The sequence below is a fragment of the Phodopus roborovskii genome, unplaced genomic scaffold (assembly GCF_943737965.1).
Source record: "Phodopus roborovskii unplaced genomic scaffold, PHOROB, whole genome shotgun sequence".
NCBI classification, from domain to species: domain Eukaryota; kingdom Metazoa; phylum Chordata; class Mammalia; order Rodentia; family Cricetidae; genus Phodopus; species Phodopus roborovskii.
This window is the reverse complement of record NW_026126434.1, coordinates 23,237,884-23,366,029: the sequence shown is the minus strand read 5'-3', so window position 1 is coordinate 23,366,029 and position 128,146 is coordinate 23,237,884. Positions and strand designations below refer to the sequence as shown.

The following is a 128,146-nucleotide window of genomic DNA, read 5'->3' as shown; positions in this document are numbered from 1 at the left end:
AAGAGATAAAAAGCAACAGAGGTTGGCAGACAGTTGCTCTGTCCCCTAAGAAGGAATAGTCACCTCCGGATAGATAACCAGCTTGACCCCTCAAGCAATTAGGGCTTCTTAGACATCACCTTGAAGGACCAGAACTAAGACAGTGAACAACCAGATCACAGTATGACCAAGACTGTTTAATCATGCAACTCCCTTGCCCTCCTCTACTCCCCCCTCTAGTAAACCAAAGCTAATGTCAGTACCCCAAAGATGGACTTGGGGATCATGACCCCTTTATGGTGGCTCCTTCCTGTTGCCAGCACTGGTTTGGTTTCATCAGCTGGAATAATGGGATGGACACTTGTATCCACTGAGCCATGTCTGCAGCCCTTTGTAGCATACCTTACAGCTATCATCTGAAGTTCTTGTGGACAGGTGTTTAGGAGGAAAGACAACGTTAAAAGGGAGGTATGTTAGGCTCAGTGGTTAGGAGCACTGGCTACTCTTCCAGAGGTCCTGAGTTACAATTCCCAGCAACCACATAGTGGTTCACAACCATCTGTGACTAGATCTGGTACCCTCTTCTGGCCTGCTGGCAGACTTCAGTGCACTCATACATAAAATATAAATAAATATTTTTTTAATTTAAAAATGAAAGTAGGTTGTTTAATCACGTTATGACAGCAGCTCCAGGAATAGTTGGTGATTGGAGCTTCTCCCAGATCCCCCTGGCTCTATTTAGATGATGTAACAAGAATGTATGTGTCTGTACATTTCATGTTCAAGGCAGTGGCTTGTCACTAGCACTGAAATTGTTTAGGCAAAGACTTAGACATGTGGTAACCAAGTGTGCTGGTTATCTTTTGGCAACCGGACACAAACTAGAGTCGTATAGGAGGAGGGAAGTCAAGTAAGCAATCACCTCCATTAGACTGGTCTGTGAATATGTCTCTGGAGCATATTATTGACTAATGATGGATGTGGGAAGGCCATCTTTGGGCAGGTGGTGCTGAGTTATATAAGAAGGAAAGCTGAGCTATGGATGGGGAGCAAGCCTGTAAACAGTGTTTCTCTGAGATTCTGCCTCAGTTCCTGCCTTGAGCTCTTGCCCTGGCTTCCCTAAACCATGGATTGTGATGTGGAAGTGTAAGCCAAGTAAATTCTTTCCTTCCCTAGTTGATTTGGCCATTGTTTTATCATAGCAACAAAGAAGCTAACGGAATACACCAAGGAAACTGCAGCTGTCTTTAAATACCCCATTCCTGTTAAGCACTTTTCTTCCTATTGTATCAAAAACTCAGGCTCATGCTGGAGAGATGGTCCAGCAGTGAAGGGCACTGGCTGCTCTTCTGGAGGTCCTGAGTTCAATTCCCAACAACCACATGGTGGCTCACAACCATCTGTAATAGGATCTGATCCCCTCTCCTGGCCTGCACATGTACCTGCAGACAGAGCACTCATACATAAAAACAAACAAACAGAGTTTTTTTTTTTTTTAAAAAAAAACTCATGTTCTAGTGGGGTCATCCTAGTCATGCACCCTGTAGAATGTCTGCATCCTCAAGAGATCTGGCTTGGTTACAATGACATTGGAATTGTAGTTTTGACCACTTTCCCCCAATTTATGGTTTTTTTTTTTTTAAACAGAAGGATCATGGGGAAAATACCCTAAAAGGAATATCTGATCTGCCTTCTCATTTGAGAGAAAAAAGCATCACCCACTTATGAATATGCTACCACCCTCATGAATATATGTAAGCCTCATGCAGAATGACCAACTCAAGGTCCTATCACAGTAGTAATGGGAAATCAGACCTAGGGGTATGGATTGCTCATGGTCATAAGTTCAGGAGCATTCACAAGAGAGTGGTATGAACTAAAATTCCTAGGAAAGAAACACATCTATGCCAAAGATTCTACGAGGCCACTTGATTAAGATTCACAATCTTGGGGAAATGGAATGTTGAAGACCCAGAGCCAATTTTTCTTGGCCTTTCTTTTAGTTTTCTTAATAGCCAATCATTGCCCACTTCTGACCTAATACTCCCCCCCCCCCAGACAGGGTGTGTGTGTGTGTGTGTGTGTGTGTGTGTGTGTGTGTGTGTGTGTAACAGTTTCTCTAGCTATCCTGGAACTTGCTTTGTAGACCAGGCTGGCTTCAAACTCAAAGAGATCCATCTGCTTCTGCCTCCCAAGTGTTGGAATTAAAGGTGTGTGCCATCACCACCTGGCTCTGACCTAATATATTTTTTACTATTCGGTGCAGTCTCTGGATGCAATCATAGCAGACCACTCTCTTCCATCAAGCCCAAATAGAATAATGCTGTAGATAGCAGAGACTTTGTTATAGCCTACATACCTGATGTTTCCTCTAATATTATATATTTGAATAGTACCTTGATTTATGATTGTGAAAACTTTCTTGAACTGTTGGCTTGTTTGAAGCATGTTATTCAGGACAACTTGAGTCTGTGTTCCCAAGCTATGGTCACTCATATTGGGCTCAAAAATAAACTGTCTCATTCCCTTTGAGGTCTGCATTTTGAGTCACCATGAAGCCAAGAAGAGTTCAAGTCCCAGCTTCTCCCATTCCTATTTCCATGACCTCTACCAAAGTTTCTAAGTCCCAGTGAGCTGCAGTAGCCATAGCAAACAAACATCAGAACAGGATCAGGTGCCCTGGGTCAGATGATTAGTGCCCAGGGTCAGTGTCCCAAACCTGAGCTAACTCAGTGCCTGGCACAGCATTAGAAGTCTGCCCATGACACATTTGCTCAAGGACAAGGTCATTGGTGTGTTGGTATGCTAGGGCACCGTTTAACAAGCAGGTCTCACTTCCGTATAGTGCAGCATAAAGTCCCCTCTGTTGTGTGCATCTTCAAGTGGTGAGTAATTGCTCTACATGTTTCCAGACAAGCAGCCCTCATGGGATCTTCTGTTATACAAGCAGACGCTTGAAAACTTATTTGCGTGAACAGTAGTCATGAACTAGAGTAGAAGGCCCAGAACAGTACTAATTCAACATTTTAAATCTTGTGTGTGTGTGTGTGTGTGTGTGTGATTTTTAGAGACAGAGTTTCTCTATGTAGCCCTGGCTGTCCTAAAAAGAACAGGCTGGCCTCTGCGTGTCTCTGCCTCCTGAGTGCTAGGATTAAAGGCAAGTGCCACCAAGCCTGGCTTAAAATATTTTTTTAAGAAGCCTGAGGACTAAGGAGATGACTGAATGGGTGAGATCGCTTGCTGTGCAAGCATGAAGATCTGAGTTCAAATCCCCAGGGCCATGCATACCAAGCCAACTGTGCAAAGTGCCAGGGGGAGCAGAAAGAGCAAACACATATCACACACACACAGCCCATATCCCTGCTTTAGCCACATAGCAGTCAATAGGGAGAAGGGCATCTGATGTTACCACACATCTGATATTCACAAGTACCTCTTCAGTTCAAAAGCTTCCATCCCAGGAATGACTCACACAGCATGTGGTCCAGAAAGCACAAGCAATGAGGATGGTTGAGAGAAACAATGAGAGCAGGAGTCAAAGGGCAGTGCCTACTTTTCCAAGGAGGTGGTGAAGAATTTAACAGACACAGAATGGCATCAGCCTGAGCAAGTGTGCTAGTTGCACCCAAAAGCTGCTCAGAGCCCAGAGCAGTCCCATGGTATGGTGCCACAGCTTAGTAGTTATGGGAATTCCAGAGCCACACATCAGAATTTCTGATACCTGAGTCACCTGTTGGGGCTTTTCAGTTTTATTTGGCAGTATCTGTATGACTGGTTTGTCATCAGTGTGAGGGCATTCCTTAGCCACAGAATTCCATCCAGACAGCATGAAAATCCAGAAAGTGTCCTCCAGGGCCACAGCACATTTTGTCACCAGATGTTTCACTAGGGGTGCTCCACAAAGAGAGGACAAATCTGCTTGCTTGAGGGGTTGGGACTTTGAGGCCATAGAAGGGAGATGGCAAAGGGCTGGGTTGGGGTTTGTGGGAGAGAGAGGTCAGTGAGGCTTGGGGCAAGGAAGGGGCTGTACCTGGAGACAAAGCCTATTTTCCATGGTTGGATTAAGAACCTGTTACTCTGGAATGTGGGATGGTCCTGATGGGACTGTGAGCGGTTGTTTGCTCCACTGGTTTAGGACCTGGGTCATGCTATCTGGGGCCTTTCAAGCTCCAAGATTCAGAAAAGTAGTTTCCTATCTATGATGAGCAGCCAATCTCGCCCAGTCCTTCAGAGATCTCTGTACCTACATATTTTTAAATATTAATTTTTACTTTATTTTTTATATGTGTGTGGGCTTTGGGAATGCATGCAAAGAGTGTGGGGATGACTGCCAGGGTCAGAAGAGAGAGACAGATTCCTTCCCCTGACTTCAGCTAGAGTTGTGAACGCTGCTGTGGGTGCGGGTCCTCTGGAAGAGCAATGGGTAACCTTAGCCCCAGAACCATCTTTCTGGACCTCTGCATCTATACTTTCCACAAGATGGAAGTTGGCACTTCTTCCAGGTAACATAGTAAAGACATGATGCTGGATATGAACCCAGGGCTATTATTGAGTTTCACTTCTATTAGGTCCAAAGCAGCTCCCACAGATGGCAGTGCTGATGTCAACATCCTAAGCAGAAAGACTTTGGGTAAACAGAAGCCTAAATGTGGGTTTCTGTTTACCAGGAACCTCCCTTAATCCAACCCCAAAGATGAACTACCCTGGCAAGGCCATCTAGTTCCTGGTCAGTCCTATAGCCTGTTTCAGCTCGCAGATCCCCCACCCTGTGGATATAATATACATGATTGCTTTTCTGCCATTTTGCTTCTCTCTGCCCTGTTTTGGAATATTTGATTGTACTGTAAAACTGTGAGAGACTGTGTTAATAAAATTAACCTTGGATCAGGGGGCAGAATCATTGACAGGAATTAGTCACAGAGAGGGTGGAGAAGTCTAGAATCTGGATAGAGAGACACACAGGGAGGGATTTAGGGTCTTTTTGGTTTGGGACAAATGGAGAGATGCCTCTCTCTCTCTCTCTCTCTCTCATTTATTTATTTATTTATTTATTTATTATTATTTTCGTTTTTGAGACAGGGTTTCTCTGTATTGCTTTGGAACCTGCCCTGGAACTAGCTCTTAGACCAGGCTAGCCTCAAACTCACAGAGATCCACCTGCCTCTGCCTCCTGAGTGCTGGGACTAAAGTCCTGCACCACAAACACCTGGCTGGAGAGATGCTTCTCTTGCTGGGTCTCCAACCAAAAAGGAAGGTCAGCTGGTTGCTTTTTGACTTCTCTGGTCTAGCAGGTTTTCACACCAACATCTGACTCCCAGCTCTTTATTGGTAAACAGAATGATAGAGACATAGTTAAAGCCTACATTTGGCAGCCACAGGCCAAGCTGGTGCTGAAGGGGCCAAGCCATGGTCTGAGCAGTGGGGTGTTGACTGCAGGCCTGGGGTTGGGGTAGGGTGCAGATGGTAGTTAAAATAGCTGTAGATTCAGGTGCAGCTGCTAAGCCAACAGAAAAACAACACTGCCCCTTTTCTCCAAGATACCCTTAGCAATTTGGTTGCCAATAAACCTTTCTTTCTGCCCATGGAATGGTCCAGTTTGGTGGCTTCACTGTGTCCTTGCTTATAAGTTCCTCCCCATGGCTCAGCCTATTGCCATTATGAAATGTAGATGCTGGAACCTAACCCAGGTCTTCTGCAAAAGCAGCAGGTAGTTTTAACTTCTGAGCTATCTCTCCAGCTCCTGTGCAACTTCAGCCTCTTTTAATGTTTCTCATAAATAAAATAAAGCCAGATTCTTTTCCTGAACACGGAAGGACATGGCTTCATGAATGAGGGTAAGAAATTAATCTTCAGGGAGTTTTTCAAACATACTTATATTTATAAGTAAAGCATGTTGCAATCTGTTTCCTTTGCTCTAACAAAATACCCAAGTCTGGGCAACTTATATGTGACACAGTTCTAGAGGTTGGGAATCCAGGCGTCAGCAGACTTGGTGACTGCTGAGGATTAGCTCTGCTTTCCAGACAGCTCCTTGTCTCTCACAAGCTCCCTTCAGTCCTCTCGCAAAGTCCCCACTCCCTACTGCGATTGTCTTTGGAGTAAGTTCCAACAGGTCAAGTAGGGAGAGACATCAACACTCACATAGCATCATATGGTGAGTCTCAGGCAAGAAGTGATGTTCAAAGGTGGGTGGGAAAGCAAGGCATCAAGCCCCGAAGAGGAGGACCGGTGCCTTGGCTGAAGTAGAACTCCCTACGAAGGAGTGGTCATTGTTCAGGAAATGTTCCAAGGCCTCTTGAAACAAATGCCCAGGCTGACTGCCTCTGCCAGGGCAGCTCCCATGGCACTGACTGGCAAGAGACTTCCTCCAGCCATGGCAGCAATCGCTTCCATGGACAGTAGACTGCAACAAGCACCACCAATAGGTGGTGCTAGAACAGGGTCCAGCAGTTGTGCCTTGATGCAGGCTCTAATAAGCTACAATGCTGGCTTCCCCTCCAGGCTGAGTTCTGGGACTCTCAGAGGTCAGGGGAAATTCACTTCATCATCCACTCTGCTTTTTGACTGAATGGGATGTTTCATCAACAGTTTTTCTTTTCTTTTTTCTTTCTTTCTTTCTTTTCTTTTCTTTTTTCTTTTTTTGCTGGACTTTGAACAATTATATTCTTAAGAAAGGAGAAGGGCAGCTGGGTGTTGGTGGTGCACGCCTTTTGTCCCAGCACTCGGGAGACAGGCAGGCAGATCTCTGTGAGTTTGAGGCCAGCCTGGTCTACAGAGCTATTTTCAGTACAGGCTCCAAAACAATACAGAGAAAATCTGTCTTGAAAAACCAAAAAAAAAAAAAAAAAAAAAAAAAAAAAAAACCCGCACAAAAACAAAGGACAACAAAAACCGATAAGGGCAAAGCATCATTTGAAAGGACATTTCCCTGGGCTGGGGAGATGGCTGAGAAGTTAAAGGTTAGGCTCACAACCAAAACTGCAAGAAAATACATTTCGCCCAGGGAAGACTTTCCAATACACACTTGACACTCAGTCCTGCACACTTCCCTCAGGTGTGAATAAGCAGCATTGAACAAAAGTGAGTACCTCTGTCTAAAGGTGAGAACCCTTGAGGGGTTCCCTAGCTGCACCTAGCTCTTCATACTCTAAGCCTTGGACACGCAAGCTGGGTGGCCATTTACATGGCTGGGTGATATGGTTTGGATATGAAGTGTCCCTCTACAAAAGCTCCTGTACTGAGGCCTTGGAGCTTAGCTAGTGTCACTATTTTGGAAAGGTTCTGGGAACTTTAGGAGGTAGAGCTTTAGCTAGAAGAAATAGGTCCTTGGGGTAGCTTCTCACTGGCTATGCTCTGTCTGTCACTGCTTCCTGGCTGCCATGAGGTAAGCAATTTGGACAGCATCCTCCCAAGACAGAAATCTCTGCTGAGCAGGTGGGACTATGCAATGGAGTCACCTGAGGCCATGAGGCAAAACAAATATTTCCAGAAAAACTGCCTAGTAAGTTGGCTTAACACTCTCAGAGATCCAAGACCACCATTATCACAGAAGACAACTTGGGTTCACTCACTCATTTAGAACGTGAGTCAGCAGTGATCTCCACGTCACCCTCAAAAACAACCCAGGAGAAAACTTACCCAACCCCTGGTTTGTGTTCTGACCACCATCCTATCCTCCTGTAAAAGTTAGGAGCTGGAGAGGGGAGGGTACCATTTCTGTCACCTGATATCTTTGTTGTACAGCCATGCAGGATTTAGCCATGCAGGATTTAGCACTGGATCTGGGAAGGCTCCATATATACAGGTCACAGGCAGGGAAGAATAGAACCAAATCTCCCAATCCAAGGCCTACCTGCCAATCATTGGCAGGTGGAACAAAATACCCTGGAACTCAGCCATCTTGCCCCCGAGAACTCCACCAAGCCCACCTTCTGTGGACAGCATTGGATAGAAGCTTTATTATTTTTACACACATGACTACAATATAATATGTGGGGTGTAGTTTTATACCCATATATAATAAATGGCTAGGATGTTAACAATATAAAAAATGGGATGTAGTTCTATACCCTGACAAGTTTAAATATAAATAAGTTGGTGCCACCTTTACCGAGACTGCTATCTTCCTTCACTCAAGGAAATGTGTACAGAATATTGGGATTTTCTTAAGGCTCTGTGGAAAGATTGTGCAGGTCAGAAGATGAGTCCGTGGTAAACCTGGCAGCCTGACATAGGGTGGAAAGAGACAGAGTGGGCCTTTGGGGCCTCGGCAGCACTGTGGTGAGCTGTAAGCCACATTCATGGTTGCAGAGGAGAGGAGGCAAGGTCTAAGGGTCTCATCCAGTTGATCCTGACAGCTTGTGCCCTAGCTTTCAGCAAACTTAGGGTTCATGACAGTTGTGGTAGCACTCTTGAAGAGGGGGTTGTCCTAGGGAGGAACCAAATATGCTCTTGTCAGTACAGGGAGTGTGTCAAGACCAAGAAGCCACCAGATCGGTAGAGGTCACTCTGAAGAAGTCTTCCCAGGGCCTGAGGCTCAGGCTAAGCCTTCATACCACAGCACAGTCCAGGAGCCTGGAGGCCAAGCTGCTGGGGTGAGGGATGTGTGGTGACTCCAGGACAGTCTCAGTCCCACTGTGAGAAGTAACAGAGTTGGGGAAGAGACTCTATGTGGGTCTCCCAAGCATGGCTGGGACGGAGAGTGTGCCAGTCACTCCCTGTGATAGGTCAGTGAGGAAAGAGAGCATTCACACCAGGAAGGCCCCCAAGTGAGACTACTTACATTGTTCCACTGGGACTTGAGCTTCTCCTTCTCAAAGCGTCTGTACTCCCTGAGGTCAGTCAGGTGGGTCAGAGCCTTCCAGATGACCAGGAGGAGGACACCGATGAGCACAACACTTACTATTGTGCCCCCTGCGATAGCAGCAACATTGGGGCCTTTCACACACTCTAAGAAGGAAGCAGACAACCAAGTGTCAGCCCCTCCCTGCAGCGGCCAGTGTACCATATTCCTTCCACAGGAGGCTCACCCTTTGCCACATCTCATGAGTAGAAGATGGAATCTAACTTCACCCCTACCAGAAATCAGACCAGGCCTTGGGCTTAGCAATGACACACAAAGGCCACTTGGCTCGGCCCTTGTTCACAGAAAAGGGGAGACCAGGTCAGTGGCCAACCTGAGGAAACCCTGGATGACATGTCAGCATCCCTGGTCACCATCTGCTGGTATGCTCAGCCTGGGGTTGTGTTTGTGCCATCCTTGGCCATCTTGGTTTCCAGTATGGGAATGGGAACAGGTAGCATAGTCTGAGATGGCACATCCAGGCAAGGGGATTCCATGATGACCAATGCAAGGAACCAGAGGGCTGTACCCAGGCCACTGAGGCAGCCATAGGATAAAAAGGACAATGCCCCAAGCTCCAGTGCTGAGTTCCTCTCCTTGGTGTGGGATGCAGTAGGCTACACAGCAGACCCTAACTGTGGGACAGAGGTACTGTCAGTATGGAGCTCTCTCTGCTAGGTTCCCAACAACATTGTCATAGAATCTCTCCTATGATTGTGGCCTTTTCAGAGAGGCCTTCCACTGTCTTCACAGTGGTTAAATAACTTGGCCAAGGTTGCACAAAATTGGACATAATCCCAAACATACCCCTCAGAGTAATCTGGAGGAGCCCTTGCTCTGGCAGGCTGGATCCAGCAGCCCCAACCTGGACAACAGGTCCTGAGCTCCAGGTACTTTATAGCATCTGCATCCTATCTGCCTCTTTATGGGATGCATGATTTGAAGAGAAGCCTGGGCTCAGGTGCTCCAGAGCTCAGTCCTGTATGAGCCTGGTATGCTACTGGCCTGAGCTTCTGAGGGTCCTCTAAATGTCCTCCTCAGCAGTCCCCTTGGCTCTCTGAGTCTGAATGGAGTGGAAAGCTGAAGTCCCAAGGCTGCTTGTCTAAGTCTATAGGGCACACTGTCATTTCTTTTGTCCACATCTGTCATGCCCGCATCCATCATCTTTGATCATTGTTATTCAACAAACTTCCAAGCTGTTGCACCTCCAACTTCCTGCTTCCTCTGTTGGGGACCCCAAGGCCCAGCACTTGTTTCTCTCAGCTCTACTCCTCTGTGTTTCATTCAAAGGGAGGCACTATCAATACTGCAGACTGCCCTGCCCATTCATCTCCACTCTTGTTAGGTCAGACAGCAGTTGTCCTCTGTTAGTGTCTACTGCAGCCCTAGCATGATGCATTTACTTGGCCAGTGACAGGACAGCAGCCATCATACACAACAAGACCATATCTGCTCCATCCCCTGATGAGACTATGTTTACCTAGCCACTCACAAGACCATGTCCACCTCATCCCTAGAGAGGACTGTGACCACTCGCCTCCTGATAGGATGGTATCCACATTATCCTCCAACAGGACAATGCCTACCTTATACCCTGGAAAGGGAGCTGCTAGGTGAACTTTTAAAAACACAATCTGGAGCCAGGCATTGGTGGTGCACACCTTTAATCCCAGCACTTGGGAGGCAGAGGCAGGCAGATCTCTGTGAGTTTGAGGCCAGCCTGGTCTACAGAGCTAGACAGACTCCAAAGCAATACAGAGAAATCCTGTCTCAAAAAACCACAAAAAACCCCACAAAAACCAAAAACCAAAACAACAACAACAAAAAACCAAAAACCCCCAAAAACAAACAAACAAACAAAAAAACAGTTTGGGGCCAGTGAGATGGATTAGCCAGTAAAGGTGTTTGCTGTGCAGACAGAGTGACCTGAGTTTGATCCTATAATTTAAGAGGGCAAGCCAACTCCTGGGGATTGTCCTCTGATCTACATACATAATCTCATGCATGTGCGTACCACTAGTAAAGAAGATTAGCAATTACAGGGGAAAAAATAAACACAGCTCAGTATGGCCACGTTCCTTCTAGAAACTTCTAATGGTTACCTGGAATGTTCAGGAACAGGTCTAGATCCCTTCAGGACTCATGAGTCATCATGGGGTGCTGACGACTCCAACCAAAGACACTCTGCTTCCCTTTGTCCCATGGTCTCATCTGTCTGTCTAGGAGAACTGGCCCCAGGAATCTCCTCTCACTGATGACTGTAGCCTCATACTGTGTTGGTGTATATCTGGAGTCTAGCCAAGGTGCCCCTGTTCCTTTAAACATGAACCTGGAGACCAGGTCAGACAGAACCTCTAAGTTCAATGGCCAGAGAGAAATGGAGGGAAAGTAATCACCTCCACTTCCCTGAAGCTCTCCATGTGGTGTTCTGAGGAAGCAACAGACACCATCCTCAAGGTCCTCCTGTTAACGGGAGATGCTCTGGCTGGACAGTGTGGCACTGGAATGGTGTCACACCCAATATGTATTGTCATCACCACCAGGAAAAAGCCATCTGCTATTCATCTCCTCATGCAGGGCCGGATAAGGAGAGCAGAGTGAAAGGGAGGATCATGGGACAGGGAAAGTGGATGGCTGCCAGCCTGTCCTGCAATGTTACCCTGACCAGGTATCTTGGATGGCTCTCCAGCTGTTGGGCCTGTCTCGCCCCCATAGAAGAGAGAGTTTTCCTCTGCAGTCTTTGCACTGGGAAAGTCTGCACGGGCCTCCTAGTCAGAGTGCTTGTCACCATGTTCAGCCTATACCAGATTATGTTATCATGTCCCAGGCGCCACTCAGCCTCACCTCGGCTGTCCTCCACATGGATGTCGTAAGTGTCCCTCCCGTCCTTCTGCTGCAGGGTGTAGGTCATCCAGCAGCCCTCTGAGTCCCGCTCCTTGCAGAGTTTTCCCTTCAAAGGGACGAGCTGCAGCATCACATTGGCACAAGCAGCACTACAGTTCTTCTCAAAAGGGCCCTTATCAAATTTCCGGCACTCGGCACAAGAGCTACAGAGGAGTGGGGTGGAGTGGGTATTGAGAGAGTGTTATGTTAGGGCATGAAGTGTGAACTGGCATGGATTTTTTTTTTTTTTTTTGGTCTTTTCGAGACAGGGTTTCTCTGTGTTGCTTTGTAGACCAGGCTAGCCTGGAACTCACAGAGACACACCTGTCTCTGCCTCCCAGAATTCTGGGATTAAAGGTGTGTACCACCATCACCTGGCTCAAAATGGCATGTTGATGTACAAGATGTACAAGAACCCCAGGTGCACAGGTGTGCAGAGATGCATGGTTGTGGAAGGGTGCACTAGTATGTCAAGGTCTGTGAAGATGAAAATACACGGGTGTGTCAGGATGTCCAGGTGTGTGTGGGCACATTGGGATGTGAGAATGCATGGCTGGATCAGGCTGTAGAGCTATGCAAGGTGACCTGGGTGGTTCAGGACATGCCAAGTGGTCCCAGGTGGAGGGGATGGGAACTCTCAGGACGCAGTGCAATGATGTCAGTGATGGGGGATATAAATTGTGTTCCTAAGAGGGTCTGGAAGACAGAATCAGCATTAATGGAAGCCTGGTTCAAGGGCTGAAGGCTTATAGGCCTAGGCCCCTGTGAAGCCAGGACTTCTGTAGGCATGCAAGGAGATAGATGGTGGCAGGGACACTGGACCTGCTGAACCTTGCTGAGAACTATGGTACAGTTGTGTCTCTGGGGGCTCGTCCAGCAGTGAGACTAATATGGGCAACGGGGACACTCACATGTACTGGCTGCAGGGTGAGAGGCAGCCAGGACATTCTTCACACAGTGGTGGCTGGTAACCTGCATCACATTTGCATCTGTTGCAGTGACACCTGCCTCGACCACTGCATTCCACCAGCCGTGTATTAAGACAACCCTCGGTGGACCTCCGGCACTGGCAGGCAGAGCCCTCGAAGCCATCCTTGCAACTGCATTGGCCACAGGAGCAGGAGCCCCTCTCTGGAAAACAACCGAGGTGACCATGACTCACTTCCCTGTGGGTACTATGAACAGGGAGCCATCCATCTTCCTGCCACCCTGCTCCATAGCTTGATATTGCCTTACAAGAAGGGCTGTTCTTACAGTCTCCTTTGCTTCTAGCTGTCCCTTAGCTGTCACATAGCTGCAGAGCACCATGGAGGGACAATGGGGCAAAACCACAGGGACCAGGGATGCCTTCCTGCCCTGCATCTCTAGCGACAGGGCCACCATTTGACAAGATGGGATCTCTATATTGTATCAGAAAAGCCCTTGGATCAGGACATGATTGTCCCCTTCATTACCTTCCCAGGATAATGCTGACCCTCACAGACCCAGAAACAGATTGGGCAGGGAAGGCTTGCTAGTCTGTCCATCTGTCTGTCCCCAGTGTCCTACTTAATATCTCCTGGTACAAATGGACAAGAAAGTTCCCTGGCTACCCATGGTTCCTGACACTTACTTGGGCCACCGCAGACTTGGCCATCGTATCTCTCACAGTTGACATTGTCACACTCGCAGTATTGACCAAAGATCACTTTGTTGGGTGTGTCACTGGTGTGGCACACACACTGCCCACAGATGCAGTCCCCCAGCCCCGAACACACGATGGAGCTGTTGTCCTTCCGGCAGCTTCCTTCCAGTTCCTGGCTGCTCCGGCCCTGCGTCTGGCACTCACAGTTTTTCCCGATGTAGCCGGATTCACACCTGGTGTGATGGGGGAGGAGGAGTGGTGTGCTTAGGATCTCCCTTGGACTGGAGACTCCTACTGTCCTTCCTGGCCCTGCAAACTGACTCATGCAAACACCTATAATGTATGGCATACACACCACATCTGCTTCTAAAGGTCTCCTCAGCATGTGCCATGTACTAGGCAAGGAAGTCCCTTGAAGCATACAGATGATTGTCCTTTAAGCATGACACCTGTAGTGGTTTGAAAGAAAATGGCCCACAAAGGGAGTGGTACTATGAGGAGGTGTGGCCTTGTTGGAATAGGTGTGTGGTCTTATTGGAGGGAGTGTGTCACTGTAGAGGAGGGCTTTGAGGTCTCAAATATGTTTGAGCCACATCCAGTGAGATATTCTTCTTTCTGTTGCCTGAGGGTCAAGCTGTAGAACTCTCAGCTCCTTCTCCAGCACTGTCTGCCTGCGTGCCACTATGTCCCACCATAATAATAGACTGAATCTCTGAGCTGTAACTCATAAGCCACCCAATTAAATGGTTTCATTTATTTGTTTATGTAATGGTTTTTTTTTTTAGACAGGGTTTCTCTATGTAGCCCTTGCTGTACCGGAACTTGCTCCATAGACCAGACTGACCTCGAACTCACAGAGATCCACCTGCCTCTGTTTCTGCCTCTCCCAAGTGCTGGGATCAAAGGCGTGCACCACCACCACCCAGCCTAATGTTTTCCTTTATAAGAGTTGCCATTGGTCATGGTGTCTCATCACAACAATAGAAACCTTAATGAGGACAACACCTCTGGCAGGCTCATCTGGGAGCTTCCTGAGTATTGTGTTAATGAATTGTCCTAAGAAGCCAGTATCTGTCCCTGCTGACCTAGACCTGGAAAGGGGTCCAGTGGGGACATGCCACATCACTACATTACATAGAAGAAGAATGTGGGACAAGCTTAGTGAGACAAGAATGTCAGTAGCCAACCCTGACACATCCTATAGTGTCCTGCTGTAGGAGAAAGCCGCAGAATTCACTGACCAATGGTCCAATCCTCCAGACAAATTAGCTCAGCTTTGTAGAGAGGTCACCTACAGTAGTACACTCAGGACCAGGGCAAAGTGACACTGGTTTGGGGTAGCCACCTAAACCACCATTATTATAGAGTGCCTAGGAGAAGGTGTCAGTGCAGGTCTGAGGCATGGGATAGGGCACCCCAAATATCAGAAACCAGGGAAGCAGTTGGGAGAGGATGTCAGGCACCCAGGCCACCAACTCCAGCCTCTCTACTTGGAATAGTGCACCTTTCCTCCTCCTTGAAATAGAAAATCCCAACCCAATTTCATCCTGCACTGAGATCTATGCATATATGTTAACAGAGTGGTTTAGGGCCCAGGCAGCTAGGAGTGGTCACCTGTCTTAGTGGTACTGTATCCTGACAGCCTGACTGTTCAGAGTCTGATGTCAAGGAGCTAGAACATGAGAGTACATGCAGGCCATCTATCTCCTGGGTGAGCTGGCCATACCCACCTGCAGACACCTGCTTCATGGGCTGGCGTGCTGTGGGATGGCCATACCCACCTCTCCTCACTATATTGTGGAATGGCCATGCCCACCTCACTGAGCTATGGGTTGGTCATGCCCATGGGTCCCATGCACCTTCCTCACCTGCAGATGCCACACTCCATGGCACCCTTGCCTCCACAGAGACTCTTCTCCCGACTCTGGTCCCGGCACTGGCACTCACACTGGGGAAGGACCTGCACGGTCACTGTATCAGTGAAGCCCAGTGCCCGGATGACAAAGGACTGCTCCTGGATGCACTCTGAAGCTGTGACCTTTACCTGGAAGGTGACCTATAGGAGAATGGTGGAGTTCAGCTTAGGACTGTGAGTGACCAGGGTAATGGCCTTGCTCTTGTCCCCTTGTCTATCCTTGGCCATCCCAACCAGATATCTATGCAGCTGTGCATGACCAGCAGTTGCCTCCAAAGGCACTGTCATTCTATACCCATCAGTCTACTCTAGAGATTTGCAAGTATTCTTGTGTTGATAGGCATGAACCTGCCTCTGAGAGCCGAGACCATGTCAGGTACCCTCCCTGTACCCTTTCCCTGATGCCACATCTTGTCTCCTTACAGGTGTTTAAAGAGAAAAGAGGCTGGCTGCTTGCTTATCCCTGTGGACCTCCACAGGGCCCTCCACCACTCTGGTATGTGAACCCCAGGTCCCTCAGCAGGCCAGGCTCACCGGGTTGTTGATCTGCACACCGTCACAGTCCCCTCGGGATTTGCCTATGCTTGATGCTCCATTACTGCAGAAGGAGTCGTAGGTGACTTTCAGGGTGTCGGGAAGAGTACTATGGTCCAGAAAGACCCTGGAGGAGAGTTTCTGTGGACAGAAAGCAGCAATGCTCAAGGGTGACAGATCGGGCCATCCATGCCCCCCAGTCATCTCACTTCTCATACCCCTCATGCACACCTACTGACAACTGTCAGAATGGGACAGCAGGCTAATGCCACGGGTTTGCTCCGAGACAGGCTACAGGCAGGTGACCAGCATAGACAAAGGCCATGAGCCTTTGTCTATCCCCTCATGGTAGAACCGCGGGGTTAGCAGGGGAGGTTAGATTGTTGAAGTGATGTGAGAGATGAGACATAGATGGAAAGAGGAAAATAGGTGGCATCCAGTGAGTGGGCAATGATGGTGTCACCCGAGTCATCCCGGTAAAGACAGAACTGGACATGACTGGGCAGTGGCCAGGCATGGGAGCCTGCCTGGGGCTCCTGGAGCTCACAAGGCTGGAGAAGGGAACAGGATTCCCCACCCTGGCCCCAGGCTTGCTCTCCATCACAGGACAGTGGTATTTATTAAAGGGCTTTCCCCACATAGTATGTGCTTCCAGCCTTCAAACATTCAGCAACAGGGATGCAGGCCAGAACTTTAGGGACACCTGTCACTGGGAAGTAGATTTTTGTTATTGGTTGGGGCCTGGATGATGTCTGAGCCCTGAGCAGTGTTTGGTGCACACTGGTGTTCACCAGGACCCTGGACCTCTGAGGGATGTGAATGTGGGTGCATATAGACAGACTGCCGTCATTAAGGGGGATGATGGATGAGGGGTCTTGGAGGATTCACCTAGAATGAGGTTGGCGGTTGGTATACAAGAGGCACTCTATCTCAAGAAAGCCTTCACAAGACCCAAGGTCACTGTGATGACTTCTGGGATCTCCCACCACGAGACATATCATTATGCCTTTGCCAGCCTCCATTCCCCACTATTCCATGTAAGTCAGTAGGGAAGAGCCTCAGTAAGAAGGTGTTTCAGGAAGTAACAGCTAGGGTCTGCTACAGGTCAGCCATGCCACAAAAGGACACGAAGCCATGAGAAGGGGCTGCCACATTTCTCCTTACCCTCCCTCCTTTATCCCTGTCATGCCTGTCCAGAAGCTATGAGGGTCCCAGTAGGACATGGCAAGGTGCCCTCCCCTGCCTCTCATCTGCTGACCCATGGGGGCTGTACCAGCCCACCCGACTCTGCTGGGGACTCACGTAATAGGCGTTCTTAATGAGCTGTACCACGTTGCTGGAGTCATCAGACAGTTCCCCCACTGCTGACTTGGGGATGATATCTGTGAGTTTCTGTTGACAAGAAGATCAAGCTGGCTCATGGTGCCACAGGCCCCTCCACAGCCATGGGGCTTGTGATGGATGTCGAGGGCCTCCATTTCTCATGACATCTCACATGACACTGTTTCGAAGATTCTTGGAGCAAATCCTGAGGAGCCAGGACTGGTGCAGCAGCCTACTATCCCAGCCCCTCATCCCCACTGAAGGGCAGCAAGCCCTTAGGAGCTGGGTCTGGTGTCCCAGGCCTCTCATCCCAGACATTTGGGAGTCTGGGGCAGGGGGATAACAAGTTCAGGCCTGCCTGTTTTACTCAGCCAGACCGTCTCAGAAAAAAAGGGGAAAAGAGGGCTGAGGGTGTGGGCCAGTGACAGAACACTTGTCTAGCATGGATCTACTCTCAAATTATGATTAGGAAAGGGAGGAAAAGCCAGACAGTGGTGGCACATGTGCCCTTATCCCAGCTCTCAGGAGGCAAAGGCAGGTGGATCTCTGTGAATTCAAGGACAGCTTGGTCTGCAAAGTGAGTTCCAGGACAGCCAGGGTTACACAGAGAAACCCTGCCTCAAAATTAATAAATAAATAAATAAATAAATAAATAAATAAATAGGAAGGAAGATAGGAAGGAAAAAGAGGGGAGGGCAGGAGACAAGGAAAGAAACAGGGAGGAGAGAAATAGGAAGAGAGGGAGGGAGGGAAGGAAGTAGAGAGAGAGGGAGGGAGGAAGGACGGATGGAGGAGGGATGGAGGGATGGAGAGAGGGAGGGAGGGAGACCAACTCCAAAGCCTTGAGTGGAGGTCACACTCCTGGGTGTGAATGTCTATCCACACTGGACATTTCAATCTGATAGCATCTTTGAGTTGGGAACACATGCCTAGTTCACCATTGGAGAGTATTCCTGCCACATCAGCATGATATGCAGATAACAATGAAAAATGGTAAAATCACAGGAAGTGGTAAGCCTTGACCATTTCAATGGGGTTCAGAGTTCTAATTTAATAGTGACTATTATGTAACCCTGTGACAGACAGGCCTGCTACCCAGAGGAGGTGGGTCAGACAGAGCTTTCAAATGACAGACCTCATACCTTTCCTACTGTTATTCATAGCTATGCCATATTTTATGAAGAGGGAATGGTCATTTGCCTCTTACACACTGCCATATAACTGATGGCCAAGCCACTTAGGCTCAGCACCCTTCCTTGAGTCTCTGGAATGAAGTCTATCCCTTCCATGAGGCCATCATAGCCCAGCCACCAACTGCCTCTGGGCTCTGCAACCCACCTCATCTGCCCTGGCACAGGGACCAGCCTTGGCCAGGAGAGCAGAGCTCTTGTATGTCCAGTTTGTGGAGCCTACTCTCCAATATCTCTTCAAGGTACTGCACACTTTTTGAAGCCTGGGAATCTGACAGCAGGGCTGTTAGTGTGGCCAATAGCCTAGCGATCATGGTTTGTCTAAGACCTTCCATGCGACATGATCCCCAGTTCTCATTCAGCAGGGTACATTCCACAAAAGTCACCTCCCCAGGTATTGTGTGCTTTTCCCTCAGTCTTCACATTCTTGCTCAGCCCAACTGCCAGTTTGGAAGCATCACACCTACACAGAGCCATGATACAAGGAAGGCCAGCCTGGGTTCACACTTGCTAGTGTCGTTGAGGACAGAGTGATGGCAGGGACTGGTGAGGAATTGTGGGCACTCTCAGATGAGGTGGCAGGTGCTCTCTGAAGTCACTGAGTAGCTGAGCTCAGTGTCCTTGCAGTGGCCCTCCTAAGTGGGCACCATTGCCCATCGCTAAGGAGGAAGCTAGGCCCCTTCTCTAGACGTGTCTAGCTTGGCTGGGATCTAAGGATCTCTGGCCTTAAAGAACGAGCCATCAAACTTTACAAATTGAGCACAGCCATCATCTTCCATGCCTCAGGTCACCTGACAGACATGCACATCTCATTCTGGCCCAGGGCCCTATGCTGAACAACTGTGAGAGTAGAAATTCTATTAGGGGAGGAGTGAAACTCTTGCTTTTAGTAAATCCCTGATGGCTCAATGCCCAGTAAAGGTTAGTCCACAGGCTGGGCTGCCTACTACATGCACATTCCAAAGGAAGGTAGCCCTGGGAAGTAGCTCCTGGCAAGTGGGGGGGGGAGTGTCTTCAGGCCATGAGGATCCACTGTTTTCAGGAGGGGCTGGAGGGCCTGGTCAACCGAGAGATTAGCCCTGTGAGGGGAGGGAGTCATGGAAGTTTGAGCCTCATCTCTCTTCCTTTCCATTTCTTATCTCTACTGACTTTACCCCCGACACTGTGGCAAATGGACTGGGAGTCTAGTGGCTTTGCTTAGTTCTGCAGGCCTGTCTGGAAAGTTACTAAGCCAGGGAGAAGGTTTGGGGGCCTGACCACACCTGAGAATCTTTCCTGTGTGAACTGATCCTTGGAGGACTTTCCCTCTGCTCCTCAACTGCCTTTTCAATGCAGAACACACACTTGGAATGACAACAGCAGCAAAACCACAGGATGAGCCTCAAATAGTATTGTGAGGGGCCAAAGGGAGCCACACCATCAGAAACTGTCTAGCTCAGCAGCTGCTCCTTGCTCTGACACCATTGGATCCAGTTACTGATGTCTTAAGAGATGAGTGGAGGGAAGCGGTATTCCTGCTGTATGAACCGAAGGGTCCAAAGATCTCCTGACTACAAGAATGGGACTTTGCCTTCCTCTAGAGGCTCATCTCTTTGGATGAAAAGCCTTGGGTTCATCAGGCCTGACTACAAGGAACAAGGGTGGCTGCTTCCTCCCCAGGAGGATGGACAACTATTTCAAAGCCAGTGCAAACCCAAGATCCTGTTTGCTTTGGTTTTGGCTTCTGCTTGTTGAGGTGCTTTGGGGAGGCTTGTCCCTAACAGACCCATGGAAGAAGGAGGTGTTCCCCTTGGGCAGAACTGAGGTCTCCTCAGGAAGTAGTAACAGGTGAGTTTGGTTCCATTGGAATGCTGGTTACCCAAAGGGCTTCTCTTAGAGGGAGGGGTGCAGCTCTAAACTGCTTTGTTTCAGAAGAAACAAAAGAGCAAGCAAGACGCGGCCATCGTGTGGCCCAGTGGTAGCCTCAACTTCCTCCACCAGGATGCTCAACCCAGAAAACCATGGCTCCTGGCCAGACTGGCCACCCACAGGCCAGCATGTAAAGCAGAACTGAGGCAATATTGGGCAGGGCCTGGCTTGTCACTCACTCACAGCTGAGATGGCCTGCCACCCACATTGCACAAGGCCCAACTTACCTCATATGTCTTCACCATCTTCTTTGTCACCGCAAAGATAGGCTGAATGTTGCTCTCGGAAAGTTTGTGTGCCAGCTGGCCCACCGATGGGTAGTCCTGGAGAGAGGGGACATCTTGTCAGACAAGCTTCTCGGACCCTTTGGGGAAGCAAGCATCCATGCTAATAGGGCATTGACACTTTCTCAGGGCAGGCCTCACTTGGAGTAGGTTTACAAGTATGTGACAGGACTGACAAGAAACCAACTACTATGAAATACATGAAGAGAACAGTGACAATTGTGATGGTTCTTTTGGTCAATGCCAGGTAAAGGAAGCTACTGTGAGTTACCACTCTGGGTGCTAAGCTAGCCGGAGTGCAGGCAGCAACCTGAGGAGCTGCTGTCTAGGCACCCGGGAAGTACCTGTGTTTCCACTAGGGCTAGATTTTAGACTCCATCCCTCACCACCATGATGTATAGCAAATGGGTATGTCATTCAACCTTATGGGGGTGGCAAATGGACACAGGCTACCCCTGCTCCTGCATGGGGTCTGGACCCCCAGATTCTATCTGCCAACAACTCCAAATCAGTGGGTATCAGGTGGTCACTGCAGAATGGAGGCTCACTGCAGAAAAGGCAATGAGTGTCCAGGGATGGGACCTGAAGCTCTAACAGGGTCATTACAGGCAGTGCAAGTATTACATAGAAGCAGTGAGAAGGATGGATGGGTGGGAGGTGGGATTGTGTCAGGGCTTCTGCCCTGAGGACCAGAGCCAGGACTGCTTTGCAGACAGATGTGGGTGCCAGCAATCTCATGTTATCGCCAGGGTCACTGGGGACTCCTCTGCCACTTGTTATTTGTGTTAAGAGGAGTGTGGGCTCTGCTGGGGTCACCTAGGCGTGTGATCCTGCTCTCATCCTGTCCTCTTGTCCTTCCTGAATGGCCTCTAATCGGTACTCACAAACTCATTGCTCTTCTTGTACATGTTATCTTCCAAGTGGCATCGGCCATCGTTGGGTGTCAATATGGCACCAAGCTTCCCATCACCTGCAAAGTGGAAGCCATCATCTGTGGCAAACACCAGCAGCCTTGTGACATTGCGCCAGCCAATTTCCTCCTGCGAAGAAGGCAGCCAGAGGTTACCTGCCTGGGTTTCTTTGCTGGGCCCTTGGGAGACAGACAGACAGAGAGAAAGAGAGAGAAAGCCTACCCAGTGCCAAGGAAGCATCTAAGCCAACATGCTTCCAGCATGCCCTGCAGGAGTGTGAGGTGAGAACTGATACACCTCTGGATCTAGAGGGATAAATCTTCCATAGTCTTCTTCAGACCTTGAACAGACCTTGAACTAGACTCCAGTGACACAATTGTGAAGGAGACAATGTATGCAGAAGTGCCCATTAAAGGGCAGTCACATCCCAACCACTAAACAGGGATCAAGGGAAGTCCCCAGGGGGTCTGGGGGCCTGAAGCAATGAAAGGAGCACACACTTGCAGCACACAGGCTTTGTACCATGGTCCAACACCCATGTAGAATGTGTGTACCCACAATGGGTATGCAGACATTCTTCCTTTGCTCTCTGATCTGGGAGACTGGGAGTGACCTGGGCTATGGAGGCTGTCCTTTCAAGACCTAGGGTAACAGCATGGGGTCAGATGGGGTGAGTCCCTGAACAGGCACAGCAACCAGAGCAAATGGCCCCATAGCCCTGGTGCAGCTCCTGAGTTTGAGGAAACTGAGTGATCAACAGGGACAGTGGCCTCACCGGGCATGCAGCAACTTGCATTATGGCATCCAGCCCACCCTCGGGGGCGTCCAGGTTTCCGGATATCAGTTGCTTGCCGACCTCTGTCTGAAACTGGTTGGAGTTGTCCGTTAGCTTGAGCACATGCCGAAAGGCAAACGGGGGCTGGCAGGCCTTCTCCTTGTTGGGGCATGGGTTCTTCAGCTTCTCAGGATGTGTGTTGACAAAGGGCAGCACTGTCTTGTCCACGAAGGACCCAAAGCCTGAGGGGTACATGGCATGAGGCAGGGGGACAGGGGACAGAGGCAAAAGGCGGGAACTTAGGCAGGACAGGGAGGACCTGAAGCCCGAGGAACATACAGCCTGAGGCAGCAGGCAGGACAGTGAGCCTCCTAGTGGGTTAAGGGCCAAGCCTCAGTTTCCCAAACAAGCAAGAAAGCAAGATGGTGGTTGTGGGAGCATGTGGTACAAGCATGTATGTAGTCATGTGTAGTTGAGTATGTGAGATCATGTACAAGCATGAACAAGACAGAGCATGTATAGGTATGCAGTCATGTACATGTGTTGTCATGAGTATTTGCATGTGAGCCCATATATATATATATACATATATATATATACACCTACACACATACACACACATACACACACACATATATAATATATATGTGTATATATATATATATGTTTGTGTTCTTGTGTATGCAGGCACATAGGCACACATGTGTGACTAGGCATGTACATAGGCATGCAAATAATGTTTGTATATGGGATCCTGGACATGTGTGAGCACGAGTATATGAGCACACAAGACTATAATGAGCTTGCATCCTGTGTTCAAGTGTGCATGTGGGCATCCTCACATAGATGATGAGGCAAAAGTGCTGCCCAGGAGTAAGTAGAGGTGTCTTGTCCCCTTGTTCCATGTGCGTGGTGACCATGCTGGTCAGTGCTGCAACCTTCATCCTGTGACCCCTGCCCTGAGGCGTGTTTTGCATTCTGCTTCCACTACTCTGATAATGGCATGGTTACTGTAAGATAGACACACTTTTCAATAATTGACACTGCAGGACTGTTGTCTTTTAAACATCAAAATACAAAGAAGATGAAAAGGTTGGAGGAGTCCACAGGTCTTAGCAGCCTGTGACCAGGTGTGACCCATGGTGTTGATGCAGGGCTGACTCTGTACCCACATACACTGCATATGCAGCTCCCCAGCTTCTGCTCCCGAGGGTCTATGTGGATGGGGGTGTGTGGTGGCAGGGGGTTCCCAAGGTTGGAATGCATGTGTGCACTTAGGGCCTTACCGATGCGTCCAGATTCAGTGATCTCATTGAGAGCACGCAGCAGGTCACCGCCCAGCTTCTTGACATTGTTTAGGTCATCTAGCATGGAGTAGGAGAGGTCCATGAGGTAGTACAGATCAATGGGGTATCCCTTGGCCCGCCGGAAAGTCACATTGAATGCAGCTGCCTGCCCTGTTGGAGAAGAGCAGGGGACACTTTGAGCCTGGCTGCAGTCAGTCAGCCCTCATTCAGTCAGTCCCCAAATTCCTATTGCCTCCCTGTTTACTATTACCTGGCAGGCACTGAGGTCAGGACACAGGACAGGCAGATTTGGATTCAGATTTGTGGGCTCACTCCAAGTACAAGAATGCCTACATGTCTTTCTCTCTCTCTCTCTCTCTCTCTCTCTCTCTCTCTCTCTCTCTCTCTCTCTCTCTCTCTCTCTCTCTGTGTGTGTGTGTGTGTGTGTGTGTGTGTGATGCAAATTCCTGAGTTGGAAGCCTAACTATCCAGACCTTGGTGCTAGTAGTCAGGCCAGGAGGGTGGAACCCAACCAACCAAAGGGATTAACATATTTACAAAGAAGGCCTAGAGAGCCACCTCTGTCTTCCCACTAGGACAGGCTGCATCTGTACCATAGGGACTTCCTGGCTCAGGTTAGCCTGCATGCCAGAACTTACCTCCAGCTGTCAGCAGGGATGGGTCAAGGAAAGAGGTCCCAGTGCCGAAGGGCTTGTGTCAGCTTACAGGACATGAAGGGACAAACTCTGTCCTCCGATGTCCCCAGAATGACCTCCCATAGCCACCCCTCTGCCTCCTGCCATGCTGTCCTTTCACCCTTCTTCTTACCCTGCCCCTCAGACACCAACTAGATCCTGGCACTGCATAGTCTGGGCACAAAGTAAAATCACATGGGAAGAGTCTAGGACTGTCTAGATCAGGTTGACCGTGGGCATGTCTATGGGAAATATGTTGGACTGCCTTCACTGATGTGAGAAGACCCAGTGTGAAAGTGGGTGGCAAAATTCCCCAGTCTGGGGCCCTGGTCTGGTTAAAAGTAGAGGAAGTAAGTAGAACACTAAGCATGTAGTCATTTCTCCTTGCTCTTGACTGGGGATGGGATATACGCAGTCACTTCAAGTTCCTGCTGCCTAGACTTCCCTGAAATAATAAACTGTAACCTGAAATTGTAAGCAAAAAACAACCCTTTTACCCACTAAGTTGCTTTTATTCAGGGTATAACACCACAGCAACAGAAATGAAACCAGGACGATTGTCCAGGGTCCTACTCTCCCCATTAAGGGACTTGCAGGGTTATCTGCTGGTCCCCTTGTAACTGTGGCCACAGCTACATCAAGTTTTCTCACAGCAAGTCTGTTGTCCCAGCCATGCTCACTTCACCGTGTCCGACCCAGTGGAGCATGCCTGGGGCAAGCCTGGTGTAAACAATTACACATCTGGGGCTATAGGACTTGTCAGGTTCTCACTCTGCCCTGAGAGTAGAAACAAACCGTGATTTCTAAATGGTTTGCTTCCCCCTTTCAACAAGGCACAGACCAACTGTTAAGAGAGGGTCCAGACACCCAGTGCAGATGGTGGGGTTGAGGGAATCCACCAGGGCAGAGTTCAGACTTTGAAGTAACTGTTTTAAAATTACTGTTATTTGTTTGTTTATGGGAAGAATTGGCTTGCACACAGCATGTTGTGCATGTGGAATGGAGGTCACATAACTACTTACAGTAGTTGGTTTTCTCTTTTCACCCTTTGGGTTCTAGGGAATTGAACTCGGGTCACCAGGCTTGGTAGCAAGCACTTTCACTGGTCCTGGAGCTCAGACTTCTGTGATGGGAGGGTTGCCACCCAGTCCAGTTCACTGTCCAACCTGGAGACATGCCCCATCTGTCTGCCCTGTCAGACTGCACATACTGAGCTCCCAGATGCCCTGGACACCCAGCTTATTCCAGCTGAGTCCTAGCCTACCTGGTCTCAAGTAAAGCGTCACTTTTTGTGGAAATAGCTGCTTCCGGTCCCTTGGTTGGTTGTACTGAGGTTCAGCAAGGCTCCTGGGTTCCATTATGTCATCGGCTGGACAGCCCTTCAGCAGTAGCTGTGCTCGTGTGTCACAGCGCAAGGAGTCGGGCTCCCCTGGTCCAGTGAAGTTCTAGAGGAGGGATGAGACACAGAGCTGGAACAGTGGGGTCCAGCCCTGTTTCCTCCTTACCTGCCCTCGAAACTTCAGTTAGCTCTCCCCGTGAGATGGGGCCATCATGGATGGAAAACCAGACTCCCAGATAACCTAAGTCACCCATACAGCTCCAAGTCTCCCTAAGAGCTCTGGGTCACCAGAAACATAGACTATAGACTTTTCTCTATCTTTCAGGCACTGACTCCATCAGCAAAGACTTGAGGTTCTCGATCTCTATCTTGATCAGCAGTATCAAGCTCAAGTGCTGGCCAGAACCCTCTGGCCCTTCCTCAGCAGGACCCATGCTCAGGGAACTGCTGTCTCCTAAGGGAATGCAGGTGCTCTCTTTAAGCCAATGTGACAACCCTTGCAGAGACTCATGGCAGAGCTTGGGGTCAAGCTTGATTGGGGATGTTGTTTTGTATATATGTTTCTCTTATTGGTTGATGATTGGCCAGTAGATGCAGGAAGGTAGGCAGGGCCAGGAGATGAGGAGATTGCTGGGGAGAGAGGCAGAGAGGTGCCACAAAGGGATGCCATGTAGAGACCAGGAAGATAGGACGTACCAGGAGTTTTCTGGTAAGATAAGGCCATACAGAAATACATAGATTAGTAGTTATGGGTTAATAATTAAGAGAGAGATAGCCAGTAAGAAGCCCTAGCCATCGGTCAACAGTTTTATAATTAATATAGCATCTGTGTGTTTATTTGGGGCAAAGCAGCTGTGGGGCCAAGCTAGAAAGAATCTCCATCTTCACAAGTTTCTCCCAGTTCATAGGGAGTGGAGGGACTAAGGGACCTTCATCTTAACCACCATGTCCCTTCAAAAGCCCCCTGCATTTGACATGGAAGTTGTTCTTGGTCCTGAACTGGAGCCTGTTGTATCCAAAGTTGGTTTGGCTCAACTGCAAAGTACCAAAAAGCACTGGGCTGCTTGTTTGCCCACAGACGGTAAAGCCAGAAGAACAACTCAGAAGTGCAGTAGACACGGCCTCTGCTCTGTGTTCGCTTTCAGAGCCACATCTTAAGTCCTCCAGAAACAGACCATCCCCAGGAATAGAGAGAAGAGAAGCAAGTGTGTAATCCACGTAGAACAAGCAGCCTGACTATTATTTCAGATGAGTAAAATGGCTCAAGAGGAAGAGAGAAAAGCCAGCCCATCTAAGAATGGCTTGTCCAGGGCTTGCACCACAACCCTCAGTCACAGGATAGGAGTTACAACAACAGGCCTCTGCTCTGGAACTTTGCCTATGGCGGACATGATCACTGGAGACAGAAGTCAAAAGCCTTGCAGGATGGAGAAGATGAAGAAAGTCACAGAGAATGCTGGGAGCCCACTTCTCATGAAGACCTAGGATCTCTCTAACTCTTGCACCAGGGTAGGCGGGGCCAGAGTACAGTTAGCAGTGTTGGTCAGTCCAGAGTATGAAAGTTCTCATAACAAGACAAAATGACAAAAAAAAAAAAGTCATATGTGCATCTTAGAGGGGTCCAATGTCCTGACATGGACAGGTTGAGCATCAAATTGGAAAAATAATAGTCATAAACTATGAACAGAATAAAGATTTGCAAATCCATTGATGGGGTATGGAAGAGAGAGAGAGAGAGAGAGAGAGAGAGAGAGAGAGAGAGAGAGAGACCATTTTACAGTCACTACAGTGGTAATGGAGCTTGTCTGAGTTGCCAGTGGACAGATTGCAAGGTAACAGACTTAGTTTAGCGGGGACAGAATCCTAGCAACCTGATAGCAACTCACAGATGAGCCTGTCACTGTGTGTGTGTGTGTGTGGGGCGACACAGGAAATGAGAAATCTGGCAGGTGTCACCTTAGCAAACATCATTAGTGCAGGGACATAGGGCACACTAGTGAGGGCACCATGTGTGCCTCATGCAGGGCACAAGGGGATAAATCACCATCTGATGTCCCTAGTGTACACCAGAGGACATTCTAGGTTGGAGGCACTAAGGGACATTCTACACTGGTGGCTCTACTCATCCTAAAATGACAAGGGTGTGAAGGATGGAGAAATCTGGGAATGTTCTGGATATAAGGGTAGTAAAATGACATCCTGTGTGTCCTCAGATTACAACAGTCAGGAAAAATGTGAAAATTTGGCAAGATTTATACATGGTCTGCCAGTTGGATCGATAATAAATTTCCTGAATTTGATAACAGGATCAAATGTGAACATGCACATGGGATGGTTTGTGTTGACTGTCAATTTGACAAGCTCTGGACTCTCCCAACAGGCAAGGTTCCAGGCACACTGTGAGGGACTGTGTTGACTAGGTTCTATGACGTGGGAAAGAAGACCTGCCCAGGGCAGGGGGCACGATCCCATGGGTTTGGGTCCTGGACTGAAGAGAAATGAGGAGGGCAGTTGAACATGGACATTCATCACTCTGCTTCCTGACTGTGGATGTGTTATGACTAGCTGCCCCACACCCACACCCCAGCTACCATGACTTCCCACCACGGCACACTGTCATCTCTAACAGTGAGCCAAAACAAATCCTTCCTTCCTTAAGTTGCTTTTGCCAGGGTATTTTTATGACAGCAACAGAAAAGTAACTACAACAGTACACTTTTATAAAAATACACTCAGTGATTTTTATAAGTGAATATCTTATTCTTAAAGACCCGTGAAGAAGAAGGGACGGGGCTGTCTGTGTAGCTTCCACCAGAGAGGATCAGGTCATTGAGAGGAAAGAGTAATATGTGTGTTTCCCTGTGGGGTCAGCAGCTTGGGAACTCTGGGAGGAAGGTATGATAAAGGCTTAGTCCCATGGGAGGAACCCTCTATAGAAGGTGGCCAGCTGTACTGAGGGACTGTCGTTCAAGGTGAAAAGTCCCCACCTGCCATGCCTGACTGTGGGTCTTTACCTCTTTCTGTTCTTCATTCACACTGCAAAGCTGGACTGCCCCTCCCTATGTACCTGGAGTCAGCTTGGGTTACCATGGTACATTCATCTTCCTTCTGGAAGCTTCTCGACTGAGCTATTCCTGCTATGTCCTAAGGAGATTGTCCTAATGTTCCTGATTTCAGAGAAGTAGAGGTCCCTTCCCAAGAAGGTGTGAAGGTCAGCTTATACTCTGTCAGGCAACCCACGCAGCTCTTACCAGCTTTTGGCACCATGCGCAGCCAGGCCCCGACTGGACACAGTCCTGACAGTTGCTGACTTTGTACTTGGTGCACTCCTGGGACATGGCTGAGGAGACAGACAAGCTGGTGAGGACTCTGCACCCACTCTGGCTGCCCTCAAGAGTGCATTGGGTAGGGGGTGGCAAAGGTAGACAAGGGCTCCGGGGAGGGTACAGGCTAGTGTCTATAGCCTTATGTGGTCTGGGAAGGGCTCCGAGTCCTGAGTCATCCCAGTGGGATTCAGAGCAGCACTCCGGAGGAAGTCAGACTCCACCTCATGTTACATGAGGGTTAGAGCCATCCATGCCTGAGACTGACTCCCAGAGGACGGTCCTTCCTCAGCTACCTGGGGACTTATGCCCAAGAGGACATGAGGTGGGCCTGCTGGATGAGAATGTCATGTTTTGGGACAACATCACAGAACTCACCAGATCCCAGAGAGAGCAGTCCAGCTAGGGCAAGCAGCAGTGAGTGCCGGCCCAGCATGTCCTGTGGAGAGAAGGGCTAGGTGACTTCAGGTTGATCACCTGAGGACTTCCTTCTTGCTGGCCTCCTGTTCTGCTGCCACAGAGCATGAGGACCAGGCAGGGCCAGCACAGGTTTCATTCAAAGTCCATAGAGGAAGAGGGCACTCGGCCACCACAGGGAGGAATGTGGAGGCCTGAATACTGGCTCAGGTGGCCAGGTACCTAGAAGAGCAGGCAGCCAACCTCTGTGGGGACACCACAGGCATGCATGCATGTTCTCTCTGTCTCTGCCTCTGTCTCTGTCTCTCTCTCACACACACACACAGAGGGTGAGAGGGAGGGAGGAGAAGGAAGAGAAGGACAGATGCATGCCATACAGGCAGCCCCATCCCCACCCCACAAGTGCAGTGGCTCACACTGTCCAGAGCACAGCTGTAAAACCTGTGTATTCCAAATCCATAATGGACCACTTGGACCACAGATCTGATTGACCCAGACAGCAGAGTTGGGTCCAGGAAGAGCCATGAACTTGGAAGTACTTGTGGGGCAGGACTGAGCTGGCTCACAGAGACTGTCTGTCTCTGTTTGCCTCAAACATTCTTTGGAGCCTTTATTCTCTTCTTGCTCTGGAGGAGTTAGAGCTGGGGATCCTGTTGGAATCCCTGTCCCCAGCAGGGGAGAATCAGCTTCCCAGAGCTCATCCACAGCCTTGACTACCCTACTGCAGACCGCCTGTTACCATGTTTCCAGAACACATCACCCTGTCCTGCTTATAATCAGTGGCACTGGTGACCTTGTACTAATAAGGGGACTGGGATGTGACTTCCTTCCTTACAGCTGGGCACTGGCAGGACTGCCATTCTCCTAGATCCTTACTGCCAGCCTTTTTCCCCTGGGTGAACTCAGAAAGGTCAGGAGTCAGCCAGTGGGACCTATGGTGTTCTGAGTGGGGTGGCCCCTGGGTCTGAGTTCCTAAGATGTAAGGATCTATGGCAGGCAGGCAGGCAGGCAGGCAGGCAGGCAGGCAGAGATATGTGACCAGGGCCAGTGTTGTCAGAAACAAAAATCAACATGCCTCCCCAAGCCATGACCAGCTCCTCTATAGGGCAAGGCTGAAACCATTGAGGAACCCAAATAAGGGTGGGGACAGGGTTGCCACATTAGTGCTCTGAGGACAGCTCTTAGTGCCTTGTATGGACACAGAGTACTGGGTATACCAACCTGCGGCCCCTGAAGTCCAGCATCCAGGCTGAGGTCTATGGTAGTCATGAAACCTTCTAGGACCACCCCAGTTGGGGACCCTGTGGTTATAGGCCTTGTGTAGCCCCATTTCTGACCCTTCAAAAAGTGACTTATGACCTCAAAAAGATTATCCCCAGAGCCCAGAGTTGTTCAATGAAGCCCACTCCTCCCCACTTAAGGAAAAGCAAGACTTCCTTTCTGGCTTTCTGAGTTTAGCAGACTGTAGCAAGGCAGGCAGGAGACTTCACGATACACGGGACCCATCCCAGCTCTGAATATCTCTGTCTCCTGGTCCCAGGGCACCCAGCCCAAGCTGAGGCAGCTGTATTTGGTCCTGCTTTTGCATCTCATGCTAGAGTTCCTTGAACCCTGCTAGGGGTGACCCACATGTTTCCACCAACTCCCTTGGCTAACCTGGGGGCTGGCACTGCAATCCAGTCAGCCTCAGGAAAGTCCCCTTTCTGAGGCCATGACTGTTGTGGGTGGAGAGGTGGGGAGAGCCCTTGCAGGGCACAGGCATGGTACTTCATGAAGAGGCCATCACAGATAGTGCCCCCAAATAGCCACTATAGTCAGTGTTCAAACTTAGTTCTCCAATTGGGAAATTGGAGCTCCAAGCAGCAGCAGGACATAGGGCTGTGTCTCATACCTATGAGCATGCTCACACGCATGCACACATATACACACAGACATGTGCATTCACACACAGGTAGAGAGAGAGAGAGAGAGAGAATGTTCAATTTGGTTATAAGACCAACCCACAGACCACACTGCCCTGACCTGACCTTGACCACAGGAAGTGGGTGGTGGCCAGTATAGCCAGCCACCTCCTGTTCTTTGTTCTGGGTGCAGAGCCTTCAGAATTGAAATCAGTTGAGAGGAGCCATCTCCACCTGGGACCCCTATGCTCCACAGAGGACTCCAGACAATGACAGCGGTGTGAGCATAAGTCATCAGCTTGTGCAAGACCTCCTGTCCCCAGCATTCCTACCTTCTTTATCTTCTCATCTCCCAGGACCCTGCCACTGAAGAACCATCAGCTGGCCCTGGTCATGTGGGACAAGTCCCTTGGAAAGACAGATTTGACGCCTGCATCTCAGTGTGTGATGCTCTTAGTGCCTAGTACAGCTGGCCCTCCACTCAGTCTGGCAGCCAGCAAATGGGGAGGCCCCTGGTCACTGTAGTCGCCAGCCAGAAGAGTGAGTAAGAGGGCCTGGAGAAGGAAGACCTCCCCATGGTTACCTAACAGCCCTGTGGAGGTCTCCTCCAGCTCCTGGCTTCACTGGAGCTTCTTAGATCTCTGGGCAGGTACCCTCACCAAGTCATGAGGTGCAACCTTATAAAGCCTCCTGAGAAAGCCCAGACTCTTGAGAAAGCCTGGCCCCAGTAGCTATTAGAACTTCTGCATCACTGCTACCCTTGGTCTCCACCCACCCGCCCACTCCCTACCACCCGCTGGGCAAGTGCTAGCCCAACCCAGGAAGTGGTGAATATCAACAGGCCCCTCATACTGTGAGGCCTGAGTGTCCTTCCCTGAAGATTCCCTTGGGAACTATGGCATCACATGAAGGGGTGAATGAAGTCTTTGCTTCATGGTGCTTGCACCTGGGTTCTGTGACAGGAAAGTATCTGCCTCATACATGTCCCAAAATGAAATGCACATGGCAAAAGAGGAAACAAGAAACAAAAGGCAATTTGGGCAGGGTGTGGTAACCTATAACTGTAATCCCAGCATTTGGGAGGTGAAGGGGAGATGATTAGGAATTCAAAGGTATCCTTAGCTGTATAGTAAGTTCAAGGACAACTGGAGGTGCTTGAAAGCCTGGCCACCCCCTCTCCACCAAAAGAGTGGGTGGTGATGTAAGAAAGCCAGCCAAGGGGGTAATCTTACAAGAGGCTGGTGGTGGGTGGCTTCCTGTCCCTAGTCAGAGCAAATGAGGTGCCTGACTGAGAGCAACACACGGGGAATCCAGCAGAAGACTGGCAGAGCCCCAGGGTAGTTTGGAGGGAGAGTAGATGGAGGAAAACAAAAATAAAGACATGTGATGATCAGAGATGATCGCAGCCCAGCCTTGAACTTTTCCACCAAAGCCCAGTGTCAAGATGGAGTCACTTCTACCCTTACACATTCACAAAACAACCAAGGGCAGATGGGCTCAGGGTGCTGGAACAGGGTTCTGGGATCCTGAAGCTCCAGGCAGAGGACTGGGACCAGTAGAAACAGAGGGAGCAGCTGGCTTGAGGACACTCGTCTAGGACACGGAGCTCTGGGCAAAGGCAGGGAACAAGGGATGTTCTAGTTCCCTTTTTGTTGCTGTGATAAAACACTGACCACAGGCAAGTTAGGGGAGGAAAGCGTTTCTTTCAGCTTATAGGTCACAGTCATCATTGAGGGAAGTTTGGGCAGAAACTCAGGCAGAAACTTGAAGTAGAAATGATGGAGGAACCCTGTTTAGGGGCTTCCATTTCCACAAGCTTGAACTTAGATAGCTGTCTCTACATCCCAGGACCACGTGCACTGAGAGAATGGTGCTGTCCCACTGTGGCATGGGCCCTCCTACATTGATTAATCATTGAGACATCTCCCCAAAGACATACCCACAGGACAATCTGATCAAGGAAGTTCCTCAATTGACTTAATGCTGTGTAAAACTGACAAAGTTAATTAGGACAAGGGGCTCACAGGAACAGATGGAGTAGCTGGGTTCCGGAATACTGCATCTGGGGTCCTAGAGCTCCAGGCAGACTTGGAACAAAAGGCCAAAAGGTCAGGGGGAGGAGTGATTATGGAGGATGCTGGTCCTATGGACTCTCAGAAAGCCCCCAGAACCTGCAAAGGAAATTCCATAAGTGACTGAGAGACATGGTCACAGAGTGATTACTACTGATGGAGTCCACAGATACCGAGAGCTGCAGCCACTGACCAACTAGGATTAAGTGAGACTCACATCTAAAGCCATTTAAGAACAGGACAATAAGCTAGGTATTGTGGAACAAGCTTTTAATTCCAGCATTGAGGAGGCAGAAGTAGGTGGATTTCTGTGAGTTGGAGACTACCCTGATCTACATAGTGAATTCCAGGACAGCCAGAGTTCCATAATGAGACCCTATCTCAAACAAACAAACAAACAAACAAACAAATAAATATGGCAATAAAAAGTCCCAAGTCAGAGTGAAACTCCAAACATCCTTATAGGCATGTTAGTAAGGAGAGGCCTCCTGCTGTGAGGTTTCCCCTCTAACAGAATCTGAAAGTTAAGGATAGAAGGTGAGCATCTCCAAGGAGCATAGACCACAAACAGGTCATTCAACAGTGGACACAGATGCAGAGGGACATGGGATACCCATCAAAACACGGGCATCTCTGGAGAAGCTTTCCAATGAAAGATGGCTTTACTATTTTAACACACGACTCCCGCCCTGTGGAATCTGCCACAGCAGCAGCAGCATCATGGTGCGGACAGCAGCTGGGGCAACTCATTCTCACAGTGAAAGTGAACAGATGGGAAAAAGGGAAAACCGTGGACCAAAATGTCCTGTGGATAGCATCGCAACAGGTTTCGCCTTCGGGTTCTGCCATATTCTGTCTGTTTTCCAACTTTATATAGTAATTGTTCATAGTGACACCCTAAAAGCTCTGGTGGGACACACTATGTGAAACTGCTTCTCTAGATCCCAGAAGCTATTGGTGTTTCTACCCCTACTGCCAACATTCCTGAAGAGAGTTCCAGCGTGACCTCTGACCTCGCACTGGTATGGAAACCTGTTCATCAGTCCTTCCTTCTCCACAGCTTCACTCACTCATTAACTCAGTCACTCATCCAGCAAGTGTTTGCTGGTCTCTTCTGGGGAAGGGACTGGGGCATCTGGGCTCTTCTTAGACCTTCTTGGACTATCCTGCTCTTTGTAGTTCCTGCCCTGCCCACACAACTTCCCCTTAGTTTCTGCATGTTCTAGATCTCCCACCACTCCAAACAGCACCACAGGGCACAGCTGATGGCTTCCCCTGGGGCTCAGATAAGTATCCTTAGACCAGGAAGATCAGGGAGATCTCTGCCCATTGCTCAGACAGGTCTCTGTCCGCAGAAGCTTCCAAAGCAGCAACATTGGGGAGCCTCAAAGTCCTTGCATCTCTTGATGGCCAGATTTGAGCATCACAGAGACCTGCCCACAGGCCATAACCTGTTACAATGAATCAATGGCAGAAATGTCTGCTTTATAAAGACAGCAGGGCTCAGCAACCATCCAGCTGTCCCGGACTACCTGTCTCAACTTGGCTGTTGCTTCCCACTGTTGGAGTGTCACCGAGACCCTGCACAGGCCCTGGGATTCACTCACACAGATGGGATCTGGGAAAGAACCTCCCAGTTGAGGTCCCGTTTACACAAAAGAGAATAGAGACTGGCACAGCCAGCACTGGGCAGGTTGCCTGAGGGGATCTCTTGAACACCACCCAAGGATGCCCAGCATCCAGGCAGAGGGCATCCTGAGCTGGGTTGTCTCACAGGCTTGAGTGACTGAGCCTCTTTGGGTGACTGAGTGCACTTGGGAGCATTTGGTAACCTTGGCTGACACAGTTTCAGACATGACAGACTCATGGCTAAAAGAGGAGGGATGTGAAGGTAGCGGCTGACTCAAGACCTTCTCCTCCCCACAGGGCCACCCCACCAGGGCTCCATGCAACCCCATCCACACAATTAACCCCTGCCTATGGCCCTGCCACCTGCAGAGAGCCACCTGTGCCTGAGTGACAAAGTTGGAGCTAGTGGGAACCCCAGTTGTCTGTACCACTCCATCCTCCGGGGAGTGAATTTTGAGTCATTGTTGACTGCAGACAGTTGGAGTCTGCAGAGCTTGGCAGCCCAACACTCTCATTTCAGAGTCCAGCAGCCTACTCAGCCCACAGCTGTTCCACACAGAGAGCAAATAATTCCTCCCAAGCCCTATATGGAAGATAGCCCCTGTGCAGGAACTTCTGGCAGAGGATGATTGTATGGCTCTTCCACACCCACAATCCCAGAGGGACAACAATTCACCCCGGCATGATGCACGTCTTTGGCAAGACTGCATCCACACACTTAAGCAGAGAAAAAAACAAAACAAAACAGAACAACAACAACAACAACAACAAAAACAAAAAACAAAAAACAAAAAAAACCAGAACTATTGAAGAAGGGTGGAGTAGGAAGTTTGGGCCTCTGCAGCTCCATCTAACCCTCAGACCTGTTCATTTTACTCCTGCTTTGGCAGAAGTCCCTAGTCCGACTCACACTCACACTTACAGCAGACATCAGCCATCACTTCTCTGCTCATTCACGGCTAGATAAAGGAGTCTGCCATCTGAGACCTAACCCTCCTGGAATCCACCTCACAGAGCCAGCCAGCCCCTCAGCAGTTATAACCCCCACCACCCCCACCCCAGAGGACAGTCTCATAGGGCTGGGCCTCGCTGTATCTATCCAGCCCCTGTCTGGGATGTGGCCCTGTGGTCCCCAGGCCTGGTCATTACTGTGTATGGGATTGTTAAGCAGAAGACTTCCTCATTGGTTGGTATGCTGTGGGCTAGGCTGGGTGTTTGTAGCCCAGGTCCCAGAGACTTGCGGGGAAGTCTGAGAAGTCCTTTCCTGAAACACAAAGATCTCAAGTCCCTCCATTGTAAGGCAGATGGGTGACAAAGGACATCTCAGCGGCTCTTTCTCCAGCTTGTTGCCTTCAATCTGACAATCCACCTCCACGACCACAGGCATCTACTTCCATCCATGGTGGGTGGGTGGGTGACAGCACATGTCCCCTTACCCTCCCCTACAGCTCACCCCAGTCAACCCCCACTCCCATCATAGCTACCCTTCCTCAGCCCCAGGCACCCGGGCACCATCACAGAGAGGGGATCAACACAGTCCTTTGCCTGCTGATCCTCATCCAGTTCCAGGAGTTCCCAGAACTTCTGTGACTTTACCCGAGAAGGGCACCACACCTCCCCGCAATGGACATCAGGCAGGAGGGTCTGAGTACCCAGAAGCCACTTGTGAAAGGTCTCAAGACCTTTTCCTGCTACACACCCCAAGCGAGGAACACAGAAAGGCCACCAGTGCCCATTCCAGGGCTGGAGAAATGACGAGAAATTCCAGGGAAAAGCCCAGCTCGAGGTGTTTCCTGTAAGAGCTACCTGAACACAGGAGCCCTGCACTCACCCCTCTTGATTCCCGGAGGCCTCTGCTCAGTGAGTCTGGCTGGCCGTCGTCGATGTCTTTGCCTGCTCCTTGCCAACTGGCTCTGTGGTGGTGTCTAAAGAATCAGCCACCGAGGCCCCAGCCTGACACTTCCTGTTGTAAGTCAGCACCCAGGAGGAAGTAGAGAGACACACTGCTTCTTGGCCCACATGTGGGTTTCACCCCAGCCCCTTTACATGTGGGGAGTTAGGGAAGAGACAGGGAGACAGAGGGCGGGACCTGCAGGTGATGATAAGCTCTTGCAGCAGTCACCGATGGCATTGTGTGTTGGGGGTGCTCTCTAGCATGTCAAGAAGAGGTAGGGCAGAAGGTGACTGCATGGGTTTTCATTCTGAGAGAGGGACCCACTACAAGTGAACAGGCTGAGGCGGTAACCCGTGAAGGAAGCAGGTGAGTGGAAGGAGGCTGGGGGAAGGTTCCTGGGCAGAAAAATGGGGTACAGGGAAGTGTGTAGGCAGTCCATCACAAAGTCCAGCATGGACAAAACCCCACAAGACAATTTGCAAGAGACCAGAGGGGGCAGAAAGAAAGACTCTGGGAGTGAGAATCTTTTAACCTAAGATTAGAGATGTTAGCCATGTTGAGAAATGGGTAATGTTTTTCAGTGATGATGTTTTGTGGTCACTTCTCACTGTCTCCATGTTTAGAGTTAGATGCTGACATGCTTTCAGATGATATAATGCAGTGTTTCAGATTTTCATCCTGTAATCTGGGGAGGGTTTAGAACAGGTGTGAATATGAGACTGGCTGTAAGTTGACCACAATGAAAGTGGTGGCATGGCTGAAGGCCTAGGTATTCATGTACTACTCTTTCGGCCTGTGATAGGAACTTTAAAGGTTTATTTACATGAGGGTAAAGCTGTTAAATGGGGCCAGTTTCAGCTTTACAGGATGTCCTGGGGATGGTGGCTGTGAGGGTTACAAGAAGATAAAGTTAACACCCCTGAACTTTTATGCATATTTTTCTCATGGTTGAAAAAACGTGTGAAAGATGATATCAGACAAACTGTTAAAAGAACAGTGTTGGAGAGCAGGTGTTAACAGCTCACACTTGTAAGACCAACATTTAGGAGGCTGAGGCAGAAGGACTGCTGTGAACTCAAGACTAGTCAGGAAATGCTATAAGATTCTATCTCAAAAAGGATTGAAGAATAAACATAAAGGACAGAAGATCTGCATATACACATATACCAGCCAGAAGTATCAGAAAGGCCTAATCCAGAGGTCAAAGAGACAGCTCAGAGGGTAAATGGTTTGCTGCCCAAGGATGATGACCTGAGTTCTAATCCCCAGAAGTCACATGTAAAGCTGGTATGGCTGTGTGTGTCTATAACCCTAGAGCTGAGGATGTAGACAATAGGATCACGCACGGGTCTGCCAGCCTAGCTCCAGGTTCAGTAAAGAGACCCTGCCTCAAAACAATGACATAGAGGGCCATTGAGGAAGACACCAGAGACCGACTTCTGGCTTCCATGGGAGCATGCACGCATGAGCATGCTCTCTCATAACCAAGCAAACAGGGACACACTTCACACCACACACAGAGACACCATGGTCTTTTAGCTTTCAAAACACCAAACAGAAGCTGACAGATGAGCAGACGGATGGAGCTGCAGACATGCAGGACTCTTTAGTGGGGTGTCAGCAGATGTTCTCATCGCTGAGACCAAACACCCGACAAGGAGAAATTAAAGAGGGAGGATTCATTCTGATTCATGGGAAAGGGCTTGGGAGCAGGACAGGCTCTTGTCTGTGGGGTGTGTGTGTGTGTGTGTGTGTGTGTGATGAGGGCAGAGCTCTTGTTCCCATCGTGGCAGATCAGAAAGTGAAGGGGAATGTATTCACTGGGAGTTCAACTTTCCCTTTCTTAAAAGGGGGGCTTTTTATTTTAAATTAAATTTTATTTTAAATTGTATTTATTTATGTATCTATTCATTTATTTATTTTGTTGTTGTTTTGAGACATGATCTCTCTATTCAGCCCTGGCTGTCCTGGAACTCTCTAAGTAGACTAGGTTGGTCCCAAACTCACAGAGATCCACCTGCCTCCACCTCCAAAGTGTTGGGATTAAAGGTGTGTGCCACTATGCCCAGCTTTTTTAAAAAAATGTGTTTGTGTGGGTGTCTGTGTGTAGGTGTACCTGGAGCTTAGAAGAAGGTGCTGGATCCTACCTCAACCAATGGGATGGTATGCCCACCTTCAAGATGGGTTTTCAGTTAATCCTCCCTAGAAATGCCCTTATAGAAACACCCAAAGAAATGTCTCACTGATTTTCTGGGCATCTCTTAATCTTACCTAGATGATATCAAAATTGGCCATCATAAGTGTGACTTAGAAACAGACAGGTCAAATAGAATGGGAATTGTGCTGTGAAGTGTTTGAAGGAATATTCTCTCTAACTTGCACACAATAATGTTAAAACATTTGCGATCACTTGTTGAGCCACAAAGCTTCCCCAAGCACATGCACACTTATGTGCAAATGCATCCACAAGACTCAGAAAAAGAAATCTTTTTTTTTTTTTTAAGCACAATGGTGAGAGTCTTCTCAAAGGCAAGTTTCACAGCCAATAGGAGAAATAAGTCAATTTTTTGCAAATGGTCTGATCATATGTTTCTTGAAAGGAAGTATACAAATAGCCAACAAATATGGAAAAATATTAACCATTCCTAGGTCATGGGGGAAACGCAAATCAGAGTCACAGGAAAGGTTCTCATGCCCCAGTGGAATGGCTATTATAGGAGAAAGAATGGCAGATGCTGTGAGGGTTTGGAGGAGCGGGGGTCCTGTGAACTTCTGGTAGGGATGCTGATTTGCATGTCCAGTCTGGAGAGCCAGATGGAACTTCCTCAAAAACCCACAAATAGAAGTACCATCTGAGCTGATATTCACTGGGTAGATGTCTCAATGACAGGAAATTAGTGTGCCGAGGAGACATCTGCACTATCCATGATAGCCAAAAAGCAGAGTCAAACTTGGAGTCCATGGATAGATGCATGGGTAAAAACAAAACAAAACAAAACATGGCACATATACATGCTGAAATATTACTCAATCACAAAAAACATGAGATCCTGTCATTTACAAGAACATTGATGAGGATAGAAATCATTATGCTAAGGAAAATAAATCAGACGAGAGAGAGAGAGAGAGAGAGAGAGAGAGAGAGAGAGAGAGAGAGAGAGCGCACCTCTTGTTTCTCAATTATACAATGAAGCTAAAAGTTGATCTCAAAGAAGTGGAGAGCGAAGCTGGGCATTGGGATTAAAGTTCTAGCACTTGAGAGGCTAAGGCAGGAGGATTGCCAGCTTAGGCTACATAGTGAGTTCCAGGCCAGCATGGGCTACAGTATGAGACCTTCTCTCAAACAAGCAAAACAAAAAAACAAAGCAAAGGGTAGAAGAGTGGTTAGCACAGGCTGGGATGGTTGTGTGTGGGTAGAGAGAGGATGATTATTACCGATTTTTAGCATCCTGGGGGAGAAGGGTGTCTCCATGTCTCATTTGAAGTAGTAAACTATCTCTGTTAAGTAGACAGCAAAAATTTTAGAGTGTGGAGTGTAATCTCCTATAGCAACCATTGACTCTTAACTGTGTTCTGATAAAATGCCTGACAAAAATCTACTTAAGGAATTTGCTTTGGTTAACAGTTTAAGACGGGACACAGTGCATCTTGACAAGGAAGGCACGGCGGCAGGAGTGTGAGCAGCTGGCACATGGTGCCCAGAGCCTGGAGGCAGAGATGAGCGCTGGTGCTCAGCTCACTTTCCCCTTGTTATTCAGTCCGGGGTTCCAGCGCCTCTAATCTTCAAGGTGGGTCTTCCACCCTCAGTTAACTCAGTCTGAAAAGCCACTCAGACACACACTGCGGTGCCTTGAGTGAAACTGTCCCCGCTGCCACCCACAGGCACTGCTTTGGGAGGTTATGGAGGTACAGCCCTGCTGGAGGAAGTGTATTACTGGGGTGAGTCTGAGGGTTTCTAGCCTTGCCCCATTCCCAGTTTGCACTCTGTTGTATTTGCAGCTGTGATGTCATCTCTCAGCTTCCTGCGCCAGCCCCACCCTGCCAGGCTTCCCCAGCATTATAAACTCTCCCTCTAGAACCGTAAGCCCAAATTAACTTTTCCTGCTACAAGTTGCCTTGCTCATGGTATTTTAGCACAGCAACAAAAGTAACTCATACACCCCTAAGGCTGTCTCCGAGGGGATTCTAAGTCCTGACAATAAACATTAACCATCATATCTATATCTACAAAAATTGTTGAGACAATTCACGAACAAAATGTAGCAATATAAATATCCACACTGAAAAGGATGCAAAGGGAAAAGAAAAAAGGGAAATGGGAGAGACCAATGGAAAAGAGAATTCTTTTCTTTCTTTCTTTCTTTTTTTTTTTTTTTTTTTTTTTTTTTGAGACAGGGTTTCTCTGTATTGCTTTGGAGCCTGTCCTGTAACTCATTCTGTAGACCAGGCTGGCCTTGAACTCACAGAGATTCTGCCTCTGCCTCCCAAGTGCTGGGATTAAAGGTGTGCACCACCAATGCTGGGTGGGAAAGAGAATTCTATGCCACAGAGCTCAGGCCAACCACCTTAATCACACATTGTACCCAGGGCTCATGCACTCAAGGCAGACACAGACAGGTAGGACTTCAAAACAGAGCCCGACTCTCCACTTCCAATGTGGAGTCTGCACTAAAGGTGGCCATGCAGGTAGACTAAGAAGGAAAGGGCGGGAAGGGTCCTCTTAGGAGTCCAAGGGAAATGAGACTGGCTTGCTCCGGGCAAGGACCCTGCAAGTGCGGAGAACTGGAAGGCCCTGAAATAATCCAAGCTCCTGACAGATGAGGGTTTAAAGAATGGGGAACCCTGTAGTGGAGACTGAGTCATCGGGGAATGAGCCCATGTGGCAGAGCTGGGGACTTGCAGCAGCTGGATGAGGAAGAGTGCTCAACTTGACCTTGGGAACCTAGTATGGATGGCTAGGTAGGATTGCAGGTAAGAGTATGGGAAGATCAATCAGGGCCTGGAGAAGATTCTGGTGGCACAGCAGGGGAGACAAGCTCAGTTGCTGTTGTTGTTGTTGTTGTTGTTGTTGTTGTTGTGTGTGTGTGTGTGTGTGTTCTCTTGCTTCCTCTGTTGCCCTTTACCTTCTTTCCCTCACCCTCCCTCTGTCTTCCCACAGGGCAGGCCAGTACCTGGAGACCCATGTTATCTGATTTTTACCTGAATATTTGATATGCAGCCTGCCCTCAAAGCTGGAAACCAAAGCCCATTCACACTTCCCTATATGAAAGTCTGGCAAGTACAGGAAGCAATTCATCTAAAACACCAGACATGTCCATGTCCAAAGAAAAGCACCGTGTGGGAGGAGCAGGAATCTATCAGCCTCTCACTTCACAATGAGAGAGTAGAGGCCAGAGATGGCCAGTTGTGCACCAGGCTCAAGCAGCTAGTGGGCAAGCCACTGGGACTTTGGTTGCATTTGGTCCAAGTTTGGAGGACCATATGGTCCTAGAGATCAAGACCATGCTGCTAGTTTACAGACACGTATACAGCACGCCATCTTTACCATTCCTGAACTACTCCATGCAGGAGCCAGGCCCTGAGGCTGAAGGGGTGGGCAGGGCTGGAGTTAGATTCTGGGAGCTGGTTTCCCCTTTTGTAGGCCCAGAAGTTCTGTCTGTGTCACTTTCACCCACACCTGTAGGAGACTAAGCTCATCAGGGATGGGTGAGGGCTCTCCCTGGAACAGACGGCAAGCCACAGGCCTTACAGAATACCAAGTTGCATTAAGAGACATGCCAGTCAGCAACAGGTCAAGACACAGTGAATGGGAACCCAGAGTACAATCCAGGCCTGGTGGGCAAGAGTTAACAGGAAACAAGGAAGAGTGACAAGGCTATAGGTCACTGGGTAGAATGCTTGCCTAGCATCCAAGGAGCCTTAGATTCAATCCCCAGCATCACACCAGGAATGGCGCTCCATGTCTGTAATGCCAGGATTTGCAAGATGAAGGCAGAAAGGTCAGAAGTTAAAGATTATCCTTAGCTATATCAGATTCCTATTTAAACAAAACAAAACAAAACCCTGGTGATGGTGGTGCACACCTTTAGTCCTAGCATTCTGGAGGCAGAGGCAGGGACCTCTGTGAGTTTGAGGCCAGCCTGCTCTACAGAGTGAGTTTCAGGACAGCCAGGGCTGCACAAACAAGACAGAAAGAAGAGGATGTGAGGACTCAGAAGACAGGGGTGTTTTATGTACCATTCTCTTCTCTGCTCAGCCAAGCACTGCCAAGTGTTTGGCAGCCTGGCTTCAATCAGTTACCACTGTGAAGTTGGCAGCTCTCGGTGACAGCAGGATTCTGGGGAGTGGTATAGTGGTGTTGCACTTGACAGTGAAGGGAAGCTGCAGGCTCAATCTGATAGGTCAGTGAGGGATGGGGCCAGCAAGGGCCAGCCTGCCCACCCTAGGGCCCAGTGTCAGCAGAGGAGGAACTGAGGCAGGATGCACTTTGTCCTTTTAATACACACTGGGAGTATTCTTGGAAGCTGCTCAGACTGCCCCCAGCCCTGGGCCTCCCTGGGCCTCCCTGCCCCTCCCAGCCCCTCCCAGCTGACCTGTTCAAGTTTCCCTCTGGCCCAACTCTGGTCTTTTGATGCCCTGCCCCCATCTTTGCCCCTTCCTTTTTTGACTCCTTTCCCCTTAGAGACTTCCTTTTGCAGCATAGATTTAGCACTGGCCACCTCTGTGGTGAACCAGGGGCGGGAGGTGGAGCTGGCAGAGGAGGAGGTGAGAGGATCAAGCAGGCAAGAGATACACAGGAAACCTGTGGGCAGCATGCAGTGCTCTGGGCTCTTTCTTACTTACTTGGTCCTTTTGAACCACACTAACAGGCACATGGGGATCCCAGCATCCCAGAGCTGGGCAGCCAGGTATGAACACAGGAAGGAAGAAAAAAGCAGGGCTGTCCCCATGCCCTCCCAGTTCTGACCACAATGGCTCCTCAGCCAACCACTTCCCCCAAGACAGTCTCTCCTTTGTCTTCCTCTTTGTGGGAAGGACCGAAGAAGCCAAATTCTTGCTGCCTTTAGTTACCAAAAGATGCCACAGTATTCAAGAGGGGCAGGACTTTGGCCCACATAGGACTGTTAGACCCAAATTTACTTCCTAGTCCTCCTCAGATAGACTGATCTACAGGCTGAACTATGTGGACATTATTCTGAGAATCATTTTACAGACCTTCCTGAGGGTGGGGAGATGTGGCTCTGAGTCAGAAGAGGTTGAGCAAGGTAAAAGTTAAGCAAGTATCAACTCTAAAGGAAATCCAGAAAGTTGTACACAAAAATACAGTTTATCTCAGCACTGAACAACATTTGTGTGATCAGAACAACAAAAAGGCTAAGAATTAACTAAAGCTGGCATCGTGGCATATACCTTTAGTCCCAGTACTCAAGAAGCAGAAGTAGACAGATCTACATGAGTTTTAGAAAAGCCTGGTCTACCAAGTGAGTTCTGGGGCATCCAGGGCTACACAGAGAAACCTTGTCTTAAAAGCCAATAAAATAAAAAGTCAAAAATAAAAAAGAGTTGATTAAAAACTAAGCTGTAATACAGGACTATGTGGGATGGAGGGGATAGGGAAGAACTAATATTTTCATTACCAAAATATGAAGGCAAAAATACCTTCCCATTAATCCAATCCCCTCCACTCCAAAGGCCACACTGATCTGTCTGTGGGACTGTCAGAAGTTCATGGGAGAAGGTCATTTGGGAGACACCTAGCCCCAACCCAGGCCCCACCTGGGTTAGACCTCTGCTTGCCCTTGTCACTTCTCTTCCCAGTTCTTACCAAACCACCATTTCCTGCCCAGTGTGTGGTTTCCACTAATGTTGGGACAAAGCTACTGACATCCTCTGGAGAGTGTTGGCAGGTCTGGGCTGCATTCATCCAAGCAAACACATCCTCACCTTGGCTTCGCAACCATGTTTCTCTAGGTCCTTTCTCTGCTCTTCTCTGCCTGTTTGGGTGTCACACTGGCTGAGGTAGCAACAGGGCACATCATAGCCTACAAGCAGTAGTCCATCCCTCAAAATTCTCTCTGCCTTTCCTCCTCCAAGCCTCAGTTTCCCTTAACTGCTAGTGTTTGAGCACAACTGGGGGCATGCGACAAGGTCCTGCAGTGCAAAAGACCTGGCTCATAGCAGATGCTCAGTACAAAAAGGGGGACTGGGGTGTTGCTCAGGGGGTAGGTAGAGTATGTGCTTAAGGATGTGTGAGCTCCTGGGTTCCATTCCTGTATTAATAGAATTCAGCCCTAGTGACCAGTCATTGTGGAATCTGAAGAAACCACCTTTGATTTTTGTTTGAGGAGGAGGAAGTCTTCATCTGAACTTAAAAAAAACTTACTTTTTTTTAACATTTTAAATTAAAATAATTATATCATTTCCTTCCCCCAATTCCTGCCATGCCATCCCCCCTTCCCTCTTAAATCAATAGCCTCTTTTTAATTATTGTTTTATATATGTATATATGCACAGATATATACATATGTAATATACACATATATAGGTACATATATATGTATGTAAAGAGAAGATTCTTTGATGAAGAGTATAAGGATATACCCACAGTTATTTGTGGGTATAAGGTAAGTTTTAGAATGTAGGAAGGAGAGCCAGGTGATGGTGGTGCACACATTTAATCCCAGCACTGGGGAGGCAGAGGCAGGCAGATCTCTGAGTTCAAGACCAACTTGGTCTACAACAGCTAGTTCCAAGACAGGCTCCAAAACTCTACACAAGGAAATCCTGTCTCAAAAAACCAGAAAAAAGAATGTAGGATGGAATTATATTTATGTTGGTCTAGCAGGTTCTTTTCTAGTTCCTGACCTCACTAGCCCCCTGGGTCATTTGTTAAGTTTTGTCTGAACTTACACAGACATTTCTTCCTGCTTTTTCTGAATCTGTGTAAGTCTCTTTAACTGTAATGGAAGAAATCAAATTATTCTACACTCATCTCTGGGTGGTGAGATCTTGGCTTCCCCAAGAGAAGAGGACAAGAGGGCAAGACGAGGACAATGTGGGGGAGACCTGGAGTCTGGAGGCTATGGCCAGGGAAGCATCATTCCTCACTGTCCCCAAAGAAGGGGCAGCTTGGGAGTTGGAGCAATGGGCTTCACAGAGTGGCTGTCTCTCACATCATCCCTGCTCTGGACACCAGGGAGGCCTCTGGAATTCAGTCCATGCTTGCACCACACCCTGCTCTTGGCTTCTGTCAAACTGAATTCAAGTCTTTGAACACACGGGTATGGTCCCTGAACCTATCCCCTGCTCACCACACACTTTCATCACTGAAAGGGCCAGCCCAAATCCCACTCCCACTTTGGGGTGTTTCCTTTCATCTCTCTGGGTAGTGTTAGCAAGAGGTTAGCTCTGAGAGGGACTGACCAACAGGACCCCCCTGAAATAGGGCATAAAGAACAGTAGGTGAGCTGGGTGTGGTGGTGCATGCCTTTAATACCAGCACTCAGGAGGCAGAGACAGGTGCATCTCTGAGTTCAAAGTCAGCCTGGTCTATATAGTGTGTTCCAGGGTTACACAGAGAGACTCTGTCTCAACCAAACAAAACAAAAAACAAGTAAACAAATTGGTGATAGTGGTCTCTCTGGTTGGGCCAGCTTAGGGCTCAGAAACAGAATAAGGACAATGGTAGAGTTGACTGGTTGTCAAGATCTAAAGATAGCAGCAGTGGTGGTAGTATTTGACTCTGGATGGGCACTGAGACCTGGGGGAGCCAGCCAGGGTTCTCAGAGGATTGTCTGGGTTATAGGATCCAAAAAATGTCAGCTTTTTTAGCTGAGTCTTTACTTTTCAATTTTCTTATGATAAATTTTATTCATTTTATAATAAGTAAGGAGGTTGTTATAAATCAACTTCACTGAAGCATTCAAGCCCTATCTACTCAGGGGGCTGACCCAATAGGAAGAGAAAGAGTTGGAAGAATGGGCTCAGCCCTGCAGTGGACCCCTGAGGGCAAGGATATCAGGGCTGTCTGCTGGGGAACTCTCAGGTTCCCTATCCTCAGCACTCAGTGCTTTATTGAAATTGTGACATGGGTCTTTCCCTGGCTCACTTCCTCTGAACCACCCTGGGTGCCACTGCATGGTTTCCCACAGGACAGGCGAGGACATACACTCTGGACCAGCTGCTAACCCCGGCTCCCCTGGAATGTAGATGCCTGGGGCTGGCTCAGTCTCAGGAGCTGAGTGTTAGTTGAGGACCCCAGGTTGCAGGAACATCCCAGCTGGAGATAACCTGACCTCAAGCATCCCTGAAGATACCCCAGCCATCAACAAAGCCAGAAGTCAAGGGTCACTAGTGTGGAAGTAACACCTACCCAGAGATCCTTTCTGTGTCCCTTCCTAATCAGCCTGGGCCCACAGAATCAGTGGCATCAGTACACCACCAGTGGGAGGTAACAGCACTACACAAGGACACCCAATCCCGCCCCTTCTGGGCTCTCCTTTGATGCCACACACACTCGGGGAACTGCTGGGAAGGGGCTCTGCTTCTTTTGCAGGTTGACCAAGGTATGAGATAGGACTTAGTCCTTGGTGCTCAGAAAGCCCTCCCTCCCTTCTTCCCTTCCTCCCTCCCTCTCTCCCTCCCTCTCCATTACTTAGAGCAGCTGGCCAAGCACACAGGATCAGAGCCAGGCTTAGGACTCTGCACTGCAAGTTCAGTCACCAGAAGGTCCTGGGCCTCAGAAGTGCTGAGTGTTTCTGTGCCAGTCCTGGGCTTGGGTACCTGCCCTTCACACAGCAAACTCCCTGGTGGATCACAAGCCTCTTTTCTGCCCAGCTCTGGGAATCTATGAGCTCCAGCTACAAGCTTACAGCAGCCAGTTCTTCCCTCTTGCTTTACTCTTAGTTCAGAAGTACCCTTTCCTAGCCCATCCCCTCACTGTAGAAACAGGGAAACCGAGACTTGGGAAGTTCAGGCCTTGACCAAGTTACCTGAGGCAAAAGCAGACTGGGTTGGGGGCCCTTCTCCCTGAGACAAGCTGGGTAGAGGTTGCTGAGGGCAGTGGGGCTGTACAGCAGTGACAACTAATATTTAACAAGTCAACCCACTAGACATTTTTGGAGAGTTCTATTTGGCAAAGCTGACTCACTAGGCGTTACTGAAGACCCCACTTGTCAAGTGAGGGCAAATGACCATGGGATTATTGATTGCGAATGACTGATTATTTTCTGTCTGTAACTTTCTCAGGTACCATTGCTATGTCTCCCTAATAAGAGCAGCTGTGGGGGTCTTTCCACAGCCCTTTGGCAGTGTGTTTTATACTTGTTGGGTACACATATAGCTATGGATGGTCAGAAGATGATTTTCTACTTAAAGTGTGTAATATTGATTGACAGAAATAGTACTAGGATATTTTACATTACTCAGACTGACACAGTTTTCTCAGTCACAAAGACAGCTAACTTTAGACTTCAGAGCAAATTCAAAGCAGTCTGGTTACTCCTGGAGACAACTATACAAGGTCATTTCCCCAGGTGCTGTTTACTGATTCAAAGCCAGAGCTTGAAGTAACTTTAGTCTGTCTGCACTTAGTCCCAGTCTCAGGCTCAAGGTCCCGATAACTAATTGTTATTGTTATGTCTTGATTTCCAAAGTCATTCTTTGTCTGGGAGCTGCATGCCTGGGTCATTGTGACATTCCCAGCCCGAGTTTAGAAACTATGTGGCTTAACTTATGCTTTGAGTTTGGGTAGGGCCTTGCAAAACAACCTTTAATTGTCCAGAGTTTGGCTAAGAGAGGAAAGAGACAGGATAGAAGAGACAGAAGACAGAGAAGGAGGGTGAGAAGACAGAGAGGCAGAAGGGCAGAGACAGCAGTCAGCAGCAGCGATGCTGAGGAAGAAAGACAGCAGAAAAGGGGGGCAGAGAGAGAGGATGTATAACTAATTAGGGAGAAGTTGCTGAATAGAGAGAGCATTGGGAGGTACAGAGCTAATTAAGAAACAGAAAGGGCAAGAGAGGACTTTTCAAGATAAGTAAAGAGAAAGTTGCTATCAGAAAACCTCTGTTTATTTTTTTCCCCTCAGATAAAAAAGTTTTAACTATTAGATAAGAACTTTTGGCTGGGTGGTGGTGGTAGCACAAGCCTTTAACCCCAGCACTCTGGAGGCAGAGGCAGGTGGATCTCTGTGAGTTCGATACCAGACTGGTCTACAAGAGCTAATTCTAGGACAGCCTCCAAATTTACACAGAGAAACCCTGTCTTGAATAACTAAAAATCAAAAACCAAAGAGCTTTCCCTAAGCCATTGCCACATTCGAGGATTTTCTCACATATCCTGATGTTGACTGGGAGACCCCAAAAGTCAGCTTTAAAAGGTGACTTGGATTCAGGCAGGGGAGCTGGGGATGGACCCCGGGTGGGTGGGAGGTGGGGTAGGATGGTGGCTGATCTGGACCCAGGTTACCTGGCTGATTGTTGGCTAGGCAGCTGTGTGTCCCAGGACCTTAGCCAGGAGCTAAGGTACAAAGTTGTCCCTGTAGCTATACCAGTGGATGGGCCTTCAGCCGGTGGTTCACACCCACCCCCCAGTCTCCAGGCTCAAGATAGTAGGATGAACCTGGAGCTTGGTCGTGATAGGGGCCTGAAAGGCGGGGCTGTTCAGAGACAACAGTGCAGTACTTTCTACTCCGAAACCAGGAGCCAGGCCAGAGGGACACGAGCGCCCTCAAGTGACAGTAGAGGAGTGCAAACAATTAACTAGCGCCTCCTTGTAGGCTCGTGCACTCCTTGGGTGGGACAAGACTACCGACTCCTACGCCCCAGGAACCGGCCCTTGGCATCCACGGTGGCACCTGGGGCCCAACGGACAGCCCAGGACGCCCTCCACCGAAAAGGACGAGGGCGGGAGGCCACTACCCTGGCTGCACCTGGGTCAGCTTTCCTTTGTGGCCCCAACCATACCCTACTTTTTTGTTACAGGTGTCATTTAGGTGAATGGTGGTACTCACTTCACCCTAGCCCTGCTTTCCCTAATCAATACTGAGCTGGGTGCACAGGGGCTGTGGGGCACGGAGCCAACTGTGCATGGAGGAAGACGGAGGTCGCCAAGGCATTCCCCGCCTGGTTCCCATTTAAATGGACGAGTCCAACCCCCGGGACCTGTTCTGAGGACGAAACGCAATACGGCAGAGACCCGCATGAGTAAAACCGGCCAATTGGCCAAGGCCCCGGCGTGAACCTGTCTTTCTACTCTGCCCCAGGCTCGCCCCATAGAAACATGCCGTTTCTCGTCGTTTTTATTTGCCTGGCTTTTTGTAAGATCAAGGGTCCTATAGCAGCCACGTTGGCGCACTTCTAACACGCTAGCTGCCCCCACCCGGCCGTAAGCACCGCAACCGCGCACACAGGACGGGAGGTACTTCCGGGGATCGGCCGAACGCAGATCTGCGCCGCCCAGGCTTCTATTTCCGTTCGCAGGGAGCACTTCCGGGAGGCGCTTCCGCTAGTGCGGCGGCGCTGCTAGCCCGCGGAACCCTCCGGTGAAGATGGGGAAAGTGAGGGCGCTGCGTGCACGTGTGCACCGGGCGGCCGTGAGGCCCGACGGAGAAGCTGCGCCCAGCCCTGTGCCCCGCGCCCTGGACCCGGCCCTCACACAAGCATCGGCGGGCGGAGCTGGGGCAAAGGTGAGGTGCGGGGCGCGGGTCGGGCCCGGGCCAGGTCTCAGCTGAGAGGCATCTCCGTAGAGCGACGGTCCTGTAGGGCTGGGCTCTCAGAACTGGAGTGTCCGCAGAGCACGAGCCCTGCATGGCTGGGGTCTCCGCAGAGCAGGGATCCTGCATGCCATGGTCTCCTCAGAGCAGGGCTGGGGTCCGGCCGCTGTAGTAAGGGTCCTGATCCCGTCCCACCTTTAGCTGCTGTGCCTTCATCGGTTGCCCTCTTGGTTGAAGTGTGGGGCTCCCGAAGCGCTCCATTGCTGGAGGAGGGTATCCCATCGCTATGGAAATGCCGCAGGACGCCAGCTCTTTAAAATCGCACCGGGCTTTGAAGTGTGACCTGAAAAGAAGCGCTGTTCTCTTTACAGTCATCCAAGGCCCCATCTGCTCATGCCTGTAACCAGGAATCTGCCTTTGGCCTCTGCTGTGGACAGTTTGTGTGAATGGAGGGAGATTGTGGTCTCGTGTTGGGTTCTCTGACTCAGCACGGTATTGTCAGGGTTCGGCAGGGCTGCACTGTATTCTTTGCCTGCTGTTCCTCTTCAGCTGCCTTAGCAATGTTTTCTGGTTTGCATTGGAGCAGCAGAGGGGACATCGCTGGACCATGGTGTCAGTGGCTTCCCAACAGTAATGCTAAAGCATTGTTGCCAAACATTTACTGTGTGCCATGTGTTACACACCTGTAAAGCTGACACAATCTCACTTGTGATTGTGGCAGATGAGATTTTTAAAAATCTTTTATGCGTGTATTTTGAGTGCACATACGGCTTACCACATATGTATCTGGTGCTGCTGGAGAGGGCATGTATGGATCCCCTGGAACTACAGTTAGGGATGGTTGTGTGCCACCATGGTGTGCTGGGAACCAAACTTAGGTCCTCTGCAAGAACAGCGAGTGCTCTTAATCAGTGAGGCCAGCCTGGGCTACTCTAGCTCCTAGATAAGGTTGACTTTCCTTCCTTCCTTCCTTCTTTCTTTCTCTTTTTTCTGCTCCCAGATTCTCTCTCTCCCTCCCTCCCTTCTTTCCTTCCTTCCTTTCTTTTTTCTTTCCTTTTTTCCCTTTCTCCCTCTCTCCTCTCCCTCTCCCTCTCCCTCTCCCTCTCCCTCTCCCTCTCCCTCTCTCTCTCTCTCTCTCTCTCTCTCTCTCTCTCTCTCTCTCTCGTTTGTTTGCGACAGGGTCTCTCTATAGTCCTGGCTGTACTGGAACTCACTATGTAGACCAGGATGGTCTGAAACTCACCGAGATCCACCTGACTCTGCCTCCCCAAGTGCTGAGGATAAAGTCATTAGCCACCATGCCGAGCTAGATAAGATTTCTTAAGAGTTAATAACTCCTGGAGGGTGCCCAGCTACTTAGTGAAGTTGTGGGTATTTGCCAAAACTTGGCTGTAGAGTCTTGGCTTAACTCAGTTTTGTTTCGTTGACCTTTATGGCAGTATCATACAGATTGGATTAGAGTGGTTTTGAGTCAGTTTTTAGCTCTACAGATGTAGATTCTCAAACACCTTCTTTACAGGACTTTGTGACTCTCCTAGGTCTTCAGCTGCATCTCTTGCATTCCCTTATGGATTTCAGCATTGATGAGTGTGGATTTTGTTTTGTTTTGTTTGTTTTTGTTTTTCAAGACAGGGTTTGTCTGTAGCTTTGGAACCTGTTCTGGAACTTGCTCCGTAGCCCAGGCTGGCCTAAAACTCGTAGAGATCTACCTGCCTCTGCCTCCTGAGTGCTGGGATTAAAGGTGTATGCCACCACCATTTGGCATCTTGTTCATCTTTAAATAGGTGCATTATTTTTCTGTACTAGGAGTTGAACCTAGGTAATTGTTCTATCACTGACCTGTGTCTACCCATGCTTGGTTGTTGTTTTGGGATTTTATTTATTTTCATTTTATTTCATTTCATTGTCTTTTATTTTATTTTGAGACAGGGTTTCCCTATAGCTCAGGCTGGTTTATCTCTCTTTGTGCCCAGGCTGTAGTCTACTGTGCCCAGCTTTTATTGTCGATGCAGCTAAACTATTTGAGAGTTCTACCCATCTATCTCTTTCTCCATCCTCCTATTGCTGTGTAGCCTCTGACGTCTTATTTCCCCCATTTTCCTTTTAATTTGGTAACTTGGCTCAAGCTTAAGCCACATGTTGACAGAGATTGTTCTTAAGCCCCTTTGGCCAGTCGTGTCTTTGCCTTGCTACTGGAAGGCCATGTGCTTGGTATTCCTGTTTTGGCCCTCAAAGGTGGTGGTGGACTTAGAAGATTAAGATTCCTTGGCTCATTCCTGGGAGGGCTTAGACATACAGTTGCTAGCAGCAGTGATGCCCTTCCTCAGAGCTGCTCTGGACCTGCATGTGTTTGCTTGGAGGCCATGCTCAGCCCCTGTGCTAGTGGAGCTCTACTCTGCTTTTCTGCTAGACACAGATGCCCTGATTGTTCCCAGTCTAATCCAGGGCAGAAAGGAACAGCCTGGGTACAGGCCTGATCTGGGAACAGGGACACAGCTACTTTCCTGGGGCCTCTCTGGCTGAGAAGTAGAGGATTTTTGCCTTGCCATCTTCTCGATGTGTGACTCCGAAACTAAAGGTCAACTTGATGTTGTCCTCTCTCTTCTCTTGCTGGGACTGCAGGACTGGACATTGGTTCACAATGACATCTTTGCCAGGACACAGATAGACCCTAGTGCCTTGGTGCAGAGGCTGGAGCTGGACCAGAAGAGTGTGGTGTCCTTAAAGAGAGGTGAGTTCCTACCTTTGGAGAGGTGAGAGGGCAGCCTGACTTGCCTGTGGGCTAGCCTGTGCTTTTAAAACAATGTTAGGCCAGATGTGGGGCTGGATACCTTTAATCCCAGCACTTGAGAGGCAGAGGCAGGCAAATCTCTGTGCATTCATGGCCAGCCTGGTCTACATACTGAGTTCCAGGATAGATAGGGCTATGTAGAAAGACCCTATCTCAAAATGAAACAAAAAGATGTTACTTTTACAGAAAAGAATTTAAAATAGACCAAGTAGAAAGAATAGTGTTGAGAAGTTCCATGTGCCAAATGCCTATCCTTGGTACTCATACACAGAGTACTTCTGAAGCAAGTACCAGACCTCTTGGCATTACATTCATAAATTCTTGAGCATATAATAAATAAACTTACCTACAAAATTGATGCTACACGCTTGACAAAGCAGCAGAAAACAGGCAGGCCTTGTGACTGCCAGTAGTTAGCCGTGACCCTAGGCAGCACCACCATGCCCAGCCTTAACATTGGCTTTTTTTTTTTTTTTTTTTTTTTTTTTGCTCATATCTGTTTATATTATGCTGAATTTATTCCTGTGCTTTTGGCCTCCTTAATCATGTGTGTCTCCCATGTCTGCCCCTTTTGAGAGGGTCATAGGGTCTGGAGTTTAGTGTGAGGCAGAGATGGGTTTGGGGGATGTGGGAGGGCCCATCAGCCTGGATCATGTATAGCTCTGGCCAGAGAGTAGCCTTGGTTGTCTTTGCCCATGATTCTTGCCTCAGTGCAAGTGTTTGGGGCCCAGGGTGTGGAAGGAGAAGGTGCTCCTGAATACAGGACTTGTTCAGTTCTACAGCCAACCTTGGTCCCAGGCTGCCAAGGGTGGTCTCTGAGATACCTCCAGGGACTCTTCTTTGGGGTTTCCCTGGCTATATCACCTGTCTTCTAACCGGCCTCCACCTTCTTGGGGGCCCCTCTGACTGGCTGTGTCTCTAGTTGTTACATATCTGTCATCTGTTAACTTTAGGCTAGACATGGGTGACTGTTAGACTTCACAGAGCCCTGATGAAGTAGGGAAGACTTGGCTCCTTCTCTGCCCAGTGGCACAACAGATCAGTGGCTTTATTGGGTACAGCAATGCCTGCAGAGCTGTTGGGGGCATCCCCCCGATCCCCGCATGTAGGGAGGGACTTGTGGTTGGAAAACCCCAGTCCTTTTATCTCTTTCCCACCTGGCTGAGGTGTTCAAAGCCTGGGTCTCCCAGAGCCCCAGGTCTGCATCTCAGACCCCTCTCCACATGACTTTTGTAGTTGCTGGGTACCTTTTCTGTTCTTGGTGTTGGCCGCTTTCTGTTCCCAGCTGGCTTGTTCCCTGAGCCAGGCAAGTGGAAAGGGCCCCAACTTGTGTCAGAGTGGGCATGGGTCATGGAGGAAGCTGAGTCCATGACTCAGTCTCTTGCTGTGTCCTGCACAACTTGGTCTTGAAAATATGATTGGGGCAAGCAGAAATGAAGAAAGGACAGACAGACAGACAGACTGGGGGAGGGTGGCCTCTGGCAGGTTGTGCTTGCTTTGATGGAGGGCACCTATGCAATCTGGGAACTCAGGACGTCTTAGGGTTTCTATTGCTATAACACCATGTCCAAAACAACAGTCCATTGAGGGAAGCCAGACAGGAACTCACAAGGGCAGGAACCTGGAGGCAGGAGCTGGTGCAGAGGCCATGGAGGATGCTGCTTACTGGCTAGCTCCTCGTGGCTTGTTCAGCTTGCTTTCTTCTAGAACCCAGGACCACCAGCCTGGGGATGGCACTACCCACAATGGACTGGGCCCTCCCCCATCAATCACTAATTAAGAAAATGCCCTACATTTTCTTTTGAGGTTCACTCTCCAATGACTCTAGTTTTTGTCAAGCACCAAATTAGCCAGCACAAGGGGTCTCGGTAAGGGAGCAGTCTCAGGTAGCAGTCATCTGGGAGGAGGAAGCTGTAGTTAGTAGTGTTTGCACACTGGTCAGTGGTAAATAGTGCCTGGACCAGAGGAAGGCTTTGCCATTTCCATGGGTTTGAGGCCTTGGGGTCCTTGACATGGCGGAGCCTTATGTCAACAATACACTGTCACTCAGGACTTCATCTGCCCCCCACAGTCTGCTCCATAACCTGCTGGTTTCAGAGGTGCAAGCAGTGCCTGTGGGTGTTTTTCTGCCTGCGTCGTTGTAACACCTCCTGCTCCATGCCTCATCCTTGCCCAGGACTGACTCAGAAATAATTCCACACTTCAGGTTCAGGAGCTGAGGTAGCTACAACTGGTGTGGACCTAAGGAGGATAGACAACTGCCATGACCCCATGCGTACACACAGGCTGCCCTATCACATATAGGCTTGTAGCCCCAGGAGGCAGTAGTACCTTTGTCCTTGTGAGTAATTTGCTGGTGTCATCTCTCATCCTTCTCTTGGTGCCATGTTCCCCTGAGCTTGCTGTCCTGTAATGGGCAAGATCTCTGCCTCCTGGGAGGTGCTGGGTCCAGCAGCTGTGCTGTAGGGCTCCTGATCTATGTGTCCTTATCCGTCGGGAGGGGTAAGGCTGATCCAGAGGTCTCTCCCACCCCCAGCCAATAAACCCAGCTTTGTCCTATGGGCTAGAGGGTCTTCCCTGTGGGATCCCGAACCCCCATGGGAGGTGGTTCACGGCTCCCCTGCCTGCTCTTTCTGCGGGGTGAAGGAGTTGTGGCAGACACCAGTGAGCATCCTTCCTCCCACCCCTTCTTGCACGTGGTGTATTACCTGATGTAGTCTGCTTGAGCTGGTACAGTGAGCCTGGGCATGACACTACCTAGCAGATGGTCATGGTATGCTGTCCGGCACCTGTCTTTATTGACCTTGGACATGAAGCTAAAACTTGGTATTGTGCTGTATGGAGGAGACAATCCACAAGCGCATTTTGGAATCTTATTTCCAGGTCTCTGTCCATGCACACTATTGCACAAAGTAAGCTTGGTCCATTTCCAGCTATCATCTATCTGGACCAGATGTGGGCAGGATGAGGCAAGTCCTGCAGAGGAGAGCCAGGGTGGGGCAGGGGCTCCGAGAATGAAGGCTGTGAGAAGTTTGTGACAGCACTGTCAGTGGCCCTTGGTCAGAATGCTGCTGGGTGCAGAGGCCACCAGGAGTTGTGGGGGGAACAGGTCATTAGGAGCCCTATGCGTAGTGAAGTGGCCCAAGAGCTGTGGTGCAGAAAACCCAGAATGCACACTCATGGTCTTCTCAGGCATCATGACAGGTTACAGAGCTCAGGTGGCTGTATCTTTTTAGACCCTCAACCTCCCCTAGGCTGAGCAGAATAAGTGAGTGAGTGAGTGTGACTTTGCAGGGTCCCCCTTCTGTGAGTGCCAACAACCCTTCTGTGAGTACTCACACTGTGGTCAGCAGGGGGCAGCAAAGCTTCATTTCCTTCTTAGTCCTGGATGCCAGTTCCTTGCGTGTACAGAACCCTAGGAGGAGAGTTTCTTCAGGAAGTTAATGACAACTGTGAAGTCAGACTATGACAGAACCCATAGGACACTCTCTTTACTGTTTAAACTCAGCCCCCAGGCTTAGCATGTGCGCATGCCAGTAAATTATGGGAATAAGCTCTAGCAACAAGTCACAGCACAAATTGACCTTGCCTGAAGTGTCATGTGAGTGCTGGCTACTGGGCTATGGGAGAGCAGGAGAGACAAGCCCTTGCTTCTGAAAGTACTCCCTGTGGGGTGCTAGACTGACATATTTATGCACAAATCTTGTTGAGATACCAAATCAGGGTTGACAGACATGGCCCAGTGACTGCTCCTGTGTATCCCTTCCAATGACATTTCTTGGTTCCTCAGCTACCTAGTTGTGGAGTGTGATGCACATGTGCCAGCAGGGAGCCAACTAGGCCTAGATTCTGGCCTACTCATTGCCACTTCGTTCCTGCAGCTTTAGTTTATATGGTACCAGGACCTATCGGATTATCTTTTCAGAGCCCGAGTATAGAAGTTTGCCTGAGCTGGTAACAAAGCAAGGTTTCACCAGTGATAGTGACTGGAACATGTTCCAAATAGCATGACAGGCCAAACTTCCATCAGACTAAAGGTGCCTGTTGGGTCTGAGGCCTTAGACCCAGTCTAAGCATATAGTAGCAGAACATGCAATAGACGGTGGGTGTGGGCTCACTGGACACCCTCACTGCCTGAGTGCTTCCTGTGCTCTGTGGTGGACCATATTGAGTGCCCACCTCTACCTCGTAGGGATTACCCACCTGTGGTGGTGTTGAAGCCCGGGACTGTTGAGGGGCCTGCATCCCTAGGCCCCAAGAATCAGGGTCTGTTGTGTAGGGCTCTTGGGGTCCTGGCATGCTCAGTCCTATGAGACAAGGGAGCATAGTTGGATATGGCCCCTCCACCCTGTCCTGCTGGAGGTCTGGCTCTCTAAGTATGGAGCCAGCCTTGTAGACTGTTGTCGCCCTGTAGCAGATAATTGACCATCAGGGCCCAGCCTTTACTTGGAGTTGTATGAAAAGTAAGTTGTAACCAAGAAGCATCAGTAGAGACACCTGGTTCTGCTTTGAGGTGACCTGCTGAAACCTGGTCCTGTGTGGGTCCTGTGTGTAATGTCATGTTAACTATTCCCCTGTGTTCTCATGGGACCTGCCACATGCTCCCTGATCTGTTTGGAGTCACATGCCCATTTGCTTTCAGGACCCACCTGGTCCTTCAGCCAGTGGGTACTCAGATTGTCATCACTGTACTTTATCCCAAGCCATCTCACCTGGTGGCATGTGACTTCAGTGAGGCGTCATTTCTTCCCAGTGGCTAATGATGGCTCAGAAGCTCTTCTGTCCTTATAGATTACCCCCAGTGATTCAAAACCCTTTAGGGAGGGGAACTCTGTGCCTACCATCTGTCTTATGCAGGGTTGTAGGATACTGGAGGCTGTTTGGCTTTTGGGGGTGTCTGTCCCCTGTTTGGGGTGTTGTGTTCTGGACACTTACTTGCCTCAGGAGGATAGGCAGGAGTGGATGTGTCTGAGTATGTGGGGTGCTGTCTCTAAGCCCAATACTGTGGACCAAATGGCTGGGGCTGTTTTGTGTTCTCGGCATATTTCTGCTGTTTGTGGGGCTTGACTGGCAGTGTTCTGCCAAGGCTTCTGCTCCTCACTCAATGTCTTCTATCAGCAGGTAGGCTAAAGGCAGCTGTTGGTTTGGAGATAAAGCTTTGGGGTGGGGGGGTGGGGGAGACAAGAAGTGGAGAAGCTTGTGTGCACTGTGTGCAGATGTCACACTGTGGTTAGCAGCTCCTGTCCTATTACTGGGCTCTGCCTTTGATCTGACTGTCTCCCATTGGATACCCTTGCCCTGTGTATTTCCCAAATGCCACACAGATAAGACACCTTTTTAGGGCCTTGGCAGCCCCAGTGACTTTGTAGGGTTTTCATGGCCCATTGCTACCCAGATGCCATCTTGAGCCACTGCTTCTCTCCACAGTCAGGAAGCTGAGAGTGATTGTAACGAGTACGGTTTTTCCTCCTGCCGCCGCCTGGTCTTGTCCTGCTGCTGCGCCAGCCCCAAATAATACACAGAGACTCTCTATTTGATATTATACTGTTGGCCAGGTACTAGTTTCTTATTGGCTAGCTCTGTCTTAAGTATTAACCCATTTCTAATGATCTATGTATTTTCACATGGCCTTCTCTTACCGGGGAGGCGGCTGGCGTCCAGATCTCTCCAGACTCTCCATCTTGACTCCTCCTTACTACTTCCTATTTCCTCCTTGTCTCCTAGTCCCTCCTTTCTTCTTTTCCTATTGGCCAACAGTGCTTTATTATTAACCAGTATGAGAAACATATACAGAATGACATCTCCCATCAAGTGATGAATGTTCAGCTCACTTCCTTTTACCTTATGTGGGGCTCCAGCCTGTGGAACGATAGGTACTGCCTGTTTTTAGGGTAGTTCTTCACACCTCAGTTAACCTCATTCAGATGATCCCTTGCAAATAGCCACCACACCCAGCTCTCCCTCCTTTTTAAAGTTTAATTTATTATTATTATATGTGTGCAGTGTATGTGTGTGTATGCACACATGTACAAGCACACAAGCCACCTTATGTGTTTGGAGGTCCTGTGACAACTTGAGGAAGTTGACTATTGCCGTCTGCTGCAGAATCCAGGGTTTGAACTCAGGTCATCAGGTTTGTACGCTGTAGTGAAAATTCTAACTGGTCTTAATAATAAAAACCCAGAATCAGATATAGGAGTTAATACTGAAAATCAGTGAAGCAGAGCAGTCAGCCACTAGTTCTTACCTCTACTGAATCCTCAGACTAAAGGTGCTATCCTGTTCTCAGACTGCTGCCTCAGACTGATTGCTCAGACTGCATGCCATGAGCTCCCGTCTCCTCCCTCCTTATATTCCTTCTGCCCAGCCACGCCACTTCAGTCTCTTACTTCCCTAGTGCTGGGATTAAAGGCGTGTGACTCCTAAGTACTGAGATTAAAGGTGTGAGCCATCACCGCCTGGCTGTTTCTCTTTTAGACTGAATCAAGGTGACTTTGAACTCACAGAGATGCACCTCTTCTGCCTCCTTAGTGCTGAGATTAAAGATGTGTGCCACTACTGGCTGGTGTCTATGGCTAACTAGTGGCTAGCTCTACACTCTGATCTTCAGGCAAGCTTTATTTGTTAAAACACAAAGTTTCACCACACACAGTAAGCACTTTTAGTGCCTGAGCTATCCAGCCACTTCCTTTTTAAACTGTCTCACTCTAGTTCACACTAACCTTGAGTCTTCTTGCCTCAGCCTCTCCAGTGCCGTTTATCTCAGCTGTTTTGTTACAGTAATAAAAAGCTGACCCATGCAGAGTACTTGTCCCTCTCCCTGGATGCTGTGGGTCCTGGGCGGCCCGGGAGGACCAGGTGGTGACATCTGCATCTCTTGTGCTAGGAAGATACTGGTACAGGGTTGACGTTACTGCTGCTCTGGCCCTTCCTGTCTGGCCAGTGGTGATTGGTTTAGGTCTCAGCTGTGTTGCAAGTTTTATTTTAAACATTGTGTTCATCCTTGAGGGTAAGCTGTAGATGGGGGTCATAGTTCTGCAGATGGGCCTGCTCTGCACCTGTTCCAAGTTCCAGTTCTTTGGTAAAGAAGCTCGGGCTGAGAAGTCCTGTCCCAGTATGCCTGCCACCACTGTCACTTTGTCACTCCTCAGAAATGCTTGCTGGGCTCTATCTCCTTCCTTCATGGTGTGAGGGCTGCAGCTGATGCTGTGATAACTGATAGTCAGGGAGAAGCTTGGAAACAGCCACACTTGAAAGCCCTGTTGTCCCGGCCACAGCTAGGGCTGAGCTCCCAGGAGGTTCCCTCGTCTGGGCAGCAGCCATGGCTCATTCTGTGTACTTATTCTAACCAGTACAGGCCAGCTGACATCACGCCATCCCCTTGTCCTCATCATGGAGGCTGCCTGTATCTGTCTGGTTGCTGCCTGATTGTGGACATGTCTTTCTGCCCATGGGGAGTAACCGTAAGCCTGTGCAGAGTCCGATGAAGCGAGGGCAAACATCAGTGCAAGTGCAGTGGGACCCCGAGGGCTGTGTCAGGGTTTCAGCTTCTGCAAGACCTCAGCATTCCAAACCCTTTGCATCTGCGAGAGCAGCCTGTTTGGTTCTGTTTCTCTGGAGCTGTGGAGGGCTCAGAGGGTCACATTCTAGCTAGCATTCTCAGTAGCCAGCTCCGGCATCTTTCATGCTGTGTGGTGCTAGGCCTGTTACTGCGTGGGCCAATTTCCACTGACCTTGGGTGTTGTTTTACTTTGGAGTAATTGCAGAATTACAGAAAGTTGAAAGAATCATCTAAGGAGAATTACTTCCTGGCCCCTGGGATGTCTTACCATTGGGCACACCCCCACCCCACTCAGTGCTGTCTTGGCTGTGCTAGGCCCATTTTTTCTTACAAGCTTCCCTGCATCCCCAGATAACCCCCAAATCCCACCCCCGTCTGACATTCCACATTTAGGCCTTGTTGTCACCTCCCTTGTGGTCTGACATTGCACACATAGTCTTGTGACATCTGCCTAGGGGTGGTTCTGGGGCACACTGGAGTTCAGTGTAGTGCGTTGGATGCTCCATTGTCAGACCTACAGGAGGAGCAAGGACTGAGCCCTGGGCCCTCTTACCCCCACCCCCTCCATAGCCCCATCTCAGACCCAGGCGTGCAATCCCAGCCCTTCCTGCTAGTGGGAAATGAGTGATTAGAGGTGGAGAGCAGGAGGGCAGGTCAGCTCCAGGCTGGAAGCAGGGACACAGCACTTTGGCTGTAACTGTGGGAAGGAACTGAGTGACCAGCTGCCAAGGCTCTGTGCCTGCCCCCTCAGTGAGGGCTGAAGCAGTTTAACAGGGTCTCCAGCTTCCCGAGACAGGACTCACTTCTGCCAGCTTCATCCTTAAGCATGGCAGCTTCTCTGTACTAACCAGGGACATCACGTGCATCAGATGCCAGGAGACCGTGTTTCCTACACATGTTCTTGGGAGCATGTGTCCGGTGCTAAAACCATGTCATCTCTGGGAAAGTCAGTTAAGGCCAAGGGCATGGACCACCTTTGTGTAGTTCTGGAGCAGACTAGCAGTGAACTGACCTTCTCCCCCTCCCCCCCTCCCCCCCCCAGTCCTGGTGTTTTAAATTTCCATCAAGTGGGTTCCAGGTTTATTTCATAGATTTACACATCCCACCAAGAGGCCTTGCTACCCAGTTGCCCGAGGATCTGGGGCTCTGGGGGCCCAGTTCCTTTTTTTTTTTTTTTTTTTTTTTTTTTTTTGCCTCGTACCTAGTTCCAAGTTTAGAGCCACTTATTCATTATAGGCAGGGAGTGCTGCACTGTCTGGGTGGCTCTAGCTGTCCTGAGAGTGGGCTCTGATCATTCTCAGAGAAGAGGCGGCCCCTCTGGTATTGTCCAGGTGAGGCTCCTCAGAGCCAGCCCATCATTGTTCTCAGTGCTGTTTGCTCACACAGACAAAAGGGTCAACTTCTGGTTAATTGGGACAGCTCTAGCTGATGTTACCACAGAGCATGCAGTGTTGAGCCTTGGTTTTCTCCTTTGAAAAATAGGGCCATGTCATCTGGTTCCTGGTGGAGATACAGCCTGTGTTCTTTAATGTCCCCAGGCAAGTGAACATTGGGCCACAGAGAGGCCCTGCCCTCTGCCTGCAGCCATGGCTGGAAGGCATGGGGACTTACATAAGTCGTCTGCCTGGCTGCATGCTCTTCATCACACGAGAAGATAGGCTTTGTCTGGCAGTACACAGACCCAGTGGCTTTGGAAGCTGAACTGTGAGACCCAGTTGTAAGAGGGAGGGCTCGGTTCTCCTGGTCCTCCTTGGCTGGCAGACAGTGTCTTGTCTGTGTGTGGCCTTCCCTGTCATATGGTCCTCATAAGAATACCAGTCAGTAAGATCAGGGCTACCTTGATGACCTCATTTGTAAAGGGGACCTCATTTTATAAAACTGCCTTTACATGTAGACCCTGTGCCTTGAAAAAAAAAGATTTTGTTCTCATTTGTATTACAATGTTGCCTGCATGTATATAAGTGCACCCTATGCATGCATTGCCTGTGGAGGTCAGAAGCGGGTATAAGATCCCTTAATGCTGGAATTACAAATGGTCCTGAACCTGGGCTCTTTGTAAGATCAGCAAGTGCTCTTAACCTCTGAGCCATCTCTTTATACCCAAGACCCGTGTCTTAATTTTGTTTCCTGTTGCTGTGATAAAACTTTACAAAAGCAACCTAAGGAAGGAATGGTTTTGTGTGACTCACAATTCCAGGTTATACTCCCATGGTTCTGGGACAGAAAGGCAACAGGAACTTGAATTAGCTGGTCACATTGTGTCTATAGTCAAGAGCAGAGAGCAACGAGCCAGTGCAGGCATACTAGCTTGCCCTCTGCTTTTTTTTTTTTTTTTTTTTTTTTTGGGGGGGTGTTTGTTGTTCTTTTGCGCAGCTAATGCCTAAGAAACACAAACACGAGACTCAGCCCACGTTTATTGAGTTTATTGAGAGAGGGGAGAAAAAGAGGGGGGTAGCGGTGGCCAACCGAAAGCAGGAGAGAGAGGGAGAGGGAACAGAGAGAGAGAGGAGAGAGAGTCAGAGAGAGCAGAGAGAGACCAGAGAGAGAGCAAAGAGAGAGAAGCACTTGGCGCGCTTGCTTTAAAAGAGGCTTGCACATGCATAACTGAGTCCTGGCTGCCAGGTAAAGCTGACATAGCCATGACACAGCCATGAGCGTCCCGCCCATCGTCGGGGGGGGGGGGGGTCAGCTGGCTGCTAGTTCTTAACAGGGTTGAGATAGGTTTTCTCTGTGTAGTTTTGGAGTCTGTCCTGGAACTCACTCTGTAGACCAGGCTGGTCTTGAACTCGCAGAGATTCTCCTGCCTCTGCCTCCCTAGGGCTGGGATTAATGGCTCCAGCTGCCACGGCTACCCAGCCTGCCCTCTGTTTTTCATTCTGTCTGGAGCTTTTAGCTCTTGCATTGGTGAGGTGGCTCTTCCCACCTCAATCCAAGTAATAAAATCCCTTATAAGCCAACATAATCTAGATGATTTCTCATTGAGACAACCTTCCCATTATGCCCAGTTGGCATTCAGAACTAACCATCTCCCCCTTTCTCCAAAGATAGTCTTATTTCTTTTCCTTCTGAACAAATGTTTTGAGACAAGGTCTCACTTTGTAGCTGAAATTTACATTGTAGCCTGAGCTGGCCTCACACATGGGGTATTTCTCCTCCCTCAGCCTCTTGAGAGCTAGGATTATAAGAGACATGAGCTTCCATGCCTGGCTGCCTGCCATTCCATTCTAAAGAACCAAGAGTTAGCACCACCGCACATGGATTTGGAACACAGTTCAGCCCTTACAGTAGGGATGTGCCAACTCATCATAGTGGGTTATCTGAGGCCAGGAGCACAGGGAAGAGAGGACAAAACCAGGCAGGTGAAGCTACCACCAGTCAAGAGAGGGTGGAGAGCCAGAGATGAGAAGCTGTGGGCTGGTGTTCAGTGATGGGAGGTTTCCCAGGGACTTTGTTCTCAGGTTTTGTGTCCTAAAGCTGGCAAGCAAGGTGAAGGTGTGTCATGTCCAGGCCCTGGGGTTGGCACCCAGGCAACCTCACATTACCCCAAATATACTGGAGGCCCAGCCCAGCTTGGATAGTTTCATATCAGTGTTCCAACATAGGGACCCACTGCTGAGTGGAGCCTTGAGGCTGAAGGTGTGAGCATGGTCAGCCTGCCTTGTCCTTGGTCTTAGCCTCTGCAGGGGTGAAGGGACCTGGGCTGAACAGACACAGTTGGACCTCACTACTCACTCATGTGTTCTCTCTCTTCAGGTACAGAGCCAAAGAGCATTTTGCCCAAGAAGGAAAAACTGAGGCTTCGCCATGAGCGATGGCTACAGAGTAAGTTCATGTCCTTATCGTCTTGAGTTAGCCACACTTGCCCCAGACGCCTGTGCCACATGGCTGCACTCTGCCCCATGGAATCTGGTCATGTCCTTGTCCTCATAGACTCTGATGGGACCCATGGGGAGCTCACTAGGAAGCATTAGAGGCAGCACTCAGTGGCTGGCTTCACTCGGCCAAATAGAGGGAGTCAGCAACAGGGCATCATGAGGTAGTCTGTCTCCATGTGGGCATAGAACTGCGTGAGCCTCTTGGAACCTCCTTGCTTCTTCTGTAGAAACCCATCTTGAAAGTTGTCCTCTGTCCCTTTGGGACAGGGTCTGTCTGGGGTTCCATGATGATAGCTTTAACCATACAGGTAACATGTTCATCTGTGGGGTCAAATCTCCACACAAAAAAGGTCAACCTGTCTGAAAGTTTTTCCAGGTCTGGCTGAGGTTGGTTGTTACTTTATAATGGTGTTTTATTGCTCAGGCTAGCTCAACTCCCTGGGTAGATAGCCAAACCAGACCTTGAATTCCTGGTCTCCGTGCCTGTCTTGAAGGTATAGAATTGCAGGAGTAAGGCAGCTCGCCTGGCATGTCTGAGGTTGGGTTTGGTCCTGGTCTCTCAGTCAGGCATCTGGAGCAGATGGAGCAGCTCTCCCTCACTCCCTTCCCTTCCTGTACTAGGTAGTTTTTTGTTTTTTGTAATGTTGATTATGTGTGACTTTTCCTAAACATTTTCCTGTGTTTACTTGAAAATCACAAAGATTACTTGGTATTTTTTTTTTTTTCTTAGCTGTTATTTTTTTTGGTGTGATTCTGCCAGCTTTGGGAGTTAAGTTGAAACATTTTCATCCTTATGTTCTTGCATGTTTAAATATGATTTATCTTTTTTTTTTTTTCTTGAAAATAAGGTAATTTTTCTCAAGTTTTTTCTTGAAAACCTTAAATAAAAGGGTGTATTTGGAAGCAGTATTTATAGATGGCCAATTTCCTCAGTGATTACTAGTTTTATATTTTGTTACTTTTTGGGTGGGTTTTAAAGACATAGACTGCTCTCTTCTCTTTCTCACAATTCTTAGCTAAAGACTAGGTGGTGTATTCTCTGTGGAGCAGGAAATGCAGAGGCTTCAGCTGCAGGACCTGACGGTGTCTGAAGTTTGCTTCTGTGATATGAAACTTTTTGTTCCTGCTGGTCGAGTCTGTTTTAATTGCTCATGATCTCTTCTAGAACAGTCTAATTTCATCAGATCTCAGCCTTGTGTTGTTTCTTCCTCTCTCTGTCTCCCTTCTCCAGCACTGGAGATTGAACCTAGGGTCTTTCTCATGCTAGACAAGTATTCTGCCACTGAGCTACATCTCCAGCTCCTATTCCTCATTGGATACCTTTTTATGTATTTGAGTGTTTGGCCTGCATGCCTGCTGAGGTCAGAAGAAGACACCAGAGCTCCTGGAACTGGAGCTATAATGTGGTGTGTGATCCACATTACTAGTGCTGGGAACTGAATCTGGGTCCTTGGGAAGAGCTGTTAACTGCTTGTCATTTTTATCTGTGTTAGCTTCTGTGTGACTCCCAGGTCTCAGAATACGACAGAGGCTGTGTCTTCAGTTAGCAGTGTACTTCTTTATCTCTCAGCTGCTCATTGGTCCATTCCTGCCTACCCATCAGCATCTTCTTAGAGCAACTCCAAGCAAGTCCGGAGCATTTGTGTTCTTGCACACAAATAGGCTGGCTATTGTTTAGAGCGTCTGTGATCTCTCTGTTCTCTTGTGAAGAGCATGCTTGCCTAGCACAATAGTGACTTCTGATAGCTGCATCTACCACTTGACTGGCAGGATGAGGTGCCATGTCCGGCATGTCTGTGGTTGGTTTGCAGTTGTTCCCTGGGAGTGCACTCACACAGGCGGTACTCTGCCTTCCTGCTAGGCCACACTACTTGCAGCAGTGGCCAAGCCTGTGGCCAAGAGGCATCACACTGTCCATGTCCATCATTGCTGCCCTGTCTCCTGTTGATGGATATCTGCCTTTCCATCTTGTCTGGAGTGAATAAGGCTGTGTGAGCATTCGTTCCAGTCTTTCTGTGGACATGTTTTTACTCCTCTTATGTAAATACTTAGGAATGGAATGTTGGGTCATAGGGCAGGTGTATGTTTAGTTTTATAAGCAACTGCCAGACATTTTTCTGAAGCAGCCGTTCATGTGCGCTCCTCCAGCAGCATAAGTGCCTTGGCCCACACAACCGTGCCGACCAGTGGTGTGTTTGTGTGTGTGTCTTCAGGTTTGTGTCTTTAATAGTCTATCTGGTGACATGGGCTAACATCTCATGGCATGCAGGTCTTTGTTCTGTGGAAGAGTGCTGTCATGTGTGTACATCTTTGTAGTTCATCTTCAGTGAAGTTTATTTTTCTCAGGGTGCTTTTTGTATTACTGAGCTTCGGGATTCTCTGTGCGCTCTGAGGACCTAATGGCCCTGATCAGCCATGTGTTCTGGGGACCTGCTGGCCTTGGTCAGCCGTGTGTGTGGTATTCCTTGCAGACTGTCTTGCCCATTTTCTTTCTTTCTTTCTTTCTTTAAAAATAATTTATTTATTTTATGTGCATTGGTGTTTACATATATGCCTGTGTGAGGGTGCCAGATCTCCTGGAATTGGAGAGTTACAGATGGTTGTGAGCTGCCATGTAGGTGCTGGGAACTGAACCTGGGTCCTCTGGAAGAGCAGCCTGTGTTCTTAACCTCTGAGTCATCTCTCCAGCCCCCACCCATTTATTTTCTTAACTTTTTTTTTTAAATTTCTGACAGTGTTTCTCTGTAGCCTTGGCTGTCCTGGAACTCACATTGTGGATCAGGCAAGCCTTGTACTCAGAGAGTTCTGCCTCTGCCTCCCAGGTGCTGGGATTAAAAGCGTGTGCCACCATTGCCTAGCCTTTTTTTTTTTTTTTTTAATTTTTATTTTTATTACAAACATTTAATTTCAAAAAATCTAACCCATATTTCCTTTTCTGTGTGGTTACAATGTGTTTTGTTTAAGAAAGCCTTGCCTAGGTTGATCTCTTTGAGTTCGAGCCCAGCTTGGTCTACATAATGAGTTCCAGAATAGCCAGAGCTCGATAATAGACTCTGTCTCAAAAATAAACAAACAAAACCCCCAAAAGAGCACCTAACCTGGAGTCACTAAGATGTTCCGTTTTCCCTGTTGAAAGTCCCCAGCCTGGCTGATCCTTGGGTGTGGTCTACCCTGAAATGGCAACTGTCTGCTGTGAGTTGGTAGGTAGTCCTGCTATATATATAGTCTGATACAGACTGTTGCTCTCTGGATTATTGTTTTGAAAGTCACGTGGCTTTCCTCCATTCTATGCCTGTGCTGTGATCACAGTAGTTCCAGCAGGCAGATGGCACACAAGGCCTTCTCTGTTCCTTTGTCTTAGGATGCTCTGGGTATTCCTGGTTCTCAGCCTGTCCATTTAATTTTACTGTTACCTTTCACTTTCCTTAAAGACAATAGCAAAAACTTAGAGGGATTATGATCCAGGTTTCATAGAGTCTGTAGGTCCACTTCAGGAGGGTTTGTTACCAACCCTGAATCAAGTCTAAGAACAGGATATGTATCATTGGTCTGTTTTTTTAGTTTCCATTATCAGTGTTGTAGATGTTCTCCCCCGCCTCTGTGTGTGTGTGTGTGTACCTTTAACAGTATCACTCATTGCTGTCACTGTGAGGAACTGTCCCAAGCTTTACCCTTGTCCTGTCCCTTGATCCTTTTTCTCCACTCTGCCTGTGGACTTGACCTCCTCAGTGCCAGATCCCTGAGGAATGGTCTCCTCCTCAGAACAGTGTGTTTTGATGATGGCCCTTGAAAGTCTGTGGTCTCATCAGTCTTTCCTGCTTCAGGTGTCCTCTGGGACTGCGTGCCACAGCACCTACAGCTCAACTCCCCACACACAAGGTTACCACACTTGCCATGCCCATCTGATGCTCGGCAGCTCAGAGGTAGCATCTCATGGCTGTGATTTCCTTCTCTGGATGCAGCGGCGCTGCTAGACTTTGCTGTGTTTGGGCTTTTGGTGGTTTTCTGCTTATTTAGTCTCCAGTAAGTGAGTGAGGGGCAGTGGGTACAGCCACTGCTCTGTCTCTATCTGGACTCTGCTCTAGACTCTATTCTTGTTTATTTTGACGGTTTGTAGACCTGCTTTATGCCTTCCTTCCTTCCTTGTTCTGTTAAAAATAATGTTTTGTTCACATTGAGACTTATGTTTGGAGACAGGGTCTTGAATATCCTGGATGGTCCTGGAGACCTTTATTTCTCCCCCGTCTCTGACGTTTGAGGGTTTTGGTTTTATTTTATTCACTTAAGAATAGGATTTAGATTACTTTCCAAGCTCAGCTTGAAAAAAGTGCTGATGCAGTGTGGTTAGGGATTGAGGCTGGACACATCTGCCTCGACCCCCACCATTTTGCTGCTGCTTCTTCTGCCTCTGTCGCTGCCTCTATGGTAGCAATAAGCTGCCATATGGGAGTATAAGAGATAGCGGTCAGCTCTGCTATCTTGTTGAGTTCAGTAGAAATGGGATATTTGCTATCTTTGATCTGTTTATGGTTTTGTTGTAACTTTTACCATGAGTAGATAGTTTTACCACATCTCTTCTGGTACATCCAGTGACCAGGTTTTCCCCTTTTAGTCAGCATTGCCAGAGGTCATGGTGGGTTACAACAGCTTCCAGATACCAAACTATCCCTGCATACCCTGGGTCACCCTGTTTGGGCATCTATCTCTGGCTTGTGTGTGACTGGTCTGAGTGTCTTCCTCAGCCTTTCTCTCCTTTCTCTGAGTCTGCCAGGTATGCGTGTGTGAGAGAGAGGCCCCTAGCGTTTCTTTCTATCAGGGAAGTTTAGCCCCTAGACTTTGGCTCAGAGAAGTGGGACTGATTTTGATGAGGTACTAAGTGAATTGTTTGCTCTGTTCCAGCCAGACGGAAAAACAAAACAAAGCAAAACACCAAATTTTCACTTTATGAATCCACAGAGTCTCTCAGGCTGCATTGGGCAGAGGGCATGGAGGGCTGTCTTTGCCTTGGGGAGAAGTGATAGACCCTGCTATATTGGACCTGCCTGGGGTAGGTCAGGTGGACCAACTGTAGGCGATGGCAGAGTCGCCCGTGCCTTGCTGAGGGGTAAGCTGTTGGTTCTTTACCCCCTCTGTTAGGGTAACTGCATGTTTGAAGTATCTAAATAAAGGTCCTTGTGTTGCTATGTTACCCAGAGAGAGTGGGGCTTTGTCCTAGAACCGCATACACCCCACAGCCACATGCGGGCAAATAGCAAGGTGAAGTACTTGTAGTATTAGCAATTTGGATTTAAATCCATCTTTTGAAGAAAAAAATCAAATCCCAAGGCTGTGCCCTGCAGTGAACTTTCTCTTACTTCAGTGCTGTGTTTGCATCCCACCTGGTCACCCACCCTGCTGCTCCCTGTTGTTCCCTGTGGCTGTCAGTTCCTTCCCATGAGACCATTCTCTCCATCTCTCAGTCTCAAGGAGGTACCACATTGTTCTAGATTGCCAGGATAAAAAGGACATTGTGGCGTCTCAGTAAGTGACCCACGGAAATGGAGCCTAGGGCCTGCATCTGCCCTCTGTCCCTGTGCCAATTCCCCCACCCCCATGTCTGTGTGCCCAGGCACTGCACTGTGCCCCTTACAGAGGAGGCGGTCCCCTGTGCTGCAGTTCCAAGCTCATAGTCAGCCCTGTAATTAAAATGTGCCTCTGTGATTAAGAAGAAAAAAATAACTCAGAGCTGGCCCACCCCCCGAGTCTTTAGGGGTGCAGAGCAGATGACAGCGGGGAAATAAAGAATACTTCTGCTCTGTGGGAACAAGTAGGCCCCAGGGTGCACGCAGCTTAGTGGGTGCCTTGGCATCGGTGGCCTCGGGTGGGGGCGCTGGGCAATGGGGTTTAATTGGCATGAACTCCTGTCTCTCCCCTCAGAAATTGAAGCCATTAAGCTGGCTGAGCAGAAGCTCAAGGAGGAACGAAGGCGCAGGGCCACAGTGGTGGTAGGCGACCTGCACCCCCTGAGGGACGCCCTACCTGAGCTGCAGGAACTGGAGACTAGCTGGCAGCAGCAAACCAGATGGTGAGTGTCTGGCACTGGCCATCTCTTACAGAGCTGTGGTCTACCCTGGATCCCCACAGCCCTGCATTCAGGGGGGGAAGGGAGGGATCAATTGTGGTCTATGCAAGCTCCCATCTCTGCAAGGTGAGTGAGTCAATACTCAAGCCACGCATGGCCCAGAGAGCCTCACCCTTGAATGTAGTGACTGTTGTGAAAGGAACACCCAGACTTACTCCTGGTGGCAGCCTGGCTAGCCCATCGATGTGTGTTCCCTCATGCCTTGTTTCTGCTGCCTCAGGTTCCCGCCTATACGTGCAGTCAGGCACAGGCCTTATGGCCACTGCTATGCATCCACTGATTTTCCTGCTCCCCTTGCAGACGGCTCTTGACATCCCGTTCTCAGTCCTTCACCTGCCACCCGTGTCCCTCCCTCCCCTGGTCCCCACCAAGGATTGACTGTCTGTACTTGGGCACCCTGTGGGGAGACCTCAGAGAGTGGGCATGGATCCCACACAGTCCTAAGTGTGTCCATCTTCTCTGCAGTGAAAAGATGAAGAATGGGCTATCAAAAGTGCAGAGAGCTGAGCTTTGGGCCAGATGGAGGAGCTTCAGGGCTCTCTGCTCATAGTTGTGGGACTTTCAGTGTTTATGTCATTACCGGTTTGTTTATCATTATTGTCATTATCATTACTGAGGGTGATGGCAAAGCGGGTGAGACATGGTCTCGCTCTCCAAACTGGTCTGTAACTCACTGTGTAACTCAGACCAACCTTGAACTTAATGCAGTCCTCCCGCCTCAGCCTTCTAAGTGTTGGGATTACAGATGTGAGCTACCACAGGAGGCTTGTTACTTCTTATTTTATCTTTTTAAAAAAATAATTATTTTTCCTACTGAATTTTCATCTGAGAATAAAGCAGAGGTTACGTGCACTTCATCTGTGAGCCCTCACCCTTATTGTGGGGCAGGTGGATGACATGCTATAGAGCCAGACGGCCAAGGGCTAGGTTCCCAAGATGGAACACCCATTGTGCTCAGGCCAGACTGGGCGCTGACACAAGGTCAAGACTCAACAGCCGAGCAGAGCCAGCGATGCAGATTCCATTTCTGTTTCTTAAGCAAAAAAATGTGACCTTGGTCAAGGGTCCCTTCCCTCTTTATAGTTTCTCATCTGAAAAATGTGCTTGGGGCTCCCAGAATGGGGGGAGCTGCACAAACAGCCCGCTCTACCAGCCCAGAGAGGAATGTGTTGGGGCTGTGTGTCTGCTCAGGACTGTTTTAGTTGTGACAAGAAGGCTCCCATCGTGCCCAGCCCTGATGCTTTCACACGTGTACCCAGTACGCTTGCCTCACACTAAATTTAAAGCAGGGGATCGAGGAGGCATCTCAGTCTATCAGGTGCTTGCTGTGCACTTTTGTTGGCTTGAGTTCAGATCTCCAGCACCCATGTAAAAGTCTGGACACAGCCTCTTTAACCCCGGTGCCACGTGGGTGGAAACTGCAAGATTCCTAGAGCTCTTTGGTTAGCTAGCATAGCCAGAGTGATGAGCTCCAAGTAAAGTGAGGAAGGGCTGTTGAAGAAGATGCCAGATGTTGACCTCTGGCCTTCACATGGGCATACACACACTCACATACATATGCATACTACGTGGATGCACACCACAGAATGAAATAGTAATTTACAGGAGGGAACTTGACCTGTAGTTCTCCTGTTTCCTTAGGCTCCTCCTGGTTGTGAGCTTTTCAGACTGAGGCAGGAAGTTTTGGGGAACAGAGGCTGGGGTTTAGACAGGGTTTCTCTGTGTAGCCCTGGCTGTCCTGGAACTCGCTCTGTAAACCAGGCTGACCTCTAACTAAGAGATCCACCTACCTCTGCCTCCTGAATGCTGGGATTAAAGACATGTGCTAACCACCACCCAGCAACTTAAGTGTTTTTGTTTTTATCACCCCCTCCCCCATTAAAGTATGTCCATGCTTTCTTGAGGGTAGAAAAGACCTGGGTTGCCAGAAGCTCACACAGACTGCAGCCATCTTCATGACATTATCCAGTCACACACTACTAGCCTAACTCATCACTGAACCACCCTGTGCAAGTGTGTTTCCCAGGAATCTCATTGTGCTGGGTTCTGTGGTTCTGTCCCCTTCCACTCTGTGCCTTTGGGAAGGAAGTGGCTGCACTGGGCCCAGGGTGGGGAGCTATGCTCCCTCTCCTCAGGGACAGGGTCTGTGGAAGAGGAGCTTTGCCTCTTCTCTGAGTATTTACCCATCAGTTCTCGCAGGCTGAGTGTCTACTTTGTGCTTTGGGCTGTCATCCAATACTTCTTCGTTTATTGCTGAATTGTTCCAGCGGTGGCCAGCAGCATTTCTTTCCGTAGATCCCAGATGGCTCTGATCTATCTGCCTGTCTGTGGGATGGGTGTGTCTGAGTGCTTCCTCACCTCCTGATGTCAGCAGATCCTGGGAGCTCACCTGGGGCATCTTCTGCCTGGTCTTGGTACCAGGCTTTTCTTCAAGGAAATTGATGCCAGGTAGCGGGATCTGAGGCTGGAGTGCTGGTCACTCTAGAGTCTTACTTCTAACAGAGCAGATGCATGTCAACCTGATCAATTGCACTTGGAGTTAGGAGAGCATTACCAGGCTGTCCTCACTGGCAACTACTAGATGTACTCCACTTTGGTGATTCTGGAAGGATTCAGAGGTCTTAGAGAGAGCCGTTATATCATGGTCGTGTTTGTACAGTAAAGGGAAGAGACACACGGTAGAGCATGGGAGTCCCAGAGACTGAGCTGAAGTCAGGATGGGAGACTTACCCAGCACTAAGGACTGCAGCTGGGAATGTTCACCATGCCAGTGACTGACTTTGGCCACTCTTCTCCATACCTGTACTCTGCTAGGCCCTTAACTGGCCTTTGGGGGTTCAGGCTCCAAGTATCTCTTTACTATGTTAAACTAGCTTTGTCCAGGGCATTGCTCTTCCCAGTAGGAAGGAAGGTGCTATAGCTAGATGGCCACATTTTCTGCCCACCACAGCCATATCCCCCTTGTCTTAGGCTCCAAGGGACTTTATCTGGGACAGTCCCATGACTCTCTCCCATACCGCCATTATCTGGTCTACTGTAAGTTCATGGTGTGGCCTAGTACTTTTGCATGGCAGAGTGGCCTAAGGGTCTTCACAGTACCCTCCAGGGCTCCCCTGTATTGGCTGTTCTCACTGGAGCTAGGCTGGAGCGTCTACAAGATTCCTGAGGTAGACTGTAGACCATGTTGTCGCTAGCCAGCCTTCTCATGAGGGATAAATTTCTCTCAAATAGGCTGGCTGTGGTGGTGCATGCCTTTAGTCCCAGTATTTGTGAGCTCCCATGAGACAGGCAGATCTATAAGTTTGAAGATAACCTGATCTACAGAGCAAGTTTCAGGACAGCCAGGGCTACAGAAAGCCCCTGTCTTTAAAAACAAAAACAAGACAGTAAAAAGAAAGGAAATCTCTACCTAAGGCTTATGCTTTTCTTACTCATGATGCCTTGTTTGTTTGTTAGTTTGTTTTTCTTGACAGGGTTTCTCTGTGTAGCTTTGGAGCCTGTCCTGGAACTCATTCTGTAGATTAGGCTGGCTTTGAATTCACAGGGGTCTGCTGGCCTCTGCCTCCCAAGTGTGGGATTAAAGGTGTGTGCCACTATGCCCTGTTCCTGGGAAGGTTTCATATGGCTCCAAGTACATAGGTTTATAAGGTAGCTATACAGATCAACCACTGACAGAATAAATCATAAGTAAGAAATGTATTTTAAAACAGTCCTGTGGGATACATATAATTTTACCATTATTAAATATGAAAACATTGTATACTGATGATATGAATATGCTTATTTAACATAAAGAATCAAATCTTGGGCTAAAGAAATGGTTCAGTGATTTAAGAGCACTTGTTGCAGAGGGCCCTGGTTCAGTTCCCAGCACCCGTGCTGAATGACTCAACAACCACCTGTGACTCTAGCTCCAGGGGATCTGATGGCCTCCATGGGCACCTGAGCTCATGGCATTCACTTACAGACATATACATGTACACAAAAGTAAAGTAAAAAGAGAATAAATCCTGACTCTACATTTGATACTTAAGGATGTCAGGTATCTTTAGTGTTTTTCATAGTTGATCAGTGTTTTTATTTTTAATCATTAAGTGCTAAGAATGATGCCTCACATAGTAAACATACATGTGGCAAAAGTATGTATAGGGAGGGTTTTAAGAATTGCTGGAAATTATGTCCTAACTCCTCCCAAATTTTCATTTAATCATTATTTATTATGAAACTCAAGCAAGCAACACAAATAGCAATTTTTTTCTTTTAAATTTCTTTGTTATTTATTTTATATTCTGGCTGCATTTCCCCCCCCCCCCTCCATCCTCTCCTCTCAATCCCTCCTCCTCACCCCCCTCTATTCCCACCCCCAATCCACTCCTGTTTGGGAAAGGACAGGTCTCCCATGAGTATCAACAAAACATGGCATATCAAGTTACAATAAGACTAAGCACCTCCCCATGTGTTAAGGCTGGGCAAGGCGACCAGTATGAGTAGGGTCCCAAAAGCCAGTGAAAGAGTTGGAGACAGCTCCTGCTCCTGCTATAGGAGTCCCACAAGAGGTCAAGCTACATAACTGTCACATATATGCAGAGTACCTAGGTCAGTCCCATGCAGCCTCCCTGGTTGTGGGTTCAGTCTCTGTGAGCCCTATGAGCCCAAATTAGTTGATTCTGTGAGTTTCTTGTGATGTCCTTGACCCCTCTGGTTCCTACAATCCTTTCTTCCTGTCTTCTGCAGGGTTCCCTGAGCCCCTCCTAATGTTTGGCTGTGGGTCTGCATTTGTTTATCCACCAGTTGCTGGATGAAGCCTCTCTGAAGACAATTGGGCTAAGCACCAATCTGGTCACAGGAGATAACCAGTTAAGACTACGTATCCACTATTGCTAGGAGTCTTAGCTGGACTCATCCTTATAGATTTCAGGGAGATTCCATTGTGCCAGGTTTTTACCTAATCCACAAATGCCCTCCTCCAGTAGTCCCTTTCAATATTCTCCCCATCTGTACCCCCTAACCTCTGCTCATGTTCCCATCCCCACTCACCCTCAGTCCACTTTAAAAAAAAAAAAAAAATCTGTTTCCCCTTCCCAGGGAGATCCACACACCCTTAGGCCCTCCTTGTTATCTATCCTTTCTGGGTCTGTGAATTGTAAATTGTAGCTTGGTTATCCTTATTTTACAGCTAATATTCACTTATGAGCGAGTATATTCCATGCTTATATTTCCTGGTCGGGTTACCTCACTCAGGATTTTTTTTCTAATTCCATCCATTTGCCTTCAAATTTCCTGGTGTCCTTGTTTTTACTGATGAGTGATACTCCATTGTGTAAATGTACCATATTTTCTTTGTTCATTCCTCAATTGAGGGACATCTGGGTTGTCAAACAGCAGTTTATAAGTCAAGGACTCTAAAAAACGCAATGCAGAGACACCCTGAACTGAGACTGAGGTGAAGAAGAGTAAGAACAGGGTGCAAGCCTTTGTTTCCACAGTTGCATTGTTACGCCTCTCTGAGAGCCAGAAACCTTGTACAGGAAGAACCCTGGCACTCCTCCCTGTAACAGTCTTGAATCCTAGCTGAGGAGTCAGGCAGTGCTGGCTGGCATTGCATGCTGGGTACCTTCAGGACCAAGACTGCTATAAAGGTGCCTGATGCAACTCAGACAGACTCTGCCAGAAACATCCTGGATTCATTTTACATTTGGTTCTGAATCTATTTTTGGCTGTTGTGTGTTTGGAAATCTACTAGTTTTAAATTTTTCAGTTATGAAACACTGTATGGGGCTGTGCTCTAGGAAGTTCCCCGTCTGTCTGCCCGTGGAAGAACTCACAGGTTAGTTAGGCTGTGTCCTCACTTCCAGTGTCTGAGTTCAGGATCGCTCCATGCCCATGAATAGAGTTCTAGGCCCAGGCTGCTGCCGCCATACTTAAAGAAGTTCTTGACTGCATTAGGGTGCTCTTCCCCATCATACATACAGCCAGTGGGGCTCTGGGAGCTACCTAGCTAGGTCCCCTGAGGCAGTGTTTCAGTCCAAGCTGGCCTGGAGGCCTTGGCCATCGCTCCTTAGATACTTCTCACACTGTTGGGCAGGTGGCAGACTCGGGATCCAAATGTGATGTCTTTTCCTGAGATGATGCCTTATTGTATCACATGGAACCTTAGGGAGTAAGACAAGACCTTGGATAATGTGCTTGTCAGTTCCAGTAGCCAGGTGACACAGCTCATCTAGATGCAGTCTTCACAACCAGTGTGTTGGGCTCATGAACTCCTGGTAGCAGAGACACTAGGGGCACCACAGAGACTGATTTTCTAGTGAAATGTGTCATACTGACTTGGATTCTCTGTGTCCACAGCAGGGTGACCAGCAAGCCCAGGCCAGTGGAGCTTAGCCGGATGAGCACAGCCCAGAGACAGCAGCTCCTGTGAGTAAACCAGGGTCACCTGGGTCACCATGGCCTTCTTCCTGATCTCCTCATCTACACCCACCACTCCCCCCTCTGAGCCTGCCACCCTCTTCTGACTCCAGAGGGGAGACATTTTTGGGACCAAGAACTTCCTGTCCTGTAGTTAGGCCTTGGGAGCCAGCATCTGGAGTGGAGGCTGGGACATGGCTTTACCGTGGGTTACACACACAGCCCCCACCACTTGTCTCAGTAGCAGTATTGCCCAGTTGGCTGACTGACACTATACTAACATGTGAGCTTGGCCAGGAGTAGCTCTGCCTGCCAGGATGTGCCGCACCCCCACAGCTTCTCTTGCTGCACCTCCAACGTCATCCCCATCTGTCTTAATCACTCATCTGTTGCTGTGAAGAGACACCATGACCAAGGCAGTTCATAATAGGGGCTTGCTTACAGTTTCAGAGGCTTAGTCCATGATCATCAAGGTAAGGAGCAGACAGGCATCGTGTTCAAACTACCACACCTTCTTTGTTGACTGACATTGCATTCAGAAGCAGCACAGGCTGGTGGCTCTAGGCTCTACTGAAGGTGGCCATGCACGGTGCAAGGAAGGATGGGAGGCTGACCACAGGAGCTCTCCAGTGTCTGAGAGGCAGGGTCACTAAGGAAACTATGCCCCCGGAGCTGCCTGTGTCCATAGCTGTGTTGTTGCCCCATTGCTCCGAGTTCTCCACTACACATCTATTTTGGGCTCATTTTGGGGGAGGGCACCTCTTGTATAAGGCAGTCCTCAGGCCATGTGAACTGCCATTGCTGCCTGTTTGTCAGCTTCTGCCTTGGCAGCAGCCCCTAGCACATCCCTCTTCCATCTACTGCTAGGGTGACCCCACCCGGGGTTGATGCACACTCAGCAGCCCGTGTGCCCTTGCCTCCTGCTGGAAGTTTCGAGGCCCTGGCGCTGTACCTAATGCTTCCTCTGGGCCCATGCTGTGTGCTCTAGCCTTGGGCCTGGGCCTGTTGTATGAGTCCCGGGCTTCTTGTTCATCTCGTGCTGACCTCCACTTTCCTTTCTTTCAGTGAGGAAGAAAGGACCCGGTTTCGGGAGCTGCTGGCCAGCCCATCCTACAGAGCCAGTCCCCTGCTGGCCATCGGGCGGCAGCTGGCCCACCAGATGCAGCTGGAAGGTGGCGGACAGCTCTGACCAGGACAGTGTGTGCCATGAGATCCGGGAGACTCGCACGTGGGTAGAGGTGCCAGCAGCTCTTGGATCCTGTCCTGTTCCTGTGTGGCCACCAGACCAGTCTTGAGACCTAGGGAAGGGAAGGAAGAGCTGCTGGTGAGGACAAATAAAGTGATTTATGAACTGTGGCTCCCATGGCCTGGAGCCCTTCTGCGGCTTCACTTCCTTCTCAGAGCCAGCTGCTCCTGCATTTCCAAGGCTGAGCTGACCCTGGGATAGCTGTCCTGGTCCTCTGCAGAACAAGCCCAGGGTCCCCAGCTAGGGGGTCAGAGTTGGGGTGGTTGCTCCTGTGAAGATTTGCAGGGGCTGCACCAGTGTGAAGCTCCGTCCCTGAGACCTTGGCGCTCCTCCCAACTCTCTTTGGGACCCTGGTCACAGCAGGGCACCCCAGCTGGCCACCTTGCTCTTCACATCTTTCGTCCAGGCCACACCTTCTTGTGTCTTGGGCCTTTCAGCCCATGCTCCTCACTCCTGCCTGGAGGCAGAACAGGCCCAGCCCTTATCTCTTGGCTGGGTGGCAAGATGGACTCTGTTAGACATTAGTGGAGTCTCGGGATGTAAAAGCTAAGGGCAGCACAGGTCCTGTCACCCACAATGACCCATGTCCCACCTCACATCTGTGGGGTGTTGATGTGACTCCTCACCCCTCCAAGTTGGTCTCTAGCCTTTTACAGGGGGACCCACGTGCTCAGGTCCCACCCTCATGGGCTCCCAGCCCCCATGATTGAGGACCAGCAGCAGTGGAGCCTGGACCCTTTGCCTGGGCAGAACAGATGAGGCTGAGGCCCCCAGTCCTGGTGTGGACGTCATAGGGCACTTGGTGAATGGAAGTGGGTAAGAGTAAATAGGCCTGAGGTGGGTATGGCAGAAGCAAGCAAATTTCCAAGTTCAAGTTCAGCCTGTTTTGCATAGAAAGTTCCAGAATAGCCAGGGCTACACAGAGAAACCCTGTCTCAATAAACAAAAACAAATAAAAAGAGTGACCAGGCCTGGACAGAACTCAGGTTCCCTTCAGCAGAGGCCATTTCAGCCATCTGCTGAGACTCTGGGGCAATCTGGTTGTGGGGGAATAGATTCTCATTAAGAGAAATGGTGTGTGCTAAACCCACTTGTGGTGCAAATGTCATCCATTGGTTCCCCTCTTCATCATGCTCTGTGTACTGAGGTTTCTGTGATGCGACTTCCAGTTCAGCTATGACTGCTAGCACCTTTTCATAATGCCTGCTGGGGAACGTAGAGCCACCCTTCAGGGTTCTACTTGGGAGGGTATTCTACAGGCCAACTTCATATACAGGGCAGTTGTAGAGGTCAGGGCCAACCCAGCAGAGGGAACTTATGTGGACTGAGCAGGAGTCACTGGGAATGCCTCGGAATGGCTGCAAGAGAGTGACCTGAGACGACCCATCTGGCCAGAGGCAGGACACTGTAGGCAGGCAGGGAGGGGTCTATCATCTGTGACTACCCTATTTTGCTTTAGACAAAGCATACGCTCTCAAATGGATGGACACAGGAGGCAGATCCCAAGAAAGCAGTTCTCCACATGGATGATGGTTGTTTTCTGATTTTTGTGTTTCCTAATCTTTAAATTACATGTCAATACATTTCTGTGAAGACATACAGTTCCCTGCTTTTCATGCTGATTTGAAAGTTATATAGCAGATGAAATGATTCTGGAGCACAGCAGTGCCTTTGCCCTTCCCACCTTGAGGTGGGGTCTGACTTCTCTGGCCACACTCTGCTCAGGATACACTGACCACCAACAAAGGGTCAGGGCAGTCAGACAGTGGGGACAGAGATAGCAGGAGGCAGCCTGGGTGCATCTATCAGGGTGTCTGTTGAGCAGGGAAGGCAGCTTTGAGGATGCTACTGTGACTGTCCCCAGAGACCCTCTGTTGAAACTGGTAGCTCTATTGGGAGGAATCAGGGCCCTGTGAGGTTAGCTCTTTGGGAGTGCATCCATGTAGGGGACATCGGGGGCCCTCTCTGATTTTCAGTTACATGAACTGAGCAGGCCTGCTGTGATGTCACCACTGTGGGGCCAATCCCCCAGGGACAGACAGAACTTTTCCTCCTAAGCCCATTCTCAAGCACTGTCAGCAAAACATGCCCAACATAGGAAGAGAAGTCAGTGGCCCCGGAGTAAGGGACTCCCAGCTAAGTAGTGTCCCCCTTGAGCCCAGATTCTGACCATGGAGTTTCCTCTGTCCTAAGCAACACTGGGCCTGCCTGCCCCATCCTTACTGGGGTGTGAGGCCATCATGAGTCCTTGTGACTGGGGCGCTGAGGGACTTCATCTCTCAGCAGCCAGCCAGACTTTGTACTCTCCTCGGCCCCCTTTTACATTTCTGTTGTGGTATTCCTGGCTGCCAGTCTGCTAAAGCAGGACCCTCTGATCCCGGGTAGACCTTTGTGTGCTGGGATAAATTATAGCTGGCCTTCGATTTGGATGAATTAACACATGGAGCAACCTGAAGCTGCTGAGCACCCACCTGAATTCCCCCTGCTCCAACAGGCCTGGACACTTGGGTGACTCACAGGACTCAGTACTGCTCTGAGGGCAAGTTTAGAATCATGTTGGTGTGGCCACACAGTGGGGTGGTGGCGGCCTTGTACCAACTGGGTGGTATAATGAAACAGTGGATGCCCTGCCCCACACTGCTGTGGTCCCAGGGTTTAAGGGGGGGGGGTCATGGGGAAGAGGAAGAGAGTATGTGAGCTTACATGCATGTGCTCAGGTCAGGAGGTTTAGGGCCCTCTGCTCTGACCATATTGTTGAGATAGGGTCTTACTGTATAGCCCAGGCTGGCCTCAAATTTGTGGCAAACCTCCTACCTCAATCGTTGGAATCACAGGTGTGTCTCACTCAACTGGATGTATCCAACTACATCTGCAGTGACTCCATTTCCAAATCTGCCCACTCTTGACTCTTCTGGGAATACGAAGTTTCTCAGAATAGGAAATTGGTCTTGGCATCTTGCTTGGCACTTTGGGTTTTAGCATATCTTTTTCTGAGATGAGCAGTCTCATCTGAGATGAGCACCCCCCCTGCATTGGGAGGTGAGTTAACAGTGATGTTGGAGAGCCAGGGGCCTGGGGGAATGATGAAGCAGCCAGAAGGCACAGCTGTGGCCACATTTTCCACCCGATGCATGCTGTACATACACCTAAGCAGTGTGTCCTTTGTTTTATCCCAGCTGTTTCTTTTCCCATGGGCTGGAAGCCATGGGCAGTGGGTAGAGGACACTTCATATACCCTGTCATTGGATGAATGAATGAATGAATGAATGATGGGATAAATGGATGGAGCTTCAACCTTCCGGCTGCCCACAGCCTCCCTTTGCTGCCTCGGCCCCTAGACCTCATTTAGTTATGTTAGGTGAAGGACGAGACTCCAGGAGGTTTGACCTGAATGGAGGGTGTCGGGATGTGTGAGACACAGGCGTATGTGTGGCTCCCAGGCTGTGCAGCAGCCCAGGCTGACACTCTACAGGCTTCTGTGCTGCTTAGAAGCCAAGTGCTGAATAAACACCAGGCGCGTTTCTTCTGGAATGTTCCCTGAACAGCGATAACATCACCCTGAGACACTGGGAAGTGCTGGCTGCTTCCCAGGCCTTGTCTATATGTGGCTCCTGAACATGGCCCTGCAGCTGTGGCTAGGGAGGGCCCCAGCCTCCCTGTTCTCAGTCACCCCCACGGCCTGTTTCCAGGGAGCATTATCAGCGTGTGTTTCCAGGATGTCCTAGAGCCAGCTGGCTGTGGTGATATCAGCCCGGCCTCCACATCCCCTTTGAAGTCACTCTTGAGTGTCTGGCCTGAGCCCTGGCCCTAGACCACCTACCTATTTTTTTTTTTGTGTGTGTGTGTGTGTGTGTGTGTATGTATTTTATGTGGATGGGTGTTTTGCTTGCATGTATATGTGTGCATCACGTGTGCTTGGTGCCTGTGGAGTTTAGAAGAGGGTGTCAGATCCCCTAGAACTACAGTTATGGATGGTCATGAGCCATCTCTCCAGCCCCCACACCTACCTTATTTTAAGTAGAACTCCAGTTCAAGTGCATTTTTCTTCGGAATCTAATGTGGGCTAGAACAGTCATAGGACTATGGTGATATGGATTCAGTCTGCCTCAAGATTAAGAATGCTACAGCATTGAAAGAGTTAACCATTTCTAGTAAACTATTTTTTAAAGATTGACAATTGTATTTACAAATCTAAATGTTTCTTCATAGTATCACAGACCCAGATGCCAAGGAGTGTCTGTCATGCCTCTGGAGTACTTGTTGCTTCCTCGTCCCTTTAGTCCAGACTATTTGAAGGAGAAGGCCTGCAGCAGGGGGAAACTGAGGTCTGGGGTCTCCTGGCCCACCCAGCCTGAGTGCTGAGCCCCCTTCCTCTTAGCCAGGTGCTGCCCTCACCTTTAGCTCTTCAACCCCTTACTTGACCTGATACCCAAGGTATGTGAGATGCACAAGTAGCAAAAAGCCCTTGATGCCACAGGGTAACCTGTCCTCTACAGCAGCTCAGCCTATTGCAGGATCAGGGATTGGACAGCTCCACACACCAGTGCATCGCACTGCACACAGGGTACACACGTGCAGGCTCACACCATACACACACTGGCTGGGTACACACTGTTATAGATAGGCAAATGTACAGGGAGTTCTAGGGACCTTGTTCTAGTCTAATCATTTTCCTCTTGGAAGACAGTGGTAGATAAGTGTGTGTTGGAAGCAGACATTCTGAATCTATAGACAGGCTATTGCCTAGAGGTAGTGTGAACCCGGTCCCCAGTTGCATTAGCCAAGGACTGGGCTCCCACAGGGCCCTCTGAGTTCTCCCTTGGGCATTTTGAAGCAGTGCTCAACCTTGAGGCCTTGGCTTGAGTAATTAGACTCATTGGCCACACATGTCTTATCTGGAAGGAGTTGCATACTGAGACCCTACAGCCCTGTCCATCCCCTTGACGTGGCTGTATGCTGTGTGATAGCAGGGCGAAACTTTAGGCTAGCAGAGCCTTCCCACACCTGAGTCCTCACTACTCCTCTTGGCTTCTGGTTTCCCATCAGGAATGCAGGCATGGGCCTGCAGGGAGGAGGAGTTTCCGTGTTTGGAGCGATCCCTCACAAGCCTGTAGTTGAGTCACCAGCTCCTGTACTTTCTGTCTGTCCTCGGGGCATGCTCCTCTGCATAGTCACCTCTGATTGCCACATTCAGCCCACCATCCACCTGGCCTCCCCTGTGGACAGCCATTCTCCACGTTTTCTGGGTTCCTGGGGCAGAAGGACACAGGGCATTCTGGGAGATACGAAGGAAGGCTTGGAGGCGGAGGCTGAGCAGCTGCTCTGAGACCCTGGTCAGGAGGGAGGTGGTTGACCAGAGCCTGGGCTCTGTGCTCTTTCCAGGGGGTCAGGAACAGGCCCTAGAGCTGCCTAGGGGCAGGGCACTGGCCTGCGGTGTTTGAATTGCAAGCAGGCTGAGATGTAGTCCACCCAGGAATTCCAAGGAAGCAAGAGAGCCATTGGTCACCTACCGCTCTTTGCTACAAGCTGCTTGAAACCCACACATAAATCTTTGTGCCCCAAAGGCAGTGTGGTCTTCTGTCAATGAGAAATCTGGAGGGTTGTCCACTGTTGCCTGTTGTATGATAACTTTTTATCTTTACTCTTTTGGCTTTTTGAGGGGTCCACTACCGAGCTCCCAAATAAATCACACACAGAGGCTTATTCTTAATTATGAATGACAAGCCTTAGCTTGGCTTGTTTCTAGCCAGCTTTTCTTAATGCCACTACTTTTTGCCTCTGGGCTTTTTCCTTATCTTACTTGTGTTCATCTCATTTTCACTCTTACTGGGGTGTGTGTGTGTGTGTGTGTGTGAGTGTGAGTGTGTGTGTGCTGGCTGGTTAGGTGGCCGGCCCATAGCGCCCTTCTCTCCTTGTTCTCTTCCCGCTTGTGCCTCTTGTTTTCTTATTTATCCTCTCTGCCTGCCAGCCAGGCCAGTCCTTGCTCCTGCTTCGCTATTGGCTCTTTATTAGACCACCAGGTGTTTTAGACAGGCACAGTGACACAGCCTCACAGAGCTAAACAAATGCAACATAAACAAAAGGCACACACCTTAAAATAATATTCCCCAACAGTCATCGGCAGCCTAGATGCCAGTCCCATTCTTGTCGTGCTAAAGCAGATACAAAAACCCTGGCTATCATATTCACATTCTCTTTAGACAGGAAGGAACAGGGCAGAGGGAAAATGGTAAGGGGGACAGGAAATATTACAATGTTCCCTTGTAATGGCTTTCTCAGAGATCCATCAGCAATGTCCACCTGTACTGTACTGACCAAGGCTGGGCTAAATATGCTGCCCAGATTGAGGGAAGCTGGGCAACTGAGAGAGAGCCAAGGAAAGGAAGTCCTACCCATAGAGACCACCCTATTCTCAACTTTGGGGAGAAGGCACCCAGCCTACCATATGACTTGTCCTTGGCCACAGACAACCAGGAGACTGGGCCTGGGCCTGCTGGTGCTCAGGGGACTCATCATCCCAGAGTAAGTCACATTCTAGATGCCAGGAAGGGGCTGTTCCCTTGAGACTAGGGCACTGATTGTCTCAACCTATAGCTCAGAAAATAGACGAGGAGGCACTGGGCAGATCCATGTCCACCATAGGAACCTGATCCTGACTTGTGGATTTTAAACAGCATTCAGGGACACCCCACCTTGACTCCTGTGCTTGCTGATGTCATGGGAAATGAGGGGGTGAGATGAAAGATGCCTCAGGTACAGTATGGTAGAGACAGGTTGAAAAAGAAACCACAACTGGGAGTGGGGAGCTCAGTGGACACTGAATAGAGGGTGAAGTTAGGGGCCCAGGGTATCTGGCCTTGACTAGCCCCAGGCCTATGTCCTATACTTCCCATCTTGGGACCACAGCCCCAAGTTTCACTTGGTGGCCACTACTGAACTAAATGTGGGACATCCTCAGAAGCTGTCCACACCCATATCCTTAAACTCTGGTTTAACTAGCTCTAGTGAGGTAGTGGGCTTCAGGCAAGACTTGATCTACATCTGTTGAGCTCACAGACTGGCTAGGCAAGTGGGCAGGGAGTGTCCAGCAGAATGGTGACTGTCACTGGGTTGTCTTAGGAGCTGTAAGGAGAATTCCCATCTATCTGTGGCTCAAACTGAAGGGTGGATATTCAAAAGTTGCTCTAGCAACAAAAGAGGCTAGCTGAGTATGGCCAGAGCTGTTCTTGGCCAGGCCAAGGGTTGCATGGCAGACATACCAGCTCCAAGGCAGCAAAAGCAGTGTCCAAGGAACCAAGGGATGAATGGGGAGCTGTTTAACCCTTCTGAACCTTGAGACCTGGTGCTGTGGGGTTCTTGTTCCTGGATTGGGGGTGTCTTCGTAGTTGTTCCAGAGCAGCCCTGCCCCATGAGATGCCTGCCAGTGTGGAGGAGCAAGTGGCCCATCATGGGGATCGAGGATGGCCTCCTGGACACAGAGGTGCCATTTGTTAGAGCTGGCCCAGGCCTGCCTGCTGGTACCCCTTGGCAGGAGTCTCTGTCTTCTCATGGTGTCTCCGTTTTCAGGTGCTCAGACTACCAGGCAGCTCCGGGGTTTCCAGACACTATGTGGAAAAGAGGAAATCCTATACTTGTTCTGTACAGGTTGAGCTCTCCTATCTTAGGGTTATGGAGCTCAGAGCTGGCTGGGGGCCTAAGCAGAGCACAGCTAGCCAGGATTGGGGTAAACTGTGCTAGAGGAGGTGCTGTGGACACCCTGAGTCCCCAGTGTCTCCTCCATCTGCTAAGTTCTAACTGTAGAGGCCATGAGACACTCTGAGTAGGACACATAGAAGGTGGTTCCATTTAAATGCCCCAGCCTCCAGCAAGGACTCAGCTGTTCATTGGCTCTGCTGACCAGTGACTCAGAGGGATTTGACAAACCCAAGACCCCCTTAGACATCCTGGTGACTCTGTTCCGTCTGTCTATCTACTGTCCACTGGTCATTACTATGACTACTGCTAACAATGTCACTATGTTTAGAGCTGGCTATGAGAAAGCAGCTAGCCAGTATTCTTTATGGATTCCAAGCCAGGACACTGTTGGCTGTTCACACAAAGGTCGTGTGCACTGACTGGGGTTTCCTGACCCAGAGACAGGCTTGCTTTATGGTCTTTCTGTTTTTTCCCCTTCAGACCTTCTTGCCTCATCAGCATAAAGTCTTGAGGCCTGGAATCTTCAGGGTGATAACCTGTGAAACAGCAGCTACCCAAATGAAGGTGTGTGTGTGTGTGTGTGTGTGTGTGTGTGTGTGTGTGCGCGCGCGCGTGCGCGTGCATGTGTGTGTGTGTGTGTGCAATTCACCATCCTCAGGACAGAGCTATGTGGTATGTGCAGGCGTGTGTGTGTACATGTGAATGAGTATGTGTGTTCTTAGGGCAAACCTGCACACTCTCCCAGGTGCCTTGTGGGCGTTTGCTTTTAAATGCATCTTCCATCAGAAGAGCAATGAAACCTGTTATTCTTAATTGCAGAGCATTTTTATCACACAGAGATGTGGACTTTCATTGAGTTTTGCTCTGGGGCCTGTTGAGAAGATTGTGTGTTCTGTTATTATTTCTGCTATTGGCGGGGTGAGAGGGTTATTAATTTCCCTAGTGCTGCAGGGTTTTCTGTTCCCAGAGTCTCCAACTGAGTGTGGGGAATCCCCTCCCACCTGCATCCTTTGCTGGCACTCCTCTGGACATTCCCCACTCATGTGTGACCTGACCTGCATTCTCTTGTCCTGTTGGACATTTCTGGGGTACAGAGACCCCTCTGGGATTTGTGCCTGGTCAGGGCTGAGCAGAGAGGTGGTATGTATGAATGCATGGTTCTAGCTGACAGTAAAGGCTTGACTTTGTACTGTATTCCAGCCTCAGCCTGGGGATCCCCTGAAGCTGGACCCTACCTTTGCCAGGTGCCACCAGGCCCTGGGGGGAGCCATGAGGCCCTGTCTTCTCACCCAAGAAACTGCAAACCCTGTCCTAATTGATCACACCCCGATCATACCCAGTCCCATTCTAAACTACCTGCAGAGCTTGGCTGCTCATTTATGCATAGGCCACACTAGCCTAACAGAACTGAACCAGCCAGAACAGGACATGCCTTATTCTTGTCCACCATCCTGGTCCTGACTTCACAGAAGCCTGATTAACAGTTTCTTAGTCTTTTTACTTTATTATGCATTCAAAACTTATTTTTTATGTTACTGTTTTTCTTGCTTCTACCTAGTATTCTTTAAATATTTTTAATTGAAATTTTAAAGCTCCTGTTCTCTTCCTCCCATCCATTTTCCTCTCCAGCTGAATAGCAGCATGCATTGACCTCACACTGCTATTGTCAGCTCCTGCATCTTTGCTGCCAATGGACCATATCCTGGAAATATGAGCCAAAGGAAGCCCATCATCCCTTAAGTTGGTTTTGTCAGCGTTTTTATCATAACAGTCAAAATAGAAACAGACCAAGTACCAAGATGTTTTTATTACTATGGGGCTGTTGTGTAGTTTAGATCGGTTATTGTGATTCCTTTAGCTTTCTTTCTGCTAAGGTTTGCTAAACCTATGGAGAGCCTCTTTTGCTTCCATATGAAATGTAGGATTGGCCGTGCATTGGTGGCACGTACCTTTAATACCAGCAGCACATGGGAGCTAGAGGCAGGCAGATCTATGTGAATTTGAGGCCAGCCTGGTCTACAGTGCAAGTTTCAGGACTGTCTCCAAAGAGAAACCCTATTATGGAAGGAAAAAAAAAAGTAATGTAGTATTGTTTTTCTAGTGCCAGGATGATTGTCATTGAAATTTTGAGGGGGATAGATTCACAGAGATCTACCTGCCTCTGCCTGCCAAGCGCTGGAATTAAAGGCATGTGCTACCACTGCCTGATTGGTCTTGTTTTTCTAGAACCTTAAAATGCATCATTGGGTTATTTATTTGAGATTATTTTTTGTAATCATTCTCATTGAAAAAAATTTTTAAGTCACTCATAAATACAAACTTCTTCCTCTTAGAGCCTCCTCATTGTACCCCAGAGGTTCTGGGAAACTGCTTTTCTTTTCATTTGATTCTAGGAACTTTTCACTTTTCCCTCTATTTTATTCAGTGACCCATTGTTTGCTCAGGGGTGTATTATTCAGTCTCTGTGTTTGTGTCATCTCTGTTGTTTTTCTTGCTGTTGATTTCTGTTTTTATTGCACTGTGAACTGATAAAACACACATGTTTATTTAAGTTATTTTGTATTTGGTAAGAATCAATCTGTGGCCTGGAATGTGGTCGACTTTAATTTTATGGATGGCTGACAAGAATGTGTATTGTTTTTATTGAGTAGGGCCTTCTATGAACATTTTTAAAATCCATTTCATCTATTGTAGTTTAGCTCAAGGGTTCTTTGCAGATTTTCAGTTTGGAAATCAGTGGGTATTCTATTAGGACCAATCTGATCTTTTAAGTCCACTAGTATTTGTTTTATGATATAGGGAGCTCCAGCATTTGGTGCATATATATTTATAATTGTTATATCTTAGATGAATTATTTTATTTATTAATATGTGGTGGCCTTCTTTATCTCAATTTACTAATTTTGGTTTGGAATTTGCATTATCAGATTTCAGGAGAGCTAAGCCAACTTGTCTCCAGTTTGTGTTCACTTGGTAGATTGTTTTTATCCTTTGACTCCCAGCCTATGGGTATCTTTTGTTTCCTGGAGACAACAGGAAGTTGGGTCAGCATCCTTTCATGCTAAAAGCCCCGAAAGAACTAGGACTAGAAATAGCACTCTTCTACCTGATAAAGACTATATACAGTGTTAGTATTCGGACATCTGTCCTGGCCTGCTCTTGGGGTTCTGACAGGATGCACCCTCAGCTATGGCCACTAAGAGCACCACCTGTGTACATTCCCTCTCTCTCTCTCTCTCTCTCTCTCTCTCTCTCTCTCTCTCTCTCTCTCTGCTTCTCTGCCTGTCTCCCTTCTCTCTCCCTCCCCCTCTCTCTTTCTCTTTCTTCCTCTCTCTTCTCTTCTGCTGCCCCTGTCCCCAGAGACTGGACTCCCTTCTGCCCTCCCCCCCCTTTCCCATTCACTTTCCCCCAAGGAAAAAACCTTCCACCCAAGCTCTGTTGCATGACATCTTTCTTTCATGTGCTACTTTTTAAAAATTACAACATGGAGAGATAGCTCAGCAGTTAAGAGCACATACTGCTCTTGCAGAGGACACATTCATTTCCCAGAACCCACACTGGGCAACTCACAACTGCCTGTAACTCCATCTCTAAGGGATCTGATACTCTCTCCTGGATTCCATGAACATCTGTACTCACACATGCACAGACCTCCTGACACACATATACAGATGAATAATTTCTTTTAATATTTAAAAAACCCAACCCACCTATGAAAAGAAAAAGGAGTGAGAGATGTTAGTAATTAAAGCTATAAAACATGGGACAGAGAAATTGGTGAAACCACTGGAAGATGGAAAGCTCTTCTATGCTCATGGATTGGCAAAATTAATACTGTAAGAATTGCCATATTACTCAAATCAGTTTTAGGTTTGATGCAATCCTTTTAAAAATGGCATTCTTTACAAAAGACCCCAGACAGCCAAAGTAATCCTGAGTAAAAAGGGCAATACATAGTTTCCAATTACACTGCAGAGCCATCTTACAAAAACAGCATGATACTGACATAGATACAGTTATGTAAACCAATGAATGGAACCCAGACAGCTACAGTCACTTAACTCTCTACAAAAATTCCCAGATATCCTGGAGAAGAGACAGCCTCTTCAGCGAATAGTGTCAGGAAAGCTGGGTGTCCACATGGGGAAGACAGAAAGTAGGTCCCCACTTCATACCCTGTACCAATGATGTAAGATCCCAAACAGTGAAACTGCTACAGGAAACACAGAGAAAACTCTTCAAGGTAGAGGCACATGGAACAGCTTTCGAAAGAGGACTGTGCTAGCCCAGGAATAACAGTGAGAGCTGACAGATGGGAATGCATGAAACACAAGTGTGCACAGCAAAGGAAGTGGTCACAAGAGTGAAGAGACAGCCCATGGGCAGGGAGGAAATGTATCTATTCTTCAGGGGATTCAGACTCAGAGTGTGTGTGTGTGTGTGTGTGTGTGTGTGTGTGTGTGTGTGTGTGTATGTATGTGTATGTATGTATGTGAAAGTATCAAACACCAAAGAGTAATGTAATCAACCAAGGGAAAAGGACCAGAGTCCTCGAAAGAAGAAGTACAAGTGATGGATAAGTTCATGAAGCATGTTTGTCAGCCTCAGGGGGCAGGGTTCCATCTGTCTGTCCCAACAGTTAGCATCAAGAAAATGTGACCTGGGATTAGGTCAGTGACATAATACTAGCCTAGCATGCCTGGGACCCTGGGTTCAAGACCCCATACTGCAAAACAAACATGTGTGCTGGGAATGATGTCTAGCTGCTATGGAAGTCAGTTGTAAATTCCTCAAAATAAACAAACAAAAAACCTAAATAAAAGTAGAGCTATAAGATCCAGCTTTGCCACTTGGGGCTGTATAGCTAAAGGGAGAGACAACCATGCAATTGTGCTGGTTTGTTTTATGTTAACTTGATACACACTACTGTCATCTGAGATGAGGAAACCTCAATTGAGAAACTGTCTCCCTAAGATTGGCCTGTGGGCAAGCCTGTGGTACATTTTCTTGACTAACGATTGATGTGGGAGGGGACAGTGCACTGTAGACAGTGCCACCTTGAGTCTGGTGGTCCTGAGAGCTATAAGAAAGCAGACTGAGAAAGCCAATAAGCAATACTTGTCCATGGCAGCTGCATTAGCTCCTGTCTCCAGGTTCCTGTCCTGGCTTCCCTCAGTGAAGGGCTGTGGTATGGAACTGTAAGCTGAAGTAAACCCTTTCCTCTCCAAGCTGCCTTTGGTCATGGTTTATCACAGCATTAGAAACACAACTAAGATGGCAGCTATGCTTACTTAGTGCCAGGGTTCACAATGGCCACACTCAAGACCTGTGGCCTATGGGCTGGGTATGCTCGGTCACTGAAGTGCTTGTCACATAAGCAAAGGACCTGAGTTTGAGCCCCAGAACCCATTTTAAAAACTGGATGTGTGGGGGTGGGAAGGACTGTAGGAGCCATGGGGGTTCAAGGACACCACAAGAAACCCACAGAATCAGGTGACCCGGGCTCATAGGGGCTCACAGAGACTGAACCAACAAACCAGGGAGCCTGCGTGGGACTAACCTGGAAACTCTGCATTTATGTGACAGTTGTGTGGCTTGGTCTTATTGTGGGACTCCTAACAGTGGGAACAGGGGCTGTGTCTGACTCTTTTGTCTGCTTTTGGGACCCTTTCCCTCATACTGGGTTGCCTCAACCAACAAGGGGAAGTGCCTAGTTTTAGTGCAATTTGAGATGCCATGTTTGGTTGATATCCATTGGAGGACTGCCCTTTTCTGAAGGAAAAGGGAAGAGGAGTGGTATGGGGGAGGGACTGGGAGGAGAGGAAGAAGGGGAAATAGTGGTCCAGATGTAATATAGGAGAGAAGAATAATTTAAAACAAAAAACCCTGGGTGTGCGTTTGTAATCTCTATGCTAGGGAGGCAGAGACAAGCAGGTCTCTGGAGTTCACTGGCCACGGGACCTAGCTTAGTTGATGAGCATCAGGTCTCAGTGAAAGACACTGTCTCATAAAATAAGATAGACAGCTCCTGAGGATCAAACCTGAGGCCAGCAATAGCTGCTAGGATGGTCACTGTTAGGTGCCAGCTGTTGCAGAGTGCAAGGGGATGGGTAGGATATGACAGTCACACCAAGTGTGAGTATAACAGGGTTTGAGCTGTCATCGTAGCTGAGTATCAGGTAGTAGCATTTACCCAGTATAATGTACCAGCCTTAGCTGTCTTTTGTGTACTCCACACTTGCTGGCCAAATCTCCCCCAGACTTTACTGGCCCTCCCATCTTTCTCCTGAAGCTCTCTGCTTTCTCTGAGCCACGTGACATTTTGGTGTTTCTACTGTTGCCAAGAGTGCTTCTCTCAAGTTGGGATGGGGGGATGGCATTAGCTTTGGGAAACCAGCTTCAACTTGTTTGTGGATCAGTGTCTGTCAGCGCCTGTCAGTCACTGGCCCTGTGAGCTTAGCTCCTACACACAGATGGCTGCCTGTTTCTCACCTCTTTCTAGGCTGAGTTCCTGGGAGGGTGACAGTGCTGTGGAGCACTGTCATTGCTGTCCCCAGAGCAGCTTCTGCTGGCCAGGAGGTTTCCCAGGGATTTAAGAAGAAGTTTGCAGCCCAAACCCCACGTGTCTGTCAGTGTTCAAGGATGCTGGTGCTGGGGCTATGCTATGAAGATTCAGAAGCCCCTGTTTCTTGCTCTAGCTTGGAGAAAGGACCATAGTCTAGAGTTCAGAGGCCAGAGCACCCTTGGGCCCTGGTGCAGCCCTGTACACACGAAGACCCTAAGTGTGGCAGACCTAACTTGGAATTTTTTTCCATACCCAGCCATACAAGAGGAATGCAGAGTTTGGAGGTCCTGGACATTGTTAGGGTGATCTCTTGTTGAGGGGATTCTGCCTTCTGGATGTCAGCTGAACACGTAGGTTATCCTTGGAGCCCCAGGGGACAGTGGGCAGGAAGCTGGCAGTGGCTGGGAGCGCAGGGAAAGCTGTTTAGACAGAGTCAAACAAGTACTGCCATAGATCACTGCAGCTGTAAAACAAACTTAGCCTTGTGCTAATATTTTAGTTTTGTTTCCACTGTACACACCTAGAAAAATGTGCACGTCATCTTGACTCATGATGGCAGTGTGCCTCCGTGTCCTGTGCCAGCGCTGTGACCCCTGCTGAAAGGGAGGAAATCCACAGTGGACTGTGCACTTGACGACAGGTCAGTGCTGTAAAGTCAGTGCAGGCGCAAGGCCAGCACCCTTGCTGGTGGCCAGGCTAACCCCATGCTCTTCCTCTTTCCCCAGGACCACGGCCAGGTGCCCAAGTTACCTGCTTTGAAAAAATGGGGAAACTGAGGCACAAAAGATCACTACTGTTCCTACTTGTCAGGAGCCTCAGGGTCACATGTGCATAGCCTGCATGGAGCTGACTACCCACCTCCATCTGCCCCTGTAGGGCACTGCCCACCCAATCCTGCTGGAGGCCACCAAGATAGCTCTGCCATGAGGATACGGGTGTTTTTCTCCATCCCTCTTCCTTAAGGCCCCAGGGAATGGCTCAGGAAAGGACACAGGCCCATTCCTAAGGGTCATGGCCTCTGGCCAAGAGTCATAGTCTCTGAGTGACTGATTAAGGAGGTTGAGGCTTCATTCCTTGGTCTACTGGAACAAGACCTTAGGACTCCAGCAGTGGACAAAGCTGAGTGTAGTTGTTCTCCAAGATAGCTCTTCATTCTTCTGGCACTCGCCCCCATGTTAACACTTAAGTGAGGCCCCCATTTGGCCAAATGTGTCTATGACCAATGGCAGGCCCATGCAACTGCCACTTCCAAGATGAGGTTGTGAAACTCCAGGCTGGAGTCTAGGGCAGTACTGAGGGCAGATGGTGGGGTGAGGTCTTCCTGCCAGCCTTGGGAGGGAGCCATCCTGCATGCATCCTGCCAGTCCATTGGGCCTTTGGCTGAGGTTACCTGGGTGTCTGGCAAGCACCTGAGCTGAACACACTGGCCTTAGAACTTGTGGAGAAGTTCACTTGCTATTTTGAAGGGGGTCTGTTTAGGGCAGTATATGGTGAAGTACCATGGTTCCAGTTGGTGCCAGGCAGTAGGAAGTGAGTGAAGTCCCGAATGATTGTTTTTGACGTGAACATAGGCATGTCAAGGACCCTGTCTTAGTCATTACTGTTTTGCTGTGAAGAGACACCATGATCAAGGCAACTTATAATAGAAAGTGTTTAATTGGGGGTTTGCTTACAGTTTAAGAGGGGAGTGTGATGACCATCATGGCAGGGAACATGGCAGCAGACAGGCAAGGTGCTGGACCTGTAGCTGACTGCTTGCATCTGACCCATAAGCAAGAGGCAGAGAGAGAAAGAGAGACAGAAAGACAGACAGACAGAAAGACAGACACATACACACGGGAGAGGGGAGGAGACTGGGCCTTTTGAAATTTTAAGGACCATTCCAGTGACATGCCTCCTGCAACAAGGCCACATCTCCTAAACAGTCCACCAGTTGGGAGCCAAACATTCAAATGTATGAGCCTGTGGGGGCTATTCTCATTTAAACCATGACAGACCCCTGTGCCTCATACCTATGGGTGTAGCAAAGCCTTCAACGAGTGAAATTCAGAGACATGGGCAAGCCTCCCGCCTTCTTGTCTGTGTGTAGAAAATGTCCACTGTAGATTTCTCCCCACAGATTTTGCAGCCCGAAGAATGCTCTCCCGTAGAGTCTGCTCCTACTGAGGCTAGCAACCCTGCCTCCTTATTCAGCTGTACATAATAACCCTGCCTCCTGACCCCTCCCCCGGGGTCCCTGCCTGCCTGGCAGCAGTCACAGCTCTTTGATGGTCATGGACTGTGAGGGATGAGGAGAGCTAAGTGGAGACAAAACATTTGGGGATAGTTGTCATGCATGAGAGCTTCGGCTAAAAGAAGGTACATGTGTGTATTTATAAGCATGAATCCTGGGGGGAGACTTCATCAAAAATGACATTTCTGTTCAATATTTCTATAAACGAGCTATGGTGCTGAGAGGGGGGCCTGCCCTGGAGTGCATGGTTGAGACGGGGTGGGAGTGTCTGGTGGGTGGGTGGGTGGGTGGGTGGGTGGGTGTGATTTGCCTCTGAGTGTGTATAGGATGGGTTTGTTCATGCTCTTGCGCCAGCCTCCCAAGTGCTGGGGTTGCAGGTCTGTGCCATCATGCCTGGCTTGCCTGTCTCCTTGAACTTGACCTCCTGGGCTACATGTGTATTTGCTTAGGGCCAGCCTACACTTCTGCAGTGAGCAGGGAATGCTGAAGCTTTACAGTGGTCTGCCCTATGAGGACATTTTCCAGATTCCAGTCTGGAAGGCTCTGGGACTCAGGCTGGTCCGGCAGAGTCCACGTGGGCAGACAGTTCTAGAAGCCAGATCACAATTCGTTTTGTGGAAACATCCAGTGTGAGCAGTCCGTCTCACAGAGAACAAGATGTTGCTAGGGCTGAGTGAGGGGACTGTCTGGGCATCCAGCATGTAGGATGTAACTTTGCTTGTAGAGGCCTCAGGAATTTCATCCTGCACACTGCTGTCTGCACACAGGAGCCTCGGGCCCTGCTAAGCTTTCATAGGTAGGGGCTGGAAGCCAGGCTGTTTTCCAAGGCTCAGAGGAAAGGGTAAACAGTGGTGTGTTGTGAGCCTAGGAATGACTAACCCTTAATTACTGCTTTAGCCTGAGCACTTAGCAATGTCTTGAGGGGTACCATGAGACCAGCAGGTTCCAGCAGAGGCCTGGGCAATGCATTAGGACTGTGGGCCCTGCCCCAGAAACAGTTGGGAAAAGGGAAATCTGTCTCCATTGTTCCTCCAAGCCGGGCTCTGATGTGGGGAGTAGGGGACCCTAGAGAAGGTTCTCTGGCCTCTCTGGGCCCACCCCACTGGGAGCATGCTGGTAGACCTTGGAGGACGGTAATAGTTCAGAAGCACAGAAGGGTTCTTAGGATTGCCTGTAGCAGAGTGAGTGTTTATCTTGTGAACTTCAGCCAGGCTACAGAGACCTGGAGAAACCACTGTGCACAGCGCTACTGAGTTTGACTTTTTTCCCCTCTGCTTTGCCCATGACCAGCTGACCCAAACAAGTTGCTTGTGGTTCCTGTTCTATGTCTGCTGAGGCTTGCAGGCTCTGGCAGATGAGGGATGGGAGCAGGAGTTGACAGGACCCAGTCCTCCTCTGTAAAGGGTGTCCCAATGAAGAAGTCGAGAAAAGGTCCAAACTCTGCTATGTGGATGCAAGTTATCATTTTAAGGCTGAGTAAGAATCCCGGGAGAGGTTTGGCAGAGGGTGAGGTTGGCTTATACATGGTCCCCCCGGCTTCATGTCCCTGAAGGGCATCATGACTGGACAGCTGTCATGATGGAAGGTGAGGCCTAGACCTCAGCTGGCCTGAGCTACCCTTAAGCCACAACCCCTACTCTGGGCCTCCTGGTCTTTTGCCAAATCACACTCCAGGGGCCTCAAGGAGCTGTGAGTATGTGGAGACCCTAATATGATCACAGGGTGGGAAGAGCAAGAGTCCCGAGGTTCAGCATGCTCAGAGCACACGCCTTCTTTCACTGGACAAGGATATCTGTGGACACACGGAGGAGATCTCACAGCGACTCTGGATTGAGGCAGGAAAAAACCCTAGGAGGGGCTGCTTGCAGCCTGCACTTAGTCCATTCCAGCAGCACTGGACATAAAGTGGGAGTGTGTGTGTGTGTGTGTGTGTGTGTGTGTGTGTGTGTGTGTGTGTGTGTGTATGTGTGTGTGATATAACCTGCAGCCTCTGGCCTTTGGACAGGATTTCATGCAGCCTATGCTAGCCTGTAAGATCTGAGATGCAGGGCCAGCTGGCTGTGCAGCCCTAAGCCTCTTGCCATACAGGAGGGTGAGGGGGTGTCAGTGCAAGCCCGACTCTGTCGCCTCTAGGAGAAACACCTGTTATTTTTAGGCTGCATTGTCAGCTTTGTTGGTGCACGGAGGGTGAGGTACTGCTAAAGTTCCATTTTTAACACACCCTGGAGGAGGCTGTGAGCAGCCCTGGTGTTTCTTGTGTCCCTGTATATATATATATATACTTCTTTCCAACACAGTGTAGGAGCCCGGGCTGGCCTTGGAGACCCTGGGGCCATAGGTATCCAGATGTGCCTTCCTGAAGGCTGCTGCGCTCCCATTCCACAGGGCAGGTGGAATGGGCTATGAGTGCCCTTGAGTGGGAGTCGACAGTGAGCAAAAACACTGGAAAAGATGCTCTGGTGAGGCTATCCCTGCTAGCAGGTAGGGTGTGTTGGAGGCTGTCATGAGATTCAGCAGGGCCAAAGAGCATCCCAACCCCTGCCTGGAGCTAAACATAGGCTGACATGGATACCCTATACCCTAGCTCCTGGGAGGCAGAAGGGGCACTAGGCTCAGAATCACTGAATCACTTACTACTGGGTAGAGCAGGATGAGCAGACAGTATCCAGGCCCAGGAAGCTGGATGCATTAACTTGTGAAGCTGCATCCACAGCCAGGAGCACTCACGGTCAATGCTCAGGAACTAATAAGATGGGATCCGTCAGACCAGTGAAGGGTGCTTACATAAGATCCCAGAAAGATCAAGCTGAAGTGGCTTAGATGGCCACAGAGCGTTCCAGCTGGGCCATCCTTGCTGCTGCCCCCACTCATGTGTCCTTCATTCACCCTGTGGAGAACAAGCTTAGATTCTGTCACCACACATCCCAGAGGAAGGTTGCATATAGGTTTTGCCTGAGCCAGAAGTTCCTCCACCCATTCCGGAGAAGTCTCAGGGCTGCAGCGTATGACTTCAGCCTGTGCAGTTCTAACCTACGAGCTCAGTGCCGCAGGCTGCAGAGCAGAGGTCAGCTAGTCTCCATGCTCCATGCAGCTACCCAGGGACCTATGCCTACCCTGAATCTGCAGAGGAGGGGCCAGCCCCACCAGGCTCTGGAAGTGGGCAAATGAGCACCAGTGCCTGTGGAAGTAGAATCTGGTCTGGCAGCATGGAGGTTGTGGGTGGGGGTGTCCCCATGCTACAGGGTGTCAGGAGAGGAGTACAGTGTATGCTACTAGGAAGCCACAGCCCTTTCCTCTGAAGCCCCCAGGCCTGTGAGACCCAGCACCACTCTGCTCAGTTAGCCTGTGGTTACCTTTGTAGTACTCCTGGTGGTGGCTTAGTGGGAACTGACTCCATGTTTACACATGAAAGTTGGCCTTTGGCTTGCCTGGACTTCTTACCCTGATCATTAATTCTGTCGGGAGGTGGGGGAGTCCTGGGAGAGTGGGGAAGAGGCAAAGCAATGTAAAGCAAGTTCTCAAGACAGTATAAAAACCTACCCAGAGCTGTTAGCTCACCTCAATCAACAGCCAAACCCAAACGCATCAGTTAGAACTAGCCCCAGAGGCCTGTGGTCCCATCACCGTTGACTTTGCTAAATGAGGCACCATCTCCCCCCTGGATGCAAAGAGCTTGGCTGGGAACATGTGAGGACTGGCACAGAGCAGAATGATCTCACTGCCTGGACTCCTGCACAGCCAAGTAATCCACCCAGGAGCGAGAGATGCTCCCTGCCTACCTGAGAGGTCTTACATATCCTCCATTCCTTTTGTCTTGGTGTGTAGCCCATGCTGGCCTTGTTCTCATGATCCTCCTGCATCAGCTTCCCATGTGCTGGGACTTCAGTCTTTCTGAGTGGAAGGAGCCAGACTCTCCAGGATACACAAACACAATCCTATTGATATAATAGACTGGAAAAGACATCTGTCTGCAGATACAGGAAGGACACGATCGACTCTGTTGGTTTCTGCTGCGTCTCAGCTTAAGCTTTTATGTGAACCCAGTGTCACACAGCTTTTCTGACCCCGGGTTTTCAATGGCTCTAACTTGGGTCCCAGAATCTCCCTGTACACAGTCGAACTGGTCTGTGAGTGGCCATGGTAGAAGGCCCACCCCTTCAGGTGACTCACTATCAACTACAACCCAGCTGGACTACTGCCTGAGCATCCTGAGAAGCTGAGGCCAACATGAAAGCCTAGGACCCCATCGCCATCTCAGTCTCCTGATATCCACTTCATTTCCTGGATGGGTAGTGGCCCTGGGTGTTTACGTAGAGAGGTAACAGTGTAGACAGCTCAGGGAGCAGCCTCACCATGGGGAGAAACTCTTATGGAAGTCTAGGCCCTGTCAGCTGGTGGAGACCAAAGCAGAGGAGAGGCTTAGACACTGGTGGCTTAACTGAGCCCCACCTGGATGGGGCAGTCCCGTGTGTCCCTGATGTAGATGAGAATAGGCGCAGCAGCAGGAGCCAGGGCGTGGAGAATGACAGGCTCTGAGATCATCACTTTCAATAGTCACATGGACAGCCAGCCCACTTGCCAGGAAAGGGCTGGTTCTGGCCCAGCCTAGGATTAGGATTCTGGGTCTCCTGGATTTCAGTAGTGCTGTCCCAGGCCCCTTCAAGGCTTTGAATAGATATCAGTGGGCAGTGTACTGACCCATCTCCTGAGAGCAGGGGTCCAGAGACAGTGGGTGGTCCACAGCGTGTCTCCACCACCGTAGGCCCAGACTTCAAGAAGTCAATCATAGCAAATACTAAGCTAAGGGTCAGGCCAGCTACTGCTCTGTATCAAAACTTCAGTCTTTGGCCCCAAGACTGGCAGGACAGCCAGTGTGTATGCTGAGGGGGCACAGATGGCTGAGGCTAGAGGTCCCCATTATAGCTGTTGAATCAGCCCCATCATGCAGGGGAAGGGCTGGGTGCTTCTCTAGTCCCCCAGCCCTCCCCACATCCTTCTTAAGTCTGATGTCTGCTCATTAAATCCCTGCAGGCCGCCCCAGAGGGTGAATCCATCTCACTACACCATAAACACTGTCCAGAATCGATGGCAGCTGGGGTAGATGGGGCCTTGGAGGGCTCAGGAGCTGTTGGGAGCCAGCCAGAGTCTGTGTTGTCCTGGCAATATGCCGGGGCACTTGGCTCAAGGGTATCCCTGGGATGTGCTGGGCCAGGCCTCTCCAAGAGCTGTGGTGGACAGCAGTGTTTGGGGCCCCTTCCTTCTGGGGTGCATGGCCAATTGCTCCCAACACTGGCACTAGTGCCTTCCCCTGGGCCATGGAATGCAGAGGTGTGGCTGGCATGGGTTGTCCCATTAATCAAAGTTTCCATTGTTTTAATCTTGTACAGAATTTGAAGAGTAAGGAACCAATGGTTCTTATCTTCGGACTGGCTGTTACAGACATAGCAGTGCTGTGGACAGCCGACACACTGTGTGGTTGTGGCCATCTGTGTAGTTCCAGAATTCTCATCACCTCAAATCGAAGTACCAGGACCCACTAACTGCCCCTGCCACATTCCCTTTCTTTCTCCTCCCACCCTGAGCAATCACTGCGTCAGTCGGCCTCTCTGGTGCCATGACGATAACTGGCACAGGCAACCTGAGGGAGAGGACTTGCTTTGATCGCTGTTGTAGAGGGTGCAGTGCATTGTGTTGGGGAGGGTGAGGCAGAATAGAGCAGCTCACACCATGGAGGCCAGCAGGCAGACGGAGAGAATACTCGCCTACCACATTTTTCTTCCATTTGCTCCTTGTCTAACCCATGTCCCCCAGCCAGTATGGGACAGGCCCCCTCTCGTTGGGTCACTTGCCGTTCAGATGGCTCTCCCTGGAAATGCCCTCACAGCGCACCCAAACAATTGAGACTGTGCCCCACAGTCACCAATTCACTTTCTGTCTCTGCATTTGTCTCTTCTAGACAAAATACTCGAGACAATCAACATACTAAGTGAAAATGTTTACTTGGGCTCATGGTTTCAACTTCCATTTCTGGTAGCTTGGCCATGTTGCTTTGGGTCTGTGGTTCAGTACATCATGATGAAGGCAGTATGGGAGTGGAAAGTCTTACTTAACTCATGGCAGACAGAAAGCAGAGAGAGGTTGGAAAGGCAAAGGTACCAAAATCCTCAGTGACATGTTCCCAGTGATGTCACTTCCTCTCAGGACCCCACCCCACCACTTCCCGATAGTGATGACATTGTCAACCAAGCCTTCACTCTAGGGCCTTTTCAGGGATGCTTTTGCTTTTGTGAGGTAGCATCCCTATGAAGCCCAGGCTAGCCTTGAACTTGGACTGATCTGGCCTTAGGTTTCTTTTTTAAAAGTGTGTGTGTGTGTGTGTGTGTGTGTGTGTAGGGGCATGGAGTGGATGCCACACTGTGAATGTGTGAAGGTCAGTAAACAACTTTAAGGAGTAAATTCTCACCCTCCACCTTGAGTAAGGGTCCCTCCCTCTTGTTTCTGCGTTGTTCCAGGTTAGCCCACAGCTTTTGGGTGATTCTGCTGTCTGCTTTCCATCTTGCTGTGGGATTGCAGATATGAGCAACCACATTCAGACTTCTGTGGGACTTGGGGGTGAATGGAGCTCAGGCTTTCCAGCTTGCATAGCAAGTGTCTTTGCCACCAAGTCACCATGCCTTCTCCCAGGGCCCTGCCTCAGCCTTCTGAATGTTGGGATTGCAAACACTCAGACCCCCAACCCTGGGGCACATTTCAAATCCAAATTACAGCTGGAAAGGGCCAGCAGGTCTCTGCAATCAAGCATTTCTTTGCAATCCCAGCATCCCTGGCTCAGCCAGGCCAGCAGCGCACCCTATCCCAGCTCCCCAGGACCAGGATTTATGGGAGCCTGCAGCCATCCTGGTGCAATGGCCAGCTGTAGAGATACCATTGATGGCACCTAGAACATACTGCTGGAGGGACTGTGGGACCAGGTAGTGCCAGTGACAAAGAAATGGGGTGGAGAAAGGAGAAAGAGGAGACTTCACTTAGTGGAGGGTTAGGAGCAGAAGGCAGAACGATTTGTTGCCTCACAGCGCCTGCCTTGGTAGACCCCCAATCTTGTGAGCACCTCAGTGTCACGGGAGGCATCTCAGGCCTGTTTGACGTGTCACAACTCAGTCTGTCCTCACCAAGTAACGCTGACCTGGACCTGGAGACCCTGTCAAGCTGGGAAGGAATTGCATAGTGATGACTGAGAGGACAGGCCAGAAGTCACGTGGTAGAGGATCCCATCCCACAGGTGCCTATGGAAACGGGTTGGGCTGATGTCAAAGGGTGGGGCAGGTTTGTGGTTATTGTCCTGTAACTGCATAATATATGAAGCTGGTCTGGGTGGGTTTCCCAAGCCTGGCTCTGTCTCTCACACACCGCTAAGGGGACTCTTGGTTCCAAAGCTCCCTTTTCCTCTGCCATGCCTAGTCCACACTCCAATGGTCACTAGGCCAGCTATGCAGCGACCCTGCCTACGCTCCAGGAAGGCTCAGGCTTGGCACCCTGCAGGAATAGCCCCTTCCCCAGGTGCTCTGTCCAGGAAGAAGCTCAGTGATCGGGTACGGGGACTGGCAACCCTGGTGCCGGCACACATATCCTCTGTCAAATTAAATAGTCCTTTCCATTTACTTGCTGGGCATTAGACTGGAGAAAATCAGACCTAAGTGCAAGTGCTGAGCCTGTCCAGGAGTGACTTACTCATCAGGAAACATCTCAGGAGATCCATATGGCTTTGAGCTTTGATTTTCCCATGAATCAGTAGATGCCAGCAGGTGACCTGGTAGCTTCCAGCTACAGCATGCCAGCCAGGTTTGGGGGTGACTGTATCCCTGGTAGATCCCAGGTGAGTGTGACAAATGTCACATTTCTCTGTGGGGCTATCTTCTTTCTTTTCCCCCATATGCCCCTTCTCTCTTCCCTTCCATTCTCTCCTTTTCTTTCCCCTTTCCCCTATTTCTGTCACCCACTCTTTCAGTGGGGAGTAAATCCAGAGCCCCAAACCTGCTAGGCAAGAATTTCCATTGAGCCATATTCCCAGCCTAGTGGAGCTATCAGAGGGCACACGGGGGCCCTGCTGAGACATCTTGGCAACTGAGGGGGACCTGAGTGTGAATCTAGAATCACTTGGGAGCTAAGACTCTGAGTTTGTCTGTGGGGGGCTGTCATTATTTTGCTAATTGATGTGTTACAATTGATCTTAACTGTGGGTGGGGCCATTCCCTGGTAGGAGATCCTGGACTGGATAGAGAATGTGAGCTGAATAGTAGTATGCATTTTTCATTACTGTTCCATACCAGTTGTGGGTGTGTGGTAGTTTGAATCTAATTGCCCCTAAGTTCATAGGGAGAGGCACTATTGGGTGTGGCTTTGTTGGAGTGTGTGTGGCCTTGTTGGAGGAAGTGTGCCACTGTGGGGGCGGGCTTTGAGGTTTCCTATGCTCAAGATACCACCCAGTGTCACAGTCCACTTCCTGTTGCTTGCAAGATGTGACACTCTTAAATTCTAGTACCATGTCTGCCAGTGTGCCTCGATCTCTGATAATGGACTGAACCTCTGGAGCTGTAAGCTGCCACCTCAGTTAAATGTTTCCTTTGTAAGAGTTGCTGTGGTCATGGTGTCTCTTCACAGCAATAAAAACCCTAAGACAAGATGTCACATGACCAGCTGATGAACAGTAACCTGGAATTAGGAGTTAAACCCTTTCCTCCTTAAGCTGCCTTTGTCAGGGTATTTTATCACAGCAACAGGGAAAGAAACTGAGGCAGAAATTGGTACTGAGATGCAGAACCATTGTGAAAAACTGGACTGTATGGTTTTTATGCCATAGGACTGTTTGTGACTAGAATGTGGAAGAGTTAGGAACTTGGGTTAGAAAAGCTATTGAATGCTGTGGGCAGAGCTGAGTGGGCCATTCTGATGGGAGCTTGGAAGACAGTAATGTTAAAAGGAGCACAGATAGTAGAAGCCTGTCTCAGGAGGTTTCAGGGTTGGCCAAGGACTCTATCAGGAACTGAACAAGAAGGGATCATTCCTGAGATATGTGGGCCAAAATGTTGGCTTCGTTCTGCCTGTGTCTGGAGAACCCGAGTGAAGTTGAATTTAAAAATAATGGATTGATTTGTTTAGTAGAGGAAATCTCAGGATAGCAGAGCATTCAGGCTGGTGCTGAGAAAGCAGCTGTGATTGCTAGCGATCAGCACCATCACAGAGATGTCTCCTGTGCAGTGCTGGCACCATAGAAAACCTCACCCACCGCAGGCTCCATCCTGTTTAGTTCCAAGTGTATTTAAAGGGGAAAAAACCTAAGCTGAAAGGTTCCCTGTCCCTCAAAAGAAACCGCCTAGGGAAACGTTTCCCTGGGGTCAGCACACACAAACTGATAGAGCTTGGTGGGGGAGGCAACCTCCATCTTGAGATGGTGTCAGATCTTGCAGCATCATCTATGCAGTAATGGTTTTGGAGGCATTAAAGATGGAATATTGAGGTGGTCATGGGTACAACTGAGGCCAATATGTGTCAGGGCTGGAGTCCTTGCAGAGATGCCCAGAGAGGCTGTTGTTTGATGTTGTAAAGGTAAAGCCTAGGTTGCAGTGGGGTTCTAGGATATTGGAAGTGCCAGGATCATGGGACATTTACTGAGGAGAGCTACAGATTAACTAGTGGTGTGCTGAGTATAGCAGAGCTGGAGGGTGAGAGTTGTGGCTATATAGCCTTTTTGTAGCCCAGGAGTCCAGCTGATTATATTATAGTGGTCAGATGCCTGACGCGGAGCTGCAGAATTTGATGTTTGCCCTGGTTTTGGTTTCTCTCTCTCTCTCTCTCTCTCTCTCTCTCTCTCTCTCTCTCTCTCTCTCTCTCTCAGGTCTTATATTTAGTCATGGCTGGGCTGGCCTGGAACTTTCTCTGTAGGACAGGCTAGCCTTGAACTCAGAGATCCACCTGCCTCTCCTCTCCAGTGTTGAAATTAAAGGGTTTAACTAATCTTGCTAAGTCTTCACTCTTTCCTTTGGGAATAGTATTATTTACTCTGTGATATATGTTGAAAGTAATTTGATTTTATTTTTATAGGAACTCATGGGAGAGTTTGGATTTTGAAGGTATTGAAATTGTTAAAGGCTCTGGGGACCTTTGAAGTTGGACTAAATGCATTACAACTTGTGAGCTTATTAAGAGGAGAAGGTTAGTTATAGCTTTAAAAGTGATGTGTTTGCGTGTTTAGGGTTTCTATTGCTGTGAAGAGACACTATGACCACAGAAACTCTTTAAAGGAAAACATTTAATTGGGTTTCAGAGGTTTAATCTATTATCATGGCATGAAGCATGGTGGGTGGGACTATGGTGGGTATGCAGTCAGACATATCAAGAATTGTTCATCTTGATCCAAAGGCAACAGGAAGTGAACTAAGACACTGGGTGGTATCTTGAGAATATATGAGACTTCAAAGCCTATCCCTACAGTGACATACTCCCTCCAACAAGACCATGCCTCCCAATAATGCTACTCCTTTTGGAGACCATTTTCTTCCAAACCACCACAGGTATCCAAGTGATAAGGTGGCAGTTGCGATGGTTAGTGTGGCTAGTGTCAATTGTCAACCTGTAAGAATCCAGAATTCCTTGGGAGATGGGCATCTAGGTGTGCCTGTGGGGGAATCATCTTGATTACATTAACTGATGATAGAAGACCCATCTTAACTGTGGGCAAGACCATTTCCTGGATGGGGTTCCTGGTCTATATAAGTGGAGGAAGCTTGATGAGCACAGGTAGTTCCTGTATCCGGGACTCCCCCATTGTGGTGGTAAAACCTGGAATTGTGAGCCAAAGTAATCTTTTTCTCCCTTAAGTTGCTTTCCTCGGGGTATTTTGTCATAGCACAAAGAAAAGAAAGTGGTGGAGGGCAGTGATGAGCAGCTGCTCAAGGAGGGAAGTCAGGTCAAAGGGTCATGGTCCTGAAGTGAGGCAGGCCCCCGTGTTGAGGAGCTTCTCTGAGCTGTCTGTAGATGGTTAGGTACAAGTCCAGCATCCGTGTGTGGAAGGCATCTGGCAGTGAGTGGATCCCAGATTGGGGCTGTGGGCAGCCTGCCTCTGGGAAGAAACCTTATCCCTACAGTGCCTGTGCAGTCCAGGAGGATCGGGCGCCTCCAGCCTCTCCATCAACAATGTGCTGCCCTTCTTCATCATGGACTGGGTGTGTTCTTTCTAGAAATGTGAGTAAATACCAGCTTGCTAAAAATAGCAAAACGCACAAGCATCTCAACACCCTAGATAACGTACTGCTTATGGTGGTTCTCAACCTGTGGGTCGGCGCAATCCCTTTGGGAGAATCTAATGACCCTTTCATTACAATTCGTAACCATAGCAACCAGTGTGCTAGGGTTTATCCTACTTCTCCACTTCTTCACTCTGGCCCTGCTGTGTTGTTATTTTGTGCCCCATGTGTCCTGCCTTGACAGGCCATGTATGTCCTTCAGGGGCCCCGAGTGACTGCTCACATGCATATAGGTGTGTTTAACACAGCTTTGTGAATTCAGTGACATCCATATTCTGAAATGTTATGAAAGCAATGATGAATACTATGGCAGTCTTAATGTCTATTTTGGACTGTCCTCCATCATATGCCCCATGGAGGATGCAGGTATCACCAGGCCCATCAGAGTCCTTATCCTCCCTTTCACAGATTGGGTAGAGGATGGGCATGTAAACAAGCTGTCTGAACCCTCTTAGGGTTCTTGCCAACGACACCCAGGTGAGTGGCACTGTCTTTTTCCTGAGCTGCTGTTCGTGGGCCCACCATAGGGACACTAAAACAATAATAGCACAGAAGAATAGAAGAGACATCACTCAAAACTTGAGAGGACTCAAATGGACAATAAGCACTGGAAGAGGCTCAGCATCACTGGTTACTAAGGAGATGCACAGTGAGACTACAGAGTAGCTGCACCCATTAGGAGTACCACTGATGACATAGAGTTCTGACAACACAATGTTCTCACAGACAACTAATGACATCCCAAGAAGTTGCATAGGAAAGGGGTAATGACAACAGCCTGACCAAGCATGGCTCTGAGGTGACAGATCATGTGGTAAGCTTGTGGAAAGCCTCCTGTCTCCAGGCCCAAGGCCAGGTGCTCAGTCCCAGGAGTGTTTCAGAGGAAAAAGAGAATAAAATGGCTCAAGTGGGTCGAGTGCTAATTTCTCTAAGAAAGGCATTCCTAGGCTGGACATGGGGGCTCTGTGCTCCCTTTATTCTACTGTATGGTCAACCTCAATACTTGGATGCTAATTCATAGTCCCAGAAGGCATTCACCTGCCAGCCATCACCTCTATATTCCAGACTGAAGAGAGAAAGTATTATTTCCAGAGTGGTCAGTTAGAATAGAGTGCCATCCTGGCTACAAGACTAGAACCGAAATGGTGAGTGGTCCATTCGTTGCTTAGACAGGCGCCAGGTCATGCTGCCACCCTCCTGCCTCATACTCCAGTATCTTTGGAAGGAAGGGGGCATCACTGGTTCTCCCTGGGTACCAGAGCACTGGGGCAGTGTTGAGGAGTTCATGCAGTCATCTGCCTGGATTGCTGACCACTGTGTAACTGGATTTATCCCAACAGGACTGAGATGATGGAGCAGGATTTGCTTTGTTGTCCACATTTTGTCAGGTTGTCAGGTAGATTTTTAGCAAGCATGCAGAATGTAGTAGCTGTGTTTTGTCACCAGTTTGACTTAGTTATTTTTAGCTTAAGCATTCAAGGAGGCCTGACCCTATAGCTCAAAACCTGGGCATAAAAATAAGCCAGCACCTGCAAGACTGGATAACTACTTTATCAGGTAGAGCCTTCCAGAGCATGCATGACTTGTAAGGAGGGACAGCACCAGCCCACAGGGCTCAGCTCTCTACAGCATGAGGGTGGCTTTGTCCTGAGAATAGTAGCCAGCAATGCTCCTGGGCAGTGAGGACCCAGGTACTGTGCTGCAAGGAGCAGAGGTACAGATTGCCAAAGCCTTCCTCTTCATAGAGGAATCCTCTACCCAGCTAGACAGGTCTGCAAAGAGGGCTGGAAGGCATCTATTTGAGCTTACTGGTGAAGATGGACAAGTCTGAGACTTGGGGATGACTTGGATGGTGTCTTCTGCATGTTGGGAGAATGGACATTAATACACCTAGAAACTCTTCAGTTACGATGTAGGAACCAGGGATTGAGGATGCTCAGTTTTCCCCTATCAAGAGAGCAGGATTCTTCTAGAAGGGACCACAGTCACTGGCACTCTCTTTAGCCAGGGTCAGCTGGACAAGTAATCAAAGCCCTGAGAAGAGAAAAAGCCCTGAGCCCACCCCACCCCCACCCCTGAAGCCAGACATACAGACCCTTAGACAGGTGGAGTGTGGGCCACAGTCTAATTAGCCAGAGAGCTGATGGGATACCTCCCAACACACACACACACACACACACACACACACACACACACATATGCACACACGCACGCACACACACACACACACACCGAGTGCTACTTCCACAACACATCTGGGTGTGGGAGGTGTCTACTCATGCTGACATGGACCCTAGAGTTCAGAGGGTTTACAAGATTCCCAGGTAGGGTATCCCAGCACCACAGGACCGGTGGACCAGGAATAGATGTTCCAAGCCCCTCTGGTTACCATCTCAAAAATGGTTCCCTGGGACATAAAGATGAGGAGCCTGGCTGGGTGGTGGTGGCACATGCTTTTAATCCCAGTACTTGGGAGGCAGAGGCAAATGGGTCTCTGAGAGTTGGATGTCAGTCTGGTCTACAGAGCGAGTTCAGTACATCGAGGGCTACACAGAGAAGCCATGTCTGGAAAAAACAAGATAATACAAAACAAACAAACAAGCAAAAAAGGAGCCTACTAGAGGAGAGGTCCTGTTCTAGACACATGTATGCCTTTTCCATTAAGAAACATGTCCCGTGGAGCCAGCTAAGACACAGCTCAGTTGGTAAAGTGCTTGCCACTCAACCAACCTTGAGAACTTGAGTTCAGAACCCCAGCACCCATGTAAAAAGTCAGGCACAGTGGTGCATGCCTGTAATCCCAGCTGAGGTACAGACAGGAGGGTCCTTGGGCATGCTAGCTGAAAGTCTAGTCTATCAGTGAGCTGCAGGTTCAGTGACAGATTTTGTTCAAAATATAAGGAGACCTCTGTTTCCCTGTGAGCATGTGTATGTGTGTATACTCCAAAAGAAAAAGGAGTCATGTCACCACCCCCTCCCCTGTGCCAAGCAAAGCCCATGAGAGCCTGCAGCCCTGGGCCCAGCTTTGAGGCTTAACCCTGGCCTCCTTGTACACCAGGAGCACCTCCTTTCTGTGGCTGCCCCACAGTGGACCCATCTCACTTGCTGACACTGGGTGCTCCAAGAGCAGGGTGAATACACTTGGGACAGATGGAAGTGCATATGAGTATACTGTGACTGATGAGAACACATGGTTCTTCAGGCCCCAAGGCCAGCTGCCCTCAGCAGTGGCAATCCTAACTCTCGTCTGACCTGGCCTTCATTCTGTCCCTCGCTTCCTTAGGATCTGTGGCTGGATTTAGAGTATCCTTGCCCCAAGACTCTGAACTCGATCCCGTCCGTGAACACCTATTTCCTAATGAGGTGACAATAAGTTCCAGGATGTGGGCCCATTTCCATCAGGCCATGCTCTGCAGAAGGGGCTCAGGAGTGTGTGTGTGTGTGTGTGTGTGTGTGTGTGTGTGTGTGTGTGTGTGTGTGTGAAGATGGGGACAGTGCTTCTGTGACTGTGGCTAGATCTGTCTGGTCCTCATCAGTGTAGTCTCCAGCCATGCTCCTCTTCTGGGAGCCAGGCCTGGCTTTCTCCCCTCCAGGGAGCTTTGTATGAGGCTAATGAAGCACTTGACAGCTCAAGAGCTGGAACTAATATGACAAGGGGTTCTGAGGACAAAGGACAAAGGGGTCTTTAGTGATGGCCTCACCATAATGGCCCTTGCTAGGACTCAACCCTGCATCAGCTTCAGAAGGATAAACCCCACATCCCCCAGATCTGAGCAAACTGCTGCCCTTGCCCAGCCCAGGTAGCCCTGCATTGACTCACCATGACAGGACCCTGTTGTGACAGCAACAGGCTGGCGAGCTCAGCTCACTGTCTGGCCAATGATCCCCTGGCCCCACCAACCTGCCTCCCTTGGCACTGCCAACTTGGCTAGGCTCTCTTGGGCAGGGTCAGACCCTGAGGGCTCCACTGGAAACAACTTTACTGAACCTGGAGCCATCTAAACAGATGATGTCATGGTCAGGGCACAAATGCCAGGGTCTAGTAGTTCCTCGGAAGGTTGCATGCAGGCGCTACCTCACAGTTGAAAAGCCATGTCCCTTATCACAGGCATCGCCTTCACCCGCCATGTTCCTTTCATTGTCCTTCCATGGTTGTCTTCTGAGAGTCTACCTGTGATCAGCATGCCAGTCATCGAGTCAGCTCAAACTGTGGTTCTTGTGGCACTGCGGCATTATCGTGATACCATCCGATGTAATCCCTGAAGCTGGCTCCCCTGACCCATGGGGAGGGGTTGTGCAAAGATGAAAAAGCCCTGGGCTAGAACAGCTGCTGCCACCAGAGACCAGTGAGATAGCCTCAGCAGGCACCAGTCAACCCCCATGGGGACCCCAAGCTGGGCCAGCAGTGGACAGGAGGCAGCCTCCCATGGGGCCCTGGTACATGGCCTCTGACAGAAGCTTCCCAGATCTCAAGACATTTTTCTAGAAGTCTACGACATTTGTTGTTCCTGCCTCCTAAAACCATAAAAGCATAGAGTAGTCACCGCAGAGATCAGAGAGCAGGTGTTAAGATCTCTGCTAAACCTGAAGTTACACACACACACACACACACACACACACACACACACGCACGCACAGAGAGAGAGAGAGAGAGAGAGAGAGAGCACTATTCCTAGTTGGCAGGGTCCCTGGAACCAGCCCACCTCAGCCAATGGGGCAGGACATCCTCCAATGAGGTTACAGCACCTTTCGGGGAGATAGGGTGGGGTGGGGTGGGCATTTGTCTCCCTCCTGCCTATCCAACCTGCCTTTGTTAAGTGTGCCTGGCTTGAAACTTGAAAAGTAGGCTGCTCTGGGCTGGTTGGGGAGGGCTTGGACCCCACACCATGGAGCTGCTGGGCAGACTGGCTGCCTGGCCGCCTGGCCGGAGGCATTTGATTTTCTGACTCAGATGTGTATTTATAGCAGACAGCCGCTCCAAGGACGCACTCTCCTCTGTGGCAGGAGCTCTGCGGGAGCATCAGACGGTGCTGTCCTTTCCCTGCTGTGCTAAGAAGATGCCTGCTCAAGAGGACAGATGGACAGACGGAGGGCTTGGAAACGGGGCCGCTTGGGCCACGAAGGGACAGCCCAGGCGCTATGACTCATGGCATATGTCCTATGTGGGCATACGTCCTCTGAGTACCTGCCCGCTGCCCCTCTACCTGCAAGCCAGGCCTTCCCCACACAGGCCCCTCAGTGAGTGTCTGAAGACAGCGTTGCCCTGTGTAGGCAAGGCCAGTCCCTCCCTGTGTGTTCCCCATTAGTCAGATGGGGACTATTGTCTGGGACAGTACTGGTGTCACTTTGTGTTTGTTCCCCTTGTGAGGAGGATGGTTCCTGGTGGGAGATGGATGGAAATGGGCAAGGTTACAGAAGTGCTTTCCTGGGCTCAGTTCCTCACCTTTAGGGTAACCTCACGGAGCAACCTTCCTCTATATCCCCCAGTTGTCCCTCTGTGGCCACATAGACAGAGGAGGCAGCTGGAGGAGGATTGATGGGCCCCTAGGTGACAGACATTGGCAGGGTAAGGCAATAGTCCCAGTGTCTTGGAGCCTGAGTGCTGGGACAGGAAGTTCATTCCTCCTAGCCCCAAGCTCTAGCCAGCTGTGTTCAGGGAGAAACACCCCACCCCAGGATGGAGGAGTATGCCCCAGTCACTGACCCCCCAACCCAAGAGGGCATGCCCAAGCACTCCGTTCTATCCCCCACACCTTGCCCTCTCTCTGGCCAGGGCACATTACTGTGGGCTGAGTCACAGAAGCAGCAGCACCGAGGCCTTAGGTTTCTCAGTGTTTATAAGAGGAACAGAAGCTGCCTTTCTGTTTTTCAGGCTATGGGAGGTTTCAAATCCTCTCACCCCGAGATGCTTGGCCTCTCAAAGAGTGGAATATATAGGATGTCTTGGTACAAGCCCATGCTAGTGCTGCCTATGTCTGGGGAACACCACTGCTCCGTGGAGATGATAGGACACAGCCCTTCCTGAGTAGCTGTCTGACAGCCCCTTCATAGAGGGACTTGCAGCCACAGAGTTCTTGGCCAAGACCTTCATGTCTTAGGAAATGTCGGGTTTTGTGCTTATTTTTAGCTTCAGGAATGTGACGTTTGATAGTATTTGGGTTTTAAGAGGGGCCAACTTTAAGATAGAGTTGTGTCCCTTGACCCCATGCCAGCCCTGGAGCAGTCATGACTAAAAAGCAAGGGTACAATCTTGATCTGTCCTCACAAAAGAAGCTGTAGGAGCCCCACATCTCTGGCTAGGAGAGGTCGGGTTCTGCTGCGTCCAAATAAGCAATGCTCCAGGCGGCTTCTGTGAGCTGTTTACTGGAGGGTCCCACCTCCCCACCCTGGGAGCTGCTTCCCAGTGCCTACAGCATGGTGGCTTCCAGTGGTGCCTTGGACGGTAGCATAAAGACCGCCACCAAGGGGCAACTTGAGATGTTTGAGGAAGAAAAAGACAGAATCTGTGACTGTGTGGCAGAAAGGACTTCCAGGGAGGTTTGCGGGGCAGCTGGGATATCTGAGAGCTCCCCAGGGGCACAGAAAGTCCAGCCATCTTATAGCTCTCCCCTCAGGGGACCCTCAGACCTTTACTCTGGCATGTTTTATTTGTGTCACCGGGTGCCGCTCTCTGGACCTTTCACTGCCCATCTGTCATGAACCTGTCTACCACATTGGTTGACAGCTTGCCTCGGGCCTTCTGTTCTTTAAGCTCAGCACTTCTTGACCTGGCACCCATCACAGAAACAGGTTCCTAAGAGCTGAACCAAAAATAAGGTAATAAAGAACTAAAACAAAAATTAAATGCCAAGTGATCAAATAATACAATCAATAAATGGGCAAACGAATTAAACAGACTATGCTTAAAAGAAGAAACATCAGTAGCTAATTAACGTACACAGAAAAGCTTTCAACTTTCGCCACCAGAGAAATGCAAATCAAAACTGCTCAGCAACTCACTCTACCTCACCCATCAGAATGGCTGCTGTTCAGAAGAGTAAGGACACGAGGAGGCGGAGAGCCCTGCACACTGCTTCAGGAAGTGTAAAAGATGCAGCCACTATAGAAATCTGCAGGGAAGTTCTCCAAAAATAGAACTATCAGACAACCTGGCTATACCACTCCTGGGGCCCTTCCTTAGAAAAATCAGAGTCAGCGTTCAGCTAAGAAAAACACCAGAACACTTGTGTTTTATCATGGTATCATTCTCAACAGCCACACCATGGAACCAACCTAACTGCCCACTGGGAGTAATGACCAGGAAAATGTATGTACACACACTAGAGTATTAGTCAGACATGAAAGAGGATGAAGTCACAACACTTGCAGAGAAATGGATGGAACCAGAAGTCACCAGGCTAAGTGAAACCCAGGCCCATAATGACAAACATCTCATCTCTTCCGTCACATGTGGCACCTGGACTAAAAATAAAACCACGAACATGGAAAGGGACTATTCAAGAAGAAGGGGGCCACTGGGAGATGGGGGCAAGAGGGGGTAATAGACAGTAGACAGTGAATATGAGCAACGTGGTGAAATGTATGTGTGGAGATGTCCCAACGAAACCCATCATTTTCTACAATTAATATATGCTAATAAATGTCCCCAACTTAACTAATACAGTCCCTGCTACTATGGCTTGAACATTGAACATAAAAACATTTAAAACTTCCATTGTCACTGTGTTAAGAGGTAAAACATCATCAACAGATAGATAAGTCTACATACAACCTAAGGCTCAGGGAACATTGCAGAAGAAGGGCCAGGAAGATTTAAGAGCCAGAGTAGAGAATTTGCGGTGAGATTGCATTTCCTAGCAATCTCAGAAGCTATACCCAGGAGGTCTTCACAACATGACTGCCTAAACATGAGCTGAGCAAGGACAACAGTAGACATGCCAAAGTGGACAGGAGAAAGACCTTGAGGCCCCAACCCTATGCGAAAACTAGAGGCAACTAAAGGATGCCGAGAGCAGGAGAAATAGTCTTCCTCGAGGAAGAGCACACCAATTGGTTATCCAATGCCAAATAGTCAGCTCTGAAAATGTGTGTGCGTGTGTGTGTGTGTGTGTGTGTGTGTGTGTGTGTGTATGAGAGAGAGAGAGAGAGAGAGAGAGAGAGAGAGAGAGAGAGAGAGATTATTTAGACTGAGCAGGTTCTATTTAGGAATATATATGTACGTACATGTACATGTATATGCATGCAATCACAATTAATGAAAGGTAGACTATGATTTGAAAGAGAGCAAGGAGGTGTACCTGAGAGGGCTTAGATAGAGGAAAGGGGGAATGATGTGATTTTATTATAATATCAGCAAATAAATAATAAGGAAGAGGTAGGCCACACCCAAGCTGGAAATGAACTGAAGCGTGGGGAAGGCTTTCTTGCTAAGGATACATACTCTGTCTCAGGACACTTTACAGATCCTAATAAAGCGTGGAAACTCCGCCCCCAGGTCCAAAGCCTGATGTGAGAATACTCGATATCAGTGGTTCTCAACTTGTGGGTCGGTCGAGACCTCACAGGGGTCCCATGTCAGATGTTTACATTATGATTCATAACAGTGGAAAAATGGCAGTTATGTAGTAGCAATGAAAATAATTCACTGTGGGGGGATCACTTCATGAGGAACTATATTAAAGGGTGGCAGCGTTAGGAAGGCTGAAAACCTCTGCTCTAGATGAAGTCTTCGGGTCAGGGTTTGGGAGGGGTAGGGAGGCTACAGTCTGTACCAAAGCACAGTGGAAGGAGACTGGGCCTGGCTTCTCCTCCTCCGTGGGTAGTAAATCCATTTTCTGTGTTAACTGGAGAAGCTAGAGGTTAGATAACACTTTTGGCCTATGAGCTAAACGAAACCTCTGGGAAAGGTGCTGGGTTGGTGCAGACTCAGCAAGATCACACCAAGTGTGAAGTGAGCTCTGCTCTTGACATTCGGCAGGCGTTGGTCTCAGTTATGGCAGTCAGTGTGTCTGTGGTGTGCCTCAACCTGTGGACACAACCTCAGGCAGTCAGAAGTGACTGCGTAGAGTGTCTAGGTCTTGACCTCACTCCTGTCAGAAATGTCAGCAGCCTGCGTAGAATGGAGGTTACATTTCACCCTCTCCTGGCCACAGAACTTGGCACCATGCTGGGGCCTCCAGTACTGCCCACAGCCCAGACCCAAAGCCAGCCAGCCTGTGGTCTGTTCTGCTTGAGAAGGAAGAGAATGTAAACAGCTTGATCCTTAAAGTGAAACAGTAATGCCACAGCCCAGGGGCTCTAGGAGGCAGGAGATTGGACATCAGGAGAGGGAAGAGAGGAGGGTGGGAGAAGGAGAGGGGAGGACAGAGCCATCTGAATTCAGAGAGATGGGTCTAGAGTCCCTGTGCATGGTTCAGGGGGAGGTTGCGGGGGTAGGAGATGGGAAGGCAGAACCATCTTCACTGAGGTCCCTGGAACTGGGGACTGGGTCCCTGTGTGCCTGCCTGGCCAGGACAGCACTTGCTTGTCTTTCCCCCAAAGGGTTCAAAAGCAACAAAGGGAAAGCAGATGCATAGACATCACTGTCTGGAAACTGAGGCACTGGTGCCCTGAGGGCAAATGAGGGCAGCTGCTCTAGAGCAGGAACAAGGGGAAAGCCACAGGGAAATGAGTTCATGGAGTGGCTGTGGGTGGAGGGGGAGTTGCTTAAAGAACATCTAGATTGTCACAAACCACCAGGATCCCAGCATGGTGGTCAACGGAGAGCCAGGGACACAGCAAAGCAGAAAGCCCAGGAGGGGATACAGTGCACACAGAATATGGTGGGTCTTAGATCTCTCACACCTGATACAAGTGGGAACATCTGGGAAATTGCACCAAACAAAACAGTGAGCCATAGTGCCATCACACACAGCAGCAAGCCATGGATTCCAGCAGCTCAAATACTTCATAGCTCAAAATGGAATCTCAAAAGCTTTTTCTAAAACCCAGAACATTCTTTGAAACTTCAGAACGTAAAAGGGCTTTTTGAATTATGCTATAAACCCCAGAAGCTCTTGAGTGGCTAATAAATTTGCCCATGGTGGGGAGGGGCAGGAACCAATTTCTGTCTGGTCTGCTATGGTCATTAGTCAGTAGACAGACGGGGTTATGCCCTCGCCTCACTGGGTGAGTCCTGTGATATGCAGAACTTCAAATCAAGGGGAGAGAGAGATTGGGCAGAGAGGATGGCTCAGGGAAGTGCTTGTTGTACATCATGAAGATCTGTGGTTGATCCCCAGATCCCAAAGAAGCTGGGCATAGTAGTGTGTTCCTATAGCCCCAGTGATGGTGAGGCAGAGGTAGACTGGTCATCCAGCCTAAACAGCAAGCCCGGAGTCAGTGAGAGAATCTGTCTCAACCTGAGGAAGATACTGATGCCACCCTCTCCCTCACCTCACAAAGGGTATGTTGCCACAGAACACATTGGGCAGTGCTCAGGAACCCAGCCTGATGACACAGGCCTGTTATGGAAGGGCAGGGCAGGAACATCACAGGTTCAAGGCCTGTCTGGGCTATAGAGTGAGTTCAAAGCCTGCCTAGTCAACTTAGTGAGACCTTGTCTTGAAAATGAAAGTGGAAAGAGGCCTAGGGACTCTGTCTTGGTAGAGTCTTGGGTTCAATCATCAGAGAGGCTGGAGAATGGAGGTGGGAGGAGAACTAGCTCTCACAATGTAGGAGGAGGCTAGCTTAGGCCAGCCCATCTGACGTCAAGATACATGGGGAGAGCCTAAATTTCATGGCAAGGAAAGGTCAGAGATGTTTCTTCTCGCTCTTACCCCAGCTGTCTGGGTAGCCCGTGGACCCTGACCTGCCATGTCTGCAGCAACAGCTGAACCATCCAGGGCCACTGTCTCCCCGGAGTCTTGGTTTATGTAACAAGGATAAAACATCTCGGCATCTAAACACAGAAGGGAAGTAGCAGATGGCACAGAACAGGGCGACGCTGGCCTGTCAGCTTGGGGCAGGTGGGCACTGGCTCTGGGGGCACCTGAGTATGAAGGGTACAGAGCTATCAGGGAGCTAGGGGAGATTAGTTGTAACCATCCATCCATCCATCCACCCCTCCCTCCCTCTGTCCAGGGCTTCAGCAAAGTTCCCCCACCTTCACCTGTATGTATGCTCTCTCTAACCAGGCAGCACAGCACGGGGCCCCTGTTTTGAGAGATGAGTGTGGCAGTTAGGTGGAGAATGGGTTTTGGCTCTGCAGATGTTTATTTCCTGCCTGGAGAAGGAGTCACATTTTACAGTTTAACCCAGTTACTATTGTGTTTAAATTTATGTGAGGTGACAGATTCCCCACTTGCCACCTTAACAGCATCCCTTGGGCTTTGCTACCCTGCCCACAGACAATTCAAAGCCAGCTGAGGCTTAAAAGGTTGGAGGTTTTTTGTTTTGTTTTGTTTTCATTTGTCTGCTCTTCTGGGCCACTTCGGGAAGAAAAAGGAAAAATAACAAAATCATAAGTAATGGGGCAATCTCTGGTCACACTTAGTTTGGAATCTCAGAAATGCTGGGAGCTCTGTGCCATGACCTACCCAGTGACGAGGCCACCTTCCTTCTGGAAACGCTGTGGCTTTTGGGAGAGAAGCCACTGTGTGCTCACACCCCTTCCCCAAGTACACACGCGAAGAGAAAGAAAGCTGAGGACAGCACAGGCGCTGGGCTTCTGTGATTCTGAACTGAGCTGCCTGCTGCTCCTTGGTTCCCACAGCCCCAAGAGCCCTCACACCACCACCTCACCCAGAAATAGTGCAGGATGCCACAGCAGCTGATGTGGGAGCCTGCTGAGGGGCACTCACAAGGAGCAGGGTGGTGTGTATGACCAAGGCAGGCTGTTCTGTGGGTGGGACTTGCATCGTTGAGTGACATGCGGGAAGGCACAATTTCTTGCTTGCTGCATGACTCTTTTGAGAAGTTGTAAAAATATGTCTGCTTACCCAGAGAGGGCCAAAGACAGGGTTCCATTTGAGTCAAGCTTGGTGAACCAGTGAGTTTATTGGGGTTATTTACAGGAGTAAGGGGACACAAAGGGGTGTGGTTCCACTCTAGTCCATTGTCTGCTCTTATATGGTGATTGTAATCAGCGGAGGGGAAGGACCTGTAAAGATTTGCTGAAGGATGTGAGCCCCAGTGGCGAACCTCCCTCTTCCTTTCACAAGGGAATATTAATACATGCTACCTCATGGGGTCACATGCCCGTGATCACAGCTACTCTGCTCCAAGAAGGCGATGGTTACATCCACCCGGAGGGGGCAGCTACACTACCCTGCTTAAACCCTTTGATCCCAAGGACTGGCATTGCAGGGGCTGCTGCCAAGAAGTAAACTGGCTGGGCCTGCACTGGGAGCTTTCTTGGGTTTCTTTCTGGAGGGTGGGGTGGTCTATCTCCTCCCGCATCCCGAAGCCCACACAAAGCAGAGGGACAGCTATGCAGCAAAGGTGATGAGTATTGGTACTGGGTTTGGTGTAGCCCATACTTAAAATGCTGTACCATCTAGGCCGAAACCTGGAATATTGATGGTGGAGCCGGGGCTCTGGGGCAAGCAGATGCGCTGAGGCGAGGCTTTCAGGAGAGTGGAGAACAATAGGATGGCTTCATTCTGTCCCAGTGAGGCAGGCTGCCCACAGAGGTGGACAGTGGATCACCACCAGATGCCCCCTCAAACTCTGGAGACTGGCTATAACACTGTGAGTGTTTGTTGTGACTTTCTCAGGAGCAGAGGCCAAGCTCTGCCAAGTCTGTTTATTAGGTCTTGGTGGCTCCTTACCAGGCCCTCCGGGCATAGGCACTAGTTATTGTCTGATTTTGGATGGGTTGCCTGGACCTGGCAGAAGAAGGTAGCTTTGGATTGGTCCTTATCACACAGCAAGAGCAGTTGAATCTGGACACTGCTATCTGGCCATTGTCAGTATTCTGTGTGTTTCTGGTCAGCATGGAGAAAGATCTAGGAACACACAGAGTTTCTTGAGGCCATAGAAATATTACAGGACTTAGCATGCACTGAACTAGATTGGGGAGCAGGGGGAGAAATAGCAACTGAAACCCCCTAGTCTTTAAGTTTTAAGTTTAGGTTTAAGTTCAGAAAACCCCAAGAATAAATATGAAGAAAACCAGACAAAGTTCACCACAGTCAAAACTTCAAAACTGGATGATGGTGCAAAGCTCCAGCAGCCCAGCAAACCCAGCTCCCTGGGGCCTGGGCGATAATCCACTTAGACAGGGGCCCCAAGGCAGTAGGCTGGCATCCTGAAGACGCTGAGAGAAAGGAAGCCCCTGTCTTCCCATGACCCCCCTCCCCCGACCTTCCAGAACAGAGAGGAGGGAATCTATTTGTGAGGCAGGCAGCAGGACTTGTCCACAGTCAACCTGCATGGAGAGAATGTGTGGAAAACCCCTAGGAGGAAAAGAGATCTTCACACAGGGGAGAGTACAAGGAACACCAGCAGAGGCCATGACAAGATTGTTTCCTCCTTTACCTTATATGCCAGGAGCCTCTGAAAAGAAAGTCTTTTTATATTTTAATTAAAAAATTATTTATCCTGATTTTATATACATTCGTGTTTTGCCCGCATGTATGCCTGTGTGACGGTGTCAGGTCTTGGGGTTATAGACAGTTGTTAGCTGTCATGTGCGTGCTGGGAATTGAACCTGGGTCCTCTAGAAGAGCAGTCAGTGCTCTCAAACACTGAGCCATCTCTCCAGTCCCTTAAATTTTTTTTGAAGCAGGGTCTCACTATGTAACCCTGGCTGGCCTGGAACTTTTTATGTAGACCAGGCTGACCTTGAACTCACAGCCTGCCTTCGCCTTCCAAATGTTGGGATTAAAGGCAAGTGCCACTATATCTAACTCAAAAGTGAAAATTCTAAATTGTATTGTGGGATTTTCCACACGTGTAGGCATGATACATGTATGTGACTACTGCAGAGGTCCTATAGTGTTCATGAACTCTGATGAACTTGGCTCCAGCCAGACCATGTGAGCAAAGGGTGTGTGCTGTGAAGCCTGGGGCCCCACTGAGCACTGATGCAGAGGACACTGCTGTGGGCTGTCACAGTGCAGGCCCTGTGAGCTCATAGGAAGTGACGCAGACAGGAAACAGCACGTGAGAAAAATTCAAGACAGTAGTTTCTTTCTGAGGCGGGGGCTTATCTGGGAGTGGCACAAAGGATCCTGCCAGGAAGATGGAACATTTTACACCAAGACAAGTTTGTGGCTTACAGGGCTGTGTCTGTTAGTGACAGCTTGTGAGAAGAACTAAGTCGGGGGACAGACACTTCCCACCTTCATGGCTTGCTGTAACGCTACAGTCATCAGGACAGTGTGTGGTGTTGTGGAGAGAACAGAAACATAGATCAGTGGAGCAGAATAGCAAACCCAGAAATAGATCCCTGCAGTTTGAGCTAGTGGGTCTCTGAGAAAGGAACAAAGGCAACACACTACAGAAGTCCGAGGTTCCACACAAGGAGGCCTGTGCGGTTGTGTGCTCAGTGAGGACTGTCAGAGAGATCGAGGAGAACACAGGCAGTGCAGAGGTCACTGTGCACTTCTCACTCAATCCATACACCCAACAAGCCATTCTTCAGGAAAACACAAAAGCAAACAGAATGTGTGTGTGTGGTGTGTGGTGTGGTGGGGGCTTGCCAGGAGAATGAGAAGATCCAAGACTGAGAGGTATTTCTGAAAAAATCTGATCAAAGATTGTTGTCCAAAACGTGGAAAGGACTCTTAGAACTCAAAAGGAAAACAAACACTGTGTAGATGAAGTTTCTGTCCCACCTACATCCCCCATTAAGACTGGGACTCAAAGGTTGGTAAAAGAATGCCATCTGAGAATGCAGACCAGAGAGTCCAGTGGTACATGGAGAGGCACTCAGGGTCACATGCCACCAGGGAAATGGAAATCAAAGTAAGACACTGCATCCCTGCTAGGATGGCCTAAACAAGGAATGCTGACAATGCCAGGTGCTGGCAGGACAAGGCTCAGTGGGAGCTCTTCTTTATTACTGGGGGGAATGGAAGTGGTCCCACCATGGAAGGCAGCTTGGGTTTGTTGTTTTTACAAAGCTAAACATGTGCCTACCATACAAATTAGCACTCATGTTCCTTGGCAACGATCCAGAGGAACTAAAAACTTGTATCCACACAAGTGACCCCCCCATCAGTGTTTATGGCATTTATAATTGCCAAAATCTAAAAATGACCCAGACCTTTGACATATCCATACAATGGAATACTGTTCAGCACTAAAATTCAATGAGCTATCAAGCTATATGTAGGTTTGTGCTGCTATAACATAATACCACACACGGAGGGACTTGTAAGCAACAACATTTTACTTTTTTTTACAGTGCTAGAGGCTGGAAGGCTAAGGCCAAGGAAGACACCTGCAAGTTTTGTGTCTGGTGGGAACAGTTTCCAATGCAACCCTATGTCTTAGATGTTTAGATTATACTACATCCACCCTACCTGGACTTCAGCCATGTGACACATCACCTCCCTAAATACTCATTCCCTACTCTCGACTCTAGCACTTTGGGGTAAGGATTTGAGCATTTGGCTTTGGAAGGACACATTCAGCCATGGAAAGGTATAGAGGAAGTATAGGTACATATGATGGAGTGAAGGAGACAGCCTGAAAAGACTGCAAGTTGCTTGATTCCAACACCTTAGAAAGGGCTCCTCAGGGCCTGAAGGAGGGATGGGTGCTCAGGCTGTACCGAGGACTTACTGTTTAGTGAAAATGCTGTGTGTGACGGTGTAATGGGGGCACATTCCATTCAACCTCAGCCAAAACTTACAGGAAGATGTACTACATTTGTTTATGCTGTGGAACATTTGTTTAATGATGCAAAGATGTGTGTTCATGTTGTAGTTATTTACCTCTGCGAAGCTGTGTTACTTTGCCTGTCCAAAATACCTGATTGGTCTAATAAAAAATGGAATGGCTAATAGTTAGGCAGGAGAAAGGATAGGCAGGGCTGGCATGATAGAAGAATAAATAGAAGGGGAAATCTTGGAAGAGAAGATCTGGGAGTGCAAGGAGAAGGACAGCAGGACTGTAGGGGCCAGCCACCTAGCTATACAGCAAGCCACAGAGTAAAGAAGCAAAGAAAAGATAAACAGAGAGATAAAAGCCCAGAGGCAAAAGATAGATGAGATAATTTAAGAAAAGCTGGCTAGAAACAAGCAAAGCTAAAGCTGGACATTCATAAGAAAGAATAAGACTGTGTGTTAATTTTGGAGCTGGGTGGCAGCCCCCCTCCCAAGAGCCAAAAGAGCAAAACAACAACAAACCAACAACAGGCACAGAGTACCTAGGTGACTTATAGCAGGCTGATGGACTATACTGGGTCACTGGGGTGAGGGGAACCTGTGGGAGAGGAAATTCCTCAAATCCCATTTAGTTTTATAGTGAACTTGAAACTCGTGTAAGGGAGGCTGTGAAGGTCAGTTTTATACCCAGCTAAGATGCTACTGCATCAGAGGGCCATGTACAGACAGCCCAGGCAAAAACTCCAGGGGAATCGTCATTACCAAGAGATGAAGGGTCCCTCTAGCCAACTGGGAATTGAATTTTTAAGTCATCAATAGCACCCACTGGAAACTTTGAGTTCATTTGGCTCTGGGACTAAGGCCAGACCAAAAGTGATTGAAACCAGTTTATAAAAATGTGACAAGTGTATATAAAGAAGTCACAACAAATACTAACAGAGGTTTTGGGTAAAAGTAGATGGGGGAAAGTAACAAAGCAATTCAAGTAGACTTGACCGTGAGAGTCAAGAACCAAAAAAGGCAAAGATGGAACACAGTATTATACAAATTAATGAAAAATTTACACTTGAGGATCCCTGTTTGAGGCTAGCCTAGTCTACAGACCTAGTTCCAAGACAGCCCAAGCTACACATAAAAACACTGTGTTTTGAACTTCCATTGCCCCCCCAACAAAAAAGAAAAGAAAAGAATTTAAGCCCAAACAAACATTATGGAATCTATTCTTAAACTAGATGTTTGGTACATAAAATGTGATGGAGGTGGGGAATATTGCCAGTGCACTTAAATCCCTTTTATGATGGTTTTCAAAATTATGTATCCAAAAGTTACAGTGGTTAAGACTGGTAGCCAGAAACTGTAGTAAAAACCCACTTCTGTTTTGTCATTGCTTAATTCCATTCTCAAAGGAGCATAACAAAATAGAATCTGGGAGTTGTTTTTGTCTTCACTGGGGATTGCATTTCTCAGGCCGATATGAGGTTGAATGGTTAATGTTAGAAGTTCCTGCAGAATGCATTTCAGTGTTCTTCAGGTCCTAAGCCTGAGGGTTTGGCTATGAGCTACACCAAATGGAAGGCATGGCTTTCTCAAATCCAGTTGTTGTCTTTGAGTACTCATTACCTTTATCTTTGCTGTTGTTGTCTGTCTTTTGAGATAGGGTCTTTCTATGTATCCCAGGCTGGCCTGGAACTTGTGACCTTCCTGCCTTAGTATCCTGGGATTACAGAGATTATCTACTCTGGGCATTCACTAGATGAAGAAAGTAAACACCCTACATAGATTCCCATATCTCCAGGATGTATCCATTTGCAAGAAATCATTAGCAAGGAGAATTCCATATTCAGTAGCTGTAGTTTTGTAAACTAAATAGGGGCCCTCAATGTAGAAAGTATGTTGGGTGGCAATAATCAACTAATAAGGTGATGGCCATGCTGTAAGCTAAATTTGTCACTGTGCACATGTGTGGTGTGTGTTGATGTGTGTCCAGGTATACATGTGTGTGTAGGTGCACTTGTACATGTATGCATGTGCATGTGGAAATCAGAGGACAAGCTCAGGTATCATTCCGCAGGTGTTGCACTGGCCTAGAACATGGACAGTGAGGCTCAGGGAGCCTCCTGTTTCTGGCTCCAGGGCTGAGATTCCAAGTATTCACAGCCACAGCTAGCTTTCCTTCCTTCCTTCATTCCTTCCTTCCTTCCTTCCTTCCTTTCGTGTGTGTGTGGGGGGGGGGTATTGTTTTTTCGAGACAGGGTTTCTCTGTGTAACTTTGGCTGTCCTGAAACTCACCCTGTAGCCCAGAAGGCCTTGAACTCACAGAGATCTGTCTGCCTCTGCCTCTCAGTGCTGGGGTTAAAGGCATGTGCTACCACCACCTGGCATACCTAGCTTTTCTGTGTGAGTCTGAGAGTCAGACTCACTTATTGGACAAGCACCATACCAACATCACCATCTCTCAGCCCCAAATTAATTTTTTCTTTTTATGGTCAGGATTTCCCACCAAATGTCCTCCAGGTTGACAGTCATGCTTCCTGTAAAAGCCTGTCCGTTCATGAGATTTATCCTTCTCACCCCTGAATCCATTTTTAGGCCTCAGCATAACCAAGTGGGCAGGACTTGGGTGTGCTCTGCTGAGAGCAGAGGCGCCAGACCATCTGGTGGACATTAGTCTATGGGCTTCTTGGTCGAGGTAACTTTCACGTCATTTTGGTATAAACAGAAAATATAGTATTTGATTACAAAAGAACTGAGGGAAATGAATGTGGTCAGAACAAAGTTGCACAGAGATAAAAAAGCATATATATATATATATATATGTATGTATGTATGTATGTATGTGTGTGTGTGTGTGTGTGTGTCACATTGGAAGAAAGCAAAGCCATTAAGCCATTGAAAGGTATATAATGTTTCCATAAACTCTCTTTCATAAACTAAAATTTTTTTGTGGCATTTAAATTAATTGTGGTTGAGAAGGACACATGAATACATTTAATGAGTGATTTTAAAAAATCAGAATAAAATATACAGGAAGAAATGGCATGTTGCTGAGAAACAGAATTGCAAGATGGCACACTGGGTCAGGGCAATATGGGCTGTAGAGTGCCTTTGTCTGTTTGCACACATGGCCATTACAATCACCTGTTGCTGTTTGACGTTCTCTCTGAGGAGGTAGCAGGGAGTGCGCTTCATTGGACTCTCATCTGAGTTTCTGGCTGGCTTGAGCATTCATCCTAGCCTTTGTGTACAGTTCTGTCCTAATTGCCTGAGGCTTCCAGTGAAGTTTGCCTGGGAGGGGAGTGTGGGGAAACAACTGACTACCTCTGCAGCCGTGGAGAAGTCTCCCGTGCCGGGGAGGCTTTCTGGTGGTACAGTTTGGGGGTCACCCGTGCTCCTGTAAGTAACCCCTTGCCCATGTTTTGTAAATAAGCCCGATAAACTCGTTGATTCCCCAATTGGACTTTGGTGGAGCCAGACTTTTGTTTGTAGTCAGGGCCTTACAGGGAGAGGACAGGCAAGCCCAGAGCATCTGAATAGGGGGGATGAGAGGCGGTTGTCTCAGAGGGGATCATGGGCTGGGCAGGATCCTAAACCACAAATCTGTTTTGATTGGCCAGTTGATTAGGGTCCCCCAGTTAAGGGGTGTTGAAGGCTAGTACCAGCTCCAGTTGTCATCAATGCCCGCTGGAACAGTCTCTGGTTGACCTTCAGGGTTGGAGTGCCTGGCTCCACTCTGGAGAGCCCCAGGTTTAATTCCCTCACTTTCTCCAAGTTTCTCTATATGCTCAGGAAATAATACTATCTATACATGTTCATGGAAGGGCAAAGATGTCTGATCAATATCAGATATATGGATTCAGAAATACCTCGTGTCCTCATGTAAGTGGCGGTGCGAGGCTATGGGAGCCCCTGGGTGAACTTAGACCCTGTGTCATTATTAAGTTCAAAGAGAGTCACTCTGTTCTGGAAGCTACTGCAGCTCCTAAAGTGCTGAATATGTGGAGTACTGTTGAGGTTAGGAAGGCCTATTCTCCTTGAGCCAGTTGTGGGCTATGTCCAGGGATCAGCCAGCAGATCTTGAGTAGGGAGCTACTGCTTCCAGAAGGGCTCACAGCTCCCTGTTCTGCCTGGCAGCAGGCCGCAACGAGGAGCAGCCCCAGCTACTTGTGGGCAAAAAACGACCAAGCCTCAAGTGCCTCCCCACCCTTTGTGTTGCTCTGCATCTTCAGTGAGTGTATCCCCCTCCCACCACCCCATCTGCAGTGAGCATATCCCTCTGTGCTCCAGCTAGGGCATATTTTCCTGTCTATTTGTTCTAACAGCCTCTCCTAACACACCCAGTAGGTTGGGACCGTCTTTCACTCCTCTGTCCTAAAACAGCACCAAGCGCGGCTTCTGTTCTGTGGCCAGAGCTGCTTGGGAAGTGTTATTCCCGGACACTGGGCTTTGGCATGGCTTTTGTTCCAAACACCATGTCATTACGATGCTTTCCCAGCAGCCATGGATGTGTGTAGCTCTGGTCAAGCGCTGCTCAGATGTGCCACGGTTTTGCCGGTTCTGCCTGTGCCAGAGCTCTTACTCCGACTTGCCCCTGCGGTTCCAGAACATTCTGTCCTGGGATGTTTGAGTACATGGCAAGTGCTCAGAGAGGTTGAGTGACCAGATCATACTTGAGTCAGATGTGTTCAGCAAAGAGCCCAGGATAGACAGTTAACTCCTCCATAACCCCCTCACTTACTGAAGCAGGGCCATGGGCAGCAAAGGGGCTCGGTCCAACTATCCTAATGGTTGAACTAAGATGTGGGATGTAATTCTGCTCCTACTGCAGAAAAAAAAAAAAAAAAAAAAAAAAAAAAAAAAAAGAAAAAGAAAAAAGAAAAAGAAAAAGAAAAAAAAAAGAAAAGGAAAATGTAAATCCTTTTGGCATGTGCTTTACATATTTATTATGGGAAAACAAAATTAATATGAAAAAAGAAGAGAAAATGACACTACCCTGACTCCTAAGTTCATGAGGGGCCCCAAGCAGGCATCCTGGACCGTGTGTGGACACTCACTTAGCAGATGGCACCTCACACTGCACATGGCTTTGCGGAGCCTTTATGCTGTTAAGGGTTTCAAAGTAAGCAAGTGTTGGTTTCCTGAATCTTTTGCCTAGCTGCACAGAATGCCCTGAACACTTGGCTGTTCCTAAGTAATATTTTGTTATTGGCTGCTTAGGTCTTCAGACTTTGGCTGTTATAAAATGCCGTGAAAATAGCCCTGCAGAAGTTTTTTGGGCATGCATCTCAGGTTACAGTCTCAGAGTAAATTCCAAGTCTTAGGTATTTTAAGGCTTTTCATAGACACTTGGAGGGAACACATGACAAGATCTTCAATGTAACAAATGACAAGATCTCCAACATCCTCAGGTCCCCACTGGGAATGATAGTCTTTATAATATTTGTTCCTCTGTTTTTGGTTCTTAATATATTTATTTGCAGTATTGGTGACTTTATTGCTCCCCCAAATTAACCAAGACATTAAAGCCCTTGTTTCCCACTCCTTGCTTGTTACTCCATCTTGTTGATTTGTCTGGTTCCTTCCATTGTGATTTGTGTCTTTGTCCTCAGTGCTGACGGTCAGTCGAGGTGCAGCTTTCCCACATGTTCACACTTCGGTGTTTGCTTTCCCATGTTGTTCCGCAGAAGGCATACCACCCATTTCTCTTGTGGGAAAGGAGCCCTACAGCAGGTGTTGGAGGTGCATGTAAATGACTTTCAGAAGTCAGGCTTCAGGGAGGCCAGCCATGTATGGAGAATGGCCTGGCTGTGGTTTGTCTGTGTCTGCCGGTACCCTGGATGTGAAGCTGGCCCTGGCCCAACCATCCATGGCTACATGCCTCTTCTTCGTCTGTAAACCTTCTCACTTGTAAGAACAAATGCTGTGCTGCTAACTTCTGGGGGTGATTTTGAGGGTTAAGTGAGTGAAGCCACGTGAAGGCCTCTAGCAGAGTGAATGTGATTCAGATGTCATTATGTGGGATGCAACCTGAGATTTAAGAAGCTACGTGGTTGATTAATTGCATATAACCAGGAGTGTCTTATAAGTTCTCCTCAAAAGTTCTC

The 128,146-nt window shown here is 48.9% G+C and overlaps 2 protein-coding genes across 3 annotated transcripts; one reads left to right on the top strand and one right to left on the bottom strand.

Annotated features, from left to right (window-relative positions):
• Nucleotides 1-7,877: 7,877 nt before the first annotated feature.
• On the bottom strand, nt 7,878-36,778 carry Itgb2 (integrin subunit beta 2). Its single transcript, XM_051186975.1, has 16 exons — nt 36,662-36,778; nt 29,190-29,250; nt 28,740-28,828; nt 25,414-25,594; nt 23,455-23,625; nt 22,169-22,410; nt 21,367-21,522; nt 20,426-20,521; nt 17,080-17,169; nt 15,778-15,918; nt 15,197-15,384; nt 13,317-13,561; nt 12,616-12,835; nt 11,666-11,868; nt 8,762-8,928; nt 7,878-8,407 (listed from the first exon to the last, which is right to left on the bottom strand). Exons 2-16 carry the CDS (start codon nt 29,245-29,247, stop codon nt 8,345-8,347), a joined length of 2,310 nt encoding a protein of 769 aa, XP_051042932.1. The 5' UTR covers nt 29,248-29,250; nt 36,662-36,778; the 3' UTR covers nt 7,878-8,344.
• Nucleotides 36,779-50,198: 13,420 nt separating this feature from the next.
• Nucleotides 50,199-78,547, top strand: Slx9 (SLX9 ribosome biogenesis factor). 2 transcript variants are annotated; one of them, XM_051186976.1, is made up of 6 exons: nt 50,203-50,408; nt 53,058-53,166; nt 64,541-64,609; nt 70,579-70,726; nt 77,132-77,200; nt 78,257-78,547. In XM_051186976.1, the coding sequence occupies exons 1-6, from the start codon at nt 50,271-50,273 to the stop codon at nt 78,378-78,380; spliced, it is 657 nt and encodes a 218-aa protein (XP_051042933.1). In that variant the 5' UTR covers nt 50,203-50,270; the 3' UTR covers nt 78,381-78,547. The 2 variants fall into 2 exon arrangements, with proteins under 2 accessions (XP_051042934.1, XP_051042933.1); XM_051186977.1 differs by lacking the exon at nt 77,132-77,200 and having other exon boundaries at nt 50,199-50,408.
• The last annotated feature ends 49,599 nt before the right edge of the window (nt 78,548-128,146 follow it).

Excerpts from the sequence above, each read along its gene's own strand:
- Itgb2 (XM_051186975.1), bottom strand. The coding sequence starts at position 29,247 with ATGCTGGGCCGGCACTCACTGCTGCTTGCCCTAGCTGGACTGCTCTCT. Across the intron at positions 15,919-17,079 it reads TCATTAAGAACGCCTATTAC|AAACTCTCCTCCAGGGTCTT; the intron begins GTGAGTCCCCAG and ends TTCTGTCCACAG. Across the intron at positions 8,929-11,665 it reads CCATGTGGAGGACAGCCGAG|AGTGTGTGAAAGGCCCCAAT; the intron begins GTGAGGCTGAGT and ends CTTCCTTCTTAG.
- Slx9 (XM_051186976.1), top strand. The coding sequence starts at position 50,271 with ATGGGGAAAGTGAGGGCGCTGCGTGCACGTGTGCACCGGGCGGCCGTG. Across the intron at positions 53,167-64,540 it reads TGTGGTGTCCTTAAAGAGAG|GTACAGAGCCAAAGAGCATT; the intron begins GTGAGTTCCTAC and ends CTCTCTCTTCAG. Across the intron at positions 70,727-77,131 it reads TGGCAGCAGCAAACCAGATG|CAGGGTGACCAGCAAGCCCA; the intron begins GTGAGTGTCTGG and ends CTGTGTCCACAG.